Source organism: Odocoileus virginianus, chromosome 18, assembly GCF_023699985.2.
Source record: "Odocoileus virginianus isolate 20LAN1187 ecotype Illinois chromosome 18, Ovbor_1.2, whole genome shotgun sequence".
NCBI classification, from domain to species: domain Eukaryota; kingdom Metazoa; phylum Chordata; class Mammalia; order Artiodactyla; family Cervidae; genus Odocoileus; species Odocoileus virginianus.
In genome coordinates this window covers 44,222,389-44,337,550 of record NC_069691.1, presented here as the reverse complement: position 1 = coordinate 44,337,550, position 115,162 = coordinate 44,222,389, and the positions used below count along the sequence as shown (strand labels likewise).

General features: G+C 41.7%; 2 protein-coding genes across 7 annotated transcripts; one reads left to right on the top strand and one right to left on the bottom strand.

Annotated features, from left to right (window-relative positions):
- Window positions 1–444: 444 nt before the first annotated feature.
- On the bottom strand, window positions 445–29,421 carry ESCO2 (establishment of sister chromatid cohesion N-acetyltransferase 2). Of its 3 annotated transcripts, none has more exons than XM_070480617.1 (11): window positions 26,493–29,419; window positions 25,023–25,083; window positions 23,427–24,252; window positions 21,207–21,300; window positions 18,163–18,220; window positions 15,065–15,191; window positions 13,799–13,930; window positions 12,642–12,731; window positions 11,808–11,951; window positions 4,467–4,642; window positions 445–1,678 (listed from the first exon to the last, which is right to left on the bottom strand). In XM_070480617.1, the coding sequence occupies exons 2-11, from the start codon at window positions 25,073–25,075 to the stop codon at window positions 1,546–1,548; spliced, it is 1,833 nt and encodes a 610-aa protein (XP_070336718.1). In that variant the 5' UTR covers window positions 25,076–25,083; window positions 26,493–29,419; the 3' UTR covers window positions 445–1,545. The 3 variants fall into 3 exon arrangements, with proteins under 3 accessions (XP_070336718.1, XP_070336719.1, XP_070336720.1); XM_070480619.1 differs by lacking the exon at window positions 445–1,678 and adding an exon at window positions 10,228–10,310 and having other exon boundaries at window positions 4,558–4,642; window positions 26,493–29,421; XM_070480618.1 differs by lacking the exons at window positions 11,808–11,951; window positions 12,642–12,731 and having other exon boundaries at window positions 26,493–29,420.
- Window positions 29,422–29,465: 44 nt separating this feature from the next.
- On the top strand, window positions 29,466–63,833 carry CCDC25 (coiled-coil domain containing 25). Of its 4 annotated transcripts, none has more exons than XM_020877855.2 (9): window positions 29,472–29,597; window positions 34,855–34,902; window positions 38,121–38,160; window positions 41,528–41,579; window positions 47,181–47,256; window positions 51,228–51,331; window positions 51,541–51,743; window positions 56,577–56,622; window positions 60,589–63,833. In XM_020877855.2, the coding sequence occupies exons 1-9, from the start codon at window positions 29,570–29,572 to the stop codon at window positions 60,616–60,618; spliced, it is 627 nt and encodes a 208-aa protein (XP_020733514.1). In that variant the 5' UTR covers window positions 29,472–29,569; the 3' UTR covers window positions 60,619–63,833. The 4 variants fall into 4 exon arrangements, with proteins under 4 accessions (XP_070336721.1, XP_020733514.1, XP_020733516.1 ...); XM_020877857.2 differs by having other exon boundaries at window positions 29,553–29,597; window positions 34,855–34,942; XM_020877858.2 differs by lacking the exons at window positions 29,472–29,597; window positions 41,528–41,579 and having other exon boundaries at window positions 34,854–34,902; window positions 60,589–62,119.
- The last annotated feature ends 51,329 nt before the right edge of the window (window positions 63,834–115,162 follow it).

Sequence of the window (115,162 nt, the reverse complement as noted above, 5' to 3'; positions counted from 1 at the left end):
AGATTAGAAGGGGGAGCTCTCGTGCATGCCCTATGAAGACAGCAGAGTCTAACAAGAAGCAGACTTTGTTACCTAGCAACAGCTCGGCCAATGAGAGACAGTCACAACTCACCCAATGCTAAGTGCAGGACTGTTTACTATTGCCCTCCCAAACTTCCTCTCTTCTTAAGAGTTCTCTCCATGTTTTTGCTGAGGACTTGAACATGGTCAATATGGCCGCAGACCCTGAGTTGTAATTCTTTGCTGATCTTGAATAAACCCATTTTCGCTAAGTGGCAGTCTATTTGTGTTAGGTCAACAGCTGCTGTAAGTATCTGTGCAGGTTGTTGTGTAGATAAGAGTTTTCAATGATTGTTTTTTTTTTTACAAAGCGCATGTACTATTTTTACAACCACAAACTAAAATGAAAATCAGTACATTCAACTGAATAACAGAATAGAAAAATAATACAGAAAAGAATTTTAATTGATTCATCATAAAGTCATTGAGCAAAATAATGTTAATAAAAGTTTTAAAATAAAATATTTCAGACAATTTTTAAATACAGCAGTACAGAAACTAGCATTAAAATGTTTGGAAAATTTACACACATTTTAACACTTTCACAGTCTTTTTAGAACCCAAACTTTAAAATTTTAGAACTATTAAAGGCAAATAGAAGAATGGAGAGGAACAGATTCTATAGAGTTACGACCTGGACACTACTGCCAGAGTGAAGCTACATGACTTTATAATAATAAAAAAAGCTGAATTTCTCAAAGTAAGTATCCATGAATTATATTAGAAAAATGTATCCATATTTAGGTATATTTACATAAAGTCATCAGGTTCTGTGGCCCATCAGCCTAGATATATTTATTAACCTTGGTTCTGTTAGTATACATTTAAAATCTAACCATATGAATCATCTAATCCAACTGGGTATCGTTTTGTTAGACACCAATCACTAGTAATAAGTTCACTAAACAGAAGTAGCACAAACACCAAAAATTAATGAAATGACAATAGTGCAATTACAAAGTTTAATTAATCTGAAGTGTGCCTTCTGAATAATGATTTTTAAAATAAAAAATATTTAGCTATAAATTCTGTTCTATACAAAAAGACATGGAAATCTTATTCCTTACATCCTTCCCTGGTACAAATTGGAAATTCAAAATACTTTAACTATACTTAAACTGAGTTGCTACAGCCAAGTACCTATAAAATGAGAATTTTGTGTGTGAAATCAGGAGTTACTTTTAAAAAATGGGGATGGAAATTTGCCTATCTTTAAACTTTCTGATCAGGCATGAAGTAATTCTGGCCTCAAAGTGTACTTTACAAATAACTGGTCAAATTTCTGTGAAAAACCAATGTTCTTACATAGAAGAGAAATAATTTTCCAGCTATAGCCACAAAGTTTCATAATTAAGGATTCAGAGTGCTAGTCAATATACATTAAAGATTTTTCCTTTCTTTGTATCCCTAGATAATTGCTATTTGTTAAATAGTTTGTCAGAACTCATTCACACATAACTAACTGTTCTATAGTTGAAATTGGTTTCAACTATTAAAATTGTATACAAGGAAATTAGGTGTGTTGCAGTACTTGGTTGCAAATAACTTGCCATCTGGTGTTGGGTCAGAAAATGCTATTTCATCAGTACTGAGAAAACAGCCAAACATGAAGCAATTCCTAAAAAAAGAGGAAAAGACAATTTAACAATGGAACCAACTTAAGTTTGATTAAACATGAGTACAATATTTTAAAGCAATCTAGTTAAAAAAACTTCAATCTCTTTGTTTTTCAGTCACTAAGTCGTGTCCAACTTCTTTGCAATCCCATGGACTGTAGCCCTCCACGCTCCTCTGTCCATGGGATTTGCCAGGCAATCCTGGAGTGGGTTCCCATTTCCTACTCCAGGGGATCTTCCTGACCCAGGTATCGAACTCCTGTCTTCTGCATTGGCAGGAATGAGCTTTTTGTTTTTTGTAAAAACCACTGAGTCACCTGGAAAGCCCCTCAATCTTTTAAAATATTCTTAGTTAAAATCATTTTATTAAGTGGTAAAATGACTCAATGTCTTAAATTTTAGGGGGTGGAAGTTTAATGGTATCATTTCACAGGTGAGAAAACTAAGGCCCATAAAAAGTTCCGCTGAGAGGCAAAGAGAACCATACAAAGGCAACCATCTAGTTGACTGTAGGTGATCCGTGGTAATAAGCTACTGATGTGAAATAATATTGCTAATTAAAAGCCACAGATAATTACAATAAAAAACAATTTTAACCAATAACTATCTTCTTTTCAACTACATCACACATTCAGAGCTTCTTAAGAAGGCAAAACCTAATTTTGCCTTTTGACTACCTTTTGACTACAACTCTCCTTGATCCAGCTCAACTGGGATTAAAAGCAATAAAGTGAAATAGCTGAAATGATTCAGTGAAACTGAGGGATAGTCTATGAAATAACTGGCCTTAGTCTTCAAATTCATCAAAGTCCTAAAAGACAAAGAAAGGCTAAGTAACTTACAGGTTAAGGAAGATGAAGACTAAAGAGATATTATGACTAAAAGCAATATGTAATCCTGAAGAGGAAAAAAAAAATGCTATGAAGGGCATTTGAGACAAATAACAAAACTGAAATATGGACTATACATTAGATATTAAATATCCCAAATTTGGTAACTGAGCTGTTCTTATGTAAGACAATATACGTGAACATATTGAAGTACTAAGGGGGTAAAGAGGCATATTATATGTAACTTACTTTAAAATAATTCAGGAAGAAAATAAAAAAGAATCTGGACAAAGATATTGAGGGTGTTCTTTTTACTATTCTTCCATATGTGAAATTACTTCAAAATAAAAAAGAATTGGACTCAATGAGAAGTAAAGGTATCAGCTTCAAGTACACTTACTACATAATTGAATAAAAAGTGTATTGCTGTATATACTAGACTCCAAAGAAAAATATTGATTAAGCAGTTGTCTTTGTCTTCATGAATGGTATGAGCTACTCAAAGAGTATTATTAGATCTGTGGCTTTGAGTCCTAACTCTCCTTTTACTAGCTCCGTCAGTGTAATCTGTACTAATAATCCTATCTGAGCCTCAGCTGCTTCTGATACAAAACAATTAGGAATAATACTGTTCACTTGTGAGGACTTAAAACATACATTGCCTGTACAGAGAGAGGATCAGGCTCCTCATATACAGGAGAGCTGCCAATGTTACCTATATCTCCAACCCAAATGTGTGAGAAGATATGTTCTCAAATGATTGTTTTATATTTCTCCTTTGCAACTTTATTTTTATCACTGCTTACAATCTATTGCCTTAGTATTCAAAGTATTACCTACATACCAGCAACATTCAGCATCAGCCAAGAGCTTGTTAGAAATGCAGCATCTCAGGCCCACCCCAATCTACTGAATCACGCCTGCATTAGAGCAAGATCCCCAAGTTGTTCATAGGCACTTTCACATTAGAGAAGCACCGGACTACTGCCTGGTAGAACCAGGTTAAATACTGGTATTCTCCATGGCCTTCCCTGTTGGCTCAGATGGTAAAGAATGTTCCTGCAGTGCAGGATACCTGGGTTTGATCCCTGGGTCAGGAAGATCCCCTGCAGAAGGGAATGGCAACCCACTCCAGTATTCTTGCCTGGAGAATCCCATGGACAGAGGAGCCTGGCGGGCCACGGTCCATGGGGTTGCTAAGAGTCAGACAAAACTGAGTGGCTAACATATACACACACATCCTCCACGCCAAATTTATGTATCTCAATACAAAATAAAGAAAATGGAGGTTATTTCACAATGAACTACAAATAAAAATCTTCACAGACACCAACTTTTCTCACTGCTCCCCTTTGTAAGGTATGTGTGTGTTAGAGTTCTCTTATATATGTTAGATATACTAGACTTTTACTAATTAGATAAATGATTTGTAAATAACTATTCTCTGGGTTGTCTTGCTAATTCACTTTTACATTTAGTTACATTTGTGTTACAGTAAGTCTCTATTATAATCATCTAGTCACACATCAATAAACATACAATTTCTACAATTCTTTTTTTAAACCTCTATTTTGTTTTTACAGGTTATATTTAAATTAATTTTACATCTGTTGAATTTAATAAAAAGTTGGGCTTATATTTTCCATTTGTTTGCCTTCTTTTCCTCTTTCATTTCCTAGCAATTTATCTTTTTTTTTTTAATCTTTATCTTATTAATGTGTTGGTCTATAAACGAATCCAGTCTTTGACTACAGGTAGTTTGAAAAGCACTGGTCTAGAATATATCACACTTGGAATACTGTGTGCAAAACTGAGTACACCTAGTATTTTTTTTCAGTGTCAGCATTGCGTTAGCCTGACTTTGGTAGTATTAACACAGACCAACGTCATTCCCTTTGGCTCATGAGCCAGGAAAGCTTTTGGGAGTGCTAACCTGGGTCTAACCAATTTTACTTCTTACCTGAGCGTGTCTACCAGTCGTCGTGCAATGCGCTTTCTTCTTTTAAGTCTGAAGACCCAGATTCTACTTATCCCACACACTGCAGGTTCTGGTACATCTGAACATTGCCAAGCCCTCTGACATTCTTTAGAGCTTGGGGTTTCTGGGCCAGTTGGTTCAGACAGGACACGGAAGGCCTGCAATGATGCACAGAGGCATTAGAGCTAATGGTACAGCTAAGTTCACATTTCTTTTAAAACAAAACTTAAGTATCTAAAATTAATCTTATTCCACCTTCACAAAAATGTTTAAGTTCTTTGCTATTTCTTGAATTCTTGCCAATTATATTCACTTAATGCAGAAAAATGATAGTGGTGTTGTGATATTCCCACATTATACCAATTATACACCAATTGGTGTATTATACCAATGTGAAACTCTCTTCATTGATTTAAAAAAAATGATAAAATTCAGGCTCTTAATAAAGCACATAAACTTCTCTCATTCTTTCCATCCTAAAGTGTATATATGATATCCTAAAAAAAAAAACTAAAGGTTTTTGCATATAAACTATGAAAGTGGTGTTTTAAGTTTTTTTCTAATTCTTATTTTGAAATAATTGTAGATTCAGAGGAAGCTAACAAATGGTACAGAGAGGATGTGTATCCTTCACCCTATTTCCCCCAATGGTTACATCTTCCATAATTGTAGTACAATACCAAAACTGAGAAATGTTAACATGGGAACAATGTGGGTGGGACAGTTCTGTGACAATTCATATCTGAATACTGATTTAACCATCACTACAATCAAAATACAAAGCTATTGCATTATCATGAAGCTCTTCCTCTTGCCACCTCTCTATAATCACACCCATTTTCTCCCCTCCACCATTGCTAAGCCATGTAACATCTGTTCTCTCTCCCTAAAATTCTGATATTTTAAGGATATCATAAATAGACTCATACAGCATGTGATCTTTTGAGAATGGCTCTTTTTCACTCAGCAATGTGCTCTTGATAACCTGTCCAAGTTGTTGCATGTATCAACAGTTTGTTCCTTTTTATTGCCAAGTAATATTCCACTGTATGGATATACCAGTGTGTTTAATTACTCACTTACTGAAGGAAACTTTGGTTGTTTCCAGCTTTTGGCTATTACAAATAAAGCTGCTATAAATATTCAGCTATGGGTTTTTGTGTAGACATAAGTTTTCATTTCTGGAATAAATGCCCAGGACTATGATTGCTGAGTCATACGGTAAATGTATGATTAATTTTTTAAGAAACTGCCAAGCTGTTCCCCGAGTGGCTGTACTATTTTACATTCCCTCAAAGAAAGAGTGAAAGATCCTCCTTTCCTTGCACCCACACCAGCATTTGCTATCGTCACTGTTTTACACTGTAGTTGTTCCTAGGTGCATGTGAAGCTTTAACTTCCATCAAGAACACTTTGCTTCTGAAATGAGAATGAATAGAAGAGTACATGTACGAGTCAGTTGGCTATACAGATCTTCCTCAACTTACAGTCACACCCTAATAAACTAGGCGATAAGCTGAACACACTGTACATTGAAAGGAAGCCTCATAGTTTAGCCTAGCTTACCTTAACTATGCTAAGAATTTACATTAGACTACAGTTGGCACAATCATCTAACACAAAGCCTAATTTATAATAAAGTGCTGGAGCTTCCCTGGTGCTCCAGTGTCTGAGACTCTGAGCTCCCAATGTAAGGGCCCGGGTTGGATCCCTGGTCAGGGAACTAGATCCCACATGCTGCAACTAAGAGCTGGCACAGCCAAATAAATAAAAATCAAATCGATAATATAAGGGAAAAAAAAGCGCTGAATATTTTGTGTAATTTACTGGATACTGTACAAAAAATGAAAACCAAAAAGGCTGTATATAGAGAACGGTTGTTAAATATACTGTTTTTTTATACTTGTGATCCGCCTAGTAGACTAGAGCTGCCATTCTCTGCTGCTGCCCAGCATCACAAAAGTGCATACGGCTAGCCCAGGAAAATATGAAAACTTGAAGCAGTTTCTGCTGAATGCCTATGGTGTTCACACCACTGCAGTTGAAAAGTTGTAAATCAGAGACAATCTGTATTGCCTATTATTACTACATAAACAGTGCACTTAAGATCAAAGAAAGAAAAGGCCAAATTGATTACTTTTACAGAAGTAATAAATAAAACCAACTGCTTTTCTTTCTCCACTCATACTAAGGGGGGACAGGGAAAAGGGAGGCACTTTAAAAATGAGTAAGACCAATTTATGCTAGCATCATTTCAAGATGTCTTAAAACAATTAAGTATTTTTAAAAGTAAAGGGACATAAGTGTATGATATTATAAAGTCAGGGTAAAAGAATACATTTGAGCTATAACTCTCTCTAGCTTAAGACTACCCTGTAAGCTCCTTGAAGGGCAAAAATTATTATCTCTATTTGAGAACAAGGGCTGGCAAACTTCTTCTGTATTGGACCAAATTGTAAATACTTTAGGCTCTTTGGGCCATGTGGTCTCTGCTGCACCTACTGAACCCTGCTACTGTTGCACAAAACCAACCACAGATAATATGAAGACAAGTGAGCCATGGCTCTGGGCCAAGAAAGCTTTATTTACAAAAAAGAGGAAGACCACACTTAGCCCATGGGTTATTATTTGCTAACTCCTCCGCCAGAACACTGTTAATTAGTATCCAAAGCAGATTCTAACTACAGGACAAGTAACCACCACTTTCCAATTTTCTGTTGATGGGTGGGGCTGTGTTCCCTCCCTGTTATGCAACCTGAGACCAAACTACTGTGGAGGTAATAAAGATAATGGCGACCTCCTTCAAAAGGTCCTGGGCATGCACTGCTGCACTCAGGGCCCCCAACTGCAGGAGACCACCACCAACGCACGCCTCTGCCGGAGACTCCTGAACACTCACAGGCAGCTCTGGGTCAGTCTCTTATGGGATCACTGCTCTTTTACCCTGGATCCTGGTGCACACAAGGTTTTGTGCAAACAACAGTTTGTTTGCCCAGTCCTGTTTAAGTTCTGTAATCAAATCCCACTGGTCTCCAAAGTCAAAATCCCTGGGGCTTCTCATTCCCTTTGCCAGATCCCCAGGTTGGGAAATCTGCTGTGGGTCCTAGAACTTCAACAGTGCGAGAATTTCTTTGGTGTAATTGTTCTGCAGTCTGTGGGGCGTCTGCTCAGCGGCTCTATGGTGGGGTTAATGGCAACCTCCTCCAAGAGGGCTTATGCCACAGGCTGCGTGACCCAGGTCTGCTGCTCGCAGAGCCCCTTGCCCCTGGGGCAAGCCCCCGCTAACCCGTACCTCCACAGGAGACACTCAAACCCTCAAGGGCAGGTCTGGCTCAGTCTCTGTGGGGTCTCTGCGTCCTGGTGTGCACAAAGTTCTGTTTGAGCCCTCACAGCGTCTCCGGTCAGCATGGGGTTTCCTTCTAAACACAATTTCACCCCTCCCACCGTCTTGCTGGGGCTTCTCCTTTGCCCTTGGACATGGGGTATCCTTTTTTGGTGGGATCCAAAATTCTCCTGTCGATGGTTGGTCAGCAGCGAGTTGTAATTCTGGAGTTCTCGTGGAGATAAGGGCACGTCCTTCTACTCCGCCATCTTTACTAAGCATGGCCCCACCCATGAGAACAAGCCCCAGTTTGCCCAACAGTCAAGACTCTCCCGTCAGAAAGCTTCCAAAAGTCTCTTATCCTTATCCATCAGAGGGCACACAGAATGAAAACCACAATCAAAGAAAATGAATCAAACTGATCACATGGACCACAGCCTTGTCTAACCCAATGAAACTATGAGCTATGCCATGTAGGGCCACCCAAGATGGATGTGTCATGGTGGAGGGTCCTGACAAAACATGGTCCACTGGAGAAGGGAATGGCAAACCACTTCAGCATTCCTGCCTTGAAAACCCCATGAACAGCATGAAAAGGCAAAAAGATAGGACAATGAAAGATATGATACTGAACTCCCCAGGATGGTAAGTGCCCAACATGCTACTAGAGAAGAGTGGAGAAATAACTCCAAAAAGAATGAAGAGACACAGCCAAAGGGAAAACAACACCCAGTTGTGGATGTGACTGGTGATGGAAGTAAAGTCCGATGCTGTAAAGAGCAATACTGCATAGGAACCTGGAATGTTAGCTCCATGAATCAAGGTAAATTGGAAATGGTCAAACAGGAGATGGCAAGAGTGGACATCAACATTTTAGGAATCAGTGAACTAAAATGGACTGGAATGGGAGAATTTAATTCAGATGACCATTATATCTACTACTATGGACAGGGAGGCCTGGCATGCTGCGGTTCACGGGGTTGCGAAGAGTTGGACATGACTGAGTGACTGAACTGACTGATTACTGATGGGCAAGAATCCCTTATAAGAAATGGAGTAGCCCTTATAATCAACAAAAGAGTCTGAAATGCAGTATTTGGGTACAATCTCAAAAACAACAGAATGAACTCTAGTCGTTTTTGAGGCAAACCATTTAATATCACAGTAATCCAAGTCTATGCCCCAACCGGTAATGCTGAAGAAGCTGAACAGTTCTATGAAGACCTACAAGGCCTTCTAGAACTAACACCCCAAAAAGATGTCCTTTTCATCATAGGGGACTGGAATGCAAAAGTAGGAAGCCAAGAGCTACCTGGAGTAACAGGCAAATTTAGTCTTTAAGTACAAAATGAAGCAGGGTAGGCTAACAGAGTTTTGCCAAGAGAACGCTCTGGTCAAAGCAAACACCCTCTTCTAACAACACAAGAGAAGACTCTACACGTGGACATCACCAGATGGTCCATACTGAAATCAGATTGATTATATTCTTTGCAGCCAAAAATGGAAAAGCTCTATACAGTCAGCAAAAGCAATCAGGAGCTGACTGTGGCTCAGATCATGCGCTCCTTATTGCCAAATTCAGACTTAAATTGAAGAAAGTAGGGAAAACCACTAGACCATTCAGGTATGACCTAAATCAAATCCCTTATGATTATACAGTGGAAATGAGAAATAGATTCAAGAGATTACATCTGAAAAACAGAGTGCCGAAAGAACTATGGATGGAGGTTCATGACATTGTATAAGAGGCAGTGATCAAGACCATCCCCAAGAAAAAGAAATGCAAAAAAGACAAAATGGTTGTCTGAGGAGGCTTTAAAAATAGTTGAAAAAAGGAGACACTAAAGGCAAAGGAGAAAAGGAAAGATATACACATTTGAATGCTGTTCCAAAGAACAGCAAGGAGAGATAAGAAAGCCTTCCTCAGTGATCAATGTAAAGAAATAGAGGAAAACAATACAATGGGAAAGACTAGAGATCTCTTCAAGAAAATTAAGAGATACCAAGGGAATGTTTCATGCAAAGATGGACACAATAAAGGACAGAAAAAATGGTAATGGACCTAACAGAAGCAGAAGATATTAAGACGAGGTGGCAAGAATACACAGAACCATTAAAAAAAGATCTCATGACCCCAGATAACCATGATGGTGTGATCACTCACCTAGAGCCAGACATCCTGGAATGTGAAGTCAAGTGGGTCTTAGGAAGCATCACTATGAACAAAGCTAGTGGAGATGGAATCCCAGGTGAGCTATTTCAAATCCTAAAAGATGATGCTGTGAAAGTGCTGAACTTAATATGTAAGCAAATCTGGAAAACTCAGCAGTGGCCACAGCACTGGAAAAGGTCAGTTTTCATTCCAATCCCAAAGAAAGGCAATGCCAAAGAATGTTCAAATTATTGCACAACTGCACTCACCTCACACACTAGCAAAGTAATGCTCAAAATCCTTTAAGCCAGGCTTCAACAGTACATGAACCATGAAATTCCAGATGGTTAAGCTGGATTTAGAAAAGGCAGAGAAACCAGAGGTCAAATTGCCAACATCTGCTGGATCACATAAAAAGCAATACAGTTCCAGACAAACATCTGCTGCTGCTTTATTGACTATGCCAAAGCGTTTGACTGTGTGGATCACAACAAATCGTGGAAAATTCTTCAAGAGATGGGAATAACAGACCACCTAACCTGTTCCTGAGAAATCTGTATGCAGGTAGAGATGCAACAGTTAGAACTGGACATGGAACAACAGACTGGTTCCAAATTGAAAAAGGAATATGTCAAGGCTGTATATCGTCACCCTGCTTATTTAACTTCTATGTAGAGTACATCATGCAAAATGCTGGGCTGGATGAAGCACAAGCTGGGATCAAGATTGCCGGGAGAAATATCAATAACCTCAGATACGGAGATGAAACCACCCTATGGCAGAAAGCAGGGAAGAACTAAAGAGCCTCTCGATAAAAGTGAAAGAGGAGAGTGAAAAACCTGGGTTAAAACTCAACATTCAGAAAACAAGATCATGGCAACCAGTCTCATCACTTCATGGCAAAAAGATGAGGAAGAGGAAACAATGGGAACAGTGGCAGACTTCTATTTTGGGGGGCTCCAAAAATCACTGCAGATGGTGACTGCAGCCATGAAATTAAAAGATTGCTTGCTCCTTGGAAGAAAAGTTATGGCCAACCTAGACAGCATATTAAAAAGCAAAGACATTACTTTTCCAGCAAAGGTCCATCTAGTCAAAGCTATGGTTTTTCCAGAGGTCATATATGGATGTGAGAGTTGGACTATGTAAAAAGCTGAGCGCTGAAGAATTGATGCTTTTGAACTGTGGTGTTGGAGAAGACTCTTGAGAGTCCCTTGGACTGCAAGGAGATCCAACCAGTCCATTCTAAAGGAGATCAGTCCTGGGTGTCCACTGGAAGGACTGATGTTGAAGCAGAAACTCCAATATTTTGGCCACCTCATGCGAAAAGTTGACTCACTGGAAAAGACCCTGATGCTGGGAGGGATTGGGGGCAGGAGGAGAAGAGGACGACAGAGGATGAGATGGCTGGATGGCATCACCAACTCGATGGACATGAGTTTGAGCAAGCTCCGGGAGTTGGTTATGGACAGGGAGGCCTGGCAGGGAAGCCAGTCCATGGGGTCACAAAGAGTCAGACACGACTGAGCGACTGAACTGAACAACCATTTTGCCAATATATTAACCTGCACTAAGCCACATGTTCAATAACTGAGCTTGTTTAAAATACTATACTTTATAATCCAAGTATATAAAAAACTATATGAGTTTAAGACTGACTAATCCTGATTATATAAGGCAAAATACCAGACATAATAGAAATAAATGACTTCAGTTATCCAGATGGTCAAGGGTATTTTAGAAGGAAAAAGATCATTAATGGTAGCCTTCTTAAATGCTTGAGACTTCTCCCGACTACTTCATTTTGCTCAAAAGTTACTCCAGTAATTTGTAAGACAGCATACCATACCTGTTTGATGGGCTCTGCAATTAAACACCCAACTACTTTCTTTTCATCAGAGATAAACAGCAAGGTTTTGGTTTTGTTTGGATATTTGGGAACAACTTGCTGGAAGCCCAATTCATTATCAACAAGTTCCTGGACATCTTCAACCTAATGATGTCAAAAACCAAAAGAGATGAATTTGTTTTTTAAAATATAACAGAATATATATATATATATATATATATACACACACAAAAGTATGCTAATCAGTTTAACCTCTTTTGTCTCTATTTCTTAAATTTTCACAACCCCCAAATTATTCCACTACTGAGGCATGGTTCTGCCACTTTAGAAACAGGGTTTTAAGAAAGTATTTTAAAGATCATTTTCAGCACCCTTGAGCCTAACAGGGAGTAGGAAGATTCTGTTTCAGCGTTATCCCGTGTCCACTGGGGCGAAACATCCAGCCCAAGAAACAAAGGCAATACCAACCTAAGAATTAGACCCTGGAGCCATTAATTTCTCAACCTTATAAGTTTAGTTTATTTTTCACAAATGGAAGATGTAGGCAAGCAATACACCTACGGACTCTTATCTGTTTTCTTTAATCTCTTCTTGACACACCTTTACTTGTTTGGTAATTGTAAGTTTAATTTTATATGAACTACTTTGAAAGTCATCCTAACACCTGTACCAATGTACAGTGATGATCTATAAGCAAAGGTGTTTTATATAATACTTCAATATAGGTCGATTTTTGGTGGAGAATGGGGAGAGTAGAAGGAAAACAAAGACTGAAAAACTAATATTGTAAAGCAACTATACTTCAATTTAAAAAGAAAAACTAATGTTTCATACCTTTCTGATAGCATAACTCGGATCACGTGGCAGGACCAACACAATTTTCCCATCCCAAAACTCTGCTACAACACGTTCTTTTTTCCAGCCCTGTCAAAAGTGGGGGGTGGGGGGGGAAAGCACATTTTGATCTAAAGCGGAAAAAAAATTAAATAATGTGGTCTGGAGAAGACAAAAAAGATGAATAAATGAATGATACAAAAAAGATAAAATTCAACTACATGAATGTGGTAAGGGAAATAAAAGATGACTGAAACAAAGCTCCTGCCCTCAAGGGGCTGACATACTGTTGGGAGACACGTAAATAATCTATTGTAAAAGAAAGTGAAAGTTGCTCAGTCATGTCCAACTCTTTGTGACCCCATAGTCCATGGAATTCTCTAGGCCAGAATACTGGAGTGGGTAGCCTTTCCTTTCTCCATGGGATCTTTCCAACCCGGGGATCAAACCCAGGTCTCCTGCATTGCAGGCTGATTCTTTACCAGCTGAGCCACAAGGGAAGCCCATTACAAAATAAGGCGAAGTCAAATAAGAGCCCTTTGTAGGAATACAGAGAAAAAACCCACAAATTAGGAGTGTGAAAGTGGGGGAGGGGCAGGATAAGAAGAATTTTAATAAATCAGGCTAAAAGTATTATGAAGGCATGAACTACAGCAATAAAAACATGAAAAACAGAGATGCATTTGAGTAGCAGGTGCAATCATAAAGATAAGGCCAACAACAGGCTGTATTTGAACTTGGAGGTATTTCATGAAGGTGCTTCATGAAGAGCAAAGAAATACCCTGGAGGAGTCAAAGAAAGCTGTTTTTCTGAGGTTATCTAGAAAGAAGAAACTGGAGTGAGAAAAGGGGAAACTCCTCAAGTCTTTGAGTTTTCTACCTTGACTGCTCAGTTCTGCTCCAAAAGCTAGAGGTAAGGATGCAGGGTGTTCATTCAACCAAGAGCAGTAACTTCTCTTATATTAGCACATGAAGTTTGAAATGGCACATCTATTAAAACTAAAATACCATCAGTCTCAAATATTAAACACACAACAAAACTACAGATGATAAAATATTTCTGCATATGTAAATCTTTCTATATTTAGGCAAAAAGAATGTCTCTTTTAAAGTAGTTTCACTTTTAGAACAAACGGAAACTTTTTTTTTATACTTACAGTATATTTGATTCCCTCCACAAATCGGTGGTGATGCTGAACATGCTGCAGTTCGTCCTCAGAGTTGGAAGCAGCGTAGATCATGCCACAGGACTTACACATGGTGGCTCCGAAATGTTTCTGACCTGCATCCTACAGTTAAAGAGAAAAAATAGCCCATCTAAACACATCACAGATAGCTCTACATTTAGTAAATTTGTCCATTCATTCAAATTTGTCCTTATTTTCCTTTTATGCTGGTACAGGTGAAACATAAATGAAAGTCTGGTTACTCTTTCTCTCTACTCACCAACAAAACAGAATGAGAAGAGCCTAACATGCCATCATGATAAAAGAAGTGAAACTGCCTCTTTGAATGGACAGCAGAAAAAAAAACACACCAAGATTCTTTAGCTGGACCCATAGTTCTAAGAAGGAATAAGATGAAATCATAAATATTATAGCTAAGATGAAAAATGGAACATCCTTATTAAGCTCTTATATGAAAGGCCTAAAAAAGCCTTATTTCAAAGAAGCAGGGGAAAATTTCAGGACTTATACATTCATTAGATAGCATTTTTTCCTTAAATGGTTAGGAAAAAATTAATTTTAATTAAATATTAATAAAATTAAATATTAAATATTAAAATTCTTTTCTGCAAGAGCTGATAAAAATTAAGTATAATACATAGTAAAAGTTTAAGAAAAGCATAGATAAATTAATGAATATAGAGAATTCAAGGACATTCAATGTCAAGGCTTATTCCTATTCTATCTCACACGGCATTGCTTAAGGCTACTGAAAACACCAAATTTTGAACTGTCTATATAGGTGTTTGCAAATTTTTTGCCAAGGGCCAGATAGTAAACGTTTTAGTTTTTGCAGGCCACACATATTCCTCTCCTTTTTTCACCAACCTTTTAAGAATATAAACGCTACTTTAGCTCAAAGGCCATGGTCCAACTTTGGCCCACAGGTATCATCTGCCAAACCCAGGTCTAATGCAGTGTAGCTCTTCTCATTAAGTCTTTTATAGACTGACTATAGTCTTCCTGATTTGGAGACAACTCATTCATCAGCATTCTACTAAACTGCCAGCACTCCCCAACACCATCAGTTCAAAAATATTCTTGACAGGTTTTAAATGCGGCCACAACAGCAAAGGTAGCATTTACAAACTCAGAACATCTATAACTCCTGGTAACTAGGCTAAGACCACACGTCAGACTTCAGGTTCTATATGTGAGACCCACATACAGGAGGAGCTTTGTTTTAAATTTACTCACAATGATGAGCTGGTCTTTTGTTTCTTTATTTGAATCTTTCGTATTAGTACTCTTCTGTATGTTGATTTGTTTTAAGAAGTTAGTAGATGTGGTGGATCCCACAGAAGACTGTTCTTCAACTAGAGATCTTGGGATAAAAAGGTGGTGTTATTTAATAATTTTAACATGTTTGATAAATTATAATGAAAAGAAAACATATGTATGTAACATTTGCAGAGGACTTTGCAATTTTTAGTGCTTTCTATCGGCAATAACTTGATGAAGTAACAGGGCTAGAAACAATGAGAAGCCCGAGGCCCACTCAGACAGGATTGGTAGTCGACTCAAGGTAAAGTAACTAGGGAAGAATGATGGAAAGACTCAAATTCCTGTCTTCTAACTCCAAGTTCAAAGGATTTCATCTACAGTATCAGATGCATATGGGTTTCCCAGGTGGCTCAGAGGTAAAGAATCTACCTGCTAAGCAGAAGATGCAGGTTTGATCCCTGGGTCAGGAAGATCCTCTGAAGGAACAAGGCAACCCACTCCAGTATTGCCTGGGAAATCCCATAGACAGAGGAGCCTGGTGGGCTATAGTTCATGGGGTCACAAAGCATCAGACATGACTTAGTGACTAAACAACAACAAATCAGATGCATATACATAGGATTTCTTCATAAGTTGATGTCACCTTTAAAAATTAATCTTTTCTTGCTTTTCAAATTTTAAGACAATATTTACCCATGCAGGCATAAAGAAATTCATGGAATGCCACAGCAAATAAGTATACTCTAATACTGGATCTCATAGACCCACAGGAAGTCAGTCACCAGCAACCAGCATATTATGATCCAACAACTTTTTACTGAGGCATGGGGCAGTGAGTGAGGCTAATACACGGCTAAAGCAGCACCCTACTATTCTTAAATTCTTATACAAAAAAAAAAATTTAGCTGGACAGATGTTGAGGCAATCTTTTTCCTTTAGGAGACAGTGCTGGGGCTGGCTTATAGAGGTTGCAAACTGGAGCCCATAGGCCAAATTTAGCTAGCAGATATTTTGATTGGCTCACATAGAGTTTGGATTAGCTACCAATGTTTTAAAATCTAGAGATTTCACTTAAAAATGTGTATTTCCAATATTGCAAGAGATACTGGAAGATCATTAGAGCTGTTTCATCAAGGAATCTAAGAGTTGGAGCTACTGGCACAGGCTCTTTTAGATGGGGTGTGCTTCTCCAATTGGCTGCAGTCTCTGTAGGTCTCCCAAGGATCAAAGAAATAGAAATCTCTAGAGTAGTGGTGGGAGGGGGGTGGAGGGGGGGGACAAGTACCCAAAGCAAGAAGTTCAAACAGAAACTCACGTTGATAAATTAAAAAAACACTGGAAAAATACCCTCTGTAATGCTATATGCTAACCCAATCTGTCAGATGATAAGAGGACATCTTATCATCTGACTAGAAAATGGCTTTTATAATGACTTGACAAAACTATGGTGAGAAATATATTTCCCATCATGACCAATACAGATACACATACATAACTGGTCACTAAATATACTATGTGAGAGATGTATTATTCCATTAAGAAAAAATGCTAGATGTGATGCCCTTAAATTTTTATTGATGTGACAAACTATCAATGCTAATAATGCCAGTAATATAAAAAACACTTGTCTAGGTCACTGACTCCTCTACACCTTATACAGCCTGTGCTAAGTAACTCAGCACTTCCCAGCCTTGCAGGCATTTTTACTTCTAGCCTAGCAATGTTAACACTTATTCATTTAAATGTCTGTCCTCTCCTAACCATGACTTCCTTGACAGCAGAGCCATGTTGTACTTATCTTCACATCTCTAAAATCCAGTGTATTTCAATACCACATGGTATTCTATAAATGTTTGCCAAATGTGAGAGTACAAACCCAGACAATCTGTGATCTACCTAAAGTAAAAGTCAGAGTAAACTACAGGAAACTGATGATATCTGACTTTTTGGGTCCTACGTAATGAGCAAATTTCAAATGATTCAACCAACAGTCTCCTAACATCTCCCTACGCTAGGTTAGTTTACACACTGTTAGCTAATTGTGATAGGTTTTGATCCTCAATAAATAGAAGACAGATGAGAAAAGGGAAAGGTGAAATTAGGAATATGGTCTTTGCAGGGGAAAAACTACCCACCCAACCAATCTCCAAGACAATTCAGGGTGAGATGCCCTAAGAGCAGGAAAACTTTACTAGGAAGTACTCTGCTCAATATCTTCAGATGTTTATCATCAACAGGGAAAAAAGAAACAAAGCTGCTTAGTGAGCAGCTCCCTAGAGAAGGAAATGGCAACCCACTCCAGGATTCTTGCCTGGAGAATCCCATGGACAGAGGAGCCTGGTGGGCTATAGCCCATACGGTTGCAAAGAGTCGGAGACAACTGAAGTGACTTAACACACTGCTTAGCGAGGTGCTCAAACTGTAAGAAACTTCGTCCTCAGAGCTTTTTTGTGTATACTCATAAGCACCCATGCCTCCCCCAGTTCCAGTTTTAGTTTTGAGCAGGATAGTGTGTAGCTTCTGAGTTGCTGCAAGTTACTTATTCCTCTGGCCAGTCTCCTCATCTGTAAAATGGGGTAATGATGGTATCCACACCATGACATGCCGAGTGCCCATTAAACATGAACTATTATCAGTATGTTATCACACAGAGGAGGCAATACAGCCTAATGGACTTTGATTAAATATGGATTCTAGTCCTGGCTTTGTCATCAAAGAGCTGTGCAACTGTGGCTGAATTACAAAGTTCTCTCCGCTGAAAAGGGTAATAACAATATCAAGCTTCTGGGTTGCTGTGGGGATAAGTGAAATAGTGAATATAAATTATTATGGGTCAGGTATTACACAAAAATGGAAGAAATTACTATTATTCCGGCCCATAAAGGTCTTTTCCTTTCTTAATGCTTCAAGTTCCTATGAAGTTTCTATGAGAGGGTCTGATTTCATCTCCTGTTCTAAATATCTCAATGGGGAAGAGAAAAATGCTCTCCAAGTTAAATAGTATAAGAAAAAAAAGAGACCCAGTGGACTCATAATTAAACCTTGAAAATTAAAATAAGAGCAACCCTTACCGTTTTGTGTTGACTGAACACATAGTGAAGATGGGATAGACAATGGACTCAGGAGAAACTGGTAAGGGAAAAAAGTGAACAATAATTTGTATCACAGAATAAACTTAAAGCTTTAAAGCAAAAGATTTTAAAGATTAATAAAACCAAAATACTCACAATACTTGATTTCAAGACTTAACAGTAATTAAGACAGTATGGTATTGACAAACAGATCAATGGAATAAAATAGAGCCCCAAAACACCCACCACCCATGCACATATAGTCAATTGATTTTTCAATGGCAAAAAGATAGCTATCAAATTATGCTGGAACAATTTGACATCCATATACAAAAAAAATGACAACACTCACATAAAAATTACCTCAAAATGGATCACAGATCTAAATGCAAAATGTAAAACTATAAAACTTCTAGAAGAAAATTCCACATGAACTTGGGTTTCATAAGTTTTTACATACAACACCAAAAGTACTCCAGTAGCAATAACCACATCAAGTCCAGAACCTGGTTTCCAAATAATATTCCCCAACAGAAGGGACCATGGTTCCTTGGAGAAATGGCTGAGTCTAGGACTAGGTTAGGGAAAGTGCAAGATGAGCCTATAGCCTTTTGTAGTGCCAGAAAGTAATAAGGAAGTGCTCAAAAAGCAAAAGAAGGGGACATGTCAAAGAGAACTGACCCAATGGTCAAAGCTGGAACAATATGAATGACAGACTAAATCATGTAGTATTAGATTTTAACCCCAAATATAAAATATTCATGAGTGCATACTGGTGAATATTTAGGAGTCTATTTATTTATTTAAAAATTGAGTAAATAAATGGGAGAGGAGAGATAACTCTTCTTAACAGGATTCCAAATAATATATGTGAAAATTTCCCCCTCCAAGAGATGAAGCTTAATTCCCATCCCTCCCTGAAAGGGTAGGCTAGACTTAATGACTTACTTCAAAGAACAGAGTTTGGCAAAGGAAAAAGGGTAACTTTTACAGTGGAGAAATTGGGCAAACCTGACCAAGTGATAGAGGTAAGTTAACATCATCTATAATGTCACGTGGACATCACACCCAAAGTGGTGAAAATGGCATTCTCCTCAGTGTCATTCTTCCTCCAAACCTATAACCCCGGTCTAATGATGAGAAAAACATCAGACAAACCCAGGTGCAGGAACATCCTATAAGATATCTGGCCAGTACTCCTCAAGGTCATGAAAACAAAGAAAAGACAGAAAATGTCACAGACAAGAGGAGACTATGGAGACACGGCAACTAAATACAATGTGATTCCTAGGCTGGGTCCTACAACAAAAAGGGGATGTTAATGAAAAAACCAGTCAATTCCAGATACAGCCTAGAGCTTATTTAATCATAATATACCAGTGATTAGTTTCTTTGTTTTGACAAAAGTACAATAGTAGTATAAGATGGTAACACCACCTTACCTGTCTCTGAGAAACCTGTATACAGGTCAAGAAGCAACAGTTAGAATAGGACATGGAACAAAGGACTTATTCAAAATGGGAAAGGAGTATGACAAGTCTGTGTACTGCCACACTACTTATTTAACTTCTATGCAGAGTACATCATGTAAAATGCTGGGCTGGATGAATCACAAGCTGGAATCAAGACTGCCAGGAGAAATATCAACAACTTCAGATATGCAGGTAATACCACTCCAATGGCAGAAAGTATAGAGGAAGAAACGAGCCTCTTGATGAGGGTCAAAGAGGAAAGTGAAAAGGCTGACTTAACACTCAACATTCAAAAATTAAGATCACGGCATCTGGTCCCATCACCTCAAGGCAAATAAAAGAGGAAAAAGTGGAAGCAGTGACAGATGTTATTTTCTTGGACTCCAAAATCACTACAGATGATGACTGCAGCCATGAAATTAAGACAGCTGCTCCTTGGAAGGAAAGATATGATGAAACTAGACAGTGGATTAAAAAGCAGAGACATCACTTTGCCAACAAAGGTCTGTATTGTTAAAAATATTGTTTTTCCAGTAGTCATGTATGAATGTGAGAGTTGGACCATAAAGAAGGCTGAGCACTGAAGAATTGATGCTTTCGAAGACTCTTGAGAGTCCTTATGATTGCAAAGAGATCAAACCAGTCAATCCTAAAGTAAATCAACCCTGAATATTCACTGAAGGACTGATGCTGAAGCTCCAATACTTTGGCCACCTGATGCAAAGAACAGACTCAGTGGAAAATAAGACCCTGATGCTGGCAAAGATTGAGGACAGGAGAAGGGGAGACAGAGGATGAGATGGTTGGATGGCATCACCGACTCAATGGACATGAGTTTGAGCAAACTCCAGGACAGTGAAAGAAAGGGAAGCCTGGAGTGCTGCAGTCCATGGGGTCCCAAAAGAGTTGGACATGACTTAGTGACTGAACAACAACAATAGGGTAAATGGGGTTAAGACACGTACTCTTTACAACTTCTCTGTAAATCTAAAATCACTACAAAATGAAAAGCTTATTTTAAAAAAATGAAAAGAAGTGGGAGTTCCCTGGTGGTCCAGTGGTTATGATTCAGTGCTTTCATTGCCATGGCCTGGGTTCATTCCCTGGGTCCAACCTCTTACTTGAAAGATCTCTTCCCTAGATCACAGTTAATCACTGGCAGATCCAGACAAAACCCAAGACTCCTGATGCCAAATCCAGTGACCTGTTATGGCTTAGTGAATTCTGCTTACAATTGGGCTTTGATCACAGATATATATTTTTTTCACTCCCTCCTATCATTTGGGGTAAAAGGGTAGGTATGATGAGAACACTCAGCTCTAGATAGCTTAAGTAACTGGGCCATATCTCACAGACCAATTAATCAGAGTATTTTGTCTTAAGTTCTCACATAAGTTCTCCTTGTCTCCTCCTCAACAGTGTTACCGAGAGCAACACAAACATACAAAGTCATGGATACTGAATATTTTAAAAAGCCAAAATAGTATTGTATATACTTTCATACTGACACATGTAATGAAGCATTATTACAAGAAAAAATCTCATTTTGAGAAGAAAAGTTCTCTTACTTACCTGTCTTGTTCTCACTGAAAGACTCCTCTGAAGGACAACTCTTATTTTCATTAGTTTTACACTCCCTTGAAGAAATGACTCCATCTGATGCATCCTGAAAATAATGAGTAAAATTAAAGAAACCTATAATTCTTAATCATCGCACATTTAGTCAATGCATCCCAAGAGATCTGTTTCTAAAACAAAACAAAATATGTAGCTTATCATGAATTACATTTCATAATGACTTTAAATCCTCAATTTTCAGTCTGTTTTAAGGAAAATTTCCTCTATATTTACTAAATGTAATATTTTTAAAAGATAGAGTGTGCATATTTAAGTTTATAATTTGTCATCCTGTCAAAAAATGTATTATTTCCTGACAAAGATGACAGAATGAAAATCATAGAACATCCCATCCACAAAAATAAATTGAACAGCAGCAGAAAAATCAGTAAAAATGCCAAAAATCTCCCTAGGAGCTACCAAACTTTAAAAGAACCAACCCTTTGTCACAAGCTTTAAAAACAGGGAGCAAAGGAGAGAAAAACATTCTGGAGTAGTTGGAGAGGCTTCTAACTCCCACTTTTCGGATAGTAACAGGATGGTGGGAAAAACAAAGTAGACAAACTTGTGACAAATTTCAGTAAACACTACTTATTTGATGAGACTTAAGAGAACATACAGCTTGGGGGAAAAGGAAAAAACTTTTGATTAAAGAAGAACTCCTATTCAAGATCATAACTATCTCTGAAGAAGTGGGGACAAGCCATCAGTTTGCCGTTTCTCAAGGCTCCACAGAGTTGGGAAAAGGTTATGCACTCTCTAATGAAAACAGCATTTATCCTTAGCTAAGCTGTGCTTAGTTGCTCAGTCGTGTTGGGACTCTTGGCAACTCCATGGACTGTAGCCTGCCAGGCTCCTCTGTCCCTGGGATTCTCCAGGCAGGAATACTAGAGTGGGTTGCCATGCCATCCTCCGGGGGATCTTCTCAAACCAGGGATCAAATCCATGTCTCTTCTGTCTCCTGCACTAGCAGCCAGGTTCTTTACTGCTAGTGCCACCTGGGAACCCCCTAAAAACACTGACTATCAAATAAAAGTTAAGTTTCTCTGGACCACAGTCATGAAGGAACTTAAAGAGCTACCTCAATAATACCAAAACCATAATACCATAAAACCATATTACCAAAAAATGATGGTAGGCTTCATTAAGCCAAAAGACGGAGGAAAATCCTATTTTTCTACTCTGCCTCAAAATTCTTTATAATGATGATAGTATCTGGCTTCATAAAAGCATTCCTCCAGACTAAACACAATTTTGTTCCTGTATGACAGTAATCTCCAGGAACAAAGTATCAGGCTACCACTTGACAGGTCTCGGCTCCTCATTTCCTTCCACTAAATCAGTGTATGGAAACATACCTAGATCAGACTAGTTTTGCTGCTAATTTTACTTACCTTGTAAACATTTAAGTTTGCAGTTCCCACTGGCAATGTTTCTTCCTATCAAGTATTGCCAAGCATATTGCTAAATGGAACATATTCTTGCTTGCCTAAGCCATAAGAGCAATTCTACTAATTCTTTATATTGTTTCTGACAAAAAAACACAAATATATCTTGACAGGGGTTTCGGTTACATGCTATGTGAGTTTATAAAAATTCAGACTATATATCTGTACAATTCACTGTATATAGATACATGTCAATTTAAAAAAATACGGGGCACAGCTCAGGCTAAAATTAATTCTCAATCCATCAAAATAAGCGTGTGTGTATTGGGGGGGGGGGGTCCCTCTGCATTTCTACCTATTCATCTTATTAGCCTTCTCCATGTCTATTTCATAATGAAGAGACAGTCTTATTAAAATGACATGATTTCTCTGCAACCTTTCTTTCTTTTCCGAGCTTCATTTTAAGGGACTAGCTACACACACACATACCTACCTACATACATACACACAGATACGGTTTTCCCTGGTAGCTCAGTTAGTAAAGAATCTGCCTGCAATGCAGGAGACAGGGGTTCGATCCCTGGGTTGGGAAGATTCCTTGGAGAAGGAAATGGCAACCCACTCTAGTATTCTTGCCTGGGAAATACCATGGATGGAAGAGCCTGGCAGGCTACAGTCCACGGGGTCACAAGAGTCAGACACAACTTAGCGACTAAACCACCACCACCACCACTACCATATACAGAGAAAGCCAACTTAGTTTTAGAAGCTGTATATTTCCCTTTACCTTTATTAATTTCTCTTCACTTTTACTTCTTTCACTCAACAGTTCAGTGTTCAGTTCTTTTTCTACTAACACACACTTTGGCGCTTGCCTTTTCTCAAAACTTCTTTCATTGACAGTCTCTCCATCAGACTCTTCAATAACTTCTGATTTATTTTTCTGGGTGAGTCCCAGTAACGGCTTATCTTCCAGGGATGATTTTCTCAATGAGGGCTTTTTCCTACTAACAAAAAAAGCTGCTCCACCCTGAAGAGTAGCTTGTGGTTTGACCTTCTGGCTTAGAACTCGAGGAGCATTCAGATTATTTTCAGTTGAGTAACAATTATTCTCCACAGCTGGCTTATAGGTCACTTGGTTCTGCTTGGAATTTTTAGAATTCTTTGATACAGGCTTGATGCATTTATATCCTGCTTGACACTTAGCAGTCAAACTCTTCTGTGGTTTTTTGTTCATCTTCTTGGAGCAGACTGGTTTTCCTTGCATTTTTTCTGTCATATAGGAATGTGATTTATCCTCAATATTAGTTTTTAGACCAATGGATCTACTCTCTTTTATCAGCTTTCTCTCCAATGGATTGAGGTACCACTTATCTTTGTTGTAAAAGGATACAGCAGACACAGAAGATTTAAATGGTGAACCTTGATTTGCAGATGGCAATCTATTTTTAGTCATTTTGAGTGGACTTGAAATCAAATGGCCCTGTTGAGAGCAATGAATCTTTCCTTCATTTTTAATAGTGGTTTGGCAACTGTGCTTTTTATTAGGTGATGGAAATACATTTTCAGTGAAGTCCAAAATTAATTTCTTTGATGGAATTTCTGATAATGGGCTATGAAAAGAAACAGAGTCCATTGATAGTTATTTTGCTTCAGTTTTTATGTCAATTTACTACTAAGCAATAAACAACTTCACCTGGAAGGCATATTAAAAATATATCTCCAAAAGCATCTATCTACATACACTATTAGATTAGCAGTTGGAATTCTCAAATTGTCTATGAAGTATTTGAGTATTTTTCAAAACTAAGACCCTGATAATGTTTGTGAAAACACTTTACAAAGAAGCTTTGAGATATGTGCGTGTGTGTATGTGTGTTTTAAAACCTATTTCTAAGTTTTGGCCATATACTCTGAAGCAAGTTCCCTAAAATGATTAACTATATACACAATAAACTGACCACTTAGGGCCTGTAATTTATATCTCTGGTATAACATACACAGAGTACACAGCTTTCTAGGATCGCTGTGTATAATAGGATGAGCACCTATTATATGCAAAACAGCATGCTAAATATTACATAAGAGAGCAGAAAGAAACAAGGTAATAAAAGATCTGACACACATTTCCAAGCCATAGATAACAGCCCTTTTTCTGATTCCCTCCAAACGCTCTAAAGAATTAATTATAAAAGCTTAAATAGTATTTCCAGATTAGAATTAGAATATAAAGTATCATATTAATTAATATAAAGTATCCTTGTAACTACAAGGAGTAGGTAAATGAAAGAATGGAAATATTTAGACATAGGAGAGAGAAGATAAAAAAAATTTAAGACGGTAGATTTTTTTTTTAAGAATTCCCACTCAGGATGAGACTTACGTGTCACGGTTCAAAGAGCACTGCTTCCTTTTTGTTGGCGTTAAAGTTGACATCCTAACTCCTAAAAGCAACAGAACAATATAATAACCAAATAAATCCAATGTGTATAAAAATCGCTATATCAAAACTATGATTTATAATACTGAAAAAGTTCTCAGATAGGGTGATGGTTCATTAAGATTAAAAAAAAGGTTTTTTTAAAAAAAGCAAATTAGTTTGATATAGGTTTAAAGCATGAAGGTAAAAAAAAAAAGAAAATTTAAAAACACTACCTCACAAAGAAAGTGAAGTCACTCAGTCGTGTCCAACTCTTTGCGACCCCATGGACTGTAGCCTATCAGGTTCCTCCATCCATGGGATTTTAGAGGCAAGAATACTGGAGTGGGTTGCCATTTCCTTCTCCAGGAGCTCTTCCCGACCCAGGGATTGAATCCGGGTCTCCCGCATTGTAGGCAGACGCTTTACCGTCTCAGCCACCAGGGAAGCTGCCCCCAGCCCAACCCCCTCCCCTCCAACCTCCAACCCCACCCCCCCCCCACCCCCACTAATTGAGCAAAGACAGTACAATTTAAATTAAGCAGGAACAGTACAAATTTCAAGCTGGAAAATGGTCCTACCAAAGAGGAAGGATTTTACCCCATTTCAGGACACACTTTCCCGACTTCAACAGCCTGATGAATTCATCTCAAGTTTAATCACTCTATATCCTGGGCAGCTGTCCTTCCCGTAACCTTCACCACCCGCCTCTCCCCAAATCCCAACAGCTCTCCTGCTGTTAGATGCTCCTGCCCTAGGCTTCCAATTCACCCTGCACTGCCTTGGTATCCATTTTGCCTACTTTCTCGTCTTTGGCTTGACGGTCTTTCCCTACAGTCTGCAGGTACAATGAAGGCAGAAACCATCTATAACTTTTTCACCAAAAGCCAGCAAGAAAACGGGGAAGCATAATTCTCTCCCATTTTATTAGCTGAGGAGCCGCTTGTTTTCTTATTTACAAAATACTCTGACCTCCTAAGGCTGCGAGTAATAAACACAATCACGCATGTTAACTCTCGAGCAGATGGTATGTTGCTCAATAAATTTTCCCTTCCTCTTCCTCTCGGCTCAAGCGTATTTTTAATACACAAGCGTAACTTTCAAGTTAAACAGAAAGACCTGAGTCTCTGGAAATTCGTGCCGAGCTGCAGCTTTAAAGACCTTTCTGAGGCTGAATGAGGAAAAACAGGAGAGAAAAGCGACCCTGTCCCCACACGCTGTCAAGGCAAAAAGGCGAGAAAACTCAGCGTCAGAAAGATGGAAACCCGGAGACCTAGAAGCGCGGCCACCAGGTCGCTAACTCTGGTCTCCAGCCTAGAACGCGCCAAACCCCAAGCAAAAGCTCTCTTTTTTTGACATTCACCCCCACGTTCCACAGAACCTCCTGGTCTCCAGGTTCTTCCAGATCACGCCTCGGCCCCAGGCAGCACTTACCTCGTAGCACCTCAGACAGACGACCTCTCCTCAGCCGAGCCCTTAGTCCCTCACTGTATTCAAATTCTGGCGCGCCAGTCCAGGCGGAAACCGCTGCGTTCCGATTCGCCGCCTCCGAGCGTGTCCAAGGGCAGACTCGACGATTGGTTGTGCACCAGCGCTTGCCCCGCCTCGCAGGAGGCGGTCTCCAAGAGTCTCCCGCCCTTGGCAAGGCTGAAACCTCTCCCCTGGCGGAAACCACGTCTTCCAGAACCCCTTGCGGCAGCGCCAGGCTCCTTTCTGGAGGCCTTACCTAGGTGCATTCTGGGAGTTGTAGTTTTCCGCAGAACGACGGCGTTCTCTGTTACTCGATATATTGAGGCCACTTGCTGTTAAGACTTTTTTTTTTTTATAGCAGCATAAGAGTCTCAAGTTATTTTTCACATTTGGCGCTATAATGCTGGTGATCTGGTCGCTAAGTCATATCCGACTCTTGCGACTCGATGGACTGTCGCCTGCCAGGCTTCTCTGTCCATGGGATTTTCCAGGCAAGAATACTGGAGTGGGTTGCCATTTCTTTCTCCAGGGGATCTTCCCAACCCAGGAATCCAACCCAGGTCTCCTTCACTGCAGGCAGATTCTTTACCGACTGAGGTACCGTTGCTTTTTTTCCCTAGAGATGTTAGGTGAAGCAATCTTTTTTTCAAGTTAAATAAAAAATTAAATCACGGCAGTAACATCTACGTGCCAGGCATTCATGCACGTTTTCGTGTTTTATTTCACTCACCACAGTCTACGGGATATGTACCATCATTCCCATTTTATAGAAAATAAAACTGAGGGCCTGAGAACAATTACTTTTCATAGGACAGTGTAGATTCTTGCTTTGGAAAGCCCAAAAGTTCCTAAAGCACTTGTTTGTTATTCAGTTCAGTTCAGTCGCTCAGTCGTGTCCAACTCTTTGTGACCCCATGAATCACAGCACACCAGGCCTCCGTGTCCATCACCAACTCCCGGAGTTTACTCAAACTCATGGCCATCGAGCTGGTGATGCCATCCAGCCATCTCAGCCTCAGTCCCCTTCTCTTCCTGCCCCCAATCCCTCCCAGCATCAGGGTCTTTTCCAACTAGTCACTCTTCACATGAGGTGGCCAAAGTATTGGAGTTTCAGCTTCAGCATCAGTCCTTCCAATGAACACCCAGGACTTATCTCCTTTAGGATGGACTGGTTGGATCTCCTTGCAGTCCAAGGGACTCTCAAGAGGCTTCTCCAACACCACAGTTCAAAAGCATCAATTCTTCAGCACTCAGCTTTCTTCACAGTCCAACTCTCACATCCATACATGACCACTGGAAAAGCCATAGCCTTGACTAGACGGACCTTTGTTGGCAAAGTAAGGTCTCTTCTTTGTAATATGCTATCTAGGTTGGTCATCATTTTCCTTCCAAGGAGTAAGCGTCTTTTAATTTCATGGCTGCAATCACCATCTGCAGTGATTTTGGAGCCCAAAAAAATAAAGTCTGACTCTGTTTCCACTGTCTCCCCACCTATTTCCCATGAAGTAATGGGACCCGATGCCATGACCTTAGTTTTCTGAGTGTTGAGCTTTAAGCCAACTTTTTCACTCTCCTCTTTCACTTTCATCAAGAGGTTCTTTAGTTCCTCTTCACTTTCTGCCATAAGGGTGGTGTCATCTGCATATCTGAGGTTATTGATATTTCTCCCGGCAATCTTGATTCCAGCTTGTGCTTCTTCCAGCACAGCGTTTCTCATGATGTACTCTGCATATAAGTTAAATAAGCAGGGTGACAATAGACAGCCTTGATGTACTCCTTTTCCTATTTGGAACCAGTCTGTTGTTTCACGTCCAGTTTCAACTGTTGCTTCCTGACCTGCATACAGGTTTCTCAAGAGGCAGGTCAGGTGGTCTGGTATTCCCATCTCCTTCAGAATTTTCCACAGTTTATTGTGATCGACACAGTCGAAGGCTTTGGCGTAGTCAATAAAGCAGAAATAGATGTTTTTCTGGAACTCTCTTGCTTTTTCGATGATCCAGCAGATATTGGCAATTAGATCTCTGGTTCCACTGCCTTTTCTAAAACCAGCTTGAACATCTGGAAGTTCTTGGTTCACATATTGCTGAAGCCTGGCTTGGAGAATTTTGTTATTAGCTACTGTTATCTTTGTGTACCAGCTCCTAGTACACTCCCTGTCACCTTTCTTAGTTCTAAAAAAATTTAGTTAAGTGATGCGCTTAACTTCACATAATAAGATAATATAAATAATCAGGTTAAAGCGAAGTGCTGTTGGGAACTCAGTCAGATCATTCCCACTTTACAGCCGGAAGATCTGAGGTTCCCTCAGTCTCGTAGGTAACAGATGGCAGATCTTGGATTTAAAGGTAGATCAGTACAAGTCCAAATGCAGAGAGGCATATTGCCTCCAGTGAAACTCACTTATTCTAGAGTGTTCACCACGTCCTAAACCTTCCACACCTATTAACTTACTAAACCCTGACAAAATAACCTGTGAATTAACCGCTCCATTCATCCTCATTTTGCAGCTAAGTGCAGCAAGCTAAAATGCCCAAGTGATGGAGCTAGAATGAGAATAGTGGAGGAATTTGGGTTCATTCAAAATTTAATGAGCTTCTATACTAAGTTCCAAGTACCGTGATTAGTTCAGTGAAAGCGTAGCCGTGAAGAAGGCAGATTTCTACTTTTGAGGAGACCAGATGCGGGTGAAAAAGGTCAAAGGAAACCAACTTGATAGCCCACAGGGTGCAGGTTCTAAAAATAAAGCCAGGCAATGGCATTTTTCTCTTTAGTTCCCCCGCTTCGTTTTCCACCCACCAATCCTCCTTCCTCCATCCTCTTTCCTTTGACCCCCAAGTAAGTAGAGTTCTGAGCGCGCCGACACCTCCTCCACGGCCGAATTGAAGATGGCGACGGCGACCGGCGTTATGACGCGACCCGACGTCAGCCGGAAGTGCGTGGAGCAGTTCCGGGAAACGCGGCCTCCGCGCTTCCGGTATCCTGAGCTTCTAGGTTTGAATCCTGCTTCTGGGCGCTGTAATTGTCCCAACGCCGCTGGAATCATGGTGTTCTACTTCACCAGTAGTAGCGGTGAGTGGTCGCCGAAACCTTCCGGGTCCCTACCTCGACTGTGGGGCTCCGAAGCCCTGACCTCGAGGCCGCTGCTAGCCTGGTCCTTAAGTGCCTTCTCGGCAGTGGGTGCTTTTTCGCTCGTCCTGATGGTCTCTCCACCGTGTCCGTCCCAGTCCTCCCAGTGTGCCTCCTCGTCAGTGCCTGGTTGGCGGGGAGGGAGCGTAGAGGGACCATCGCCTGAGCTCTCTTTGCCTCCGGGCGACCTTCTTTTCCCTCAATCGGAAAGACCTGTCGCTACCTGGAATTAGGCAGTTTGTGGACTTACTCACCCTACCATCGTGAAGTCTTCTCTTCCCCACCCACCCCCGTAACATTTAATCTTGCTGCTCTCTGGTAAGAAAGGAGACACCTGCCAACAACTCTACCTTACGGAAAGTGCGCTTTACCCTTTCGGGAAAGGGTTATTGGGTTTGGATGCTACCGAAAGACTCTGGAGTGGCGAGACAGCCACTCGTTGGGCAGAGTTAATGTCCCAGATTTTGAAAAGTGACATGATAGTTTCTGATTTGTCTTTGGCAGGCGAGAAAAGGGTGTCTTTAGTTCCCAGGAACTGCTGTGTCTTCGTTTCTCTGCTTATATTTTTCTCTTTGCCTTAAATCAACCCCCCAGTTAGCTGCTTCTCCCCAGAGACAGCTCTCGCCTATCTTTTCCAAATGCCTTTCTTTCCTTGTTCCCACCCAGGATTGCTTAGGTATATCTCTTGGGGGAATGCCTTTAACACAATGCATACTTTCAGCATTGCACTTATCATATGATGTTAAACTTTTGTCTGCTTGAGATAGAGTTTAATCCCGTTGAGGGCAGTTACAGGACCTCCTTGTTCCACTAGCATAATGCCTGGCTCTTAATAGTAACTCAATAAATACTTAATGAATAAATGAATGCTATTTTTTGACTTACAGCAGGACTCTATTCTATTGCTACTCTCTGCCTACTTGGTAAAGGTGAGATTTAAGTGAAACTAACAACATGGTGGTTATGTGGGTTTGAACAGGGTGGTGCTTGCTCTTTAGATTTGAGAAAGTTGAAGCCCAGGAAAGTTGTAACTCACAGAGCCCCTCCTCTGCTACTCCATCACACTGTCACATCTCATTTTTCTCAATAGTTTAGGCTTCCACAGTGTGCTATAAGCTATTTCTCTGTTTCTGTGTGCTTGGTTTTTTCTTATCCATATTATTAAAATTGCTAGAAACAAAATTCAAACTAGCCTGAAAATCGTTATAAGGTCCTAATTGCATTTTTATCTGCTGTCTCTCCTGTTCTGCCCCTCTGTCATAATATAACCTAAGCATCTTTTTGTGGCTTCTCCACTCATGGGAGTCCTTGACAACATAGTTATCCATACAAGTCCAACAATGGAATGACAAATATAGGCCGGGCATGTTGTTGTCTTCCTTTAGTTGCTAACTCTTTTCTGACTCTTTGAGACTCTATGGACTGTAGCCTGCCAGGCTCCTCTTCCCAGGCAAGAGTACTGGGGTAGGTTGCCATTTCCTTCTCCAGGGGATCTTCCCTGACCCAGGATCTTCCCTGACTCCTGCATTGGCAGGCGGGTTCTTTAGTGAGCTACCTGGGCAGCCTGAGGCAGGACATATAGGTACTAAATGTATTTTACATAGGCTACGTTATTCTCCTTAAAGCGATTCTAAATTCTTTGAGTGCCAGTCATACACACGGAGATGCCCCTAGTAGAGCAGAGGGCTTCAGCTGATTTGTGGGTTATTTTTTTCTCATTGGCTTCCATGGCAGCATCAGAACTGCTTCTTGTCGGAAAAATATTTGGCCTCTTAAGTCTAATAAATCTACAATTGTGCAGCTTTTAAAATTGCAGAGTAATATAGTAGTAAAATTTTTTACATATTCCAGTACAGAAAACAATTTGAACATACAGAATTTTAAGGAAATGACTTTGTATAGATAGCCAAGCTTTTCAATCAACTGATGGTTTACTGCAAAAAAAAAAAAAAAAAAACCTTTAAAAAAAAAATGGGCTGGAAATCGCAATAGAAAATTTTTGCCTTCTCTTTTAAAATTAGTATCTCTGACTAAAATCTGCTTATTCTTTCATGCTCCCATAATAGATTAAGGAAACATTAACTTTGCTGTATTTTCAGTGTCACATTCAAGACCCTCTGATTTATGGATTCCTGCACGTGTTAGTGCATTAAGCACGTTAAGTTCACTTATGTTTTTAGTACCTTTTACCAGTGTCCATCTCAATATAGATGGTTCTGTAAATTATGAAATTATCACAAGGCCTCAAAAGTTGGGTTGATTGCTACATGTGAGTCAGGAATCTTCAAGACAACTTATTCTCATACTAATCACATTATTTGGGTGAGTTACAAGAGTACTAGAATAATTCAGTTTACTCTTCCTTTATCCCTCTAATATGGAAAAGGAAAGTCGCTCACTCGTGTCCGACTCTTTGTGACCCCATGGACTCTACAGTCCACGGAAGTCTCCAGGCCAGAATACTGGAGTGGGTAGCCTTTCCCTTCTTCGGGGGATTCTCCAAACCCAGGGATCGAGCCCAGGTCTCCCGCAGTACAAGCGGATCCTTTACCAGCTGAGCCACAAGGGAAGCCCAAGAATACTCCCTTCTCTGAGGTGGGTCTTCCCGACCCAAGAATCAAACCAGGGTCTCCTGCATTACAGGTGGATTCTTTATCAACTGAGCTATCAGGGAAGCCGTGGAGGAGAGCTTAATTCAGACTTCTTACTCAGGAGTCATGCTCCTTTTTAAAAAAAATTTTATTTTCTATTTTGACATTTCAGTCTTTCAGAAAAGTTACAGGAATATTAAAAGATTTCCTTTATAGCCTTCTCTCAGATTCCCCAAATTCAAACATTTTACCACATATGCCTTATCTCCTTTTCCCTTTCTTCTTTTCCTTTTTCTACTTTTTCCATCTCCCCTTACTCCCAACTCTCTCTCTCTGCACACACACACACACACTCACAGGTTTTTTTTTTTCCTGAACCATCTTTAAGTTGTGTCTTACCCCTAAGTACCTCAGGGTATTTTTCTTAAAATCAAGCATATTCTGTTATCAAAAGGCACTGTTCATTATCCAAATTAGGAAATTAACATTGCAGCAATACTGTTACCTAATCAGCAACTTTTATCCAGTTTTCATCAGTGTCCTAGTAATGAATTTATCACAAAAGAAAGCTGCAAATCAATTGTTACATTCTCTTGTCATTCTTTGCTCTCTGGAGTCTTCTGATCTGGAGCAATTGCTCAATCTTTGTCTCTCATGACACTGTCTGTTGAAAAATTATTCTGTAGAATGCCTCTCAGTTTGGGGTTGTAGCAATTATGTTATTAACCACCTCATTTTATAGGTCCGCCATCCATCATCTGTCATTCTCTTGGCAGGAGTTTAGCTAGCTTGCCCTGCAGAGACAACTTTGTTTACTTCAGTCATCTCAAAAAAAAAAACACCTTTTTTCTGATTACAAAAACCATCTAAACATTTTGTAAGCAAATAGGTAAGGTCACGGTTAACAGTTAAACATATATATATCCTTCCATAGTATAAAGAAAATGGGTGTGTATATTAGAAACATATATGTAAGCATGTTTATATGTACAATTTTTTTAACCGATTGAATCTTACTGTTTATAGATAACACAGAAATACTGTTCTGTTAGTTATTCACCTACTCTTTCTTTTTAATGGATCCATGGCATTTTGTTTGTGTGTTCTATAGTTCTTAATTAACTCCTGTTTAGTTTGTATGAAGAGCTCCATTGCTTGAAGAAGTGTTAATTAGTAGGGTATGTACTTTTAGTGGTGACATTATAGGATCAAAAGGGTGTACAAATACAATAGCGCCCCAAGTGAACATCTGAAACACTTTTTAGTTGTATTCCTGCAGTTGGTGTTTGTCCAGTGCTGTGCAAAGGGCTTATCAGGATAATACAATACTAATTATAGACAGATCTCTCTGTCAATTAGTCAGTACAGACATTCTCTCCTTTCAAACTTGTCTCAACTACTTCCAAGTAATATGGATGGTAGTCATCGTAACTACTCACTGAAGTGGGAGTCTTCTGTTCCCAAGAAGGGCAACTATGCTTGATCATTTAAGGAGCTTTTCATTCGGAAGGTACAGGCAACCCTGAATTTATGAATCTACAAATGAAAGAGTTCAGAGGTCCACTTAATAGAGTAGTTCCAGCTCTGGAGCGACAGCCAGCAGACCACCTAGCCCAGCCTTAACACCTGTCAACCAGGCTTTGTAGACAGAGACCGAGTGGCTGTTAGTTCAGGAGTCTAGATCCAAATGGGGTCTAGAAGATTTTGGTAGACTTGCTCAGAAACTCAGGACCCAGTTAGGATTTCAATTACAAAACCTAACTGATTGCAGATGGAGGAGCCCACAGCAAAACACACTAGCTCAGGAAAGCCAATGTCATTTCTCAGGTAAGCCATACCCAGAATATCCAGTTTGATTTAGGGTAGGAGTTCCTAACACTGACTTCGCATTAGAAATCGTTATAAAAAGAGATCTTAAAAAAAAAAAAACCAATCCCCAGAGATTTGGATTTGATTGGTCTTAAGTGGAGCTGGGGCAAAATTAGGTGATTCTATAAACAGGGTTCAGGGTCACTGATGAGAAGCTTGGGAGCCATGTTTCCCCTGAATGTGGTAGGGAGCCAGGTATGATTTGCAGCACCCCTGGAATGCAACTAAATCAAATCATGAAAGATAAACCTTACCTTGGTATAGGAACCTATTTTTAAATGGTTGAGGTGATGAGTTTGGGTGGTTTTTTTGGGGGGGGAATATTATATTATATATAATATATATTTTATAATATAATAAAAAGTATATTTTTATATACTTTTTTTGAAGAAGGCAAAAGTAGATGATGAAACTGGAATTACATTGTGCTGCCTCCCTGAGAAAGTAGGAAAGCAGCCATTTAAAGAGGGTTGGACAATGTTTTACAGATGGTCAGTATTTTAGACTTTGTAAGCCACATACAGTCTCTCTAGCTTATTCTTCTTCATTTTGCTTCTTTCACCCCTTTAAAAATGTAAGAATCATTCTGAGCTCAAGGGCTGTCCAAAAACAAGGCTGGATTTGGCCTAGCAGCCATGTTTTGCCAACCTGTCATAAGCATTTGTCCTTTGTTTTCCCCACCAAATAGGTGTGTCTGTAATGATGTTATCTAACTATGTCTTATTTTTGTTTTGTCTTAGTTAACTCGTCTGCTTACACTATTTACATGGGAAAGGATAAATATGAAAGTAAGTTTTCAAAAGCATTTGATTTTGAAATTTCCAGCAGGTAAGTGTTAATTGCTTTTTCTCTCCATGGTTTGTTGGATGGGTTTTCAGTTAACTACTATAACCCATTAGAAGGAATTCCAAATGATTAATTTTCTTATAATGTAGTTGTATCAAGTGATAACTGAGAGAATTAGACCATTTGTTGCTGATTAGGAACTTACATAGTTTTGTGGTATCATTTGATTTAGGGGTGATAGAAATCGGAAGTTAACCTTTGCTAGTTTTCGTCAAATAAAAATAATCTGTGGCTTGGACTTTTGCAAAGATCCTTTTCTGTATATTTTTACCTCTTCTGAGAAATATATCTTGGTTTCTTTGAGGCAGAAGATGGTTCTTTTTGAGTTGAAATGTGAACAGTGTTTTGAAGCTTTCTTGACCACTCTCACATATGTATCTTTATCTATATATACACACACACACACACATATATCACATAAAATGTATATAATATTATAAATATGATGTGATAGTTATATAACTATATTATAAATCAGATCTGTACAACAGTTTTGAACCCTGCTATAATCATAAGTAGACCCAGTATAAGCAAGACTCATATCCTAGCCAAGAGAAAAAAACCATAACATAACTCACTTTTAATAATAGTTTTTTTCCTTATAATGAATTTATGTCATTGACTCTGGGTGTGACTTGATGGAGAAGCAGTGTGCAGTGTATTAAAACTTGAGTTTTATATTTCTCCTTGTAATCCATGAATGTCCTGGGTAAATTTTCTCATAGCATCCTCCTGATGAACGTAACTGAGGATGCTGCTGATACCTCCCTGTATTACATTGAGCAATAAGGTACAGTTATATCCCCTGGAGTTTGCTGAAACTCATGTTCACCAAGTCGGTAATGCCATCCAACCATCTCATCCTCTGTTGCCCTTTTCTGCCCTCAAGCTTTCCCAGCATCAGGGTCTTTTCTAATAAGTTGACTCTTCACATCAGGTGGCCAAAGTATTGGAGCTTCAGCTTCAGCATCTGTCCTTCCAATGATTATTCAGGGTTGATTTCCTTTAGAATTGACCAGTTTGATCTTCTTGCAGTCCAAGGGACTCTGCAAGAGTCTTCTCCAGCACCACAGTTTGAAAGCATCAATTCTTCGGCACTCAGTCTTTATGGTCCAACTCTCACATCCGTATGTGACTACTGAAAAAACCATAGCTTTGATTATACAGACCTTTGTTGGTGAAGTGATGTGTCTGCTTTTTAATATGCTAAGTTTGTCGTAGCTTTTCTTCCAAGGAGCAAGCATCTTTTAATTTCATGACTGCAGTCACTGTCCACAGTGATTTTGGAGCCCAAGAAAATAATATCTGTTACTGTTTCCACCTTTTTCCCATCTGTTTGCCGTGAAGTAATGGGACCAGAATAGGGGTCAGTTTTCAGCTCTGAAAAATAAAGTCTGTTAAACAAAAAACAGTGCAAAATGAGATAATATTAACAGCAGACATACAGAGAGTAAATGTGATTGGGGAGAGCCCAGAAGGCTTCTTGGAGGAGTGGGTTAAAGTGGACTGGCTAGATTGTGGAATCCTTTAAACCTCCGTTGTAGGAATTTCTTTCTATAGATATAAGTCTAGATACAGAGTTTATGCCTACAGATGTACATTTAGATTCTACCCGGACCTCATTGGAGTGGTGTTTCACTGTTGTTAAAAGTATACGTAGGAAAAAAAATTTTGTGTAGAACATTTTTTCCCCAGGTACTTTTAGAGTCATCCACTCTCCCAGTCTACTGTTAAAATGGTATTACATTTTTCAGGTGCTATGTTCTCTACTGTGCCTAGCTCTTCACATTTACTTCTAATAGTCTTGACGACTTCTGACAAAGGACTGGATAGAACAAAAAGGAATTTTAGGTTGGACAGTTTACTTTCACTAAAAAAAGCTTTCTGATATGTTCCTTATTAGCCAGCAGGTGTCACCAGGGAGCCAGACATTGCCCAAATGAAAAGAGGTTTTTAGAATTTCCTTTTTCTCATCTTTCTGATTACTTGTTGGAGGTTTGCTCAACTTTCTACTTGCACTTACAGAAAACTCTTCAGAAAACTCAAGGTGTATGCATTTGTTTAAAGTGCCCTCATCAGAGAGGGTACTCTCATCTTTTTGCTTTTCTGGACAATAAATACGTCATTCAAGTTAGATAGATTATACTTGAGTACATTTTATTTTATTTTATTTTATTTTTTTACTTGAGTACATTTTAAATCATCATATGTGAATCACTTTGTTTACCTTTTTTTATCTTTATGCCTAATATCAATACCAAGTAATGCTTCTGTATTAAACACAATTAGTTACTCATTATTGATATGATTTATTGGAAGTATATATTGAAATAAAATATGCACACACGGGAATTCCCTGGCAGTCCATTGTTTAGGTCTCTGCACTTTGACTGCCGTGGCCCGTGGCCCAGTCCCTGTTAGGGAACTGAGATCCCATAAGCCATGTGGTATGGCTAAAATTAAAATAAAAAAAAATCATACAATTTAAACAAATACTTAACCTTTGTTCACTTCACCTTTTGAACAAATACTTCATGATTATAATTGTCCAATTGTAAAAACTATTAAAAGTGTTTTTTAAAAAAAGAAGGTTAAGTGAAATGTGCTAAAGTTTACTGTAAGTTGGGAAGGGAAAAAAATACCAGTCTTTTCTACAAAACTTTTTCTCTTTCTTAATGAAGAAAAGAGTAATTCAAAGAGGCTTTGATGATGGAAAATTAAAAAAAAATTTTTTTGAACAGTTTTGTTTTATTTAAAAGTTATTTTTTATTGAAGTATAGTTGATTTAAAATATTACTTTAGGGAATTAATTCCCTGACAGTCCAGGGTTAGGACTCAGCACTTTCATTGCCAGAGCCTGGGTTCAGTTGCTGGTTGAGGAACTAAGATCCTGCAAGCTGTATGGCATAGCCAAAAAAAAAAAAAAAAAAAACAAAGAACCGAAGAATAATTTAAAAACTGAATTAAAATTTTAAGAATAAATATTATATTAGTTTCATGTGTACAACATAGTGATTAGGTATTTTTATAGTTTGTACTGCATTTAAAATTCTTACAAAGTAATAAAATATAAAGTTATTACAGCTGTACCTCTCTGTACTCAACAGTATATCGTGTTTCTTATTTGTTTCCTTTTCTTTGTTCTCTTCTGTCTCTGCAGATGAAGATCTGATCAAGTATGGCTGGCCTGAAGATATTTGGTAGGTAACAAATTTTGGTTCTGCTCTTTACAGATCATTATTTACTTTCTGAGACTTGGCCAACCGCCTGACTCCTGTGATTAAAACTAGAACTCATGGTTTGCCGTTTGTTTATGACTGTTCAGTGGTAAAAAGCTGACCACCAGCTCCCTTCACTTATAAGTACCACGTTAACTGGGAAGGAGGTCTCAGAGATAGTCCTTGGGCCTGACTGCAAAGGTCTTTGGAACATAGGCTTGCGTTTACCGCCTGTGTGTCTCCTCAGAGTAGGTGGCTGAGACTACCACACTGAAGCCCCAGAGATCTCCAGATCTGTCATGCAAGAGATAAGAATGATTATATCTGTTATGTAGTTACCTGCTGTAAGGTTTGGGGCAGACATACCTGCAGAGAAATGATTACATATTCAGATGCACTATGAAAGGCAATTCACAACAGCCTTTTACCTGACTTATAAAAGAAAAAAAGTAAGTGGAAGAGAAATTTCCAACATTCAGCCTACATCTCATGTATTCTGACTTGGGTTTTTCATTTCATTAAGGTTGACTCTCTCCTGGAATGCACTTACCCAACTGGTGTCTACAGATGCTCGATACCCATTTCAACACTCTTAATATTTATAATCTTGAGATTTAATGTCTTGTTGGAAGTGATCGACTAGTACTTCCAGAAGCTATTTGAGGTCTGATATGAGCTGGCATAGCCCTAAATTTCAAGACCTGTTCCAGTTCACAAACCGTCAATTCTGGAAACATTCTGAGGCATGTGAAAAATGAATGAGTTGATCTGCATTCCAGGGCAGATTTTCAGCCTGGGTCACCTTGACGTAGACTCTGGAACTGAACCTCTGGGAATGTCAACATCTGAGTTTATCCTAGGAAACCTACAGTGCTTGGAAGCAAAGAATTTTTCTAGGATTAAATGAGAATGGAACTGAACTCATTTTTTTTTTAAGATTTTTTTTCTTTTTTCTTTTCTGATGTGGGCCATTTTTAAAGTCTCTATTGAATTTGTTGAAATATTGCTTCTGTTTTATGTTTTTGGTTTTTCTGGCCATGAGGCATGTGGGATCTAGCTCCCCAACCAGGAATCAAACCTGCACCCCCTGTATTGGAAATGCAGTCTTAACCACTGGGCCACCACGAAAGTCCCTAAATTCTTTTTAAACAAGGGAAAATAGAAATGTGCGTTTACTGCCTCCAGACTCCCTAACGAGTGATATATCCAGAGACCCCACTTGAAGAAGTAAAATTACCCAGCTTTGGGTGCTCTGCCTCTCTCCAGTCTCAGGTCAAGGATGCTCATATATTCAAGTGTCTAGTCTCTGTATTCAGTGAAGGGTAATAGTGATTAATCAGGGAGAGGAAAGTAACCAGAAGAGAGAGAACTAGGGAACTAGTTGGGCATAATTTAAACTTGGAGTAAGCATTTGGGACATTTGTTAAGGAAGCTTGCTCCAAATAGTTTACAGAGCTGACTTTTTGTTTTACACTTCAACCAAAGCCCTGAATATCCATACATTTGCCCTGCCCTTTGCAGAGGTGTACCTACACGCCTGAAGTTCATGTAGATCAACAGTGGTGTTCCTGTGTGTGTTTTAGTACTTTGACTGCCTATATTTGAACCCAGTATATATGTATGTTGAACTATTTATGTATTTCTATTGACAAAATTCCATATCAGGGACCTTTAAGGGAAGTCAGAATATAGTCAAGCTACTGTGGGTATGTAGAAAAGAGTTGTTGTAAATAGAGAACTTTAAATTGGAATGGGAGAAGTTTTCTCAATTGAGCTTGCTTACGAATGGGGTATTTTTCTAACATTCTGAAACAGGGTAGTGAGATATCATTTCTAGATTTTCAGGAAGCTTATTTTCTGGCTGGAGAGTGCCAAGCAGAAGAAGAAAATCAGTAGGAATCTCTTACATGAGAATGCAAATGAGTAAGTGAACCTGAAGAGGAAAAATAAACCAAGATGTTGTGTTCATTTCTGGCTGTCAGTATTTGTGAGGAGTAAGACCTAGAGTCATCAGAGTCTGCCAAAAAATGTGTAAAACTTTTGTAGTCAAAGTCACTAGCAAGATGCTTAATCTTTTTAAAGAGGGCATTACAAACAGCATAATCTTGACCTTTATATGGAATCACACTGTCTACATCTTGGACTGGGTATAAATGTGTAGCCATTTTCAGTTCTAAAAAATCCTTTAATGCTAATAAAATATCTAGAGAAATACATAAGGGGCTATGATGTTGCCCCCTTAAAATTTTACTGAACATTCTTCAGTCTTGAAGGAAAGGACTAAGGAACAGAAAACTGAAGTTAACAGAATCAGGAGTGACAGCTGTGTGTTACCATTGTTTGCTAGCATTCTGAAGTCATCTTTGGGTGTTGGGAAGAGAGATCCACATCACTTGGTGATTTCTAAAGGTGAATAACTTAAAATTCCCAAATGTTGGGTTACATGAAAAAAGGACATTTTTTAAAGATTTAATTAAATTAATGAATGATAGAGCCTTAATGAAAGGTAAATGCAGGACTTAGGGAATGAGAGGGCATTCTGATATTTTTAGGACAACATCATAAAGGGCAATAGCCATGCTTTCCCAGGAATTGAGTATTAGTGTCATTGTTAGATGTAAGGCTGGATGAATTGGGTTTTGGAGTTTTCTTGGTTGTGTTTTTTCTTTTTAAATTAATTTTTACTGGAGTATAGTTGCTGGATGAATTGCTAGTCTGACACCTAATGGGAGGTGGTCCACTTACTGCTTCAGTCCTTACCTGACTCTTCTGTCTCTGATTGACATTCTCTTTGGATTGTTTTGCTATTGCTTGAAACTCAGAATGTCCCAAACCAGACCTCTCATCTTTCCCAGCTGGCTCCGTCTCCAGCTGTAAGGTGTGTCTGTCAGTGGTCCTGCAGGTTGCCCAGGCTTGCAGCCCTGGAGTCTTGATGACTTCTTTCATTCCCTTCTCTTCCCTCCTAAAATTCCTTTCCCATGTTTGCTGTGCATCCCATGCTTCAGCCTGGGACCCTCCAGATCTCAGTTCACCAGTGAATCCTTGGGTCACTGATAGCTCTTTCTCACTTGAAAAGTCACACTTCCTGGGCATTTCATGTTCGTCACCTCCTGTGCTCATCTCGGCACTTAGCCTTGCACAGCTGCAGAACTCTCCATGTTTTTCTCACCTCTCCCAGTTGAAAGTGAGGCCTTCGGAGGCGGTTGGCTGTGTTTTCTGCTCACCGTGGTGCTCAGCATGCAATAGGCAACTGAATTCATATTTTTGGATTGGAGTGCTTTCAACGCAGGTGACCTGAGGAGATGGTTATCTTGTACCTCTTGCTAAAAGTGGTTTTCATTCTTTGTAGGTTTCATGTGGACAAACTCTCTTCGGCTCATGTGTACCTTCGATTGCATAAGGTAATTGGATTTAAACATGGATTCAAAATTTTTTAGTGATGAGCATCCTGTCTGTCCTCTGTCTTTTTTTTTTTTTTAATAAATTGCTTAGAGTAATAAATATGTACAAAAGTCTACAAATTAGCAGATGAAGAGATGTTTCCCCTCACCTAGGAAATCACTAAGGGCAGGTCTGGTAAGGAGGTTTGGAAGGGGAACACAGCACATACTTTCCAGCTAGCAGCACTGTCTTGTCCTGCCAGCTGAGGTGTCTGTATGTCACCCCTGCTGTCTCTCCCTGTCCTTCCAGTTGACACTACTGGACTTCCTGTCTTCTTCTGGGGAGATGGCATTTGTGGTTCCTTTTTCTCAGACTGGTGATTCTCCTGTCTCACCAAGGGCACATGTCCCTGTTAGCCGGGGCTTCTTCAGGAGGTTTAAAACAGCGTTATCATAGTAAAGGGGAAAGATTCCATGTTGCCATGTCACATAAAACCATTTTTATAATCTGTCTTTATATCCATATATTTTGTACAGTTGAATCACAGGGTACAGATAATTGTTACGTGTGTTGCTTTTTTATATATGTGTTTAGAGATGATTTTAGATGTACAGAAAAGTCACAGAGGTAGCACAGACTCCCGTACACGCATGTCCAGCTTCCCCCATTGCCCGCATCTTCCATGGCCATGGTAGATCTGCCAGAACTCAGGAACCACGGTGCAGCCCTGTTCAGTAACCTCGGGGCTCTGTCTCCATTTCTACAGTGTTTCTGTTCACATGCTTTTTCTGTTGCAGTATCTGGTCCAGGATCCCACACTGCGTTCTGGTTGTCGCGTCTGCCTGGTCTCTGGCCTGTGACAGTTTCTCACTCTTTCTCTGTTTGTCACGACCTTGATGGTTTGGGAAATACCACTCAGGTTGTTTATGGAATGGCGCTCTGTGGGTTTTTCTCATGACTAGACTGGAGTTACGGGTTTAGGGAAAGAACAGCACAGAGGTGGGGTGCTGTCATCCCATCGTGTCAGGGTACGTCTGTTCACAGGACTTAGCACTAATGCTGTCAACCTTGGTCTCCTGGCCAGGGTAATGTTTGCTGGGTTTTTCCACCAGAGAGTTGCATTTCTCCCCATTTCCATACTTCATTATTTGGAAGCAAGTCACTGAGCCCATCCTGTACTGAGGCAGGGAGAGGATGGAATTAAGTCCCACGTCCTAGAGTCAGGAGTATCTGCTTGTATTGTTTGGAATTCTTCTGTAAAGATTTGTCTCTTCCCCCCATGTATTTGATTTAGTCATTTACTTATGTCAGTATGGACTGTGGCATTTTGTGGCTAAAATCGTGCCTGCTTTGATTCTCCCACCTCTGCTCCTGTGTTCCTCTGACATGCTCCTGTCGTTTTGGTTTTGGAGCCCTTCCTTACTTTCTGATACTGCTAGATGCTCCAGGCTCATGTATTTTCCCTGCTCCAGCCCTAGAATCAGTCATTTCTCCAAAGAACCTTGGTTCCTTTTACTGAGAAATGGTATTTAGAAACCAAGACCTGGACTCTGGGAGTGCTTATTGCTACTGGAGTGTCATTGCTTCTAGGCCCTCTCGCGTGACAGAGCTAGGAAGTATGTATACATATATATTAACCCGTGTTAGTAATTTGTGTGAATAATTGTTTCTGTACCTAGTAAGTGAAACATGAGCTCCTACTGATGTTTCTGGTGAATCCATTACTGTGGGGGCCTTTCTCTCCTTCCTTCGTTGCTCCTTTATTATTACTTCCTTCTTAGACAATGGGAAAGGAGACCTGGCTCCCACCATACACCATCATTTGCTTATTTGAATCCAATCTGTGTGGAAGTGGTTTCAGATTTGGTGACTTGTATACTCATAAGAAACAACTTTGTCAGCTAAAGTACAGTATTTATGTGCAATTATTTTTGGTTTCTGCCTTACAGTTTCCATTCAAAATGCTGTTTTTCAAAGTTATTTGTAAGCTGCTTTCCCCCCCCATGCCTTTCATTGATATTTGTCATGCACTTAGATTCTTTCATCTCAGTTTGCATTCCTCCTTGGCATCCCCTTGTTGATTGTATTACGTGACCATATAATTTTTATATTTATTGTTTTGACTGGCTGCTTCGAGTTGACAGTATGCCACAGTTAATTTGAAAGCTCCCTGTCAGAATATAAGTTGTTTACAGCATTCAGTATTATGAAGCCCCAACAAGAAATATTTTTTATGAACTATTTTTTTTCTTTTGATTTTTTTTTTTAAGCATATTATTGGGTCAAAAGATATAAATATTTTAGTAACTCCTTTTATGCCAGATTGCCCTTTGAAAATATTGTGCTGGTTTAAAATGCTACCTGATATGTATAGGTTTTTCCAAAAACATTTTGGGGTTTTATAACTTAAGAGCAACCTTTTGACTATTTTTAATAAATAAAAAATGATATTCATTATGCTGATAATATTTACTTCTCAGTGTACTAACAAGATAAAACATGCTAGCCCACCTTTACTTACTTTGCTTGTGTTTTTGAGAACAGTATTGTAAAAAAGAAAAAAAAAAAGACGTTTGTGAACTCTGTGCTGGAACAAAATTTTGAATTTTCCTAGGCAACTTCTTGCCATTCTGAAACTATTTTAAGTTTAGAGAAAATAAAGAATGGTATTCCCAACTTCCTTTTGGTTCAGATTAAGATTTTTCCTTTGGATTTTGCTGTGTCAGAAAATGGAAATAATGGTGATAGTCCCAGGTTCACCTTACCACCAGTTAGTACTTGTCCAAACAGGAGTTCCATTTCATTTTCTTTTGTAAGCCCATAATTGTACTTGATAAAAATCTGTGCTCCTAAAGGAACTTCTACCTGGTAGATCTCCTGCGGTAAAGGCTATCCATTCATGTCCGACTCTTTGCGACCCCATGGACTGCAGCATGCCAGGCCTCCCTGTCTATCACCAACTCCCGGAGTTTACTCAAACTCATGTTCATTGAATAAGTGATGCCATCCAGCCATCTCATCCTCTGTCGTCCCCTTCTCCTCCTGCCTTCACTCTTTCCCAGCATCAGGCTCATTTCAAAGGAGTCAGCTCTTTGCATCAGGTGGCCAAAGTATTGGAGTTTCTGCTTCAACATCAGTCCTTCCAATTAACATTCAGGACTGATTTCCTTTAGGATGGACTGGTTGGATCTCCTTGCAGTCCAAGGGACTCTTCAGAAGTTTTCTCCAACACCACAGTTCAAAAGCATCAATTCTTCAGCGCTCAGCTTTCTTTATAGTCCAACTCTCAACTTCCATACATGACTACTGGTCATAAAAGTAAAGGCCATAGCCCTTCGTATTAATTAGTAGGTACCAAGTAAGCATTGGAGATGCAGTGAGACTAAGTAATTCAGAACCTAGACTCTGGAGCTGGACTGCTGCTTCAAATCCTGACTCTGCTCATACCGGCTGTGCACCTCTGAGCAAGTTATTCAGCTGTGCCAGTTTCCTCTGTAAAAGGGAGCTCACAACCCCTGACTTATCGGGTCATTGTAATGATTAAATGACCTAGCATGACTGAAGTTGTTTTTTTTTTTTTTTTTGGCTGCACCATGCAAGATCTTAGTTCCCTGATCAGGGATTGAACCCTTGCTTCCTTCATTCAGAGCTCAAAATCTTAACCACTGGACCACCAGGCAGGTCCCAGCTAAAGCATTTCTAATAGTGCCTGGCACTTGCTAAGTGCTATGTGTGTTTATTCTTTTTTTTTTTTTTTGGTCAAATTCAGGTGAATTCAACCCAGGCTTTAAAGCTTATGGATATTCATCAAGGGTTTGGTTTTTTCTCTATGCTTCTTTGATTTTTTGAAAACCTATAGGAAAATCTCACTTATCAAGAGGTTTCTTATCTCATTAACACAGATGGCGCAAAGCCTACAGACAGAATTTTGGCCTTTACCTTAGACTCTCCATGCATTTTGTTTACTCTGACTTAATGCATAATACTAAGCCAAATGATTTTATTTTATTTGGTCTGCTCATTTTATTAGAAATAGCAAAACAAGAAGAGGGGATTGCTTCAGGAATAGCAGTAGCTCTAGGTAGTAAGGAGGACTGTTGGTACATAACCTGATATTAAGGGCCAAGATAACATTTCCACAAAAACTCCATAAGCACCGTACTCTGGGGCCAGTTGTTAGAGCTTGACTTTAATCCTGGGTTCATCTCTGAGCTCTGACATTTACAAGACATGGAGGATCTTGGCCCAGTTACTAAACCTCAGTAAGCTTCATTTTCTTCATTGGTAAGGCGAGCATAATAATACTATCCATTTCATATAGCTATTTACTGAGTGTTCCTAGCATTCAAAAAGTGAATATTCCTAAAGTGGTTCCTAATTTGTTCTTTATTATTCATTTGATGTATTTAGTATAGGGTCAGTCAGTTTCTATGAGTGTTAGAAGCCCCTGAAGGCATCATCATCACTATATTGTAGCTTAGTGTAGTGGTTGATATTCATGATGATGACATTGTGTTAATCAAGTTGGTAAATTCAGAATCCTGTATTTAAGTGAATAAGTCTATTCACAGGATGAGATAGGGTTTAAGTACTTTCTGGTCAAAATTTAGGTATTTGAGAGAGTCCTATTTTGAAACATTAAGAGGAAAAAAAAAATAAAAACAGAATAAACTTAATTTTTAAAATATTTAGGTAGATAAAACATTTCACTCCTAGACAGAAGTGCTTCTGTAATCCCATGCCTAACAGCCAGTGCTGAGCTGATTTCCACCAGCTCTTGCCTCTGACATGCTTTTGTTCCTTTGGAATGGCTTTGCTTATTCAGCTTTGACTTTGATATTGTATCTATAAAGTGAATGAATTGATATTTTTTTCTCCCTTATGGTGGAAGTTTATATGTCACACACCAGGAGCTTGGTTCCTGACTAAAGCTGAGGGTACATAACCTACCAGATGATTGAGACCCACAACTGTAAGATGCCTCGTGTGTGTGTGTGTGTGTGTGTGTGTGTGTGTGTGTGTTTTAGTCGCTCAGTCGTGTCTGAGTCTTTGTGACTCCATGGACTGTAGCCCACCAGACTCCTCTGTCGGTGGGATTCTCCAGGCAAGAATACTGGAGTGGGTTGCTATTCTTTTCTCCAGGGATCTTCCCAACCCAGGGATTGAACCCAGGTCTTCTGGATTGTAGACGGGTTCTTTACTATCTGAGCCAACGGGGAAGCCCTTGAGAGGGATGTCTCTTGAGAGGGAGGGCATAGGGACCTCGGCTAAGAAATCTTCCCGTTATCAAAAACAGATATCACTTTTCCACACGGTTTCTAAAAGTATGAATGAGAAGAAAGAGGAAAAAATTACTCAGACATAAAAATGCTTAATATTTTGGTGGTTTTCTTTTCATACCCTGTTTTTTATTTACCTATTAAGTATCAGTATTTTCCATATTACTGCCTTCTCTTAAACATTTCCATAACTGTCTTTATTTTTCAGTGTCTTGAAATACAGTTGAGGAGCCCCTTGTTTTAATAAAATTGTGCCTAGTAAAGTAGCAAAGCCCCATAAAAGTGCTCCAGTATTGCTCAGAAACAAGGTGGTGAGCCATTTGGTTTATTTTTGTGTTTCAGGGAGAGAAAATAGAAGATATTCCAAAGGAGGTGCTGATGGACTGTGCCCATCTTGTGAAGGCCAATAGCATTCAAGGTCAGTTTTCCTAGAGGTGTTTTCAGAACTCACACACTTTGTGTCTGAAATGGATTATATCTTAGAGAACATGTTACTGACTTTGGCTTGAGTCTAGAGAATAACATGTATATGATATGCCTTTCCCCTGTTTTGTTAAGATGGCAATCTCGCTGCCTGTCAGAGAACTGAAGACTAATCTCCCCACCCCTCTAATGTTCATGGCCCATCTGAAGTCTTTTTTTTTTTTAACCCTGTTTTCTTTCCCTTGAATAGAAAGTTGTCTAGACTTGCCTACCCTTAAGGTTATTTGTGAAAAGACATTTGGAAATTAGGTTATATTAAAAGCCAGGCGATAAATGTGTCTCAGGTCTTTATTTGTAATGCTGTTGCATATCTTTATTTTTGTTATTTGTTACTGTTCTGTTGGCCAAAAAGTTCTTTTGGGGTTTTCCATAAGATGTTATAGAAAAATCCAAACGAACTTTTTGGCCAACTCAATACCTTCTGGAATTCAGGTCTCCCATTTGCTCTTCCCTGCGTTTTCTTTCTTCTCTCCTTACAGACTTTTTTCTTCCTATGCATATCAAATCCACTCTTGTTATCTCCCAGAGAATCTTAAATAATTGGTCTGGGGTGATATGTTAGAGTCAGTATTTTTATAGTGCTCTCCAGATGTTTCCAGCGTGCAGAGTGTTGGGACACTTGGCCTCCGGGTTTTAAGTAGGACCTGTGATACTGGGCTTGGTGCCTGTTGAGTTCTACTGTACAAGATTTAACTTTTCAATGGTCAGTGTAGGTCAAGAAGGACAATTAATGGAGTGGAGGTGGCAGTTACAAAGGAGAGTAGGGAGATGGTGTTCTGTGAAGAAGGATTGAGCTGATAGACTGGATTTTAGTTGTAGGACATGGACCTAGATAGGGTTGAGGTAAGTTTGGGTTCATTTGAAGTTGAGGGCTGATCCAGAGTGTTGAGAAAAAATATGGTTTACATAGAAGATAAGCATGGGGCAGACACAGCTGACAGCAGGTCGCAGAGGTCGGTGATTACTGAGAAGAGCTGGAAATGAGCCCCTCCCCCACCTTTTAGCCTGCGGATCTCACGCAGGCAGCTTTCCTGGGTCAGGGGCCTAGCCAAAGAAACCGGAAGTCTTGTCCTTGTCCTGTAGACCCATTCATCTTCAGCTCCATAAATCATTAAATTGCAATTGATTTTAGAGTAGAACCAAGCTCCTAAGATTCCCAGTTAAGATCTCTGGTTACTGAAATAAAAATAATAAAAATCAAGACTGCCATGTCCTCTTTCCTTGTGTGTTGCAACCTTTCACTGTTCTTGTCCCCTTCCCAGGCCTCTGGCTGGCAGAGGCAACTTTGTTACAAGAGCAAAGAGCCCTGGCCTTGTTATTCTTGGCTGAGCCTCTTTCTCCTTAATCCCTTTGTAGTTTACTAGTTCTCGAGAAAAGAGAAGTCCTTAGATCACTGAGTCCTTAACCTCCCCCTTCAGCCTGCCATGGGGATGGCTCACTCAGCTGAGGAAGGAGCTGAGCCCAGGCATCGCACTGTCAGGAGTTAAGAGCAGTGGATGCTGAGGGGTGCCGAAGATTGCCTTTGCTGTGAGATCTGCTGAGTGCGCTCCATCTGTGTCACTGAGTCCTTAAAATATTTTCCTCCCTGGCTGACCACCTCCCATGCTGTTTGTCCTCACGGAATCTGGTCAGCCTCTTCTTTATTCACTTTATAATCTCTTGCCAGATTAAACTGTCTCAAAGCCTGGACACTTTCCATGACACCCCACACCTTGTCTGTACAGTTAAGTCCAGACTTCCTAAGCTGGCATTTAAGCATCTCCGATCTGACCACAGACTCTATTTCCCTTTGTGTATTTCACACTCTAGCCAAAGCAAATATCTGCTGTTTTCCCACCTTGTGCCTTTGCTTACATTGTTCCCTCTGCCCTCAATGTTATACTCCTGCTCAGCCATCACATGTCTGGATAGGAGCTAAGGCTGAGGGTGGACACAGTAGTTACAATAGTAAGAGCAGCTAACATTGAATGTTAATTACATGTCTGGCACTGTGCCAGAAACATTACACATTATTCATTTGTCAACTCTACTGAATTAAGAAAGTTATTTTCATTTTATAGATGAGGAAGCCGAGATTAAACAATTAAGAATTGAGGAACTTAACCTCTCCTGTGGAATCTTTCTCTTTTTCCATCTTTGAGTGACCTCTGCCCTCTCTGAATTGTCTTAGCGCTTTACCTATATCTTTCCAATATCACTTGACAGTATCTCATTTTACTTGAGCTTATTTATCTGACTCAACAGAAATGAGTTTGAGCAAACTCCAGGAGATCGTGAAGGACAGGGAAACCTGGATGCTGCCGTTCATGGAGTTGCAAAGACTCGGACACAACTTAGTGGCTTAACAAAAAACAAATGTATTTATCTGTCCTCTTTTAATCTTAGAGGACAGGATCCATTGTGCGAGCCATGTTTCTGTCTCCCACAGTGCCTTGCATATGGAGATTTTTTTTAACTTGATTTTGAAAAAAATTTCAAACCTGCAGAAAAGTTGCAAGAAAAATACAGCTCTCATCTGCCTTTCATTTAGAGTCAAGAGTTTTTCCATATTTGTTTGCTCTCTCCCTATGATATACTCAATGGTTTTTTTGTTTTTTGTTTTTTTTAGCTGAACCATTTGAAAGAAAATCATAGCCATCATGACCATGCAGTGTGTCCTCAGAAGGACATTGCCTAAAGTAACTGTGTTACAGTGATTAAATTCAGGAAATGTAACATGGGGAGAATACCGTTACCTGATAGAGAGACCATATGTAAGTTTTGTCCGTAGTCCCACTTCTGTCACCTTATAGCATCTCTTTCCTGATCCAGGATCCTGTATTCTATTCACTTGTCATGTCTCTCTGGTCGCCTTTAATCTGGACACTTCTTTGTCTTTCAGGACTTTGACACTTTTAGAGTGGAGGCCACTTTGGGTTGGTGTGATGCTTCCTGTTCAGTAGGATCAAATTTTCTAGCAGGAATACTATGCAAGTGAGCTTCCTGTTCAGTAGGATCAAATTTTCTGGCAGGACTACTATGCAAGTCAAGCCTTGTGCATTACAGTCAGGAGGTACCTGCTGCCAGTTTACCTCATTTTTGGTGACGTTAACATTGATCATTTAAATGGGGTTGTGTTCCCCAGACTTCCCCATTGTATGTGATCATTGACTATAAACACTGACATGTATCGCCATCAAACTCAGAAGGGCCTTAGGGAGCACTGGACCAGTGACTAAACTGGGATTCTTAGAGCTGCCTGGGAGGCTGTTGGCATGGAGGGGCACATGAAGTGGGGGCGGTGAGGGCATAGGAGGCATGAACAGGGTTCCTGGCACCCCTTTTATCCAGAGCATCTTTGCTTCGATTGCTTTGACATGTTTTCTTTGGTGAAAGATGTTCCACTGCTAAAAGAAACAAACAACAGGAACACTGCTAAACGGGTCCAACTTCCTCATATTTCAGACAAGATTCCAGGAGCCATGGGGACTTTCCCAAAGTGAACCAGCTGGTTTGTGGTAATGCTGGGTAGGATCCTGTCTCCTGAATTCCTTTATCTTGCTGCTTAATCTTCATTAGGTCAAGGGTTCCTTTGAGAATCTGAGAAAACCTGTATGGCCCTTTTCTCTTTAAAAACACATAAAGTAAATGTTCAACTTTAGAAAGCCTCAGAGTCCCTGAAGCTGATCTCTAGACCCCTGCTTTCCTTTGGAATACTTTAGCTTGAATTGTTTGTGGGCTTTACCGTTTGTCTTTGTAGGGAGCTGCTTTTTGAAAGAGACAAAATATTTTGTGGTTTGAAATGCTCAGTGGCTCGTTCATTCTCACCCTTCTCCCCTGTTGGATTATGGTGACTTAATCATGGGTGTGGGCACGCATTGCTCAGTGTCCTCCTGCCCACATGCTGAGGACAGTTTCTCTTGGCAGGCTGCAAGATGAACAATGTTAATGTGGTGTACACCCCGTGGTCTAACCTGAAGAAGACGGCCGATATGGACGTGGGCCAGATTGGCTTTCACAGGCAGAAGGATGTGAGTGTGACGTCACCGGAAGGGGTGGCGCCCTCATGCGGAGGGGTGTCTTGGTGCTGAGGGGTCTCCGTCTCTTCTGTCAAGGGATCCGCATGCCTGTTTCCTAAAGGGACTCCACCTGGGTGGCAGAGGAAAGCTTCTGCCCTATTCTGAGGGGGAGGGGAAAACCATAAGGATTAAGTATCTTTTTTCCTACATCTCCGTCAAAGGTGAAAATTGTGACAGTAGAGAAGAAAGTGAATGAGATCCTGAACCGATTAGAAAAGACCAAAATGGAGCGGTTCCCGGACCTAGAGGCAGAGAAAGAATGCAGAGACCGTGAAGAGAGAAATGAGAAGAAAGCCCAGATTCAGGAAATGAAAAGGAGAGAAAAGGAAGAGATGAAAAAGAAGAGGGAGATGGACGAACTTAGGTATGCTGGAGCTAAGACACTTGCCTTGACCTTGGACAAGTCCTCACTGCTGACTTAATTGGGAATTAACCCTTAGGAATGGTAGATTTAATTTGTGATACGTGTACCAAAAAAGTTACTGATTCCTTTGGGAAGGGAATAGGATTCACATGAGCTGTCTTGCCCTGTCCTGCCCTGGTTTCCTTGGAATACTCTGGATTATTAGCAAGATTGTTTGGCCAGAATGGAGGTATTATGATCAAGTGCTGCTATTTATTTTTTATTGACATGCACGTGTCCCTGTTGGGAGTTCTGCTAAAAATAGGTTTCATGGTCTCATTTACAATACAGTATTCCAGTGAAGACCTCTGAAAGTGTTACCCCAGGTTATAACCAGCATGAGACAGATTATTGCAGAGACTTAAACATTCAATTTGCTGTAGAATTGTGAGTCTCTTTTATGTTGTGAATGAAAGAACAATTAGCAACACCATCGGTTTCAAAATTGTGTGGAATTTTGAGTGATGCGTGATTTAGACTAGTTTATTCTTTTTGTTTTCATTGTGCAGTGGGGTAAAAATAACATACTTTTTTGTGCTTTTACAAATCTACCATAATTTTGTTTAGAAACATAATACTATATGTTAGAAATATGAAAAAAAAGTGAAAGTGTTAGTCGCTCAGTCGTTTCCGACTCTTTGCCACCCTATGGACTGTAGGGACCCCATGGAGTATCCAAGCAAGAATACTGGAGTGGGTTGCCATTCCGTTCTCCAGGGGATCTTCCCAACCCAGGGATCAAACCTGAGTCTCCTGCATTGCAGGTAGATTGTTTACCATCTGAGCAACCAGGGAAGGCTCCCTTGATAATGTCACTTAATTTACTTATAATATTTAATAAGAAAGGTTAGCTAACATCTTTGGATATTTGTCATCTTCCCAACACTGTATTGTGCTTTACTGCATTATCTCATTTAATCCTAACAATAGCCATGTGAGGCAAATATTTTTTAGCATCTGCATTTTGTAGAAGAGGAAAATAAGAGACTAAGTAACTCACCGAGACATGCTGCTCATCTCAGTCTGCTTCTCAATCTCACACACACTGTTTCCACTCTCTTTTGCCCTCTGTTCAGGCTGTTTCAGAGTTTTAGTAAAACTCCAACAACAACCTCTAAGCTCAGATTTGTTTTATAACCTGTTGGTGCTAGTATCACTTTAATTTCTGTCTTTGACACTTTGACCCAAGAGATCGAATGCTATGCCTACAAAATCTTCTCATTCTAAAGCCTTTCACTTGCCTTTCTGACATGGAAAATACCATTAAATTTCACCAACAGTCGATTCATTTATTTGGACCATCTGCTAAGAAACATCTAGTTAATTGCTGTGATCGCTGAAGAAACTGATGTTTGAATCTTTGGGGAATTCTACAGATAGAGTGACAAGACATTCTCACCTTGGACAGTACCCGCAGTACTTCCAAATGGTTTCAGGGAGGAAGTCCTTCACAGCCTCATATCTTGGTGATGCCCAACTTCTTCCCAATTCTATTGCCATTCTTTAGACTCTAAACTCCCTTTTTCAACTTTCTGAACAAGAATGGCAATCAGCTTTTTATTCCTAATTTCTATCAGGAGAATAAAAAGGATGGAATTGCTATCGTATAGTCCAGGTTCTTTAAGCTCTAGTCAGGAGTCTATCCATCAGCCTCTAGCTCAGAACACAGCAAAACCCATGACCCAGAAGGCACCACCTTCCTTCTCAGATGAAAAGAGCAGCAGTCCCTGAAGACAGAGCTCCATCTTGTTCTTGCAAATAAGTGCTTTACCTACCCTGTCCTCAGTGTGCAGAAATTCCAGTGATCTGATACTTGGAATAGGTCTACGTAAAGATCATTCTTTGAGGTAGTTTTCTTAAAGAAATATTTAGATTGTTGGGAGAATGCCGAACTGTGAAGGCTAAGTGGTAACAGTATATTTTGTTGTGGATAATTTGGTAAGTCATCTCTCTGCTACCCCATGGACTACAGCACACCAGGCTTCCCTGTCCATCACCAACTCCCAGAGTTTACTCAGACTCATGTCTATTGAGTCAAGGATGCCATCCAACCATCTCATCCTTTATCGTCCCCTTCTCCTGCCCTCAATCTTTCCCAGTATCTATTCCCATGAAGATTTAAATATATACTTTAGTTCAGTTCAGTCGCTCAGTTGTGTCCGACTCTTTGCAACCCCATGGACTGCAGCACTTCAGGCCTCCCTATCCATCACCAACTCCAGAGTTTACTCAAACTCATGTCCATTGAATCGGTGATGCCATCCAACCATCTTATTCTCTGTTGTCACCTCCTCCTCCTGCCTTCAGTCTTTCCCAGCATCAGGGTCTTTTCCAGTGAGTTGGCTCTTTGCATCAGGTGGCCAAAGTATCAGGGCTTCAGCATCAGTCCTTCTATTAGCCATTTTGTTCATTTACACAATAATGAAAAATTCCCCTTATTTAGTCTCCACATATTAATTCTCACCATCTTGTTCATTAGCTCTTTAGACAGCTTTTTTGCTGACACTTGCCCTGTAGCTTAGCATCTAATGGGACTTTTGTGTAGAGAACCTTTGTGTAGGGTTACCTGTAGAGAGGAAGCCTTGAGTGACATGTCCCTTCCACCTGCTGTGCTGTAAGCCACACTTAGAGCAAGGATGCGGCAGAAGAAACAGCAGAGGTTATGAAAGTAGTCGGAGCCCTAGAAGTGACCTTGCTTGGAAAGTGAGAGAAGCAGAACAGCTCTCGCTCAGTTTTATGTGGATTTTGGAGAGGGCCTTCAAACAGGTACCTGTGAGTCTCTCAGGGGACACCATCCTTTACTGACACACTGGAGAGGAGTGTCTGCAGCTCCCCCGCAGTGGATCCGAGTCAGTTTCATCTCCGTAGTTGGATTCCTCCTCATGGCCTGCCCATGTGCTCTGTTAGAACCTTGCATGACTTACTTGGCTTTTGTGATATTGTAACAGACTTTTCAGTTGAGTTCAGTTCAGTCGCTCAGCCATGTCTGACTCTTTACGACCCCATGAATCACAGCACGCCAGGCCTCCCTGTCCATCACCAACTCCCGGAGTTCACTCAAACTCATGTCCATCGAGTCAGTGCCATTCAACCATCTCATCTCTGTGTCGTCCCCTTCTCCTCCTGCCCCCAATCCCTCCCAGCATCAGGGTCTTTTCCAACTAGTCAACTCTTCACATGAGGTGGCCAAAGTATTGGAGTTTCAGCTTCAACATCACTCCTTCCAATGAACACCCAGGACTTAACTCCTTTAGGATGGACTGGTTGGATCTCCTTGCAGTCCAAGGGACTCTCAAGAGTCTTCTCCAACACCACAGTTCAAAAGCATCAAATTTTCGGCACTCAGCTTTCTTCACAGTCCAACTCTCACATCCATACATGACCACTGGAAAAACCATAGCCTTGACCAGATGGACCTTTGTTGGCAAAGTAATGTCTCTGCTTTTTAATATGCTATCTAAGTTGGTCATAACTTTCCTTCCAAGGAGTAAGCATCTTTTAATTTCATGGCTGCAATCACCATCTTGGAGCCCAAAAAAATAAAGTCTGACAGTGTTTCTACTGTGTCCCCATCTATTTCTCATGAAGTGACGGGACCAGATGCCATGATCTTAGTTTTCTGAATGTTGAGCTGTAAGCCAACTTTTTCACTCTTCTCTTTCAATTTCATCAAGAGGCTTTTTAGTTCCTCTTCACTTTCTTCCATAAGGGTGGTGTCATCTGCATATCTGAGGTTATTGATATCTCTCCTGGCAATCTTGATTCCAGCTTGTGCTTCTTCCAGCCCAACATCTCTCATGATGTACTCTGCATGTAAGTGAAATAAGCAGGGTGACAATAGACAGCCTTGACGTACTCCTTTCCCTATTTGGAACCAGTCTGTTGGTCCATGTCCAGTTCTAACTGTTGCTTCCTGACCTGCATATAGGTTTCTCAAGAGGTGGGTCAGGTGGTCTGGTATTCCCATCTCTTTCAGAATTTTCCACAGTTTATTGTGATCCACACAGTCAAAGGTTTTGGCATAATCGAGAAAGCAGAAATAGATGTTTTTCTGGAACTCTCTTGCTTTTTTGATGATCCAGTGGATGTTCGCAATTTGATCTCTGGTTCCACTGCCTTTTCTAAATCCAGCTTGAACATCTGGAAGTTCACAGTTCATGTACTGTTGGAACCTGGCTTGGAGAATTTTGAGCATTACTTTACTAGCGTGTGAGATGAGTGCAATTGTGCGGTAGTTTGAGCATTCTTTGAGATTGCCTTTCTTTGGGATTGGAATGAAAACTGACCTTTTCCAGTCCTGTGGCCACTGCTGAGTTTTCCAAATTTGCTGGCATGTTGAGTACAGCACTGTCACAGCGTCATCTTTCAGGGTTTGAAATAGGTCAGCTGGAATTCCATCACCTCCACTAGCTTTGTTCGTAGTAATTAACATTGAAATCTAGCTCACAGTGTAAACATTGAAACTGGAAGGAATAAGCAGAAATCAGAAAAGGAGTCAGTAGAGGAGAAGTGTGTAACAGATCAGAAAAGACCAAGGGTAGGACCTCGGTCTACCTAAGGTGGGGATGTTTCAGAGTTGGCAGCTTCAGAGATCAGTGTTGAAGCCCAAGTTTCAGGTGATTGAAGTTAAAAAAGAACAAGACCCAGGTGAGACAACAAGTCACAGCAGAGATGCTGTTTTCTTCAGAAGGCCCTCAGCATTGCTAGATACTTGGTAAATGTTCATGAAATACTTGCCAGCCAGAAAATCTTACTTAAAATGTTTTTTTTGTTGTTTTTTTTTTCTTCTTCTAGGAGCTATTCGTCACTAATGAAAGTTGAGAATATGTCTTCAAATCAGGTACATTCAAGTTATTCACTCTAATTTTGTGCCTTAAAATAACTAAGTTTGTAATGATTGAGTTTCTGGCCAGTGTTGGTTGACATCTCGCGGATGGCTTAACAGTGGTTTGGCAGTGATTGAACACTCAGGTGGATTCTATTAGACACTGCCCACCTTCCCTGTGGTCTTTGCCCCATGTTTGTTTTCAAGAACTTTTTCATTCCCTGTTTCCCTCTTTTCCGGCAGGCATGCCAAAAGTGCCTTTATTTATTAACGTTCTATAGTAATGTGACTGCAGATTCTATGTTTTAATTGAGCGAGGACAAAATTATCACCTTCAGTTAAATTAAATGAAAGATCTTAACTGTAGTCTAAGTACCAAACATTGGTTGTCTTCATGTTCCTGAGGACCTGAGATAAAGAGAGATGGTGATTCACGTTATAGTGTAGAAGGGGTCATCTTGGCATCAGCAAGCACATCATTATTTTACTGGAACCGTGGCAGGGACTTCCTGTCCACAAGTGCTATCTTGCCCAAAATTTATTTTGAAGTGGCTGGAGATAGCATAGTTAGGCCATTATTAAACAGTCTGTGCAAAAAAAAAATGAAATTAGGTGTATCTGCTGCTATGTTGCATGTTTATAGTATAGCATATAATGCTTTAGATGTATTGTCCAGTGCACTGGGCACTCTTTGCATGTGGCTATTTAAATTACATTTTTTTAAAAAATTACATTTAATTTGATTTAGTTTAAAAATTCAGTGTCTCAGTCACACTAGCCACGTGTGTCTAGTGGCTATGCTATTGGATGGTGCAGAGGTAGGTCATTTCCATCACAGCAAAAAATACTGTTAAGCAACACTGCTTTAGATGCTTAGAAATAACAGAACTTAAGTTTCCTTAAAGGTCACCTCACCAAACCCCATATTCAGTGTGTGAATTGTAATTGTTAATAGCATTTTGCACCTTGTTCATCTGTAAATGTCCTTCTAAAAATTGATAAGAACAGTATTCTTATTCCTGTCCCTTTGGAGAACTAAAGTTACGGGGCTCCTTTATGAGTCAGAGATGTACCTTTATCATTTATTCGTGAAAAATTCCAGAGTAGTATTTGGTAATTAAATAGAGCCTTGACTTTGAAGTTCTGAGGCTTAAACCATCTGTTTAATTGGATAAGACTAATAAAGTTACTTAACCTCTCCAAGGGACAATTCATCAGTAGTAAAGAGAGACATGTTATCTCATGGGGTTGTTCTAGAATTTAAACAAAGTCATGTATGTGAAAGTTCTTCCTTGACTTAGACACTCTATAAATGGTCATTATTATTTCTTATCCATATAGTCTTTGGTTGTTATTTATCCACAGAGCATCAGTATCGAGAGATGAGGTGTATTTAATCCCTTCTGGAAACTACTCTGAGAAAACAGTTTAACAGTTGAGCAGAAGTTGTTAACATAATCCAGGTCTGATGTCTTTGCTGTGGTTGTTGTTGCTATTGAAGTTTTCTGTTATTTAGAGACAACTTCCCAGCAGAAATCTGGCATGTAGATTGTGTTATGACCTTAGGCATTTTCATTATGGATTTTCAAAGTTTGGATGTTGTTTTGGAATTAAGAAACACACCATATACACACACAAATATACATCTGTGTACAGACACTACCCAATTGGTGACATGTTAAAAGTTCCAGGATTAGAAAGTCAGGTTTGTAGACCAAAGGATTATTAACCTTCCTGCCTTTCCTCTCCCTCTGTCACTGCTGCTGCTGTTCCCAAGGCCCGTGTTGGAACCAGGTTCAAATTTCCGAGGAAGTTTTGTGCTGGGTGTTTCCCTTCTCTCACAGTGCAAGGACTTACATAGCTCTTCCTCCTTCTTCAAAAGAATGGACTTTCATTCTCCTTGTAACCATCTTCTGTTAAGGCGACACAGAAATTTTTGAATCCACAGCTTGGTCAGTTATTTTCAGCTAAAGACTGGTGTTTACCTAAGACACAACTTAATTTTTAACTTAGCTTACACAAGTTCATCAGGAAAAATATTAGTCTTCCACCCTGAGGTTGGTTTTAATTTTGAATTTTTGCTCTCCTGTTTAGAATAATTTTCTTCCATCTATCATTTCTTTCTAACTTCTAAATTTGGTATCAGGAACCATGAACCGTTTCTTGTGACATTTTATTTGCTTATCACTTTCTAAGTGGGTGACGAGAACCCTGCTTTGCTGCACTGAAAAGCATGTTGACTCTTGTTTAGTTGCTAAATTGTGTCTGACCCTTTTGTGACCCCATGGACTGTAGCCCACCAGGCTGCTCTGCCTCTGTCATTTCCCAGGTAAGAATGCTGGAGTAGGTGGCCATTCCCTTCTCCAGGGAATCTTCCCCCAAAATATTTTAACTCTTAAAGGGAATCTAAAATACAGAAATTGTCCAAATCAAGTCTTGGATTGCAGCTATACATTTAAAAGTTACTATAATCCCAAAAAAGCACAGATCCCCAGACAGATGGGAACTCTGCAGATCTAACTCACAGGTTTTGTAGGGAGTAATTCACTTTGACTGGCACTAAGCCACATTATCTTAGTGAGTTTTGGGGACACAAACATCCTTAGTGTTTGGGATCTCAAGCTGACCTTCAGAAGTATAGGATGACTCTTTCAACATCTCTGACACTGTTATTCCAGTGTAGAACTCTTGGGCAGTCAGAGTTCGCATGCGTGGATAGACTACAAACAGTAGTTGGCGTTTTGTACAATTATCCAAGGCATTTCCACCGTGGCCTCGATTCGTTGTGCTAATTGAAGAGAAGCACAGAGAAGCCCGCTGAATGGAAATCAAGCCAGACTCCCAGAAAGCACTGTTTTCTACTTTCTCCCCTGCTTCCCTGCCTATCTTTAACACAAGCTATTAAGGAGAAAAGCATGTCGCATACCTGTAAGCCGAAGTCCCCTCCCTCTCTGTCAAGGCAGGTATAAAGCATGGGAAAGAGAGAGAAGCCAGAACAATGTTGTGTTCAGTTTATGACATTTTCAGGCAAATGTACCAGAACTCACAGTATTATTGAATGTTGGCGTCCAGAGCAGTTGTCTTAGGGTATGCAGTAGCTCAGAAGGAAACTTCACAGTGAAAGTCACTCGGCTGTGTCCAACTCTTTGCGATGCTGTGGACTTTATGGAGCCATCAGACTTCTCTGTCCATAGAATTCCCCAGGCGAGAACACTGGAGTGGGTTGCCATTCCCTTCTCCAAGGGATCTTCCCGACTCAGGGGTCGAACCCGGGCCTCCTGCATTATTGCAGGCAGATTCTTTCCCGTCTGAGCCACCGGGGAAGCCCAGAAAGGAGCTTCGGGGTTCGCTTTCGTGCTTGGTCTCCGGGCTTGTTTATACACAATGAAGTCAGTCCTTACACAGATACCACTGCCATGTGAGGATTTTTTTTTCCTAATCAAAAATTTGGCAAGCCAGCTAACTTGGTAACTAGCCTGTAGCTTCTGGATGACTTTTTCTATTAAAAAAAAAGAAGCCACCTTGTGAAATAACAAATACATGATACCCCCGAGGCTCAAAATAATGGAATTTAGGTCAAAAATATTTTTGCATATTTATACCTTTGTTGGCATTAAAGCATCGAGTCAGTATTGTTTTGTTTCATATTGTGGTCTGTTCGTTGAAGCAGTCCTGTTTTCCACACCCTATAGTAAGTCGCTGGGCCTCACTTCACATTTTGGGACTCACTGGTCTCTCATTGCTGGGCAATCCAGGCCATGCAGTGATGACACCTTCGAGAACACAACTGCTCTTGTCGCCATTCTAAACAACTAACAATTTAAGATGGAGCAGAAATGACTGAATTTAATTATTTTACTTTTTAATTGAATTGTACAGTTCATTGTAAGGAAGCTAGTTCCTTAATACTGACATGAAAGTTTTTATACTGAGTTACTTATTTTGGAGGCTTTTATGGTTTCACTGTTTTGTCTCCTACAGGATGGCAATGATTCAGACGAATTCATGTGAATGGAGAAAAGGACCTTTTAAAGATGTGAATTTGGGGCAGTGTGCAGCAGTTTTCATTTCATCTGTGTTCTGAGTCATAAAAAAACAACCAACCAAAATTCTGCCTTCATAATATTCTACAAATATTACCAACTTTGGAGTTTAAAAAAAGTGTTCCCTTTTTTGCTGTCAGAAAAGGATCAGATGAATATATATATATGTATATATAAATGTGTATACAGTATAGTTGGACTTTAAGACAGCATATAACTTTAGGAAAGTGAAAATATTTTTGCCAGAACATGCCTTGGAACCTCACGAAAGTTGGCCGCCCCTGTTCTTGGAATAGACTCTAGAACGAACCAACTCTGGAAAGTATTTCTATTACTGCAGTCTGTCCTGAAAACAGATGTCTTGAAAAGCTCCTCATATTCTTAAAATAGTCTCAGTTCTGTTAAGAAGAACGTGTTGATGAGCAATATAAGCTAATGTTCCTCTCACCCCTGACTTCCTGATTAAGGAAAAAAAAAAAGATATGGGTTTTGAAGTGATCGTGATATTTTCAGAAGATAACTGGCTTCAGTGGTCATGTCCCATAGTGCCGTCCGAGTTTGTTAATGGATCTGCCCTCATCTCTCAGATTCTCCAAGCTTCCACCTGCTACATCCTTCCTTTTCCCATTGAGAGCCTCCACGCAGGCACCATTAGACTTAAGAAAAAGAATAGTCAGTGTTAATCAGGGTTGGGCCTTAGGTCTGTTTTTACCTGAGCCCCAAGTTGTATATTACAGCTTCCGGCTCCAGAGTCATTTCTCAGCATTGAGGGAAGAAACAGGAAGGAGTGCTTTGTGAATTCCTCTGAAGATGTAGGTTACCTGATTTCTGTCTTGGGATGTAGCATAAAGCCCGAGTCTATTTGGCAGTTGTGGTTTAGAAAGACTTAGGCATTTTCACTTGCCAGCCAAGTAGTTTGTTATTTCCTTTGAAATAATATTTATTTTGAGTGGTAATCCCAGAGTTCAGATTCCTCAGTTGTAGACTCAGTAACTTAATAGGTTAACAGTCCTGCTCATCTGAACCACCTGCCTTCTAGGGTGATTCTGAATAGAAGAGCGATCTCTATGACAACCTGTAAGGCAACCGCTATGGAAAGAGACAAAACAATGAAGAGGAAAGACACAATGTCTGTGGGTCAGAAGGCAGAGAGGTTCACACTTTAACCACACCCAGAAGTCTTCAGCTCTGTTCCAACCCAGCAAAAGTGCCTCCTCCAACAGATATTCCACCTCTAATAGTACTTTGGAACAGAGGGTTAAACCACAAGACTTCAGCGTTTCTGTTTATCCCGAGTTGGTGTGTGGAGTTGAACTGGAAAACATCTTGGGCCAAATTTTGAGAGAGGGTGCAGAAGATAACTGCATAGATTAGTGATTATCTGTGTATATATGTCTCATGATAGCCTGGAATTCTGTGAGTTGGAAATGTAACAATAAAGACTCATGTTTTATTTGGGAGGACACTAATCCATAACTTCTTAGAATATGCTTGTTAGTTCCCTCCCCAAGCTGGTTCTTAGGGTGATCAGGCTGTGAAACCCTTCTCTGTCATGTGGGCTTAATCTGACAGGTTCTACAGGGGTGATCTTCCTCCCTCACTGACAGATGTGTCTGTCCCAGATGCCCATGGGGTCCAGAGTGGACGACCTTTCTCAGATACCTTCTTGATTGAGTGTAACTCAGCAACTGTGCTTCTTCAGTCAGATAGCCCTCCCACCTGGTTACTGTAAATGAACTGCTGCAGATGTCTAGAGTGGGGAGACCACCTCTGGCATTGCCTGTGTAACCTCATCTCTGCCCCACGTTACAGCATATACAGGGAGAACTTTGGAAGAATACATCTGTTTTTACTGTAGTGTGAGAGATCCTGGGGTCCACATGGTAAACTCTTAGCTGACACTGGTTTCAAATCCCTGGCCCTCAACCCTTTGCAGCTGCTCTTTGCTGATCGCCCCCCTTCCCTCTCTTTCTGTGTGATAGGTGGGGTTTTTGACCAGCTCCCCTGGCCCCAGAGGAAGCATCCTCCTTTTCTTCGGAGAACATTGGTTCAGTGCCAACAGGTCAAACTATTGGCATTTAAGTCATCTCATTTCTGGCTATTGGCATGTTTCCTCAACTTTTTATAGGAAAATTCCAGATTGTTGGCATTTTTATGAGCTGTGCCCTTGATCAAATCACACAGCATGAGCATTTCTCTTTTCCACTCTGCCTCCAGTTTCCCCACTCTGATCTGTGTGCAGGTGAGGGTCACATGATGGTTTACTTAACAAACTGTCATATTCCTGTAGCTTGAGAATTTATTTCTTATTCACCTTTTTTGACCCGATGTTGCAGTCTTGGGCAAGGGAAGTTTGTCACAGTGCGTGGGGTAGAACAGACTTTAGGAAGTTTACCAAAACGGGGACGGTTTTGACCTTTGCAAAGTAGGCGCTCAGCTGTGGTGGAGCCCCTTCAGTATCTGCTGCTGTGCTGTGTTGAACATCGTCTAAAGCCCCGATTTTGGTGAACCTTTGAACTGTTCACTGCCAGTGGTCCCCCTGCTTGGGAAGGAAGGTGTGAGGCACACAGGTAGCAAGATTAGAGAGGGAAGAAGGCTCTGGCCTCTTGTTTAAGACCAAAGCTGTTCCCACATTTGTATCCATCAGAGACGGGAAGCTCTCGTCTTCCAGGCCGGAACAGGTTATGGGAAAAACTGAGCAGGATGGAGAAAGGGAACACTTTCCAATTTTTCCTGACTTGTGGTCTTGAGGCCTGCTTTTCTCTGTTTGATTTGAAGGACAGCATGGTGAATAATAAATCCCACACTCAGAATGATCACAGTAGAGAGAGTGGGCAGCATCTTGATTCTGAAGTAGGCTGGGAAACAGTCCAGCTGTACTCAGCAGTGTAAAATTAGAAACTTCAGTTCCAAGCCAAATGTCCATCTCAACCCATCTAACTCCAGGGAGCGTGTGAGAGCTGGGAAATGAGGATAGCACATCCAGTACCCCAGCAGGCCACCGTTCAAGGTGGGCTTCGTGAGCGCTCTTTCCTGCCTCGTGCACGTGGGCCCAGCAAAGGGCAAGTGACTTGTGTGCATTACGTCATTTCACATTGAGTATGAACCATGCCACCCATATACTCGTCATGTTCTGGATGAGTGACATATAAAATAGAATAAAAGCTTATAGTTTGAGAAGAACCAAGTGTGCGTGCGGGCTTTCATTTCCTGCATCATGACGCAGTCTCATTGATGGGCTGTGTGAACTTACTTTAGGCAAGTAGGAAGGAGGTTCTTGGTGACATGGGATGATGCCCTTCGAACAGTCAGTTTTGCTCTTTAGCAGGAAGAAAAGAACAGCTTAGAGCAAAGGGGAGATGCCCAGGGATTTCAGGGAGAGAACTGAAGACCTCGTAGTCTCAGGCCCGTGATCTCCATGCACCAGAGTGTGATGTCTATGACTCAGTTCCCCACCCCGCTGGAGTTCCTAGGGGTCTGCCTGAGACCCTGACCCCTGGATGAGGTGTGAACACGCAGGCTTGCTGGAATGGTATCCCTGATGAATGTGGTAGCTCGGGGCCAGTGCTCTGTTCACAGAGCCGCCCCTTCTGGGATTCTGTGTTGTCACTACTGACAACGCACATTACCCAGTGTGTTGGCAGGAGGTGTCAGGGTAGAAGGAACCACAGAAACAGACTTCTCTCCCAGCTGTAAAAAGCATATATGACTTCTTAAATGTTTATTAGAGTAGGGGCCCCCATTGAGGAAGTCCAAGCTCAGACTGGAAAAGAATTTCCAGACACACAGCATTTCAGAAGGGAGTGAGTTTATTAGAACAAAGACCAGGGGTAATGTGGGCTCTGTGAGTGCAGTAGGCCGACCTCCTTGACAGACCAGAGAGAGCCGTTGCTTTTCATGGGTTAGTAACCAATTTTTATAGCTTCCACAAAATTCCTGCTGGAAGGATGGCATTAGGTGATTGATTAAGGAGCTGTAGGGTGACTACTGGCATGGGCATTTTTGCTTAATTTGGAGTCAGGAAGCCTGTTAGTGATCACAGGGGCTTTTGGCAATGATTACAAAGGAACTTAGTCAGCTTTGGAGATGACCTTGGTCCTGGGCTCCACTTCTCTGGCCTTGGTGCAAAGCCTTGCCCCTGTGTCCTTGGCGCAGGACTCAACAGCCCCCAACCCCTGGGATCGAATGCCTGGTGATCCGAGGTAGAACTGATATGATAGAAATAAGTGAGGGGTTTCCCTTGTGACTCAGCTGCTAAAGAATCTGCATGCAATAAACCCTGGGATCGAATGCCTGGTGATCCGAGGTAGAACTGATATGATAGAAATAAGTGAGGGGTTTCCCTTGTGACTCAGCTGCTAAAGAATCTGCCTGCAATATGGGAGACCTGCCTGGATTGGGAAGATTCCCTGGAGAAGGGAAGGCTACCCACTCCAGTATTCTGGCTTGGAGAATTCCATGAACTGTAAATAAACTGCACAATAAATGTAATGTGCTTGAATCATCCCAAAACTATCCCCCGACCCCACCCCACCCCAGTCCAAGGAAAAATTGTCTTCCATGAAACCAGTCCCTAGTGCCAAAAAAGGTCAAGGACTGCTATATTAGAGGATACTGGGTTCTGTTTCTCACTAGGCAAGGTAAACCTGCATTCTTTTGGTTTTAACTGCCTTAGCTACTAGAATTCTGGGGCTTCAGTTTTTGAGTCAGTAAACCTATCTGGGGAATGTAGAACCAGAATTTTCACATAGAAAAATGTAGAGATTCATTTATATTCTTACTGGACTCAAGAGTACACAAAATACCAATACCTGTCTAACGCCGTGTATTAACCATGGCTTACCATTAGAATATACACACCCCTGTTTTTCTGTCTTACAACTGGGATTGCCTTGTTTTGTCTTGCTGAATTCACAGTATCAGTTGTTGGAGGGATGCCAAGCTCTCTACCTTAGTGATGGTAACTACAGCTCTACACTCTGCCGGATGAAATAAGAAACAGGTCTCTGTGTTGGCAAGCGCCAATGGGCCCTGACTGGGCATTTTCTGCCTTTGTTGACAGCCAAGGAATGGAGGCTGGGAAATGAATGCTCACCCTGGAATCCCATGGAGCTTTTGCTAGTTCCCAACCCTCGTGAGTAGGTATCAGTATTTAAGGCTTAAAAAAGGCAGGGGGAGGGGGCGGTGGCGGGGGAAGGAATTCTCTAAATTCAGTATTGTTTTTCAGTCCCACATCAACCCCATCCTTTGTAACCACTGCATTAAAAATATAAGATTAATGGCCTGACATTTTACATCCTGCTTAGATGAAGCCTTAGCTGTCTGCATACTTGCTGGTATTTTGGTTTCTGCCTCAGCAGTTTGCCTTGTAAAAAGAAGGTCAACATTTGCTTATGATTTCTGGGATGTGCTTATGAGAACAGGATCTTCCAGGTGTTGAGGGCTAGTCTGTTGATCTTGAATCGTTTTAGCTCTTAGTAAAAATGCAGGGTCAACAGGTTAAAATTACAGACTGAGAAATATAAAGGGAAAATATTATTCGAGGCAACGGTCTTTTATCCAGTTCAGCCTTACCAGAATTGTCTTCAGTTATGATGCCCATTGCTTCATTATATTATTCAATACATCCCTTCAGAACTCTGAAATTTTTGTTCTTCTGTTAACATACTCAGAACCCAATAAGGTTTACATAACTTATTTCAGTAATAGAATGGGAAAGGCTAGAGATCTCTTCCAGAAAATTAGAGATACCAAGGGAAATTTTCATGCACAAATGGGCACAATAAAGGACAGAAATGGTATGGACCTAACAGAAACAAAAAATATTAAGAAGAGGTGGCAAGAATACACAGAAGAACTATACGAAAAAAGATCTTCATGACCCATATAATCACGATGGTATGATCATTCACCTGGAGCCAGACATTCTGGAATGCGAAGTCAAGTGGGCCTTAGGAAGCTTCACTACAAACAAAGCTAGTGGAGGTGATGGAATTCCAGTTGAGCTATTTCAAATCCTAAAAGATGATGCTATGAAAGTGCTGCACTCAATATGCCAGCAAATTTGGAAAACTCAGCAGTGGCCACAGGACTAGAAAAGGTCAGTTTTCATTCCAATCCCAGAGAAAGGCAATTCCAAAGACTGCTCAAACTACTGCACAATCGCACTCATCTCACACGCTAGTAAAGTAATGCTCAAAATTCTCCAAGCCAGGTTCCAACAGTACATGAACTGTGAACTTCCAGATGTTCAAGCTGGATTTAGAAAAGGCAGTGGAACCAGAGATCTAATTGCCAACACCCGTTGAATTATCGAAAAAGCAATAAAGTTCCAGAAAAACATCTATTTCTGCTTTATTGACTATGCCAAAGCCTTTGACTGTGTGGATCACAACAAACTGGAAAATTCTTACAGAGATGGGAATACTAGACCACCTGACCTGCCTCTTGAGAAAACTGTATGCAGGTCAGGAAGCAACAGTTAGAACTGGACATGGACCAACAGACTGGTTCCAAATAGGAAAAGGAGTACATCAAGGCTGTATATTGTCACCCTGCTTATTTAACTTATATGCAGAGTACCTCATGAGAAACGCTGGGCTGGATGAAGCACAAACTAGGATTAAGATTGCCGGGAGAAATATCAATAACCTCAGATATACAGATGGCACCACCCTTTATGGCAGAAAGTGAAGAGGAACTAAAAAGCCTCTTGATGAAAGTGAAAGAGGAGAGTGAAAAAGTTCACTTAAAACTCAACATTCAGAAAATTAAGATCATGGCATCTGGTCCCATCACTTCATGGCAAATAAATAAGTAACAGTGGAAACAGTGACAGACTTTATTTTTGGGGGGCTCCAAAATCACTGCAGATGGTGATTGCAGCCATGAAATGAAAAGACGCTTACTTCTTGGAAGAAAAGTTATGACCAACCTAGACAGCATATTAAAAAGCAGAGACCAACAAAGGTTACCAACCAAGGTCCATCTAGTCAAAGCTATGGTTTTTCCAGTGGTCATATATAAATGTGAGAGTTGGACTATAAAGAAAGCTGAGCGCCAAAGAACTGATGCTTTTGAACTGTGGTGTTGGAAAAGACTCTTAAGAGTCCCTTGGACTGCAAGGAGATCCAACCAGTCCATCCTAAAGGAAATCAGTCCTGAATATTCATTGGAAGGACTGAGGCTGAAGCTGAAACTTCAATACTTTGGCCACCTGATGTGAAGAACTGACTCATTTGAAAAGACCCTGATGCTAAGAAAGATTGAAGGTGGGAGGAGAAGGGTACAAACAGAGGATGAGATGGTTGGAAGGCATCATCAACTCAATGGACATGAGTTTGAGTAAACTCTGGGAGTTGGTGATGGACAGGGAGGCCTGGCATGCTGCAGTCCATGGGGTCACAAAGAGTTGGACATGACTGAGCAACTGAACTGAACTGACTAAACTTATTTCAAAACTAGCATCGACCTTAGAAGAGTCTTTGGCAAAGTATCTGAAAAGTCTTTGGAAAAGGTCTGAAATAGATGGCTTAAATTTAATCACAAAAAAAGCTGTACTGGGATTTCCCTGGTGGTCCAGTGGTTAAGACTCCATGCTCCCAATTCAGGGTGTCCAGGTTTGAAACCTGGTCTGGGAACTAAGATTCTGCATGCTATGTGGCATAGCCAAGAAATAAAAATAAATTTAGAGCTATGGAATCGTTTTTTCTTTTTTAAGCTGTACTGGTGCTGATGGTTGGAAAACATTTCCTTTTTCAATGAGAAGAGAGCTGGCAGTCCATGTTCCTGCTTCCAGCCCACTAGGTGAGACCCTGCATGGTCCCCCTCCTGCATTGGGGAAAAGGGTTCAGCTGCCATGGTTAAATCCAGTTATTGATTAGGATTTTGTAGTATTAAAACCTTGGTGAACAATACATCTGTTACCTGGACCTTTTTTCTTCCTCACATCTGTCCAGACAGCCACTCATATATCAAGGATTAAAGAAGGAAAAAGATGCTTGTCATTGGAAGAAAAGCTATGACAAATGTAGACAGCATATTAAGAAGCCAAGACATCATTCTGCCAATGAAAGTCTGTATAGTCAAAACTATGGTTTTTCTAGTAGTCATGTACAAATGTGAGAGTTGGACATAAAGAAGGCTGAGAACTGATGCTTTCAAATTGTGGTGCTGGAGAAGACTCTTGAGAGACCCTTGCACTGCAAGGAGATCAAACCAGTCATTCCTAAAGGAAATCAACCCTGAATATTCATTGGAAGGACTGATGCTGAATTTCCAGTAGTTTGGCCACCTGATACGAAGAGCCAGCTGATTGGAAAAGCCCCTGATCCTGGGCAAAATTGAAAGCAGGAGGAAAGGGGGCGACAGAGGTGAGATGGTTGGATGGCATCACCGACTCAATGGACATGAGTTTGAGCAAACTCCAGGAGATAGTGAAGGACAGGGAAGTCTGGCATGCTGCAGTCCATGGGATTGCAAAGAGTTAGACATGACTGAGCGACTGCACAACAACAAAGAGGGTAAAGGAAACACACAGACCCTCCCTCGCTTCAGCATGCCCTCTCTTCCCTCCAAGCAGCTGTGGACTCCATGGATCTCCCAGGATTCTGAGTTGGGAAGAATATTTAAAATGTTTTCTTTGATATGAGTAGAAATTCAGAATTTAAAAGGAAAAGAAGGGCACAGGTGTTTTAGGGCTGTGAAACTCTTTGGATAGTCCTCTAATGGTGGATACACCTCTTTATACGTTTGTCCAAACTCAGAATGTCCAGCCCCTAGTGAACCCCAGAGTGAACCCAACTGTAAACTGTAGACTGTGTGTGATAACGACAAGTCCTGTAGGCCCATCAGCTGTAGCAAATGTACCCTCTGGTGTGGGAGGCTGTTGATGGTGGGGGAGGTTTTGTGTATGTGTGGGGGCAGGAAATACATGGGAAATCTTTGTATCTTCTCAATTTTGCAGTGAACCTGAAACTGCTCTAAAAACTAAAGTCTATTTAAAAGAGAAAAAGTTAAACTGATAAATGTTCCCAGTTCCCCTTCTTGGAGGCAACCAGTAGCACCAGTTTGTTTTTTGTTTTTTGTTTTTTTAATCAATGACAAATGTCTAGACCTGGACTTAGCTCAGTCTGCCTGCTTCTTGGACTGGATGCAGCAGGGGCTCAGAGAAAGGTGGTGTGTGTGTCTGGTGTGTGTGTGTGTGTAGGGGTGTGTGTGGGCGGGGGTGCTTCTCTATGCTTTAGCCTCCTGGGGCATTTAATCCAAGTGAAAATGCCCAACCCCTTCCCAGGGTCGCCCCTGGCTGGGGCCGAGGGAGTGGTCAGGAGCTCGAAACGAGAGGAGCAAGAGGGTGGGCAGTGTCCTGGTGTCCTCCCCGTGAAACAACCTCTGCCAGGACAAGGCGGTACAGGACGCGTTCTCTCTCAGTGAACTCCCGTGTTCTAATTAAAGTCTGCCCTTAGTGGAGCACAAACAAATGAAGAAAGCTTCTTCATCTCGGTTTATGCTTGGAGGTGGGGAGGAGGTGGGAACAGGACTGCCCTCAGGCGTCTTGTGATGTCAGCGCCCCAGCCCCCACTTTGGTTCTCTGTCCTGCCCTCAGCTTAATACCTTAGCCACCCGGCGCCCCAGTGCCTCCGCTTACTGCTGCAGAAAGGATGGCGGGGAAGATCTAGTGTGGGTGAAAGAGGGGGAGCCATTCACTCTTTCCATCCTAGATCTTACCTTCAGAGTGTGGGTCTTAGGATATAACTCAGTTCCTTTTCTGTGTGACTTAGACAAGTCCCATGTCCCCTCTGGGCTTTATGGTGCCCAGGGGAAAAGAAATAGGACCAAAGGAAGGAATCTAAATCCTAGCACTGTGGGGGGCAGGCAAGTGACGGGACTCTGGGCCACTGGGGTGGGGTGGGCAAGTGTGTGCACAGTACATGTGGGTAGCCCTTCTAAATGGGGGGCTGCTGCTCAGCCCCACCTGGGAGTTGTCACGGGGAAATTGAGTTCCATAAGATAAGCCAATTAGTAACCGATTCATTGAAGGGGTTGAACTTGACAGTGTAGGGAAAAGAAAGGGCATTTTTTTTCCCCCCCGCAAGATTTTGGTGTTTTTTTGATGTGGCCCATTTTTTAAATCTTTATTGAATTTGTTACAATAGTGCTTCTGTTTTATGATTTGGTTTTTTGGCCACGAGCCGTGTGGGATCTTAGCTCTCCAACCAGGAAATGAACCCACCCTCCCCCTCCCCCGCCCCTCCCTGCATTGGAAGGTGGAGTCTGAGCTGCTTAACCCACCCACCAGGGAAGTCCCAGGGTTTTTTATCTTCACCATTTTCAACAATGGTTTGATTTCCCTACTGTTGGTCTATACTTTGGATGAATAGGCCAGATTCTGTGATTTCCCACTTCCCAGGATAGGAACAGGTCCATCTTTAAATGGCAGTTTCGTTTTATGTATTAAAAACTCCAGTCTTACATAGAGTGGATAAACAACAAGGTTCTACCACATAGCACAGGGAACTATATTCAATATCCTGTGATTAAACCATAATATGAAAAAAATATGAAAAAGAATGTATAGATATATATAACTGACTCTCTTTGCTGCAAGCAGTAATTAACACAACATTGTAATTCAACTCTATTTCAATAAAAATTTTTTTTTAAATTCCAGTCTCATTTAAATCCAAACTTTAATTACAAATAAGATTCCAAACTTCAGCCCACCTTCTGGTTCACATCTGATTCTCCCCTCTGCCTCTTCCAACTTCTCCATGCTCCCCTTGCCACCAGCAGCCAGCTCCTCTAGGGGTGGGGCCGAAGTTAGACAGATTTTAGGAGGCTTTCTTACCGCTTGGTCTTGCTCTATAGTAGCCAAGGGGAAGGGTCTTTGGGGATAAGCACCATTGTAATCTGGCTATTGGAGTGTCTTGCAACTAGAAGGTGGATGTACTCAACTACGTACTGCTCTCAGTTTTGAGACTTCATGAATATCCAATAGCAAATGGCATTACAAACCTCATTTTCAGTCAAATTTCCAGATGTGTATATGAGAGCTCAAAATTATTCACCACTGCTGGATCCAATCAGGCCTTTCCATCACCCATGGGCTATCAGTTGGCTTTGGGTTAGAAGAGTTCTAAGGTCTCTTCCAGCCCTCATCATCTGTGAATTCATGCTTTTCCTAGACTAGAGGCACTGGAAGTCATCCAAGCTTTTCCCCTTACAGGAAGGGTCCCTTCCCAGAAGGAATTCTGGGTGTCACATGGACACTTCCAGGAGGTGAAAGGAAGAGCCAGCAGGTGGCAGGAGAGAATAGCACAAGTCCCAACTTCCGTCCATCAGTTGTGATTCCGGGGGTCACTCTGAACCCCTGTTGTGTTCTTGCAGCAGGATGGGAGGTTGACACAGGACCTCAGGAATCTCTCCATCACCAAGAATCTTGAAGCACATCTGGAAAAGTGATGTTTCTGTTGGTGGGGATAGGGTCTCAAAGCCCTTAGCCATTGAAATCTGAGAAATGCAAGGTACCAATACCATTTATTGATTTTAAAAGAAAGTGTCTGTCAACCAGGACCTACTGTATAGCATAGGGAACTCAGCTGTGTTATGTGGCAGCCTGGATGGGAGGGGAGTTTGGGGGAGAATGGATACCTGCATACGAATGGCTGAGTCCCTGTGGTGTCCACCTGAAACTGTCACAACATTGTTAATCAGCTATGTCCCAATACAAAACAAAAAGTTTAAAAAGTCATGGAATAAAAGAAATAAAAAGGAAGTGGTTGTCAAAACACAAGGCTTATATTTGAAAACAAATCTCTCTTGTTTAGAATCAGCCTCTTGCTTACTTCCCAGGCATAATGCACAAGTCTCACAGAATCATGGAACTGCATAGAGTCATAGCCTGCGGCAGTTGCAAGGAAACTGAAAGGTCATTTAAACCAATCACACTCTTCTATGTCCTTTCCAACTACCTGTTAACAGAACTCCCCCAGGCTCCACATGAATGCCTCCAGAGATGGGAAGCTCATGACCTTTCAAAGCCATCTGGCTGTTAGAAAGTTACGTGATGGAGCCTCCCAGTGGCTTCTACATCATCTTGTCTTCTGGAGCCTACCTGGGCAAGTTGAATTCCTCTTCCATGTAACAGCTTGAAAGGTTTGAAGGCAGCTGTCAACTATACCCATGACTCCTCCTAAACTCCTATTAGCAGGAAAAGCAGGCATCTGAGGAGAGACGATGACTCTTCACATCTCCTGGGTCAAATTCCCTTCCTCCCAGGGAAAGAGCAACTCCTCGACTCTGCACGGTCCTTGGCCAGGACCCCAGTCAGTGGCTCTCGATTACCTGAGTCTTTGACTATCAACTAAGCCCCCTAACTCTTCCATACATCACATTGATTAGACTATTAGAACTTTGGGGTAGTTTTTTAGGCCAGAAGACTGTAGATTTATTCCTTTCAAAAATTTTTTTTTACTGTAAAATGTAACAAACACCCAAAAGAATGCATTCATTTGCAAAGATAATATAAATACAGTGTTTCATCACCAAGGTCTTCCCAGCTGGCACTAGTGGTAAAGAACCCACTTGCCAATGCAAGAGACATAACAGACACAGGTTTGATCCCTGGGTCGGGAAGATCCCCTAGAGGAGGGCATGGCAACCCACTCCAGTATTCTAGCCTGGAGAGTCCCATGAACAGAGGAGGCTGGTGGGCTACAGTCCATTGGGCTGCAAAGAGTCAGACACGACCGAATCAACTTAACACTCCATCTCCCAAGGTAAGAAATTACAGAGTATCCCCTACAGACCCTTAGTTCCTTTCCCTGATCACATCCCTTCTTCCCTTCCAACTTTCCTGGCTTCTCTGATGATCATTCCATTGCTTTTCTTCATGGTTTTTATCTCCTACATGTATTCCCCAAAACAATACACCGGTAAGTTCCACCTATTTTCAACTACATATAGATGGAATCTTATTATGATTTTTTTCTATGACTTGCTTATTTCACTCAATATTATGTGTTTAATTTTCCCTATTACAGATATCTTGTTACAGTCCAGTTAATTCTGGCTTTAATTATTTCCTCTAACATAATTCCCTTTTTAGATATTATATACATATTTGTAAGTATTCCTTCTATATTATCATCCAAAAAATCTGGGGCAATATTGAATGGGTAAGTCTCAGGGTAGTACCTTCAGCAAACTTCTAGAAACATACTTTCTGACTGAGATGAATCTATTATTTAATACTCTTTGAGTATACTCACCCAGTGATGAATTCTCCTAGTTTTACTTTAATTCAGACTTTATTTTTCTACTTGCTCAGATGATTATCAAAAAACACCTTGCTACTATATATAAAGTAAACAACAAGGACCTACTATAAAGCACAGGAAGCTATATTCTGGGAAAGAATATATATATATATATGGCTGAATGACTTTGCTGTACACAGTGAAGTGTGTTTCACTACTTTGACATAGTGAGACTAATACAACATTGTAAATCAACTATATCTTAGATCTTAGTTAAAAAAAAAAACTTGCTTGTAATCCAGATAACCTATATTTATGGCATTTTCCTGATCTATCAGTTCAGCAACCTCATCAAGATGTGTATTTTTTACAAGTAATTGCTCTACTGCTTTCTAAATGGCATAAAACAGTCTTGATTTTTATGTTTTTGTATGAGATTGAGAAATCTCCTATGCAGGTCATGAAGCAACAGTTAGAACTGGACATGGACCAACAGACTGGTTCCAAATAGGAAAAGGAGTATGTCAAGGCTGTATATTGCCACCCTGCTTATTTAACTTATATGCAGAGTACATCATGAGAAATGCTGGGTTGGATGAAGCACAAGCTGGAATCAAGATTGCCGGGAGAAATATCAATAACCTCAGATGTGCAGATGACACTACCCTTATGGCAGAAAGCAAAGAAGAACTAAAGAGCCTCTTGATAAAAGTGAAAGAGGAGAGTGACAAAGTTGGCTTAAAGCTCAACATTCAGAAAACTAAGATCATGGCATCTGGTCCTATCACTTCATGGCAAATAGATAGGGAAACAGTGGAAACAGTGACAAACTTTTTTCGGGGGTGCTCCAAAATCACTGCAGCCATGAAATTAAAAGACTTGGAAGGAAAGTTATGACCAACCTAGACAGCATATTTAAAAGCAGAGGCGTTACTTTGCCGACAAAGGTCCATCTACTCAAGGCTATGGTTTTTCCAGTGGTCATGTATGGATGTGAGAATTGGACTATAAAGAAAGCTGAATGCTGAAGAATTGATGTTTTTGAACTGTGGTGTTGGAAAAGACTCGAGAGTCCCTTGGACTGCAAGGAGATTAAACCAGTGAATCCTAAAGGAAATCAGTCCTGAATATTCACTGGAAGGACTGATGCTGAAGCTGAAATTCCAATACTTTGGCCACCTCATGTGAAGAAATTACTCATTTGAAAAGACCCTGATGCTGGGAAAGATTGAAGGCGAGAGGAGAAGGGGACAACAGAGAATGAGATGGTTGGATGGCATCACCAATTCAATGGACATGAGTTTGAATAAACTCTGGGAGTTGGTGATGGACAAGGAGGCCTGGTGTGCTGCAGTCCATCAGGTTGCAAAGAGTCAGACACGACTGAGCGACTGAACTGAACTGAACTGATGAGATTGAGGGCAAGGTCACCAAGCCTATACTTGTGGGAAATTGCCTTCAACCTTTGAAAAACCAGAAGTATGCTTTCTGATCTGTTGCTTTCCATGATTTCTCGAAGTCCACAAACTGCACCAGGAGAACTCGCTTCACACATTTTCATTACCCGGAGCGCCTTTGACCTGGACCAGGAAGTTAGACTTGGAGGGACTCAGAGGCAGCTGATCCCCAGAGATAAGAAAGGCATGTTTACTGCAAAGAAGGAAAGAAGACAAAGCTCTTAAAGACTGGCTTCCAGAAAGTGGTAGGTGAAGTAATTTTAAGAAATTGGCAGTAGGAGAGGTATTAAGAATTTGAGGGTGAAAGGCCAAGGTTGAGATAGCCCCAGGGTAATGAAAAGCATGTTTTTGCGGGAAAGGGATCAGATTGCGGAAAGGAAGTGGCAGAGTTAAAATGATTTAGTAGCTGGCCCATTTAGCATGGAATGATAGCTTTCTTCATCAGTCAAGGGCCAGGAGAGGAGAGAAAGAAGACAGGACAGTTTGGGGCTGAGGGGCAAATTGAGATGAGTTTAGGCCATTGCCAAGGACTCCATCCAAAAGGCTGACACCATCCAAAAGGCTGACACCATCCAAGAGGTTCCAGCCCCCCGGGGAAGGAAATCAGATGGCCTGAAGGTGGTGTGGCCGGGTGGGGGGACGGGGGGAGATGGGACAGGTGGTATAACCAGAGGTCTGAAGAGAGGTGAGCGGGTTGTGGTTATGGTAGGACAGGGAAGCCCCCGAGGGGCCAGGCGGATGGATACAGTGAGTAGGGTGGTCATGCGATCCGCAGAAGGGGTGCTTCGGTCCGCAGAAGGGGCGCTTCTTGCTGAGGTTCGCCCCAGGAAGTGACGTCAGGAGGGCAGGAGCAGACTCAGGTGAGGCCTCCCAGGCAGGTGAGCATCGTGGGCTACGTCAGGGCACATGGCCCATGTTAGGTGCCAGAGCCGCTGGAGGTAAAGAGTGAAAGACAGAAACAGATGGCGGGAACTTCAGAGAAGGAGCAGAGGACGGTGATGGGCCTGGAGGCTGCCGTACGGGTGGAGGCCGAGTTCCCTACACGGCCCTGGAGAGGGACGGGAGTGGGAGAAGACCCCAGGGGGTAGGGGAGAGCCACTTTGGCTAAGGAGGAGGGCGAAGGAGAGGAAGGATTTGAGAGTGAACAAAAACTCATTCTGGGTGGCAAAGCCGGAAGGTCACGCTTGTTGACAGCAGCTCTGGGAGTCAGCTTCTTAGGAGTGGGGTGGGGCCCATTGGTGAGTTGCAGGCTGTGACAGTGCAGCTGGTGGGTTTGTTTTCCCAAGGAGAGCTCTGGATAATATCCATGAAGGCATCAAAAGTTGCGGGGTCTGTGTGAGGACCAGGAGTGATGTTGCTAAAGCCTCAAACTCCCCGATGGGATCGTCCACGAATAGGATCTTCCTTCTAGAGACGTGGAAGCCCAGGGTAGATGTAAGAAAAAAAAAACAATGAGGGCTCTGCCCCCAGGGCCTGTCTGGGTCTTCATTCCATTTTATGTCCACGGAGCACCTGCCTCAATGGGTGGAGGTCATTATCAGGGAAGGTCACTCATTCAGCACAATTCTGCCAACTTTTCCAGAGCAGACAAAAATGTATGAGGCCTTTGAAAGCATGGATGGGTGGGACTTCCCTAGTGGTCCAGTGGTTAAGACTTCACCTTCCATGGGAGGTGGGTTCAGGATGGGAACACATGTAAATCCATGGCTGATTCATGTCAATGTATGGCAAAAACCACTACAATATTGTAAAGTAATTAGCCTTCAACTAATAAAAATAAATGGAAAAAAAAAAAAAAAAAAGACTGCCTTCCAGTGCAGGGGCCGGCTTCAAACTCTGATTTGAAAGCTAAGATCCCATGTGTCCAGCGGCCGAAATACCAAAACAGAAAACAGAAGCAGTGTTACAACAAATTCAATAAAGACTTTAGGGGGGAAAAAATGGTCCACATCAAAAAAAGTCTTAAAAAAAAATAAAAAGCATGGATGGGCTTCCAAATTCAAATAGAAACCAGCACACGAATACATGTTTAACTGATGTCTACAAATATAATACTAGTTGCCATCCTTATGCTTAGGTATAGCATATAAACATTTCGTTTCAAACTCCTAAGTTAGCAGTGTGCATTGATTAATGAGAAATCACACTCAGCTGCAAACTATTTGAGTTAATCAAAGCCAAAGAGCATCTGAATCATGCCTGAATTGAGATTTGAGCTCCAGAGTCCTGAGTGTGCTGGCAAGACCCCCAGTCTTGCTGACTTTTATCATCAGAGGCCACTATCTTTCATCTGTCATTACCAAAAGTCAAAACTGACTGCCAAACCCCAGGGCCTTTATATGCAATGAACCAGCCGCAGCCCCAGCCCCATCTTTGGGGGCTTCCCAGATGCTGCTAGTGGTAAAGAATCTGCTTGCCATTGCAGGAGACACAAGAGACATGGATTCGATCCCTAGGTTGGGAAGATCTTCCAGTGTAGGAAATGACTACCCACTCCAGTATTCTTGCCTGGAAAATCCCATGAACAAAGAGCCTGGTGGGCTACAGTCCAGAAGGTCACAAAGAGTGACACGACTGAAGTGACTTGGCATGCACCCGTCCCCATCTTTGCTTTATTTTTAAATTTTTTTCCTTTTTTTTTCTTTTAAATCATTTGCTTTATTTTTCTCCATAGCCCTTACCACCATGTGCCACAATATCTAATTTTTGTATCTGCTTGTTGGGCTCCATTCCACATAGGTGCCATAGAGTCAGGGATTTTTGTTAACTCTGTACCCTAATATCTAGAACAGTGCCTGAATCCTCATGGCCTCGCAGTACATGTATGCTTAATGAATGACATTTCCTGAAGTGAAGAAAACACTTCACTTTGTAAAAACAACTTCCAAATTTTACACAGCCAAATATATATATAATGGGTTTGTGTTCAGTTAAATGGGCTTCTCTGGTGGCTTACTCGCTAAAGAATTTGCCTGCAATGCAGGAGACCCATGTTGGATTCCTGGGTCAGGAAGATACCTGGGAGTATGAAACACCAACTCACTCCAATATTCTTGCCTGGGAAATCCCATGGACAGAGGAGCCTGGTGGGCTATAGTCCATGGAGTCACAAGAGTCAGACATGACTTAGCAATTAAACCACTGCCACCAGCATGTTTAATTAAATACATTTATTTAATGTGAGATGGACTAGAGTTTCCAAAGAAGAGAACAAAGGCTTGGTTGATTTTTCAATGGTCTTTTTCCTGAAATGATGAAGCAATGAAGCTGGAAAGTACCTTAGAGATAAACCAGAACAGAGATATGCCCTGATGGGACTATTCAGGGCAGAGACTGGACTAGAATCAGGGTCCTAAGCTTATTCTTTTCTGCAACTCACACCCACCTCCCCCGACCCCCCACCCCACCCCAGCCCACAGTGAGGGGAGGATGTGGCGTGTGTCTTAGCAGAGAAAAGCTCACCGTGAAACCAGTGTTGTGTAGGGTCACCTCACTTGCACAGAGCCCCTTCCAAGGTCTGTGTCAATTTTTGCATTTGTAAGGTTATGTTCTTCCTCCTGGCAAATGGTATCAGCTTCAGACTGCTGCAACCTGAGATCTACTAGTTGTAGGCACAGACAGAATGGCCTATGCTCATCCCCCTCTCCTCCCCCATACACACATCCATACATGATTGAACTGCCTTCCAGGCCTACCAGGCCCTACACTTGGAGAACAACACAAGATTTCCAACCACAGCATAGAAAGGACCTGCAAGGACTTGACTGGAGAGGTTGAAAATAGGCCTGTTTGGGGGGGCAGAAATCTCTCTTCTTCCCAGAGGACGGGGTGGCAACCTTTGGCATTGCTAGAGAGATCCAGGAAGGGGTAGGCCCTGACTAGTGCTGGGATTAAAATAGGAGGGAACTGGGCAGGGCACAACTTATAAAAGAATGATGTAGTCCTGAGGATACGACATAAACTGGTGAGAACCACTGAGGCCCAATGTGCTGGAAGATTCAACTTCCAGGATACCTTGAGCCTCATTATATACTCATTGCAATATATTAGCATATGCTAAGTGGCATACCCAAGGGTGCTATGACAGTTCCAAGACTGACAATAAAAGGCCAAAAAGTGGGTGGTGGCCCAGTTCCTGGAGATCCTCGTCCCTTCTCCAAGGTGGTTGGAGTAATCCTCCCACTTGTTAGCCTATGAAATTACCCAGCCCATAAAAACTAACCACCCTATGTTTTGGGGCCATTTTCACCTTCTGAGATGGCCCATGCTCAGATGGAGCATGTATATCTTGCTCAGTAAGTCTTTTTACATACAGACTTGGGTCCACAGTAAGTGATAAATGTTGCATAATGGTGAAATATCCAATATATATTGAGAGGGCTTCCCTCGAGGCTTAGTCATTAGGATTTTGCCTGCCAATGTAGGAGACACAGATTTGATCCCTGGTCAGGGAATTAAGATCCCACATGCCTCCGAGCAACTAAGCCTGCGCACCACAACTGTTAAGCCTGTGCTCTGGAGCCCAGGAACTGCGACTACTGAACCCATGGGCCACAGCTGCTGAGTCTCAAGCTCCTAGAGCCTGTGCTCCTCAACCCGAGAAACCTCCACACTGAGGACCCTCATAATGCAAGTGGAGAGTGGCCCCTGCTCACCCCAACTAGAGAAGAGCCTGTATAGCAATAAGGACCCAGGACAGCCAAAAATAATCAATCAAATCATTTCTTAAATTTATAAATACATATTGATAGATATCGGTTAGTTCCTCTCCAAAGACATTGTATGGTTTTTGTGGCTTTTCAATCCTTTTCTATGAAAAGGACTAACTTTTGGGACCTCTCTCCTCTATCTTCCACCCATCCTGTTCTTTCTGCCAAAAATTATTACCAACTGAAATCTCTTTTTTTTCCTTCTAGAAGGGTTTTAATCGCTCAGTTGTGTCTAACTCTTTGCGACTCCATGGACTATAGCCCACCAGGCTCCTTTGTCCACAGAATTCTCCAGGCAAGCATACAGGAGTGGGTTGTCATTTCCATTTCTCTCTCTAATTATCCCTAAGATGCAAAAAAAAAAAAAAACTAAGAAGCATAATATACAACTGCATTTTGAGTTGGAGGTTTAACCACACTGAAAGTAATTACTTAAACTACCTAATTACTAACACAGTAATTTGACTGTACACCCTTAGTGGGAAATACCTTAGGATAAAAAGAACTCACTTCATGGCAAACAGGGAAAAAGTGGAAGCAGTGACAGAATTTATTTTCTTGGGCTCCAAATGACTGTGGACAGTGACTGCAGCCATGAAATTAAAAGACACTTGCTCCTTGGAAGGAAAGCTATGACAAACTTAGTATATTAAAAAGTAGAGACGTCACTTGGCCGACAAAAGTCCGTACAGTTAAAGCTATATGGAATGGCAACCCAACTCCAATATTCTTGCCTGGAGAATCCCCATGGACAGAGGAGACTGGTGGGCTACAGTCCATGGGGTCACAGAGTCAGACAGGACTGAAATGACTTAGCATAGCACAGCACAGCACAACCCAATAAATAAAGAGTACTTGTGAGGCTCAAATGTCTGAGAAAATATATACGAAAGAGCCTGTATGTAGAAAATGATATGCAAATGTAAGGCAAGATTGTTTTTATTTTCAAACCCTTCTCCTAAACAGAATTTTTCTTGGCCCCAAGCTATAAGAATATAGGAAAAACGAGTATGATGGGATTACTCAAGCCTAAGAGAAGTCTCTCTGATTTTCTGCAGCCACATACCACTGAACTTGCTGACCCAGGGATCTTGATGTCTGTGTCCTAGGGTGGACTGCCTGGACCAGTCCATCAACCGCCGGCAGGGAGAGCGGTCTGGAGGGAGGGAAGGAAGGAGAGGTTGGGGATGGGATCTTGTCCAAGCGATGAAGTATATGAGTCAGAGTTGGCTGGAACCAGGCATCAACACTAGGTTGGCCGCCCAAATGTCAGCTGGGTTGTCTGGCTCCAGTCCTGTGCCAACATCCCATGCCTCTGGGCACATTTTGGAGGGCATTTTGAGAAGCCAGGCAGCTGCCTACCTGACACACACAGAGCTCCACTGCTCCTCTGGGTCTGGGGGAATCCTAGGGCGGGCTGGGGAGTCTGAGCTGGACTCCGTGGGACTTGAAGCACCCACTGCCCCAGCCCTAAATCTCAACCTATCCAACGAGGTACCTGCTTGGAGCTTCATGGACCCAGTGGGGTACATCGAAGAGAAAACCTGAGTGGCCCAAGGGGGTGTGTGGAGGCCACAGTACTGTGGCCAGGAGGCTGGGGCCTCGACCAGTCACGCTTCTTCCTGGCCTGGTCACTTACTCCTCCCTGGGCCCCAGGGACTCTAGGTCTTGAGTCGGGCCCAGAAACCTTTTGTGAAATCTTCTCAGTGACTCTGATGATCACACAGGTTAGAAACCATGCACTTGAGGCTACACTGGTGGCCCAGTGACTGACCACACTCCCAATACAGGGGGCCCAGGTTCAATCCCTAGTCAGGGAGCCAGATTCCATATGCAGCAGCTAGCATTTCGCATGCCACAATTAAAGATCTCACATGCCAAAACCTTAAAAAAAAAAAAAAAAGATCTCATGTGCTTGGATCAGGAAGATACCCTGGAAGGGAAATGGCAACCCACTCCAGTATTCTTGCCTTGGAAATTGGACAGAGGAGCCTGGTGTGCTGCAGTCCATGAGGTCGCAAAAGAGTCAGACATGATTTAGCAACTAAACAACAACAAAAACAAGCCATGTGCCACAGCTAAGAGTTCACATAGTGAAACTAAAAATCTCACATGCCACAGTGAAGGTCACAGATCCCGAGTTTCACAACTATTACTAAGACCTGGCACAGCCAAATAAATACATAAATGTTTTTTTAAAAAGAGAATGAAACCACATACTCCTCCAAATGGTCACTAAATCGTCTCACTTTGGTTTTTGGAGTCTGTTCCTGCCTGATCTTCTGCTTTTCTCTGAAGTGTGTTAATTTAACTTAAAAAAAAAACCCCATATATATGAGAAGTGCATACTCAAGTAGGGGAAGAAAGGAAAACTGACATTTCTTGAGGAGGCTGTCTATACTGGCTGCTTGACCAAGGTCACCTCTGTGTGGCCTGCCCAGAAGACAACTGTGGACTATAGATGAACTTTCAAGTAACTTGCCTTTCTCCCTTTTCCTGACTCTGAAATGCAAGGGCCACTCTGATAGGGAGCTCCCCACACTCTGAGAGAGGGAAATGAGATGGGAACTTACTTTTATTTTTTGGCTTTTTTGTTTACATTTAACTTTTTAAAGCTAAAACAATGTATAAAAGGAATATCAGTGTGTATTTTTAAAGTCTGTAAATGAAAAATAGTGAGAGTTTACCTCTCACCACATTCCAAAAATTGTCCCCCTAACCATCACCCACATAACCACCTTTAGTCTTTTCTTTTGGCATTTATCTCTATAATATGAAGATTACATGTTTATACTGCTTTCTCTCAGTTTTAGACATATTTATTGATTTTTCTGTTATGATAACATATTATGAGCTTTCTTTCCACCACCTACCTGTTGCCTCCCCATTCTCTCAATATAGATGAATCACTATTTTTTATTTATGGCAGTAATCAGGGTTTACATCATTAAGACTTTATAAATCTTGTTTATGACAAAGTCAAGTGGCTCACTGTGATTGCATTCTTTTTCCAATATAGGGTTTTTTTTTCCTGGAGTTAATAATTGCTCTTCTTTTACTAGCATAATTTTCGATACTTCCTTCTCTTTTTATTTGACTGTGCTGGGTCTCAGTTGCAACACGTGGGATCTAGTTCGCTACTAGGGATTGAACCTGGGCCTCCTGCACTGGGAGTATAAAGTCTTAACCACTGGGCCACCCAGGAAGTCCTTCCATACTTCTAAGAGCTCCATCATATAATCAACAATATTGTTTATGTTATTGAATCTAGGTATTTTCTAGAGAGCTCCTTTTCAGAGTCCTTCATCCTTCTCCAGTCTGGACAGGTCACTCCCTAGGTGTGCTGTTAAAGTATCCTTTTAGATGTCTCTTCAATACTCCTCTGAGTTGCAACTTCATTTCTGGGAACTTGTGACTGATTCTGTCTGAGTTTACCTTTTTGTTTTGCATATACCTATTCTCCCATAGTTTCCCAAGACAATGTGAATGGAACTGAATTTTCTGAGTCTTTGCATGTTTAGAAAACATTTCTGCTCTCACACTTGGCTGATCAATTAACTGGGTACAGAAACATAGATTGAAAATAATCTTATGTCATAATTTTAAGGTGTCAATACATTTGATCTGAAGAAGTCGAATGTCATTCTTATTCCTTTGTGTGTAATTTTTTACTTTATTCTGTCTCTAGAAGCTTTTAAATTCTTGGCTTTATACTTGGCATTCTGGAATTTTTGGATCGAAGACCTAGGTTTAGGTCTTTCAAATTTTTTTGTTCTTGTCCCTTGGCAGGTTCTTTTAATCCTATGAATATACTCCTTAATTTTTGGAACATTTTCTACATTATTTGTTTGATAATTTCTTCTTTTTCATTTTCTCTATCTCTTTCTGGAATTTCTGTTAGTCTTTGAACCTCTTAGGTTGATCCCCTGATTTTCTTATCTTTTCTCTCTTATTTCTTACTCCTATGTTCTATTTTCTGGGGAACGTCCTCAATATTATCTTCTAACCCTTTAATTGAATGTTTTATTTTATCTGTTAATTTCCAAGAGCTCATTCCTGTTAAATAATCATTCCTTTATCATAGCACCTTGTTCTTATTTTATGGCCTTTCATGTTTCTATGAACATATGAGAATGGTTGTTCATATTTAACAATGAAAAACTATAAAAGTTGACTAGAAACTCTGTGTTGCTTATCACTTTAAAGTGACTGGGTTGAGACTTTGCTATTTCTTTGGAAGACTGCTCCCTCTGAATATTAGTATCTGGAGGCTCTTTTCTTGAGGACTATTCAGTTTCTCTAAAGAATCCTGTTTTTATGTGTGTGTGTGTGTGTGTGTGTGTGTATGCTGAGTCATGTTCAACTGTGACCCCATGGACTCTAGCCCACCAGATTCCTCTGTACTTGGAATTTTCCAGGCAAAAATACTGGAATGGGTTGCCATTTCCTACTGCAGGAGGTCTTCCCAACCCAGGGATCAAACCCACATCACTTACATCTCCTGCATTGGCAGCGGATTCTGGACCACTGTTCCACCTGGAGAAAAGATTCCCATCAGACTGTCAATTGATACTTCCTTTTGAGCCCTGAATCTCAGCCCTACAATTTGGTGCCTGGAGTCCCCAAGTTCATAACCTCTTCTGTTCTCTTTCTCCCAAGAATAATTCCTGTCTCATGCCTAAGGAGTAAGAATCTGGCTGCTCGTGTTCTGAATGTAGGTAGGTTTTCTACTTATGTCCCCCCTTTCCTCCCATACCTCACCTTACCCTCCATCTTCAAGTTCTGAGCTTCTCCAGGGCCTATGAAATAAACTGGCTCTTTTCTCATAGATTCTCAACTAAAACATTTCTCCTCCTCCTTGGTGCTAAAATAGTTACCACACCTCTCAGCGTCCAAGCCTCCTCTTCTCCTGCAAGATCCCTTCAGCCCCCCAGTTCCGCTGCTTCTCCCCCTCGTGACCTCTCACAGCTCCCTGCTTTCTTTCCCCTTCTCTGTGTCGCCACCAGCACTAATCCCAGCTGCTCCTGCCTGGGTCTGCCAAGGTCCTGCTGTGGCCTCCCAGCAGCCGAGTGCCTGTGATAAGGACAGCAGCCCCAGAAGGAGGCAGTTGGGGTCATCCTCGTTCAGTCCCAGGCTCCTTAGACCCACCTTCCTTCCCTCCTGAACCCACCTCAGCACTCATTTTCTCTGCCTCTGGTACCCTGAGAGACTCAGACCATGAGGATTTTCAGGGCAGTAGTGGGGGGTGAAGGGTGGAATGTGCAATTGGAAAGCAGGAGGGAGGCAGCCCCTTGGCACCCTCAGTAACCGCTCCCTTAAGGAGCAGAGGTGTGGGTTCCATTTTGGCCCAATTCAGAGGATACCGCCCTCTGGGGAACAGTCTGGGGCTGAAAGTTCAGATTATTTTGCAGCTTTTGCAGCAAACATCCACTCAGAACACATGATGTCACCCAAGATGGCTTGATTAGCCTGTAGGGTGCTGGCAGCAAAGACACCCCACTCCCATGTCCAGCACGTCTTCCCTCAGTGGGGAGACAAAAACATTCATTTAAAAGCAGGAATGGAGCTTCCGAAGGGAGTTGGCCCGGTGTCGTGTGTGTGTGTGTGTGTGTGTGTGTGTGAGAGAGAGAGAGAGAGAGAGACACACACACACACACAGAAACCAGAGACGGGAAACAAACCCCACACAGGGGCTGTGAAAGGCATTGATGAGCAATCTCTGAAGCTATAACCACAGCCAGTTCAGGAAGCTTCCCCCTAGTCCAGCTCAGCCCAGGCTCTTTACTGCTGACCCAGAAAGTGAAGGGGTCCCCAGCTAATATTTGTTCTGCTCCCCTAATGCCTTACTCTTTGAGAACCCAGCACGGAGCCCCAGAAATCTGCGAGGGGAATGTGAACTCTTCATGTCGATATATTTTGCGGTTTCGCAGGTGGTGTGAGTGGTAAAGAATCCGCTTGCCAATGCAGAAGATGCAAGAGATGCAGGTTCTGATCCCTGGGTCGAGAAGAATCCCCTGGAGGAGGAAATGCAACCTGCGCCAGTATTCTTGTCTGGGAAATCCCTAGTGTGGAGGAGCATGGCCACACATTTTCCCTTTCTTCCTTCATTCACTCCTTCTCTTTTTCCTTTGATTCTTTCCTCATTCTGCATATTCCTCTTCATCCTTTTTCTTTTCCTCAGCTTCTTCTTCTCATCTCCTTCTCATGTTAAACTAGTAACAGTAACATCTAACATTTATTTATCTGTGAGGAGGGGCCAGCCCCTCATTTTGCTAAACACCTTATGGGTAATGTGTCATTTAACAGAAGTTTTTTTTCTTTAAATGTTTTACAAGAGTAATCCTTGCTTGTAAAAAAAAAAAGAAGAAGAAGAAAGAGAGAAAGAAAGAAAGAAAGCGCAGGTAGACTAAAACCAAACAAAAAGCAACAACAGAAACTTTAAGTTCCCCTCCATAATCACGCCTTTGACATGGTGGTGTATGTTCTCCCAGACTTTGCTGTAAGAACGTGTGTGTGTATGTGTGTGCACACAGTCGTGTCTGACTCTTCGCAAGCCCATGGACTGTAGCCCACCAGGCTCCTCTGTCCTTGGGATTCTCCAGGGAAGAATACTGGAGTGGGTTGCCATTTCCTCCTCCAGGGGACCTTCCCAACCCAGGGGTCAAATCCTCATCTCTTGTGTCTCCTGCATTGCCAGACGGATTCTTTACTATTTGCAACACCCGAGAAGCCCACTGTAAGAATGAACCCTTCCAGATCTACTAGGAGATCCTTTAGAAGTGAGCCTGCAGCTGAAGCTGGCCTTGAGTGACTTGCAGCCCCTTGGCCTTCTGTTGGGGGCTCAGTGTCCCCAGACTGTACCTGCATCTCAGGAAGAGGACTGGCCCTGCCCGTTGGTACCATACCCCGTCGAGAGACCAGATATTCTCTCAAGAAAGCTCCAGCCTGTTCCTTTAGCCACCATCCCAAGGATCAGACCCAGATTCCTGGCGTGGCCACACACCTCCTCTGATCCCCTTGAGCCACCCTGATTTCTTGGCTTTCCCTCTTTCTGCCAAGCCCTTGGCAACAGCAGGGCTCCTGTGTTCCCTCCACCTGCACCAACAGGCGGAAAGTGCTGGCCCAGTGCTGTGTCCACGTGCTCAGCATCCTCTGCCAGGCCCAGGTGCCCCATGGACCAAGTGCCCCCGGGAGGCTCCTCTTTGGGTGGCTCGGGGCTGTCTGTTCCCTGGTGTGTTACAGCCAAGTTTCCAAGGCCCTGCGTGTGGGGACCAGGGGCCAGGCCTGTGGGTGTGGGCAGCCTTGGGTTCCACGTGGGTTCTGGACAGGAAGAGCTTTCATGTGGATGCCAGCTGGACTCCTGAGCCCTGGCAGGGCCCGGAGGAGGGAGAGCTGCAGCGAGAAAAACACTTTGTGTTTGGGAGTCGATTGGTGGGAAGGAGGGACGGAGAGGCAAAGCGTTTGTCCAGGCCGAGAGGACAGAGACCAGTGGGAAATGAGAGCCTCTTCCACTGAAGAAGCGGCCTTGGCAGAGACACGGGGAGGAAACGTCTCCTGGGTGGGGATTTTCAAGCCCGCCTTTGCCGTCTCCTTCTCGCTGAGCCTAATCAGGTCAAGCGTCCAGCTCCCGCTGCCAGAGAGGGTGGCATTGTTTCCATCCCCTACTCACACCCCTTCTCCCCCCCCATTGAGAGCTGAGTTCTGACAAAGGAGGCCCTGAGCAACGGGCCTGGGAGAGCAGAGCCCAAGGTCTGGGGAGGCGGGCCACTCCCTCGGTCTCCCTCCTCCCTACCGCTGGTTGTTTTTCTCCCCCGGGGACTTAAGGAGCAGAACAAGGCTGCCTCTGGAAGACCTGAAGGCTGTTTTTGTTGACATAAAAGCGCTTTCTGAGCAAACTGCTCCCTGAAAGGTCAGCCCTCATCCCAGGCAGCCTGGGACTCAGGGCGGGTTTGGGAGGTGTGGGGAGAGAGGAAACCGCAGGCCACTTGGGGTCAGATGACTTCACCGGAGCGGGGAGGGGAGCTTCCTGGAGATGGGGCCCTGGGAGACTCTCGAGGCTCCTTAAAACTTAAATAAGGCTTGTTTATCTGCCTTCCAGAACACCCCACAGCATGGCAGAGAGGCCAGAGCTGTGGGCAGGATGCAAGTGAACCTGGCATCTGGGCCTGTATCCACTGCCTCTGGCTTCACCTCTCGGGGCCTCTGTTTGCATGAGGGCACCAAGTTGAAAAACCTTGAGAGACTTCCCTGGTGGTCCAGTGGCTAAGACTCTACGCTCCAAATGCAGGGGGTCTGGGTTTGATCCCTGGTCAGGGAACTAGATCCCACATGCTGCAGCTGAAGATCCTGCTTGCTGCAATGAAGACTCAGCACAGCCAAATAAATAAATAAAAACAAATATTAAAAAGAAGAAAAACCTTGAGATCCCCTCAACCCAAACATTCTAGGTGTTCAGCAAAAGTTTTCTGAGCGTACACCCTTATGCCTGGCATAAAGCTAAACCCAAGGTCCCAGGTAAAGTGATCAAAAGACCTGGTTTGCCTGGGACTCTCAGTTTTAGTACTGAACACTGGAGGCTTGGTCGGGCTAGCCCCACGCCTCAAGTAGCTCATGATCTGGAAACAGTGACAGTTGTATGATAGCATGTGATGAGGGGCCAAAAGAAGGACATATGAAAGCACGCAACTCGGCGGAGGCACAGGCTGCTACTTAGGACCAGAGCTGGGAAATTTTACCATGATGACAGCTGTGAGCAATTAGGAGCTATGGGTGGACTTCTTTTTTTAATCAACTGTATTGAGGTGTGATTTATACACAACACAATGTACATATTTCAATGTACAGTTCGACCAGTTTTAACAAATATATATATTTTAACATATATATATTTTAAACACACACACATATATATAACAAATATATCCATATCTATATCCATATATATATGGGCTTCCTTGATGGCTCAGCAGGTAGAGAATCTGCCTGCAATGCAGGAGACATTGGGATTGATCCTGGATCAGGAAGATCCTCTGAGGAGGGCATGGCAACCCACTCCAGTATTCTTGCCTGGAGAATCCATGGACAGAGAAGCCTGGTGGGCTATATCCATATAGTAAGTGTTAGTTGCTTAGTTGTGTCCAGCTCTTTTGCAACCCCATGGACTGTAGCCCACCAGGCTCCTCTGTAGATTCTCCAGGCAAGAATACTGGAGTGGGCAGCCACTCCCTTCTCCAGGGGATCTTCCCAACCCAGAGATCGAACCCGAGTCTCCTGCATTGCAGGCAAATTCTTCACCATCTGAGCCACAACGGAAGCCCTATCCATATATAAATCCATGTAACTGTGACACCTGTCAGATATTTACATCGCTCCAGAAATTTCCCTGATGCTCCTTTGCAGTCAATCCCATTCTTTCCATCCCATCTCAGGTAAGCATTTACCTGACTCCTACCCACAGATTAGTTTTACCTGTTCTAGAACTTTGTATAAAAGGAGTCACTCTCTTTATTGTTTTTGTTTTTTGGCTGTGCTGAGCAGCATGTGGGATCTCAGTTCCCTGACCAGGGATTGAACCTGCTTCCTCCGCAGTGGAGTGCTTGGGGTCTTAACCACTGGACTGCCAGGGAAGTCCCAGGAGTCACACTCTAAAGTCTGACTTCCTTTGTTCAACAGCATGTTTTTGAGCTTCACTCAATGGATATACCACAATTTGTTTATCCATTTACTAACTGATGAACATCCGAGTCCTTTCTAGTTTTTTTGTTTTGATGAATAATGCCGTTATTAATATTACATACAAGTCTTTGTGCCTCTTGGGTAAATACATACAAGTAGAATGGCTGGATCATTTGTTAAGTGCATGTTCCTATCTATAGAAATTCTCCCAACTTCTCCAAAGTGGTTGTACTATTTTACATTCACACCATCAACATCTGAGAGTCTCAGTTGCTACACAACCAACATTTGGTTTTGTAAGTTTAAAAATTTTTAGCCATTCTAGCAATATCTCATCATAGTTTAATTTGCATTTCTCTGGTGATTAGTGAAGTTGAGTACTTTTCATGTACATCCGTGTCATTCATCTATTTTATTTTGCAAAATGTCTGTTCAAGTCTTTTATCCCTTTTCAAACCAGGCTGTAAGTCTTTTAAAAATGGAATTGTAGAGTTATTTATATATCCTGAGTGCAAATTCTTTGTCTGATACATCTATTGCAAATACTACCTCCTTGTCTGTGATTTGCCTTTTTACTTTTTTTTAAGGTTTATTTTGAAGAAGACAGGGCTTTAATTTTTATATTAAGAAATCTTTGCTTACCACAAGGTCATGAAAATCATCTCTCATGTTTTCTTTTAGAAGTTTTATAGATTTAGTTCCAATATTTAGCTTTGTGATCAATATCAGATAAATTTTTGTGGAAAAAAAATCATTTGTTGAAAAGACTTTTCTTTATTTATTGCAATTCTTTGGTGCCTTTGAGGAAAATCAGTTGATAATATATAAGTGGCTCTATTTCTGCATTCTCTATTTGGTTCATTTAATGTATATATTTATCTTTACACCATTATCACACTGTCTTATTATTGTTACTTTAGTCTTGAAATCAAGACTACAACTTCAGTCTCCTTCAAAAATCTTTTGGCTTTTTAGGTCCTTTGCAATTTATACACACATTTTTTAGCATTGGTTTGTCAATGTCTACCAAAATATCTGCTGGGATTGTGTTGGGAATGTATAGAATCTATAGAATCAGAGGGAGAATGGACATCTTAATAATATTGAGTCTTCTTATGTATGAACATAATATATATATCCGCTTGTAAAGATCCTATAAAATTTCTCTCAGCAATGTTTTGTAATTTTCAGCATAAATATCATATACATCTTTTGTACATTTCTCCAATGTATTTTATGACTTTATACTATTACTGGATCATTTTTAAATTTTTATTTTTCCAATTATTTTGCTCCTCATTATAGAAATGCAATGACTATACATTGGCCCTCTATATTTTGACACTGACAAATCCAATTATTAATAATTGTTTTCATTTGATTCCCTAGGATTTTGTACATAAGCAACCATGCTGTTTATGAATAAAGACAACTTTTACATTTCTGTTTCGAGTATTTATCTTTTTATTTGAATAGAGGTGTAAGTCCTCTAACTTCACAGGCCCCAACCTCTGAACTCCTGTCTCTTAGACATTTTTTAGAGCTTGGCTTTAGTTTTTTGCTTTTGAGGGTGGAACTATGACAGGCCTTCGGCTTCCCTGGCGGCTTGGATGGTAAAGGATCTGTCTGCAATGCCGAAGGCCTGGGCTCAATCCCTGCATCAGGAAGTTCACCTGGAGGAGAGCTCCAGTTATAGCCTTGGCCTCCGGTGATCTGATCCTGCTGGAACCTGAGGTGACAAACAGATGTGTTTAATTCCTTTGGGTCAGCGTTACCTCCTGGCAGTTCATAAATAGGCACAAATCTCTCTCTTTGAGACAATCTTGCATTACTCCTACATGTCGAATTCACAAATTAGATCACGAGTAACCTGTACTGGCCATGTTAGGGAGCTAAGCTTCTTATTGATGGAGGCTCCATTTACTTCTTATTCCCACATGCCCCTCCCTTTCTCCTGAGCTGTTCATTTTCTCAACCATCTGCTCACGCCTTTCTTTCTTTCTTTCTTTTTTTTTGCTTTGCACATTCTTTTAATCATCTTTACATCAAAATATAAGGCTGCAAAAAGGCAAGCTGAAATTTTATGATATGTGGAATTTTTTTAATAAAGAGTTTTACATACAGTACCTTACATATAGAACAGTGTGTTTGCAGTTTTAAATAATATCTGAATGTACAGTGGCATGTATCCTTATCAAAGATAAATTCAAGTTGACTGTCTATCAGTTCTAAAATGCATTTATACAGATTGCTAGAACTGATAAACAGCATGAGGCATAAAATATTCAAGTGTTAACATGTCATCAAATAGCCTCCTCTTAACAGTCTTTTCTCCCCCCTTTTTAAAAAAGTTTCAAAACCTATACATAACATTTTAAATTTTTTAAAAACAGTCTGTTAAAAGGGAACATTTCATGTTAACCACCAACTCTTATAGACTATAGTAATAAAACTAGATATGTGTAGATATAATATGTGTTGATTATGTACACATGTACGCCGAGTGTTTGTTTCAAACGCGCGTACACACGGAACACACACCTGTGTGAGCGCTGGGGCGGCACACGGCTCGCAAGAGCACTGGCAGACCGAGGCCGGCGGAGATCCAGCAAGAGCTAACGCAGCAACTTAGTTGCCTTTGGTTTCAGAAATCTGTCCATTTGTGCTCACGCCTTTCTTATTCTGTACATGTTTTTCCACTCTCTCTTTTTTAGGTTGATTTTTATTGTGTATAATTGCTTTACAGTCTTGTGTTGGTTTCTACTGTACAGCAAAGTGGATCATTTATACGCACACATCCATCCCCGCTCTTTCGGATTTCCCTTCTACTGAGGTCACCACAGGGCGCTGAGTGGAGCTCCCTGCGCTCTACGGGAGGTCCTCACTACTTCTCTATCTCATAGATAGTAGCATATATATATATATCCGGGCTTCCCCTGGTGGCTCAGACAGTAAAGAATCTGCCTGCAATGCGGAAGACCTAGGTCTGATCCCTGGGTTGGGAAGACCCCCTGGAGGAGGAAAGCCACTCCGGTATTCTTCCCTGGAGAATCCCCATGGACAGAGGAGACTGGCAGGCTACAGTCCAGGGGGTCGCAAAGAGTCGGACACAACTGAGCGACTAAGCCCAGCACAGCATATATAATGATATGTCAATCTCAATCTCCCAGTTCATCCAAACCCCCCCTTCCATCCCCGGGGATCTATATGTCTGGTCTCTATGTTTGTGTCTCTATTTCTGTTTTGCAAATAAATTCATCTGTATCATTTTTCTAGATTCCACATATAAGCAATATTATATGATATTTGTTTTTCTCTTTCAGATACTTTATTCTGTATGACAGTCTCTAGGTTCTCTATTTCTTATTAAATATTTTTTCTTGGGTTATATGAATATGTACATATCTTTGTGTAAATCGATTTCCATGTACTTATATAAATAAATTCATATACATGTATATGATTTACACACACCTGATGGGAGATGTTCATGCTTCTGTTAGTAAGAACCTGTGGGGCATAATTTCTGAGGAATGAAGTTGGTAAAGTGAGCTTGGAGAACATCCAAAGGCAGTGAACTATTATTTACTAAGCACTGACTCTGAGTCAAGGCACTAAAATAGACCCTTTACGTACAAAGTTCATTTAAACCTGATTACTACTCTATGAAGTAAGTATTCGTAATACTTATTTTTCCAAAGGAAAGCTGGAGCTCAATGAGGTAAATTTAACTTGCCCCAAGATGCAGCTGGCAGTCAACAGAGCAAGGATTCAAAGCAACATCTCTCTGGCTCAAATCTGGGTTCTTTTCACTATAAAATGCTTTCTCCCTAGAAAGATGTCTCAAGGACTTCCCTGGTGGCTCAGTGGTAAAGAATCCACCTGCCAATGCAGGAGACACAGGTTCAATCACTGATCCAGAAAAATCTCACATGCCCCTGGAGCAGCTAAGCATGGCAGCGGTCCATGCACCGCAACTAGTCAGTAGCCCCACTCTCTGCAGCTAGAGCAAAGCACACATAGCAACGAAGACCCAGCACCGCCAAAAGGATAAATCAATAATTTTTTAATTTAGAAAGATGCCTTAAGTGATCAAAGGGCATATATGGTTCCCTGACCCCTGGGGATGGAATGACGGGAAGAAGATGTACAGGGAATAGAACTGTGGTCCAGCATTGCCCTGATGGAAATGGTCAGATTTAGGGGTCCTCTCTAATCATCTCCCACTGGAACCTCAGTGATTTTTGAGGGTTTGTGATCAGACACAGAAGAGCAAGGAGGGTGGGAGAATTTAGCTGAGGAAATCAGAGATTTAAGTAAGGGAAAACTGCAGAAAAGGAATCATAGGACTCACAAGGAAATGGTCCAAAATCTAAGAGAAGTAGGGATTGAGGATGAGGTCAGAAGGAGAACAGAACCTCCGGTGACCAAAAGGTCATCCGATACTGAAATTTACAGGAATCCATGGGGGCGGGATTAATGGAGCAGGCAGGCAGCCTTCCCAGAAGTCACTCACACGTGGACAGACAGGAACTGGATGAGTGGAACCAGTCTTTCCTGGTCTCGGCAAGGGTGCCAGTATCATTTATAATCAGGATGAAACAAGAGGTCTAGTTAGAAATGTTAGCATGTTATGAAAGTCTAAGGAAATGAAGCATAATGTCCTGATGAGTGCAAGAAGAAGGGAAGGAGTTAGAGAGTTTGAAAAAGAGAAGAAACTAAAGCAAAGTAAGAATATCTCAGATATTCTGCTGTTCTGGTCAAGGGAGACTGAACTGGAGGTTCGAACATGGGGTGGCTAGAAAGCTGTATTCTGACGAGTCCTGGTGATTTGCTAAGGTCTTCCCAGTCTCCCTCTCCTGGAGAGGATGAGATGGTTGGAGGGCATTACCGACTCAATGGACATGAGTTTGAGCAAACTCTGGGAGATGGTGAAGGACAGGGAAGCCTGGCATGCTGCAGTCCATGGGCTCACAAAGAGTCAGACACGACTAAGTGATGAACAAAAACCCCAGTCTCAATTAAATGCAAATACTCCTCACTTTGGAAAGGCAGCCTAACATCTTTCCTGTTTCACATTTTAAATTAAAAATAATTGCTTAACCCATGCAGAAGATCCAAAAGGTGCAAAAGAATATAGGTGCAAAAGAAACACAGGTCTCCCGGCTACCTCTGTCACCTGCTTCCCTCTTTTCAGAGGAACTCCTATTATCAGACTTCTTTGGATCCTTCCAAAGAGATTTGCAGTGTTTAAAAACTCCTATGTAAATATTGATATTTTTCATACAAGCAATAGCACACTGTACATGTTTTTTTTAACTTTGCTTTTTACAAATTTTAACTTTTTGATTTAAAAAAAAAAATTTTTCCTTAGTTGCAGCATGTGGGACCTAGTCCCTGACCAGGTATCAAACCCAGGCCCTGTGCAATGGGAGTGTGGAGTCTTAGCCACTGGACCACCGGGGAAGTCCCTGGAAATTATTCCTTACTAATTCATAGAGAAATGCCTTGTTACTTCTTAAAAGCCACATAATTATCTATCTTCTAGATGTATCATAGTTTAACTAGTTTCCTATTATTGGGAATTCAGGTTAATTTCCAATCTTTTGCTATTATATACTGCATACAGGGCAGTAAATATCCTTGAACATACATCACCCTGTGTAAGTGCATATATGTGTGTGTGTGTCTGATATGTATGTCTGGTGTGTGTGTGAGGGAACAGGGAGGACCTAGGAGTGGAGGTGCAAGATCAAAGGATATGTACGTTTTGAAATACGGAGAATGTTTGCTCCCTTCTTGAGATGCATGCTGGCTGCTCACTTGTGAAGCCATCTGACTGATGGGAGAAAAAACAGATCAGAGATACCATTATATTAATCCATGCCCTTTGTTTCAGCTCTTCCAACAATCCTGTGAGGTGCGGAGGCAAGTCGTTCCTGTATCTTGTCCAAGAAAATGGAGCTCAGCAAGGTGCCAGCAATCCCAAGTAACCCAATAACTTCAGATCAGTCTCTCGGCTACCCTAGCACTGGGAAAGGTTGCAAGTCTCTGGAGAAAGGATAGAGATACTAGGGCTTTAGAACTATGCATCCTTCATGATAAATAACCTAAATCAGCTTTCTGGTCCAGACTGGTCTTAGGCATGGGCGGGGGTCATCCACGGGGTCCAGCTTAGCTTGAGCAAAGCTAAGATAGCACACTGGGCCTGCTCCACCCCACCAGGTTCTGTGATGTCTTGGGGTCCTGAGATGACCTCAAGGCCAGGTCACCCCCAAACACAGGATTCCCCAGGTTCTAGAGCATTTGGGTGTCTTTTTAAGTGCCCAAACACCCACATCCAAACGCAAGGGGACTTTTGTTCTTTTTTTTTTTTTTTTAATTTTTATTGGAGTATACTTGCTTTACAATGCTGTGTTAGTTTCCACTCTACAGCAAGGTGGATCAGCTATATATATATATATATATATATATATATATCCCCTCTTTTTCGGATGAGAACTTTTGTTCTGAAATGGGATCTTAGGAAGCCTGCCCTCGCCAGGAGAACCCCTCCTCTGCAGTGTGGGAAGATGAGTTACAGGCAAGATGCGGCTCATTGCTTTGGGTCACTTGGTTTGGTTTGGAACCACCACGGGAATAATCACGCTTTTAATGGGCAGCCCCGTTTCACTTCCGTGTTCTTAGGGAGTTTCTACCCCTAGCCTGGCTTACAGCCCTTTCCCTCTTAGCTTTCCAGACTTTGACGAAACAAAAGCTGTTCCCAGTGTCTCTCCACGTCAACCCCTTGCCTGGAACTGGGGATGTCTGAAGGCACCCCAAGTCCAGAGAGTGTCCCCTCTAGACACTGTCAGAACTCATTTACCACATCTCTCACTCAGAAATTTCTAGTTGCCTGGGCACACTGCTTTTAGACACTGTTTCTGATTTCAGTCTTTTCTGACTGGCGGTTTGGTCCTAAAGTTTTCAGAGTATTTCCCCATGGAATTCCAGGTTCTAAGGAAGGGCCTCGTGGCTGCCAAGGAAAGCCTCTTCAACTACAGAGTTCCCCACACCCCTTTTGAAAAACTTGTTAACTCTACCATACTTTCAGACAAGTACAAAAACATATATGTACAGCTTAAAACTAAAAACCAACACCCATGGTACCTTCACCAGGCGAAGGCATACAATATTGCCAGTGTTCCAGAAGCCCCCTTGTGGCGGCCCCTTATCTGTATCATGCGTGGAAATTCAGGTAAGCCCTTTCCTCCTAAACCAGCCTGAGAAACACTGAGATGTTGTTTTTCCAGAATGCCCCGCCCCCCATACTCGCAGCATCCAATAACACACGGTCTTCTTGCCAGATGTTGAAACTCCAGAACTTGGCTCGCATCCGACCTTGACTCCTAGTCCACGGATGGGTTAGGAAGAAGTGTTTGTAGGTAAGAAAAAAAAAGCTTCACAAATAGAATGCATGGTGAGGGAGAAGTGGTTTTCTATAGTAAATATTCCCCTTGCATTTTTTTTTTTTTGGAAAATATTTTTGATTGATTGATTTGTTCTTGGCCACTATTGAAGACTTTAACAGCTTTTTCCCCTTTATCCTGTGTCTTTTCTCTCCCTTTCCTTCCCTTCTTCCTCGTCATATGTCATCACCGACCATCAGCCATCAGGAGCACAATACAACATCCACTCTTGTAGATGGAAATAATTTTAGAGTGCAAACCACACATAGGTAACTGATTACAGACACAGTGACTGGTCACAGAATCCAGGTCTGGCCATCATTTTTAGTTAGAATTCCTGAAGGATAGGGGCATTCAATAAATATTTTTAAATGAATGAAATTTTCCTGAGTTGCTGTATCACTGGGGATGCACTCAGAAGCAGAAATCACACCTGTTATTCAGATATAATTTAATATAAGGAAGTGTGGACTGGTATAAAGTGGTTCATCAGAGAAAAAGCAAGGAGGGAACCCAGAGGTGTCACGAGGCAGCAACTTCAGAAAGCAGGGCTGGTGGAACAAAGGGTCAAGACTGAATTACTGAAACTCAGAAACTTAGAGGAAGGGCCCATGAGGCTGAAATGCAGATGTCTGAAGAGAGGGCAGGAGGCTTGGCTCAGCTGACCTGGTATCTCCAAGCTCAGAGAAAAGGATCAAGATTTGTGAGAAGGGTCACCAGTCATCTGGTACCAGTGTTTCCAACAGGAGAGGCGAGGGGAATGCAATCAGGCTGTTTCTGTGTTGGACAAACGTTGAACTGGATTCAGCTGCTGTTACTGGTGAAGAAGGGAGATTCAAGAACGAAAGCTCACAGGAAGCAGATGGGGAAGAGAGAGTCTTTTCTCCTTCTCCAGACTTCCGTCTCTGTTTGGTGGCCCCTCTCTCTGGGCAGAGTATAACTGGAAGTCAGGTGAGGAAGCGAGTCCTAGCATTACAGAGCAGGCGTTGAGCTGAGTGCAGAATTTCAAACAAAAAGACAACAGCTTAATAACTGACCCAGTAGGTCTGACAGGAAACTCAGAACGGGCTCCCCTGAGACCACTGTGTGATGATTGAGTTACTCAGTCATGTTGGACTCTTTGCGACCCCGTGGACTGTAGCCTGCTAGGCTCCTCTGTCCATGGGATTTCCCAGGCAAGAATACTGGAGTGGGTTGCCATTCCTTTCCCCAGAGGCTCTTCTCAACCCAGGGATTGAATCTAGGCCTCCTGTATTGCAGTCTCTTGCCCTCTCCCCCACCCCATTCTTTCTCTCTCTTTTTCTTCCTCCCTTCCCAGAAAAAAGGTGTTTTGTTGATTAATGTGCAGGAAAAATGGAGTTGGGGGGGGGGAACTGCTTTGCAGAGAGGGAGTGTGGCTCTATTCAGGGATTATGACTTTGAGATTTGGCTCTGAGTCTCTGCTGTTTTATGATGGCTTCTTTCCTAGGCAGGATCTTCTTGCATTTTCAGGCAAATGTCCCCAGCCAATCCAGGCTCTTCAGTCTTCTGACCTTGCTACCCCATAAAGAGAAAGTGCCTCTTTTCTTATATGTCCAGCAAAAGTCTGGGTGCTGATGCTGTTTGGTGAATAAGTCCTGCCTAGGTAACATGCCCATTCCTGCAGAGGGTGTGTCGAGTAGTGGTATTCTCACTGGTCACACCTGAGTCACTGGTCCACTCTGGGGGAACGCGGGTGGTGTGGTCAACCCTATTTGAACCACATGGAGTGATTAAAGGTGTTTATCCAAAGAAAGATAGGGGTGTTGTTACCTGAACAAGAGGCAGTGGGTGCTTGGTAAACTAACACAACAGCTATGTGCTCTAGGCAGCAGGGGTGCTGAATTTGCAGGTTGAAGCCTGCAGAGACCAGCAGGAAAGAAATTCTGGGAGAAAGAGATGGTGAAAGCATCGGCCTTGGAGGTGGGCTGGAGACAGTTTATCTAGCAGGCTGGGCCTCCATGATGGCTCATGAGGCCCCACGATGTCCAAGGAGGAGAAGGGCCTCTTGCCTTCTGTATTCTTTTTAAAATAACATTTTCGTCATTATCATCATCACCATTATTTGTCTTTTAAGTTTGTATTAGCAAAGATTTTCTATTACTCAGCTGTAAAAAAGAAGGAAATAATGCCATTGGCAGCAACATGGATGGACCTAGAGATTATCATACCCACGTAAAGTAAGTCAGACAGAGAAAGACAAATATCATATGGTATTGTTTATATATGGAATCCAAAAACATGATACAGATGAACTTATTTACAAAACACAAATAAACTCATAGACATAGAAAGCAAACTCATGGTTCCTGGAGGGTAACTGGCGTAGGGAGAGGCATAAATTAGGAGTCTGAGGTTAAAATATGCACATTCCTATATATAAAATAGATAATCAACAAGGGCCTACTGTGCAGCGTGGGGAACTATACTCAGTATCTTTTACTAACCTATAATGGAAAAGAATCTTAAAAAAGATTTATATATGTGTATAATTTTAACTGAATCACTTTGCTGTAAACCTGAAACGCAACATTGGAAATCAACGCTATTTCAAGGAAAATTTTTTAAAAATTAAAAAAAGAAAATTTCCAACATACACAAAGGTAAAGTGACTGAAGAGTGAACTCCATGTTCCCATCACCCAGTTTTCCAATTATCATGTGTTTTCCTAATAGTGTTTGATTTGTCATATCCCATGGAGTATTTTAAAAACTTATTTATCTATTTGTTTGCCTGCTCCAGGTCTTAGTTACAGCACACAACATCTTCAGTCTTCACTGGGACACAAGACTCTTTGTTGTAGCATGTGGGATCCAGTTCCCCAACCAGGGATCGAACCCAGGCCCCCGGCATTGGGAGCACAGAGTCTTAGCTACTAGACCAAAGGGAAGGCCCTCACATGAAGTATTTTAAAGCAAATCCCAGACATCAGATCGTTTCACCTCTAAATATTTCAGATGTGTACCCCTGAAGAAAACCATAATAACAATATATTATCACAAGTAATAATTTCTTAAATGGTCTAATCATAAATCTGTGTTCAAATTTCTATGATTTAAAAAAAATGTCTTTATAAGTTGGTTAGTTTGAATTAAAATCTGAAGTCCACACATTGCATTTAGTTGACATGTCTCTTGAGTTTCTCTTTTCATTACACTTTGACTTGAAGATGAATTTTAAGTCTTTTTAACATTTCCTCTCTGTAACATTTCCTCTTTGCTTTACTTTTCTTGAGCCATTTGTTGAAGAAGCTGAGTCATTCTGGCTTTGACTGGATCTCAAGATGATGTAGATAATATTAACATGTGTCTTTAGAACTATTGTATGTAATGTAGGAGATGGACCCAAAGGCTTGATTTTAGTAAGGGTCAATTTTTCCCCTTTCTTTCTTCCTTTCTCGTTCTCTCTCTTTTTTTTTTTTGCAACTTTGCTTTATAGGTGGAATTATGTACTTTCTATTGCCTCATATCAGGAGTTATGTAATATCTGATTCTCTTAGAGGGAATAGTTTCCTTTATTAAAATTTTTATTGGAGTATAGTTGATTTACAATGTTGTGTTTATTTCAAGTGTACAGCACAGTGAATCAGTTGAACGTACATATATATATATATATATATATATATTTTTTTTTTACAGAATTCCATCGTTTATGAAGGAGAGGCTCCATTTAAGACTGTTCTCACAGAAAGCAGTTGAGAGCAGTCACTTGGATGGGGAGGAGGCTAGTGGACCTGTGACTCTCAGGAACCTTCCTGCAGTGGCCACAGCTGGGGTAGGGGTACTGTCCACCCTTTGGCTCTGTCTCCATCCTGGGCATCTGCTCAAGGATCACCTTCTCGTGGTTCTGACCCCCCTGACCTTGGCCCATGGGGGACCTCTTGACTTGGCTTTTGTCATTCCAAATTCATATATCATGCCTCTTCCTAGAGAAACCTGAGAATTCCTCAGACTGGAAGCTTCAGATGCTCCAAGAGCAAATCAGTTAGTGCTTTGAATTCACATGCTAACAAACAGGTTATTTAGCATTACTCCAAAAGAGTAACACAAATTACCTCTAACATAGGTGGGACAATGGATGGATGTTTGTTGTTTAGTAGCTAAGTCATGTCCCACTGTTTTGAGACCCCATGGACTGTAGCCTGCCAGGCTCCTCTGTCCATGGGATTTTCCAGGCAAGAATACTGGAGTGGATTGCCATTTCCTTCTCCAAGTTGAATGTATATTAAAGGGAATAATTTCAATGCAATCTTTATGAAAGATTTTGCTGTAGACTTTTTGGGATAGATACTATATTTTAGGTGTAAAAGTTCCCTTTTATTCCTAGTTTGATAAGGTTTCTTAAGTCAGGAATGCATGCTTAATTTAAAACTATTTAATTTAAAAGCATATAAAAACTAAATGCTTTTTTCTGCATCTGTTTATCTATGTTCTTTTCTGGCTTTGGTAACAAGATTTTCTCTCCTCCTAGGATAAATTGGGGAATTCTCCCTATTTTTTCTGTTCTCAGTAAGAGTTTGTGTTGGATAGAATTGCATGTGCTTTGAATGTTTCCGTTGAATTTGCCTCTAAGTCTTCCTGCGTGGGCTGAGTGTTTTCTTTGGGGGGGTATTTTAAACCACTGATTCAATTTCTTTATGGTTTCTGAATACTCAGGCTTTTGACTTCATAAGTCAGTTTTGGTGAGTTGCACTTTTCTATGAATTTGTTTGTTCCATCTAAGTTTTCAGATTTTTTGGCATCAAATGTTCATAATACCTCCTCTTTATATCACCTTTTTCATTCCTAATATTCTTTATTTATGTCTTCTTCCATTTTCCTTGATCAATATTGCCTAGGGTCTATCAGTTTAATTAGTCTTTTAAAAATCTTCACTATTAAACTGCCTTTTTGCAATTTCATTAATTATTGCCCTTTATTATTTCTTTCTTTCAGGTGGCAAAAGTGATAAAGAACCCACTTGCCAATGCAGGAGACGCAAGAGATATGGGTTTGATCCCTGGGTTGGGAGGATCCCCTGGAGCAAGAAACGGGCAACCCACTCCAGTATTCTTGCCTGGAGAATCCCATGGACAGAGGAGCCTGGCTGGCTACAGTTCATGGGGTTGCAAAAAGTTGGACACAACTGAGCACATAGCATACTCTTTATCTGTATTTCTGTGTACATCTTCAAACTTTTTAAATTGGACACCTGACTTGTTAATTTTAGCCTGTCTTTTTTTCTACTTTTAATATATGTTTAAGACACTTCATTTTCTCCCCAAGTATGCCTCAGCTACACCCTCAACTTCTGCGACTTAGTCTTTATCATTATAAAAATCTTAAAATAGTTTCTTTATTTCAGCCCAATCTTTATTATAACTTCTTTTTTTGACTCATGAGGTTTTGGAAGTGAATTTCTACTTTTTTGTGATTTTTTAAAAAATTGAGTGTCAATTTACATTTAGTGAAAAGCACAGACCATGTGTATATACATTTTACCAAATGCATAAATCTGTATAGATTACACATCTATCAATATACAGACCATGGCCACGGCAGCAGAAAGTTGCCTTATGCTTTTCGCATCAATACATGCTTTTTCTCTACACAACATAAGGCAGCAACCCTTCTCATCTTTTAGCATCATACAGCAGCTTTACCCCTTCTAAAATTTACTATAAATGGAATCACACTGTATGGGTTTTTTGGTGTCTAGCTTTTTTCTTCAATATAGTTTTTTTTAGTGTTCCTATGATGTTGCTTGTAGTTTTTTTTTTTGTTTTGCTTTCCTTTCCTCCTTGTCTTAATCCTCACCCCACGCCCTCTCTCCACTCCTTCTTTTGAATGGTTCATATTCCATTGCATGAAAATACCACAATTTATTTATCCATTCCCCTGTCAGTGGATATTTGGGCTGTTTCCAGTTTTCAGCAATTATGATGAAGGCTGCTATGAATGTTTTTGTGCAAGTCTGTTTGTGGAATATGTTTTTATTTCTCTTGGGTAAATATCTAGGCATGGAGGTGTTGAGTCATAGAGTAAGTGCTTGTTTGCCCTTACAGGAAACTGCCAGTTTCCCAGAGATGTTCTTCCATGTTCACACTCCCACCAGGAACATCCTCACTAACACTGGATGCTCTAAGTCTTTTTATTTTTAAAATGCATTTGTTTATTTATCTGCTTGGCGGCGCTGGGCCTTCGTTGCTGCGTGCAGGCTTTCTCTGGTTATAGCGAGCGGGGGCCACTCTCTGCTGTGGGGCTTGGGCTTCTCATTGCAGTGGCTTCTCTCTTGGCTGATCACCGGCTCTAGGGTGCAAGCGCGCAGTAGTTATGCCACATGGCTTAGCTGCAGCTAAGTGCAGCCCGTGGAATCTTCCCAGACCAGGGATCGGACCCATGTCTCCTGCATTGGCAGGCGGATTCTTATCCACTGTACCACCAGGGAAGTCCCAGACTTTTTAATTTTAATTACTTTAGTGAGCAAAGTGTGCTATTTTAGTTGTTTTTTTAAAATCAGTTTTACTGATGTATGATTTGCATACAATAAAATGCATACATTTTAAAGTATATAATTTGATGAGTTTTGACAAATGTCTATCTACAACTGTATCACCACCAACCCTAACTAAGGTATATAATATTTCCATCACCTCACAAAATTCCTTCATGCTCCTTTTCAGCCAGTTACACTCTATTTCTGCTCCAGATAACACTACAGTGATTCCTGCAGCCCGCCAGGCTCCTCTGTCCGTGGAATTCTCCAGGCAAGAATACTGGAGTGGGTAGCCATTCCCTTCTCCAGGGGATCTTCCCTACCCAGGGATCTAACCAGGGTCTCCTGATTTGCAGGCAGATCCTTTACCATCTGAGCCACCAGGGAAGCCCCAAGCTTATTCCTACCACTTTTGATTTGTTTTGCCAATTCTAGAATTTCATATACATGAACTCATACATGAGATACTCTCCCTCTCTTTTTTGGTATGCCTTCTTTGACCCAGCATATTTGTTTTCTTTTTTTATTGCTGAATGGTATTCCATTGTATGGATGAACCACAACTTGTTTATCCAGTCTCCTGAGAGTGGATATTTGGTTTGTTTTTACCTTTTGCCTATCATGAATAAACCCTTTTATGAATGTTCTTGTGCAAATGTTTTTTGGATATATGTTTTTATTTCTCTTGGATAAATTCCTAGGAGTGGAATGACTGCACCATACAATAGGTATATGTTTAACCTTTTAAGGAACTACCAAACTGTATTTCAAAGAGATTGTATCATTTTACATTGCCATCCTAACACTTGACATGTTTTGTCTTTTTAATTTTAGCAATTCTAACAGGCATGTTGTGATATCTCATGGTGGTTTTACATGGCACCCCACTCCAGTACTCTTGCCTGGAAAATCCCATGGACGGAGGAGCCTGGTAGGCTGCAGTCCATGGGGTCACTAAGAGTCGGACACGACTGAGCGGCTTCACTTTCGCTTTCCTGCATTGGAGAAGGAAATGGCAACCCACTCCAGTGTTCTTGCCTGGAGAATCCCAGGGACGGGGGAGTCTAGTGGGCTGCTGTCTCTGGGGTCACACAGAGTCGGACACGACTGAAGAGACTCAGCAGCAGCAGCAGTCATGCTGATCATCTTTTCTTGCACTAATGTCTTTTGTGAAGTGTCTGTGCAAGCATTTCACCTATTTTTATGGGTTGTTTATCTTCTTGTTACTGAGTTACAAGAGATATGCATATATTTATAAATTATTTGTCAAATATTTTCTTCCAATGTGTAACATGCCTTATTATTTAACTAACTGGCTCTCTTAATGTGAGATTTTAATTTTGTGAAACCTACTTTATTAGATTTTTTGTTTATGGTTAACATAATTCTTTGGCACTCCAAGATCATGAAGTTTATTTTCCTACATTTTATTCTAGAAGCTCTATAATTTTAGTTTTGATCTTTAGATCTTGATCCTCTTGAATTAATTTTGTGTAGAATATGAAGTAGGGGTGAAGATACATATTTTTTTCCATTTAGATATTCAACTCTTCCAGTACCATTGTTGAAGAATCTTTCTTTTTCTCATTGGTTTCTTTTGGTTCCTTTGCAAAAAAAAAAAACAACTCAGTTGACCATTTAATATTGAACTTTTTCCTGACTACTCTTGTTCCATTTGTCTGTCTATCTTTGTGCCAATACCATACTGTTTTGATTACTATATGTTCATAGTAACCACTGAAATCAGGCAGTGTAAGCCCTCCAAATTAGTTTTTTTTTTTCAATAATTTATTCTATGTTATTTATATTTCCTTGTATCTTTTAGCATCAGCTGCTAATTTGTTTGGGATTGCATTGACTGTGTATCAATTCAGGAAGAATGTATGATATTGAGTCTTCCAATCTGTGAACATGTAATCTCTACATTTATTCTGGTCTTTTAAAATTTCTGTGAGCAACATTTTATAATTTTATATGTAGATATTTTATACATATTTTGTTAAGTTTATTCCCAAATATTTTGTGTTCTTTGGTGCTCTCATAAGAGATTTGTTAAATATCACTTTTCAATTTTTTGTAACTAGTCTATAGAGATACAGCTGATTTTTATATATTGATCTTGTATACTCTGCCCTGATAAGCTTGTTTTTTTTAGTAAAAATAAAGTTTTTTTTTTTGTAAATTCCTTAGGCATTTCTACAGTTAGCATTGTTATGCTTATAAACAGAGACAATTTTGCTTCTTTTCTAATCTTTATATTTCCTTTGCTTATCTTATTTCACTGGCTAAGACATTCAATTAAATGTTGAATGCAAGTGGTGAAGGTCTACACTCATGTCTTGTTTTTGATTTTAGAGAGGAAGCATTTGGTCTTTCATCTTTATGTGTGTTGTTAGTTGAAGGATTTCTGTAAGACTTAATCAAAGTTTGAAGTTTCCTTTTGAGTCCTATTCTGCCAAGGGTTTTAATTTTAAATTGTTTTTGGATTTCAACAATTGTTTTTGCATCCACTGAGATGATCAAATGATTTTTCCTCCTTTACTCAGTATGTATGATGACCTACATTAGTAGATTTTCAAATGTTGAACTTACTAACATTACTGTGATAAACCCCACTTAGTCATGATAAATTACCTTCTTTATATATGCCTAGATTTGATTTTTTAATACTGCTAGTTCAATTAAAAATTTTTTGCATTTAAATTCATTAAATAAATGAGAATTATTGGTCTATGATTTCATCTCTTCTTACAATACTTTGTTGCTTCCCTCCTCTTTTGAAAAAGTCTGTGTAAGATTGATATTTATTCCTTAAATGTTTGAAATAAATACAGAAGAAATCATATAAGCCCAGAGTTTTCTTTAGATAAAAATTTAAACTACGAATCCAATTTTTAAAAATATACATAGTGCTATGGAGATTTTTTTTATTATTTTATATTAGTTTCTATGGTTTTTGTCTTTCAAAGGATTCTTCCATTTCACCTAGACTGTTGAATTTAGTGGTATAACCATGCTCAAAATATTCCTTTATTATCCTTCACTGTCTGTAGGATAGGACAGCCTCTTTCATTCCTAAAACTCTTCATCAGTTTAATAAGAGTTTATCAATTTTACTTATATTTCAAAGAACCAACTTTTGACCATGTTGATTTTCCTTATTGTTTGTTTCCTATTTTATTGATTTTGACTTTAAGCTTCATTGTTTTCCTGAAATATCCTATGCTTTTACATTTCTTTTTCTAGCCTCTTAAGCCAGATACATAAATCAATGATTTAAAAAGCTTTTTTTCTATCTGAATATAGTCATTTAAAGCTCTGAATTTCTTCTAAGCACCGCTTTATCTGCATCCAACAAATGTTGGTATGTTTGTGATTATAATATCAGTTCAGGATGAATATTCACTGGTTGTTAGCTGCAGTGTTCTCATGTCATTGGGTCCAACTGGTGGATGAAAAGTGAAAATGAAGGTCGCTCAGTCATGTCCAACTCTTTGCAACCCCATGGACTGTAGTCCATGGAATTCTCCAGGCCAGAATACTAGAGTGGGTAGCCTTTCCCTTCTCCAGGGGAGCTTCCCAACCCAGGGATCGAACCCAGGACTCCCGCATTGCAGGCGGATTCTTTACCAGCTGAGCCATAAGGGAAGCCCAAGAACACTGGAGTGGGCAGCCTATCCCTTCTCCAGGGGATCTTCCTGACCCAGGAATCCAACCAGAGTCTTCTGTGGATTCTTTACCAACTGAGCTGTAAGTAGTATCGTTCAAATCTTCTATATTCTTATTGCTTTTCTGCTTATTCATTAAGGAGTGTTAAAAGAGATAAGAGTAAGAATAAAAGCTTATTATTTTAGGCTTTGGTGCTGTGGCTGTAAAGTGAGCTTACAGTCGACCTACAGATGCCCATGGATTATTGTCATGTGTATTCCAACCAACCACTCAGGGGGAACTCTGCAGATTTCTAGGGCTCTTTCTCTGCTCAGCTGCCTCCTGCCCAGCACTCCTGTCTGCTACCCAACTCCAAGCTGCCCTGACAACTCCAAACCCTGACGTCTGTTTCTTCCACCCCGTGGGACCACTGCTGCCCGTTCGGACCCTCTTCTCTAGGGGGTGGTTTGGAAAGCGCTCTGGGCAGGAAGCCTCAGTGAATCTGCAGCTCACCCTCCTGTACTGAGCACAGTATGTGTAAGTAAGTAAGTGCCAGCAAGTACAACCAGCTAGCAGCAGCTTGGAAATGTTGAATGAGTGAACAAATTCAGTGGGATGCCCACTTTGCCGATTCAGTGTCTAAATGTTTCTATGTCTGGAAGAAGGTTGCTCTGTGAAGCTGCAATAAGAACAAGATGGATGATGGAGAGCAAGGAAGTTCCAGATTATAAACTTTGGGGTCAGGCTTTTTGGGGGCATTTAGAGGTTTTGACAGTTTAGAAAAAGAAACAATTGTTAGGTTATAAATCTGGATACAATTATCATGTGCAGATTCTTTCTTCCTTTCATTTAAGGGAGCTCTGCCTCAGTGCAAGGAACAAGTGCAGAAACAATAGAGTTGGCTTAGGGTAGTGGTGTTCAATTATTTTGATCACACCCACCATTAATAAAAAAAATTGGAGGATCATTTCTTTGATCTCCTAATAAATGTAAATTTATTTATGAATTATTTTCCATGTTTCTATTATTGGTTAATGTCTCAAAGTAAAATTGCACTTAGAATGATGTTTATCATCAAGGATAATAAAGTTAAATTTATTTTCAAGTCATATTTTTGATCATTTCATACTTTTTTTGGTCAAATCTGATCGTGTAAAAACAAAGTGTGACCTTGAATGAATAAAACACAAGAAGAAGATGGTTTAGAATTTAAAAGTTTGTTCCTCTCCCCCGGGAGGATTTGGCCGGGCTCCCATTTTGGAGACCTTGGATTTAGGGAAAAGGCCACAGGGAGGTTTCTGTGGATCTCTGCTTTTTCAGGCCCCACTGAATTCCCAATTTCACCATTCTGTAAGAAGTAGCTCCGAGACAGGCTGGGACCTGGCTCCCTTTGCTGCAGTCCTTGTATGTGGACAAACATCTTCTAAAGGAAAAAAGTATAAAGAAATTATAAGAGACTAAAAATTACTTCATGCATGTACCGTTAGAGCAAATTCTGGACAAAAAGATACAAAAAGATGAAAGCAATCCAACTTGCTTTCCCAGTGGCTCAGCAGTAAAGAATTTGCCTGCAATGCAAGAGCTGCAGGAGACATTGGTTCAGTCACTGGATTGTGAAGATCCCCTGGAGAAGGAAATGGCTACCCACTCCAGTATTCTTTCCTGGAGAATTTCATGGAGAGAGGACCCTGGTGGGCTACAGTCCACGGGGTCGTAAGGAATCAGACATGACTGAAGCAACTTAGCATTCATGCACGCCACTTCTGAAGAGCCAGGAGCAAAAACAGGGTTTTGGGAGCAAAAGCCAGTCATTGCAAATGTCCCCGGCACTCGACACCACCTGAGGGGTGGACAGACTACCTAAGCCACCCTCTGGCCTGACCCCTGGACACATCTCTATCCTTGCTCCGTATGAGGAACCAGCTCACCCTCCACCTTGGGGAGTGAGCAAGGGAAACTGTTGTTTGTTTTTGTTCCCTGCTGCTGCGGCAGCAGGGGCCATAATAAAGTCTTGGCTGAATTTCTTGTCTGGCCTCTTGTCTATTTCTATTGCTTGGGGAAAGCCAAGAACCTTGGTTGATATCAGCTCAGCATAGCTGGCTTCCATTAATCCTGGGTTAGGATTCATATTACATCTCTGTGGCATTGAGCAACTCACATTTTTGAGGCTGGTTTTCTGACCTATTAAATGTAAATACATTTAGTTCCTGAGGATTAAATGAGGTACTGTGGTCAGCTCATTGGAAAAGACTCTGATGCTGGGAAAGATTGGGGCAGGAGGAGAAGGAAGCAACAGAGGATGAGATGGTTGGAGAGCATCACCGACTCAATGGACATGAGTTTGAGAAAATTCTGGGAGATGGTAGAAAAAGAAGCAACTCTCAGGTTATGAATCTGGATACAATTATCATGTGCAGATTCTTTCTTCCTTTCATTTAAGGGATCTCTGCCTTGTCACAAGGAACAACTTCAGAAACAATAGAGTTGACCTAGGACAAAGGACAGGGAAGCCTGGCATGCTGCAGTCCACGGGGTTGCAAAGAGTCAGACACGACTTGCTGGCTGAATAGCAACATATGCATAAATAAAAACATTTTTTCCCTTTCTTTGTTTCTTACGTTCCTGGTTCTCAAATTTTATATGGGGGCATCAGAATGCCCTAGAGACTTCTCCCCCTCATTCCTCCTATCCCACCCCATCTCTGTGGTCTTAAAGCAATGGGTCTGGGGTGCAGACCCGCAGCCTGCATTTTCACTGGCTCCCAGGTGGTTGTCCCCACTGAGTGCATGGCACTAGCCTTTGTGTCTCTCCCATGCCATCAGACACAGAGCCTTGCCCTTTGAAGCATTCAAGAGAAAATAAAAGGACTGAACAGGTGCAGGCAAGGAAAATAAATGCCCAGGGAGTCTGCTCAGCACACCACCCACCTATGTGTCCAGGCAGCTCCTTGCTAGCTGGGCCCGCCCTGCTGGAAAACACGGTATGGTCAGATCGTGTTTGTCAGCTTTCCACTCTCCGCTCTCCTCTCCTGTGGCTCTGTTTTGACAGGTGTGTCCAGGGCTGGCATGGGAGATGTTGTCAGCTCGGGCCTGGCTGGGGAGAAGGAGCAGGAGGAAGGCCCCAAGGTTCCGCCCAGACCCCCTGTGCTGCCCCAGCTGGAGGGGCACCTGCCAGGGAGAAAGGTGGGCCAGTCTGGGGTTTTTAGAGGTGCTCAAGAATATGTCCCAGGCCTGTGGCCTCCAGAAAGGCTCTTGTTCTGCTTAGAAAAAGGCCCAGAACTCCTCAAGGTTTTGTGCATCTGGTGGCGATGAAAACAACTCAGTGGTGAAGGCCATGACTCTAGCCCACTGACTGCACCCCACTGCCATCACCTCCAAGTCTGGATTCAGATTTTCCTGCTTTGGCCTTGGACTTGGCTCATCCCAGGAGAGCAACCATGCAGGGCAGGAGGAGGAGCCCTTGGTCAGAGTTGTAGGACAGGAATCGGGCCACATCTGGTGACTCCCAGATGGAGTCAAGCCCAGGATGCCCTCTTGGTTTCCGGATCAAGAAACTAGAGGTCAGAGAAGGCAGTGCTGGGCTGACAGTCCCCTGATACATGGAGGACCCAGCAGAGAACAACCACAACCCACTTCCATTCCACGTTCACTGAGGGACTCTATCATGAAGCACCACCCCCTCATCACCCCACTGCATGTGGGTAGATCCATTTTCCAAAGTTTACACACAGAACAACATATTGATTCACAGTGGTTGTAGCAAACCTTTATGATTCTGACTGCTGGCCCCACCAGCCCCTGTGGTCAGCTCTTAGGATTTTTAGCAATATTTTCAATGGTCCAGATGCCCTGAGGAGAGTGAAAAAGTTGGCTTACAACTCAGCATTCAGAAAACTAAGATCATGACATCCAGTCCCATCACTTCATGGCAAATAGATGGGGAAACAATGGAAACAGTGACAGACTTTATTTTGGGGGGCTCCAAAATCACTGCAGATGGTGACTGCAGCCATGAAATTAAAAGACACTTGCTCCTTGAAAGAAAAGCTATGATCAACCTAGACAGCATATTAAAAAGCAGAGACATTTCTTTGCCAACAAGGGTCCATCTAATCAAAGCTATGGTTTTTCCAGTAGTCATGTATGGATGTGAGAGTTGTACTATAAAGAAAGCTGAGCACCGAAGAATTGTTACTTTTGAACTGTGGTTTTGGAGAAGACCCTTGAGAGTCTCTTGGACTGCAAGGAGATCCAACCAGTCCATCCTAGAGGAAATCTGCCCTGCATATTCATTGGAAGGACTGACGTTGAAGCTTAAACTCCATTACTTTGGCCACCTGATGTGAAGAACTGACTCATCGGAAAAGACCCTGATGCTGGGAAAAATTGAAGGCAGCAGAAGGGATGAGATGGTTGGATGGCATCACCGACTCGATGGACATGAGTCTAAGCAAGCTCCAGGAGTTGGTGATGGACAGGGAAGCCTGGCATGCTGCAGTCCATGGAGTAGCAGAGTCGGACACAACTGAGTGACTGAACTGGACTGAACGGAGCTGAAATGAGATGCCCTGAAGGGCTGTGTTAGTGGTGCTGGGCTGGGGCGGGGTGGGGGGGAATGCTGTTTGATGAAATGAGACAGAGAGAGGGAGTGTGTGTGTGTGTGTGTGTGTGTGTATGTGGGGGGGGGGGCACTTTCTGGGGGATGTACATCATTTGCTGCCTGATGGTTCTAACCAATAGCCAAGTTGCTGAAAAACCCGAGACATGAGAAACTGCTTTGCCCAGGAACCCAGACATGAGAGTTCTGATCCCTGTTGGGCAACAAGCCCTTCAGGCCCTTCTCATCCGTTGGTTTCTCACTTGAATAGCAAAGTGTTTGGAGCCAAGTGAGTCACCAGCTCGTTCCTGGCTCTAATCATGCAGGGAAGGTGGGTGGGTGGGTGTGTGTGGGAGCTCATGTTCTGGCCGCTCATCTGCAGAGGGAAGTGGTGAGTAATGCTATCCTTCAGAAAGCCGGAGTCTGTAGGATAAACATCAGCATGAGTTTGCCTGATGTTTATGGGATGGTAACCATCGCTGGGCACCCAGCACTGAATTGTGTCCCTGCAAAATCCATATATGGAGACCCTGACCCTCATTGTGACTGTACTTAGGGTGAGGGTCTTAGGATGCAATGAAGGTTTGCACATGCGCATGCGTGCTCAGTCATGTCCGACTCCTTGCAACCCCACCAACTGTAGCCCTCCAGGCTCCTCTGTCCATGGGATTCTCCAGGAAAGAATACTGGAGTGGGTTGCGGTTTCCTTCTTCAGGACATCTTCCTGACCCAGGGATTGATCCGAGGTCTCCTGCATTGCAGCAGATTCTTTACCGTCTGAGCCACCAGGGAAGGCCCCTGGGAAGCCCAGTGAAGGTTAAATGAGGGAGGCCCTAGTCCGACAGGCCTGCAGGCTTCCAAGACAAGAAAGAGGGCTCTCCTGCTGCCTTTCTATCTCTGAGTGTGTGTCTCTCTCTCCCCTCCCCCAGGCATCTCTCTCCCCGACCCCACATGATGGCACAGCCAGAAGCCAGGAAAAGTGGGCACCTTGATCCTAGACTTCCAGGCTCTAGAGCTCTGAGAAAATAAATTTCTGTTGTTTGAGCCACCCAATCTGTGATATTTTGTTACGGCGGCCTGGGCTGACTAATTTGCTGGGAAACTGGCCAAGAGCATCATTTTATTTAATTCCCTCAGCGGCCTCTTGGGGTAGGTACAATTATAACCCCCACTTTACAGGGGAGGAAACAGAAGAGAAGTTAAATTACCCAAGACTGAATTTCAATAGAGATACATCTAAAAACTCATTAGCTCTGTGAGTTTGGGAAGCTAATTAATCTCTCCAAGCCTCAGTTTCCCCATCTGTAAAATGGGAATAATAATAATATAGACACAGTAAACATAGAGGGGCTTCCCAGGTGGCACAGTGGTAAAGGATCTGCCTGCCAACGCAGGAGAAAAAAGAGACGCAGGTTTGATCCCTGGGCCAGGAAGATCCCCTGGAGGAGGAAATGGCAACCCACTCCAGTATTCTTGCCTGGAAAATCCCACCGACAGAAAAGCTTGGCAGGCTGCAGTCCATAAGGTTGCAAAGAACTGGACATGAGTGAGTGACTGAACACATGCAAACACTCCATCAAAATGCTGGATTTTCTAACATTGCTCATGATGATTTCACACACAGTATAGAGACTACAGATATATAGCTACATTACACATTGTAGTGAGGGTTAAATGAATTAATATGTAAAGTGCTTAAAATGGTATTCTGCTGCATAGTAACTCTTCCATCAGCATTTGCTATTATTGTTACTGTTCAGGTTATTCTATTCCTCTGTTGCCAAACACAGATTTTGTGGCCAGTTTTGTTAATGGTAACTCTTGTTCTTGTACCTCTAATTTTTTTACAGAGTGAACCCTCTCCCTCTGTAGCCAGACCCCTGAACCCACAGGGTAAGTGATCAGATTTTGCCCTCCTAAGGCTGGGAACTAGAAACTGTAGGGCTGGGCCCTTTGCTGGTGAGCAGTGACCCTGATACACTGGGCCTCATGCAAACAGAAAATGTCGGTCAGCAGGAAGGGGACAACGAAGGAGAAGAGAGAGGAGACTGGCATGTTCTCTGGAAGCGAAGATGGGGGCTTGAGACGCTGGCAGTTCCCCACATCTAGCCACTGCAGGACGGAGCTCTGCATCAAGTTTCATAGGCTCGATTTTACCTGCTGCGTCCTCCTGGTCATAAATTGCTGTTGTTTAGTCCCTAAGTCGTGTCTGACTTGGCAGCCCCATGGACTACAGCACGCCAGGCTCCTCTGTCTTCCACTGCCTCCCGCAGTTTGCTCAAATTCATGTGCATTGTCATGTGTGCCCCCTGCCTGTTTCCTTGCTAGAGCTCGAGGGGACTCCTGTGACCCGGGTGGCGGCATGAACTGGCTCCATGGGGGTGGCCGCAGGGACGGGCTCCAGGTGCCCGCCTCCACCCCGTGCTGGTGAACCAAGCTGATCCCCCCAAACCGCACAGCCAGGGACGTGTTGGTGGCAATCGTCGGGGACCCAGGAGTTTTTCTTCTGTGTTTCTGTGTAGGTTCTGAGAGCACCTCAGTGTTTGATCCCTTTGGGCTAGACTCTCATTCCAGCCCCTGGCTCATCCCTTGGAACTGATCCCAGATCTCACTTCCTGGATCAGGCCCGCTGACTCACAAGGACCCAGGTGTCCTGTGTTTCCTGTGGACGTCAGGCCCTCTGCGGCAGGTCTGGCCTGCTTTCCTCCTCCTTTTCTGCTTCATCTCCTCATCTTAGGAACAAGAGGAGGAGGAAGCAGGTAACTCTTGGGGGTCAGGTCTTCTTTTCCAGTCCTGTTCTAGCACACGCGCTCCGGGACTCTGCTGTGAGATTAGTAAGTCCATGTGGCTTCCCCTAGGTCCCTGCTCGCTGTGGGTAAGCCCTCAGCCATCCTGGCCCCTTGGCCCCTCGGGACCGCTGGGAAGGCCCCGCGGAGCTCAGTGTTTCTGGAGCAAGGGGCTGAGGGTTCAGCCCCGGACTCCACAGTGGGACTGAAGATTTAAGGGACCTTTCACCCCCCGGCTCCCCTTCAAAGGCCAGGCGAGGTGAAGACCCTGAAGGCATCAGGGCCCCCATCAGGCAGAAAGGACCAGAAGACACCTCCCTCCTAGAAACAGGTCTTTACTGAGTCGGTGATACTAGGTGGCATGATATCATATGTAGACAGGAGAACTACACGCAGTTGGGGGGGCAGGAGTGCAAGCCAGTTGCACACCTGTTACAAGAAGGTT

Bases quoted from the DNA above. Each gene is read 5' to 3' on its own strand.
- ESCO2 (XM_070480617.1), bottom strand. From the start codon at position 25,075: ATGTCAACTTTAACGCCAACAAAAAGGAAGCAGTGCTCTTTGAACCGT. The intron at 24,253-25,022 runs GTAAGTCTCATC...TTCTTTTCATAG, and splicing joins TGCTCTTTGAACCGTGACAC to CCCATTATCAGAAATTCCAT. The intron at 4,643-11,807 runs GTATGGTATGCT...GCATCATTGCAG, and splicing joins TTGCAGAGCCCATCAAACAG to GCCTTCCGTGTCCTGTCTGA.
- CCDC25 (XM_020877855.2), top strand. From the start codon at position 29,570: ATGGTGTTCTACTTCACCAGTAGTAGCG. The intron at 47,257-51,227 runs GTCAGTTTTCCT...TTCTCTTGGCAG, and splicing joins GAAGGCCAATAGCATTCAAG to GCTGCAAGATGAACAATGTT. The intron at 56,623-60,588 runs GTACATTCAAGT...TGTCTCCTACAG, and splicing joins AGAATATGTCTTCAAATCAG to GATGGCAATGATTCAGACGA.